At 36.6% G+C, this 121,896-nt stretch overlaps 1 protein-coding gene across 3 annotated transcripts; it reads right to left on the reverse strand.

The window, feature by feature from the left end:
* Positions 1-43,491: 43,491 nt before the first annotated feature.
* On the reverse strand, positions 43,492-121,612 carry ABCD2 (ATP binding cassette subfamily D member 2). Of its 3 annotated transcripts, none has more exons than XM_003252304.4 (10): positions 120,248-121,612; positions 118,552-118,732; positions 109,510-109,625; positions 106,668-106,836; positions 105,816-105,910; positions 102,508-102,653; positions 81,121-81,266; positions 74,517-74,601; positions 68,510-68,635; positions 47,510-48,897 (listed from the first exon to the last, which is right to left on the reverse strand). In XM_003252304.4, exons 1-10 carry the CDS (start codon positions 121,184-121,186, stop codon positions 48,678-48,680), a joined length of 2,223 nt encoding a protein of 740 aa, XP_003252352.1. In that variant the 5' UTR covers positions 121,187-121,612; the 3' UTR covers positions 47,510-48,677. The 3 variants fall into 3 exon arrangements, with proteins under 3 accessions (XP_030678489.1, XP_003252352.1, XP_030678488.1); XM_030822628.1 differs by lacking the exon at positions 47,510-48,897 and adding an exon at positions 66,810-67,897 and having other exon boundaries at positions 120,248-121,368; XM_030822629.1 differs by lacking the exon at positions 68,510-68,635 and having other exon boundaries at positions 43,492-48,897; positions 120,248-121,368.
* Positions 121,613-121,896: the final 284 nt, after the last annotated feature.

Genomic DNA, 121,896 nt, shown 5'->3' on the forward strand with positions numbered 1-121,896 from the left:
GGAAAAATGGATGTTCTGCTATTACAGTCATAGTGGACGAATTTTTTTTTTTTTTTTTGAGACAAGGTCTCACTCTGTCACTCAGGCTGGAGTGCAGTGATGTGATTAAAACTCACTGTAACCTCTCACTCCTGGGCTCAAGTAATCCTCCCACCTCAGCTTCCCAAGTATCCAGGACTTCAGCTGAGGGCCACCATGAATGGCAAATTTTTAAGTTTTTTGTAGAGACGGGGATCTCTCTATTTTGCCCAGGCTGTTCTCAGACTCCTGGGTTCAAGTGATCCTCCTGCCTCAGCCTCCCAAATTGCTGGGATTACAGGTGTGAGCCACTGCACCCAGCCTATGAATATAATTTTTGTAGTTAGTAAAGTTTAGGACTATAAGATCACTGTAACTCAGTGGGCTCCTCAAGATCTTACTATCTGTTGTTACCTAAACAAAAAACCAGCTGCTTGCACTGTGATGTGAAAGTGGTATAATCTTTACAAGCCATTGGAAGAATATTTTCTAACAACTGAATGCACAAATACATTGTTACATTTTCAAATGATATGGGGAGAAAGATTGTAGGGCTTCTTTCACCCTTCTAGGATCCAAGATTCTAAACAATTTGGGAAATCAAAATTTATCCTGCCTTACTATTCTGTACCAGTGGATGGGTTTTCATTCTTTCTCATATATTCTTTGTTCCCATACCATCCAGAATTTCTCATTCAAGCAAAGGAAACTGAGAAAAAAAATGCATTAAGTTGTACATGATTTTATGTTACCTCTTCAATGGGTATTTGCTTTGGAAAGAGGTCCTAACAATATCAAGAAGATATTTAACACAAAGCAATAAATGGAGCCTATGACAGGCAGGTCAGGAAAAGGTCTATAGTATATACTTCTCATGTTTTGACCTTCATTATTTTTGACATCCTTCCTCAAGTTAGAAATCTAGGTCACAGCCAAGCCACCTTGGCTTTGCTAATCATATATACTTATGTGAAACTCTCAGCTGGAAAAGAATAATGTGAAGTGGCAGGTACCACTTAAAATGCATTTTCTAGAGAAGACGGTTGCAGAAGCATGTGGTTTTTGGGGCTAGCAATGATAGAATTTCGGGTATATGGTGTCCAAGGTCAGTAGTGTAAGTTGGGGTTGTCTATGCCCAATAAGAGGGCCATGGGGTCTTTACTGGAGTAACTCTACAATGTGATTTAGGCTCTCTGACTGTCATAAAGATTCTATGCCCTTTCTAAGGTATGTTAATATATTTCTTGTTATTTAAATTTGGTTAGAATGGGCCTGGCACAGTGGCTCACCCTGTAATCCCAGCACTTTGGGAGGCCAAGGCAGGTGGATGACCTGAGGTCAGGAGTTCGAAACCAGCCTGGCCAACATGGCAAAACCCTGTCTCTACTAAAAATACACAATTAGCCAGGCATGGTGGCACACACCTGTAATCCCAGCTATTCAGGTGGCTCAGTCACGAGAACTGCTTGAACCCAGGAGGCCAAGGTTGCAGTTAGTTGAGATTGTGCCACTGCACTCTAGCCTGGGCCACAGAGCAAGACTTTGTCTTAAAAAAAAAAAAAAAATGGTTAAAATGAGCTTTGTTGTTTGTGACAAAGAACCCCAATTAATACAGGTTCCTTCCTCCAAATTATACTATGTAGACAAAAGTGGGCAAACTATGGAGCAATTATCTAGTAATAATGTCAGATAGTTCTTCCATACATGTTACCTGGTGCTCACCTAAAACAGAAAACATCTGATGAAAATTTATTGTTTAATTTTCAGTTATTTGAATAAGTGATATTTGCTTTGGGGTCTTAAAGGTAAAAACATTGATAAATAAGATGGAAGCCTTGACATGTACAGCAACTCTTTCTTTGCCATTTGTTGAAATGACTACTTTTAAAATTCTTTGTTCTATTGAAATAATATTTTATTACTAGATTTACATTAATCAATGAATTTTGTGTCCTTGTACAAAAAAATTAAAAAGCTGTAAAGTAGATAAGTATATACAAAAAAAAGTAGGATAAGTAGATAGAGAAAAAAGACATTCCTTTAACTATGTTATAGTGCTTTAGATTAATATTAAAAACAACATAAGAATTGCAAAGTTGTGTTCCTTTTTTTACTCACCTAGTTAATTTAAGCAGAATTTATGTAAAGCTTCATACATAGAGATCAATAAATACTTCTTAACCAAAAAAAAAAAAATGGCTTATAAGGACAGTTCAGGGTCATGAAAGCCAGAATGGAAAAGATGTCTTCCCATTTAAAAGAAATTTTCATTGATTCAATGGATCTTCTGTCATAACAGCCAATTTTTCTGGGCCATTCCTTCAAGAGTTCTATTACATTCACATATTATACGAACCATAATACAAACAAATAATCCAGTCATTTAAATTTTTACATAGAAAATGGCTGACTAGAGGTACCTGACACTCACCTCCTCCACAAATAAGAACTGAAATAACCATGCTTCAAACGGAGAATCTAAGGGAGAACACCGGAATTTAGCAGAGGAAACACTTGAAACCAGGAAGGAGAGGAAAGTAAGGAAGTCTGCCTGGCCAGATCAGCCGGGATCCAGAGAGACTTTTCAGTACAGAGAAAGGGTAAGTGAGTGATCCCCAGTGGTCTACATTCCCACTATGGACTCTTGCACTTCTAGCCATGGGAGAGCTCCTTGACCTTTGGGGAGTCTGAGGCTAGTATAGGAAGCTGCCTGGAGTTTGCATCACAGCGTTGCTCCAGATAGAGAGTTCACATTAAGTCCCACACATGCCTTGAGACCCAAACAGCTGCAGCACACCACCATTTTGAGAGCCCAGCTCCCACCAGGCTGCATCTCCCCTGAGGCCCAGCATCTCCTGCATGTACTAATCCTTGGAGCCCCACTGACATCCCCTTGTGTCTACCCGGAGGGCTGCAGTAGCAGGATGCTGTTTGGACCTAGTAGTGTGGCCTGGTCCCCAGCACTCTCTCCCACACAGTGTCCTACACTCTGGGGAATGGGTAATGCAGCACACCTTGTGGCTGCTCCTGGGACAAAGAGAGCCAAGGACAGGGTTGCCCTACCCGCTGCTGCTGCTGCCATCACAGCCACTGGAAGCAGAAGTACCTGCTCTCCAGAGCTTGAAAGCCACCTGCCTAGGACCACTACCACTGACAGTAACACTGCCCCTGACCCCCAACAGGAGACGGCTGCAGTGTACTTGTACATGCCCTGAGGACAGGCTCCCTCTACCCATTGCCTCCTGAACTTGCTGCCCAAGAACCTGGGGACAGCCCCATTCTGCACAACACAACCCATGTGCACCACCAGGGGACCTGAGAATAGGCCCTCTCAGCCTGGCACCACCTCTCAGTGCCGCCACCTAGGGATCTCCCAATTCCATTGGTTGAGTCAGGTGTGTGCGCAGACCACCAGGAAACCTTACAACAGGCCTACAACAACTGCTGGGACCCAAGCACGCAGTCTGGAGGCCTGGGGATCTCCCCACCCCATCTACCACCTCTGGCATCAGTGCACTCTTTCCAGGGACCTGAGGATGGGTTCTCCCAGCCTGTTGCCACCATCCATACGCATTACCTGGGGGGGTTGCACATTGGCCTGCCCATTTGATTGCAGCCATTGATAATATCAGCATATGCTGCCTGGGAGCCTGAGTATTGTCTTGCTACTATTACTGCCATTGCCCATGCCATACATGCTGTCCAGGTACCCAAGGACCCACCCACATGCCCAACCCACCAATATGACTGTTGGAACCCAAGCAAGCTGTCTGGAGGCCCAAGAATTAGTCTGCTTGAACCCGTTAACACTGGTGCCTGCATACACCACTTGGAGGCCCAATGGCAGGTACACTTGGCCCTATCACCACTGAGTCTTGAGGACTGACCCACCTAGTATCCCTGTCCCCAGCAAAGACTCACTACAGCCTCTGCTAACAACTGCAGCCTAAGTCACTGAGGAAATCACAGACACCACTAATGATATTTACAGCTGAAGAAATAGTATTGAGGCTACATGACTACATAGACACAAAATCAAAGTAAAAGTGTCCTACTAACTAACACCATAGGTTGATCTTCAGGAAAAAGTCAATCCCTATGAAAGCCACCTCAAAAAATTGGAAGAAGCCACTATTATACAACATGTGCAGATATCAACAAAAAAATACCAAAAGAGAAAAAGAGTTTCTGCCTGGTAATCCAGAAAATTCTTCTGGACCTTATCCAAGACCATAAAGGTAGTACATTTATGAGTCTGAAAGAAACACAGCATTACTGGGCTCGGGGTGACCTCTAAAGCAGGTACAGCTTAGATCACAACTCCCAAGTTCTTGACAAATCTGGAAAACCTTCCCAAGAAGGATGGGCACAAAGAAGCCCAGATAGTGCATACTAAAATAAATACAAACTCCTCAATGCTGAGACAACAAAGAACATCTACTAGCATCAACACCATCCAGGAAAACATGACCTCACTGGATGAATTAAATCAGGCACTAGAAAACAATCCTGGAGAAACAGAGATATGGGACCCTTCAGACAGATAATTCAAAATAGCTGTGTTGAGGAAACTCAAAGAAATTGAAGATAACACAGAGGAGGAACTCAGAAATCTACTAGATAAATTTAACAAAGAAACTGAAATAATTAAAAAGAATCAAGCACAAATTCTGGAGCTGAAAAATGCAATTGGCATACTGAAGAATGCATCAGAGTCTTTTAATAGCAGAATTTATTAACTTAAGAAAGAACTAGGAACAGAAAACCAAACACCACATGTTCTCACTCATAAGTGGGAGTTGAACAATGAGAACACATGGACACAAGGAGGGGAACATCACACACTGGAGTGCCGGGTCTGACCTGCAGACCCTGGCCAAATGACAGATGAACAAATGCACTCAGACACAGACCCAGTGAAACAGCAGGCTAGGGGACCGGGCCACCTACAGATACCGAGAAGGGTGCTGTAAAGGCTCAGCAGCAGCAGCCTTGACTAGCTGGTGCTGTGGGCATTTATTTAGTACAGATTTAATGACAAAGGCTTGAGTCAACACTCTTTGTGGGCTAATAACATTGCCGACCCCCCAAGTAGAGATAACATGAGTAAACAAGTTTTTTGAAAAACTCTTCTACATTCCCTTGTATCTATGCCCTAAGCTTTTAGGCTTCTGATAAGAGAATCTGGCTGCCTTCAGCCAAATCCTTTTCCAAAGCTTTTGTAAAACCTTCTGGCCTCCTGAGAAGGTTTGCATCTTTCTACAATTTTTCCCACTACCCTGACAGATCTCCTACACTGGAGCCTGTTGGGGGTTTGCGGGAAAGGGTAGGGAGAGCATTAGGACAAATATCTAATGTATGCGGGGCTTAAAACCTAGATGACAGGTTGATAGGTGCAGCAAACCACCATGGCACATGTATACCTATGTAACAAACCCGTACATTCTGCACATGTATCCCAGAACTTAAAGTAAAATTTAAAAAAAAGAAAGAATTAGTGAGCTTGAAGGCAGGCTATTTGAAAATACACAGTCAGAGGGGACAAAAGAAAAAATAATAAAAACCAATGAAGCACACCTATAGCATCTAAAAAACAGCCTCATGCAAATCTAAGAGTTATTGACCTTGAAAAGGAGGTAGAGAAAGAGATAGGGGTAGAAAGTTTAATCAAAAGGATAATAACAGAGAACTTCCAAAACCTTGAAAAATGTATCAGTATCCAAATAAAAGAAGGTTACAGAACACCAAGCAGATTTAACCCAAAGAAGACTACCTCAAGTCATTTAATAATCAAACTTCCAAAGGTCAAGTATAGAAAAAAAGATCCTAAAAGCAACAAGGGAAAAGAAACAACATACAATGGAGCTCCAATACATCTGGCAGGAGTCTTTTCAGTGGAAACATTATAAGCCAGGAGGAAGTTACATGCCATATTTAAAGTGCTGAAGGAAAAAAAAAAGTTTTACACTAGAATAGTATATCCAGTGAAAATAACCTTCAAACACAAAGGAGAAATAAAGAGATTCCCAGACAAACAAAAGCTGAGGGGTTTTATCAACACCAGACCTGTTCTACAAAAAATGCTAAAGGGAGTACTTCAATCAGAAAGAAAAGGACATTAGTGAGCAATAAGGAATCACTTGAAGATACAAAACTCAGCGATAATCGTAAATAAACAGAAAAACACAGAATATTAAAACACTGTAATTTTCAATGTAAACTACTTTTATCCTAAGTAGAAAGACTAAATGATGAACCAATAAAAAATAATAACTACAGGTTTTAAGACATAGTGCATACAATAAGATATAAATAGAAACAACAAAGTATAAAAGTGAGGGGATAATGTTAAGGTGTAGAATTTTTATTATTTTCTTTTTACTTGTTTGTCTTTTTATGCAAACAACGTTAAGTTCCTATCAGGTTAAAATAATGGGTTATAAGATGTGTTTGCAAGCCTCATGGTAATCTCAAACCAAAAAACATAACAATGGATACACAAAAAGTAAAAAGCAAGAAACTAAACCATGTCACCAGAGAAAATCACTTTCACTAAAGGAAGACAGGAAGGAAAGAAAAAGGAGAGAAAGAAACAAAGAGAGAGAGAGAAAAGAAAAGAACAGAACAGAAAAGAAAGAGGGAAGGAGGGAGGGAGGAGGGAGGAAGGAAGGAAGGAAGGAAGAGAAAAGAAAGAGAGAAAGAAAGAAAGAAAAGAAAAGAAAGAGAAGGAAGAAGGGAAGGAAGGAAGGGAGGGAAGGAGGGAAGGAAGGAAGCAGGGAGGGAACACCACAAAACAATCAGAAAACAACAAAATGGCCAGGAGTAGGTCCTTACTTATCAATAATAACATTGAATGTAAATGTACTAAACTCTCCAATCAAAAGACAGAGAGTGACTGAATGGATGAAAATCAAGACTCATTGATGTATTACCTATATGAAAAACACTTCACCTATAAAGACACACATAGACTGAAAACAGAAGGATGAAAAAAGATATTCCATACAAATGGGAACCAAAAGGAGCAGGACTAGCTATACTTATGTCAGACCAAATAGATTTCACAACAAAAACTAAAAGAAGAGGCAAAAAAAAGTCACCATACAATGGTAAATGGGTCAATTCAGCAAGAGGATATAACAATTTTAAATATATATGCACCCAGCACTGGAGAACCCAGACATATAAAGTAAATATTATTACAGTGAAAGAGAGAGAGATAGGCCCCAACACAATAATAGCTGGAGACTTCAACACTCCACTTTCAACAATGGACATATGTCCCACACAGGAAATCAATGAAGAAACAATGGACTTAATCTGCACTTATAGACCAAATGGATCTAATAGGTATTTACAGAACATTTCATCCAATGACTGTAGAATACACATTCCTTTCCTCAGTACATGGATCGTTCTCAAGGATAGACCATATGATAGATCACAAAACAAGTTTTAAAGCATTCAAAAAATTTGAAATAATATCAAGCATCTTCTCTGACCACAATAGAATAAAACTAGAAATTAATAACAAGAGAAAATTTGGAAACTATAGAGATATATAGATATTAAACAATATGTTCCTGAATGACCAGTGGGTCAATGAAGAAATTAAAAAGGAAATTGAAAAATTTCTTGAAACAAAGGATGAGAGAAACACAACATACCAAAACCTATGAGATACAGTGAAAGCAGTACTAAGAGGGAAGTTTGTAGCTAAAAGTGCCTACATCAATGAAGGGAAACTTCAGATAAAAAAATCTAACAATGTATCTTACAGAATTAAAAAAGCAAGAGCAAACGAAACCCAAAATTAGTAGAAGAAAAGAAATAATAAAGATCAGAGCAAAAATAAATGAAATTGAAATGAAGAAAACAATATAAAAGATCAATGAAACAAACGTTCGGTTTTCTGGAAAGTTAAAATTGGCAAACCTTTAGCTAGACTAAGAAAAAAAAAGAGAAGATTTAAAAAATCAGAAATGAAAAAGGAGACATTACAACTGATGCTGCAGAAACTCAAAGAATTATTAGTGGCTACTATGAGCAACTATATGCCCATAAATTGGAAAATTGCGAAGAAATGGACAAATCATTAGATACATACCATCTACCAAGATTGAACCAGGAAGAAATCCAAAACCTGAGCAGACCAATAACTGAGATCAAAGCTGTCATAAAAAGTCCCTCGGCAAAAAAAAGCCTGAGACCCTATGGCTTCACTGCTGAATTCTACAAAACATTTAAAGAACCACTATTAATCCTACTCATACTATTCCAAAAAATAGAGAAGGAGGGAATATTTCCAAACTCATTGTATGAGGCTATTATTACCCTGATACCAAAACCAGACAAAGACACATTTAAAAAAAGGTAAACTACAGGCCAATATCCCTGATGAATATTGATGCAAAAATCCTCAACAAAATACTAGCAAAGCAAATTGAACAATACATTAAAAATATCATTCATTATGACCAAGTGGGATTTATCCCTGGGATGCAAATGGGGATCAACATATGCAAATCAATCAATGTGATACATTATATAAACAGAATGAAGGATAAAACCCATATGATAAAAATCATTTCAATTGATGCTGATAAAAGCATTTGATAAAATTCAACATCCCTTCATGATAAAACCTGTTAAAAAACTGGGCCTAGAAGGAACATAATTCAACATAATAAAAGCCATATACAACAGACCCACAGCTAGTATCACAATGGATGGAGAAACACTGGAAATCTTTCCCCTAAGATTTAGAGCATGACAAAGATGTCCATTGCCACCACTGTTATTTCAACACAGTACAGGCAGTCCTAGCCAGAGCAATCAGACAAGAGAAATAAACGGCATCCAAATTGGAAAGGAAGAAGTTAAATTGTCCTTGTTTGCAGGTGATATAATCTTATATTTGTAAAAACCTAAAGAGACCACCAAAAAACTATTAGAACTGATAAACAAATTCAGTAAAGTTGCAGGATACAAGATCAACATACAAAAATCAGTAGCATTTCTATATGCCGACAGTGAACAATCTGAAAAAAATTTAAACTGTAATCTCATTTACAATCACCACAAATATAATTACATATCTAGGAATTAACCAAAGAAGTGAAAGATCTCTCTATAATGAAAACTATAAAACACTGATGAAGGAAATTGAAGAGGACACCAAAATGAAAAAGTATTCTGTGTTCATGGATTGGACTAATCAATATTGTTAAGATGTCTGTACTACCCAAAGCAATCTACAAATTTAATGCAATTGCCATCAAAATACCAATGATATTCTTTGCAGATGTAGAAAAACAATCCTAAACTTCATATGGAACTGCAAAAGACCCTGAATAGCTAAGGCTATTCTAAGCAAAAAGAACAAAACTGGAGGAATCACATTACCTGACTTTGAATTATACTACGGAGCTATAGTAATCAAAACAGTGTTGTACTGGCGTAAAAACAGACACATAGACCAATGAAACAGAATAGAGAACCCAGAAACAAATAAACACACTTACAGAAAACCCATTTTCCACAAAGTTGCCAAGAATATACACTGGGGAAAGACAGCCTTTTCAATAAATGATACCAGAAATACAGGACATCCATGTGCAGAAAAATGCATCTAGATATCTGTCTCTTACCATATAAAAAAATCAAATCAAAATTAATTAAAGGCTTAAAAATAAGACCTTAAACTATGCAACTACTACAAGAAAACACTGGGGAAAATCTCCAACACATTGGATGGGCAGAAATTTCTTGAACAACACCCCACAAGCACAGGCAACCAAAGCAAACATGGACTAGTGGGATCACATCAAGTTTAAAAGCTTCTGTGCAGCAAAGAAAACAATCAACAAAGTGGAGAGACAAATCACAGAATGGGAGAAAATATTTGCAAACTACTCATCTAACAAGGGGTTAATAACCAGAATATATAAAGAGCTCAAAGAACTCTATAGGAAAAAAATGTAATATTCTGATTAAAAAAAGTAAGCAAAACATTTCAATACACATTTCTCAAAAGAAGACATACAAATGGCAAACAGGCATATGAAAAGGTGCTCAACATCACTGATCATCAGAGAAATGCAAGTCAAAAGTACAATGAGATATCATCTCACCCCATTTAAAATGGCTTATATCCAAAAGAGAGGCAATAACAAATGCTGCTGAGGATGTGGAGAAAAGTGAAGCCTTGTACACTGTTGGTGGGAATGTAAATTAGTACAGCTACTATGGAGAACAGTTTGGAGGTTCCTCGAGAAACTAAAAATAGAGCTACCATGTGATCCAGCAATCCCACTGCTGATTATATACCCAAAAGAAAGGAAATCAGGGCCAGGCGCGGTGGCTCACACCTGTAATTCTAGCACTATGGGAGGCTGAGGTGGGCAGATGACGAGGTCAGGAGTTCAAGACCAGCCTGGCCAACACAGTGAAACCCCGTCTCTACTAAAGATAGAAAAAATTAGCCAGGCATGGTGGCACGAGCTTGTAATCCCAGCTACGCAGGAGGCTGAGGCAAGAGAATCACTTGAACCCAGGAGGCAGAGGTTGCAGTGAGCCAAGATCACACCATTGCACCCCAGCCTGGGCAACAGGGTTAGACTCTGTCTCAAAAAAAAAAAAAAAAAAAAAAAAAAACAGAAAAAAAAGAAAGGAAATCAGGATATCGAAGAAATATGCGCACTCCCGTTTGTTGCAGCACTGTTCACAATAGCTAAGATTTGGAAGCAACCTAAGTGTCCATCAACAGATGAATAGATGAAGAAAATGTGTTTCATACAAAATTGAAGAAATGATGAAGAAAATGTGGTTCTATAAAATTGAAGATGTGGTTCTACAAAATTGAAGAAAGCCTATGTGACACATGGGATGCCAAAAAGCAATCAAAAGAAATTTAGACATCCAGATATCTGATCCCCCAAATGGAAACAACCCAAAAAGGTCTTCAAGGCACATTATAGTAAAACTGTCAGAAGTCAAAGACAGATAATTCTAAAGACAGTAAGACAGTAGTCACACATAAAGGAATTCCATCAGACTAAAAGTGGATTTGTCAGCAGAAATCTTGTAGGTCAGGAGAGAATGGATGATATATTCAATGTGCTAAAAAACAAAAAATTAAAATTAAAAAAAACTATTAGCCAAGAATATGATCCCCAGCAAAACTATCCTGCAAAAATAAAGGAGAAAAAAATATTTCCCAGACAAGCAAAACAGAGGGAACTCATCACCACTAGATCAGCTCTACAAGAAATGCTTAAGGGAATCCTATACCTGGAAGTGAAAGGATGATATCTACCATCATGAAAACACACAAAAATATAAAGTTACTGGTAGAACAAACACACATATGAAAAAGAGAAAGGACGCAACCATTACCACTATAGAAAACCACCAACCTGCAATGATAAACAGTAAGAGAGAAACAAAGGAACGAAGCACATACAAAACAACTAGAAAATAATGAACAAAATCACAGGAACAAGTTCTCCCATATCAATAATCCTGAATGTAAATAAAAATTCCACTTAAAAGATATAAACTGGCTTAAAATTTTTTTAAATGACTGAACTACATGCTGCCTACAAGGAACTTAATTTACCTATAAAACACATAGATTTAGAGACAGAAAAAGTTAATCCACATTAATGAAACTCAAAAGTGAGCAGTAGTAGTTATAATTATATCAGATAAAACAGACTTTAAGTTAAAAACCGTGAAAAGAGGCAAATAAGGTCATTATATAATGATAAAGAAATTAATTCAGCTGGGTGCGGTGGCTCATGCCTGTAACCCCAGCACTTTGGGAGGCCGAGGCTGATGGATCACCTGAGGTCGGGAATTTGAGACCAGCCTGACCAACATGGAGAAACCCCATCTCTACTAAAAATACAAAATTAGCAGGGTGTGGTGGCACATGCCTATAATCCCAGCTACTTGGGAAGCGGAGGCAGGAGAATTGCTTAAAACCGGGAGGCGGAGGTTGCAGTGAGCCGAGATTGTCCCATTGCACTCCTGCCTTGGCAACAAGAGAGAAACCCCATTTCAAAAAAAAAAAAAAAAAAAGAAATTAATTCAACAGAAGGATATAACAATTCTAAATACATATGCACCCAACACCAGAGCACCCAGATTCATATAGTTAATGTTATCAGATATAAAGGGAACGACTTCAATACAATAATAGTTGGGGACTTCAAGACCCCACTTTCAGCATTAGACAGATGACCTAGACAAAGAATCAACAAAGAAACATTGTGTTTAAATGGCACTTTAGGTGAAATGAACCTAACAGATATTTACAGAACGTTTTATCCGTAAGCTCCTGAATACAGATTCTTCTCATCAACACATAGAACATTCTCTAGGATAGAACATATGTTATGCCACAAAACTAGTCTGAACACATTTTAAACAATTAAAATAATATCAAATATCTTTTCAGACCACAATGGAATAAAATGAGAAATCAATAACAGAAGAACTTTGAAAACTGTAAAATATGTAAATTAAACAACATACTCCTGAATGACCATTGGGTCAGTGAAGAAATTAAGAAGGAAATTTTAAAAACATTCTTGAACAAATGAAAATGAAGACACAATATACCAAAACCTGTGGGACACATCAAAAGCAGTGCCAACAGGGAAGTTTATAGTAATACATGCCTATATTTTTAAAAAAAGGGAAAGGTTTCAAATAAACAACCTAACAATGCACCTCAAGGGACTAGAAAAGCAAGAACAAACCAAACACAAAATTAGTACAAGGAAAGAAATAATAAAGATCAGAGTAAAACTAAATTGAGACTAAAAAACATACAAAGTATCAATGAAATGAAAAGTTGTTTTGTGAAAAGACAAAAAGAAAATCAATAGACTGCTAGCTACACCCACCATGAAAAAAGGAGGGAAGACCCAAATATACAAAATCAGAAACAAAAAAGGATACATTACAACAGATACCACAGAAATACAAAAGGTCATCAAAGACTACCATGAACAGCTAGATGCTAACAAACGGGAAAACCCAGAGGAAATGAATAAATTCTATTTATGGACATATACAACCTTCCAAGATTGAATCAGAAAGAAAGAGAAAACCTGAACAAATCAATAAGAAGTAACAAGATTGAATCAGTAATAGAGTCTCCCAACAAAGTGAAGCCCAGGACGAAATGGCTTTATTGCTGAATTCTATCAAACTTATGAAGAATATCTAAGACCAATTCTCAAAACTATTCCACAAAATTGAAGAGGAAGGAATTCTTCCTAATTTATTCCATAAATTGGTAAATGCACAAGGAAATGATAAATGTTCAAGCGATAGATATTTTTAAAACTGACTTAATTCTTACACATTGTTTGCATGTAACAAAATATCACATATACTACATAAATATGTATGAATATATGTATTAACAAAAATTACACAACAAAGACAAATTTAAAATCCTTATTCTGTCTGCATCAATATATGTATGTGTGTGTGTGTTATTTTTCTTTTTCAAAAAGCTGGAACCAGTATTTTGGTTTTTTAATTCTCAAAGATGTAGCAAAGTTTAAGAATTGTCTTATTACCGGCTGGGCGCAGTGGCTCACGCCCGTAATCCCAGCACTTTGGAAGGATGAGGCAGGCGGACTGCCTGAACTCAGGAGTTCACAACCAGCCTGGACAACATGGTGCAATGCCATCTCTACTAAAATACAAAAAATTATCCAGGCGTCCCAGCTACTCGGGAGGCTGAGGCAGGAGAATTGCTTGAACTTGGGAGGTGAAGGTTGCAGTGAGCCGAGACCGTGCCACTGCACTCCAGCCTGGGCAACAGAGTGAGACTCCATCTCAAAAAAATAAAAACGGAAGAATTGTCTTATTATCTTTTGCTCTTAATACAATTTGTTATGTGGGGAGGAGTTTTCGAGAACAGGCTTAAGCCTTCCAAGGCCCAGGAGAACACACAGTTAAATATCAGTAACTAACATTTGTACTTTAATAATGATCATAACAATTTAAGACACATTTTTATTAGCTACCTCTACTGTAAATCTCACCAGAAAAGAATCTGAGTTTTGGTACCACTTATGAACAAAAATGTTTTCTTTTGGCTTTAACATTGCAACACACAGAATAGAAGTATTGAGTGTGCCATGCAACACACAGAATACAAGTATTGTGTGTGCCATGAGACTTTTTTTTTTTTTGAGACAGAGTCTCACTCTCTTGCCCAGGCTGGAATGCAGTGGCGCGATCTCGGCCCACTGCAAGCTCTACCTCCCAGGTTTACACCATTCTCCTGCCTCAGCCTCCCAAGTAGCTGGGACTACAGGTGCCCACCACCACGCCTGGCTAATTTTTTTGTATTTTTAGTAGAGATGAGGTTTCACCATGTTAGCCAGGATGGTCTCGATCTCCTGACCTCGTGATCCACCCGCCTCGGCCTCCCAAAGTGCTGGGATTACAGCTGTGAGCCACCGTGCCTGGCCAAGACTTTTTAGATATATATCAGATTAGCATAATAATTAATTTCAAAGGAGAAAATTGGGGGAAAGTATGCATAAAAAAACTCTGACCTAGAATACATCTCGTCAACTCAAAAATTATCTATTTTCAAGGTTTTGTGACCAGTTTTCTGGAGTAGAGAAGAAAACTTAGGCAATACCATTCAGGACATAGGCATGGGCAAAGACTTCATGACTGAAACACCAAAAGCAATGACAACAAAAGCCAACATTGACAAATGGGATCTAATTAAACCAAAGAGCTCCTGTACAGCAAAAGAAACTATCATCAGAGTGAACGGACAACCTACAGAATGGCAGAAAATTTTTGCAATCTATCCATCTGACAAATGCCTAATATCCAGAATCTACAAAGAACTTAAACAAATTTATGAGAAAAAAACAACCCCATCAAAAAGTGGGTAAAGGATATGAACAGACACTTCTCAAAAGAAGACATTTATGTGGCCAACAAACATATGAAAAAAAGCTCATCATCACTGGTCATTAGAGAAATGCAAATCAAAACCACAGTGAGATACCATCTCATGCCAGTTAGAATGGCAATCATTAAAAAGTCAGGAAACAACAGATGCTGGAGAGGATGTGGAGAAATAGGAACAGCTTTTACATTGTTGGTGGGGGTGTAAATGACTTCACCCATTGTGGAAGACAGTGTGGTGATTCCTCAAGGATCTAGAACCAGAAATACCATTTGACCCAGCAATCCCACTACTGGGTATATACCCAAAGGATTATAAATCGTTCTACTATAAAGACACATGCACATGTATGTTTATTGCCGCACTGTTCACAATAGCAAAGACTTGGAACCAACCCAAATGCCCATCAACGATAGACTGGATAAAGAAAATGTGGCACATATACACCATAGAATACTATGCAGCCATAAAAAAGGATGAGTTCATGTTATTTGCAGGGACATAGATGAAGATGGAAACCATCATTCTCAGCAAATTAATATAGAAATAGAAAACCAAACACCACGTGTTCTCACTCATAAGTGGGAGCTGAACAATGAGAACACATGGACACAGGGAGGGGAACATCACACACTGGGGCCTGTCAAGGGGTGGGGACCTATGGGAGGGACAGCATTAGGAGAAATACCTAATGTAGATGATGGGTTGATGGGTGCAGCAAACCATGTGGCACGTGTATACCTATGTAACAAACCTGCATGTTTTGCACACGTATCCCAGAACTTAAAGAAAATATAATATAAAGAAAATGATTTTAACAAACTTATTTGAAATGTTTGCAAAACTGCTTGGAAAAGCTAAGCTACAATTTCTTAAGAAAGAAAGAAGCTGGAAAAAAAAAGAGCAGCAGCAAGACTGATGAAATAAAAACTTCTGCTCAGAGTCAAGTATGAAGTGGCATTAAAGAACAAAAGCAGGGATGCCGCAAATGAACACTCAGCAAGTGAATTAATCTGATTCACGGGATTATGTTTAATCACCAAAAACACACTGGCCAGTGCACCATAATATGTTACCAGAAGAGTTATTATCTATTTGTTCTCCCTTTCAGGAAACTTATTGTAAAGGGACTGTTTTCATCCCATAAAGACAGGACTACAATTGTCAGCTTTCTATTACCTGGATATGGAAGGAAACTATTTTTAATTTGCATGTTCTGTCCTAAGCGTCATCTTGAGCCTTGCACATGATACTCAGATTCCTCACCCTTGCTTAGGAGTAAAACAGTATACTTTACAGGGTGATAATAATCTCCATAGTTATTTGAAGTGGCTTGAAAAAGGCAAGATTGACTTTTATGACATTGGATAAAATCTACAAATCAGCCCTCGAGTTATTCAGTGATAACTGACAAACTAAAATATTTCCCTAGAAAGGAAGATGAAAGGAGTGGAGTGTGGTTTGGCAGAACAACTGCATTTCACAGCTTTTCCAGTTAAATTGGAGCACTGAACGTTCAGATGCATACCAAATTATGCATGGGTCCTAATCACACATATAAGGCTGGCTACTAGCTTTGACACAGCACTGTTCATCTGGCCAAACAACGGTGGTTAAAAACACATGTAAAATGCTTTTTAACAGCTGATACTGTATAAGACAAAGCCAAGATGCAAAATTAGGCTTTGATTGGCACTTTTTGAAAAATATGCAACAAATATGGGATGTAAAAAAAAAAAAAAAAGAACAAAAGCTCTGAAGTTGAACTAACTAGAGTTTTAATTCTAGGTCCATCATTTGGTTTCTGTATTATTTAATCTTTGTTCTTCAGTTTTCTTATTGTTAAATGGATAAAATATGTATTAATACCAGTCAGGATGTCACATATTTAAATGAAAAGTACTTTACATAGTATATTGCATATAATAAACTGTCAGTAAATGGTGATGATCTTGGTGATGATGATGATACTATTTCGGAGAAAGCAAGGCAAGAATAGGGCCGTGTTTTCTACAACTGGCTCATCAATTCTCAGGCTTCACCCTCTACCTATTAAGACAGAACTCCAGGGAGTGGAACCTAGAAATGTACATTTTTTTTTAAAAGGTCCTGGTGACTGTGTTAATAGGGTAATTTTGAGGCCGTTAGAATTTTGTATAGGTTGCTGGCGTTCTACTGACTTTTGTGATGTGAAAGACACCACAACTGCAAAATGTCTCAAAGTAACCAAGTAAAGAACTTGTGGGTGAATCATTACCTGAGCTCCTTCTTTACGCCTGTGTGCATCTCTAGACCTGGTGTAGAGGTTACCCTCCAGCTATATACAAAGCTAGCATGCTAATTTAAATAATCTCTTTAATGAAAAATAGACAGGTGCTTACATTCTCTGTAAGACTTGTAAACACATTGAAAAAGCAAATAACTAAGCCTATGTTGATCCATAAACAATATGTCTAACCTCTGAAAATATCATCAGGCTATGAGCAGACTGAGACTCAGTGCAACCTGAGGCACAACTTGCAAACTCCACTTACCTTCATGTTCCCATTAGTGGTTCTCTAATCCTATTCTGGAGAGCTATATGCCACCAAGAGGCCACAACCCTAATCCTGACTCTGCAGTTTCCTGCTCTGGCAGGCAAGGTGGATTCATGGACACTTCCCTGCATCCTTAATTGGATAAGACTCAGCTCTGGGGTGTCAATGAATGTGAATTGGATTGTAAAGTAGAGAAAACAAATGAAATTGCTTCACCTGTAAGAAATGGCAGTGAAGATTCCTGAAGCCCTTCCAAGTCCATGTAATGTATTTATTTTAGGTACTTTTGTAATACTTGTATTCTCTGGACTCAATGTTGGTCACATGTTCTGAGATGTATTCTATAAAGGAGCATCACTTCCTTTGATAGACTCCAGATTACCATTCAGAGCAAGACATTGCATTATATGATGCACAATTTTAAAAAGTCAATTGACCTCTGGGAGACTGACAGAGGGAAATAGACTATAACCCCTTAGCAGGACTTTTTGGGGCACAGCAATGACAAGACAATAACAATAATAATAATAATGTAACCTTTATGCAAAACTTTATAATTTATAAAAAGCATTGCAGAGGCCGGGCGCAGTGGTTCACACCTGTAATCCCAGCACTTTGGGAGGCCAAGGCGGGTGGATCACAGCAAGGTCAGGATTTGAGACTAGCCTGGCCAGCATAGTGAGACTCTGTTTCTACTAAAAATACAAAAAATTAGCCAGGCGTGGTGGTGGGTGCCTGTAATCACAGCTACTCAGGAAGCTGAGGCAGGAGAATCACTTGAACCTGGGAGGCACAGGTTGTGGTGAGCTGAGATGGCGCCATTGCACTATAGCCTGGTGACAGTGCAAGACTCTGACTCAAAAAAAAAAAAATTGCAAATGTGGACTTACAGTTCGAGTTTTGAGAAACCTTATTTTATTTAGTTTGATATCTATAATCAAAAATAAATCTATAATCAAAAATAAAACAAAAAGGACATTAAGAAATTATGCTGGAGAGGATGTGGAGAAATAGGAACACTTTTACACTGTTGGTGGGACTGTAAACTAGTTCAACCATTGTGGAAGTCAGTGTGGCGATTCCTCAGGGATCTCGAACTAGAAATACCATTTGACCCAGCCATCCCATTACTGGGTATATACCCAAAGGACTATAAATCATGCTGCTATAAAGACACATGCACACGTATGTTTATTGCGGCACTATTCACAATAGCAAAGAGTTGGAACCAACCCAAATGTCCAACAATGATAGACTGGATTAAGAAAATGTGGCACATATACACCATGGAATACTATGCAGCCATAAAAAATGATGAGTTCGTGTCCTTTGTAGGGACATGGATGAAACTGGAAAACATCATTCTCAGTAAACTATCGCAAGGACAAAAAACCAAACACCGCATGTTCTCTCTCATAGGTGGGAATTGAACAATGAGAACTCATGGACACAGGAAGGGGAACATCACACTCCGGGGACTGTTGTGGGGTGGGGGGAGGGGGGAGGGACAGCATTAGGAGATACACCTAATGCTAAATGACGAGTTAATGGGTGCAGGAAATCAACATGGCACATGGATACATATGTAACAAACCTGCACATTGTGCACATGTACCCTAAAACCCTAAAGTATAATAAAAAAAAACAAAAAAAAAAAAAAACCTTTTATAACTTAAAAAAAAAAAAAAACAATTGATACTATGTTTGTAAAATAAAATCAAATGCAGGATCTGCATAAGAAAACCCCTTAAAAAAAAAAAAAAAAAAAAAAGAAATTATTTACCTAAATATACAGATATCAACTATTGAAGTTAGATTTTGATTTCCTATTCTCAATTCACTTCATGATTTTAAGTCTAATATTTTCACTGTAAAGGTGATTTGATCACAATTTATATGTAGTAGGGAAATATTAGCCGACTGAAACCTTTTGATGTTGTTCCAAAATCAAATGTGATAGTTCTTTTACAGAAGGTTTCACTGAATTGGGTGGAGGTGCTAATTAATTGAGGCCTGAAGTAGGAGGAAACATCTTATTACAGATCTTAATGTGTCCACACAGAGGTATTATTTATCAGTTTCAACAATCCTTTCTCAAGGTGTAGTTAGAAAAAATAAACTACTATATTTAACACAAAGATCATATTGCAAAGTCTCTTTCATGAGGAAGAAGAGCAAGCGGAAAGCTTTATATGAAATCTTCAACCATAATTAGAGAGGTAATAATAAAATTCCCACTGAATACATAGGAGGAGATGCCAGTTCAATAATAATTACATAGTGTGTCTTAATAACTCTCTACAATCACTAACTAAATAATCCAAATATCTTTCCTATGAAGTAGAATGAGTATTGTCAGTCTTGTTTTGTCAATGAGAAAATAAAATGCAGAGTGGTTCCATGACATGCCCAAAGTCATACAAGTGAGTTATGGCAAATTGAGATTAGAATCCACAGCTCTGATTCTGTTATTCCTAGAAATCATTAATCTTCTTTATCCAAGTTTTTGGGCTAAAATATTGTTTTTTATGTTTCGCAATTATTATTATTTCTGGTTAAGTGTTTTTTTTAAAAAAATGCCACCCCATTGTATGTAGAGCTCCTTTCTTCTGTCTAATTTAAGAACTTGCTAGACATTCACTAGACTGGCATGATTCTATGACTATGCATCTATTTTCTGATAGGCATGGAGGGGAATAAAGGAGATGACAGGAGAGGTGTAGAGAAAATAATTTACATTATAAGATATGCATACATATACAAATACATGGGTATGTTTGCACACATCTTAGACTGTGAAAACACACATACCTACACATGTATATTCTATGTGACCCATAAAGTCTCTCAGAATGTACTAATGACTATTTTGAACTGAAATTACTGGGGAATGAAATAAAGCCACCCAAAAATATTTGTGTAAATAAATTAGACAAGAGCTACCAGCTATCTTAGCCTGAACCAGATATAATAGAAAAACTATTTTGGTTCTGGTTCCATTGTTGACATAATCCTTTAACCTCATTATCTTTCAGATGATATCTAACCAGAGAAGTAAATATTGTTGTACTAGTAGATTCTCATGGTGCTGATAAAGACATACTTGAGACTGGGTAATTTATAAAGAAAAAGAGGTTTAGTGGACTCACAGTTCCACATGGCTGGGAAGGCCTCACAACCATGGCAGAAGGCGAAAGGCACACCTTACATGGAGGCAGACAAGAGTGAATGAATGCCAAGTGAAAGAGGCTTCCCCTTATAAAACCATCAGATCTCTTGAGATTTATTCACTACCACAAGAACAGTATGGAGAAAACTACCCCCATGATTCAATTGTCTCTCACTGGGTACCTCCTACAACACATGGGAATTATGGGAGCTACAATTCAAAATGAGATTTGGGTGGGGACAAAGCCAAACTATATCATTCTGCCCCTGGCCCCTCCCAAATCTCATGTCCTCACATTTCAAAACCAATCATGCCTTCCCAACAGTCCCCCAAATTCTTAACTCATTTCAGCATTAACTCAAAAGTCCACAGTCCAAAGTCTCATCTGAGACAAGGCAAGTCCCTTCCACCTCTGAGCCTGTAAAACCAAAAGCAAGTTAGCTACTTCTTAGATACAATAGGGGACAGGCATTGGATAAATACACCCATTCCAAATGGGAGAAATTGGCCAAAATGAAGGGGCTAAAGGCCCCATGCAAGTCCAAAATCCAGCAGGGAAGTCAAATCATAAAGCTCCAAAATGATCTCCTTTGACTCCATGTCTCATATCCAAGTCATGCTGATGCAAGAGGTGGGCTCCCATGGTCTTGGGCAGCTCCACCCGTGTGGCTTCGGAGGGTACAGCCTCCCTCCTGGCTGCTTTCATGGGCTGATGTTGAGTGTCTGTGGCTTTTCCATGTGCACAGTGCAAGCTGTTGGTGAATCTACCATTCTGGGGTCTGGAGGATTGTGGTCCTCTTCTCAGAGCTTTACTAGGCAGTGCCCCAGTGGGGAATCTCTGTGGAGGCTCCCACCCCACATTTCCCTTTCACACTGCCCCAGCAGAGGTTCTCCATGAGGGCCCCACCCCTGCAGCAAACTTCTGCCTGGGCATCCAGGCATTTCCATATGTCCTCTGAAATCTAGGCAGAGCTTCCCAAACCTTAATTCTTGACTTCTGTGCACCCACAGGCTCAACACCATGTGGAAGCTGCCAAGCCTTGGGGCTTGCACCCTCTGAAGCCACAGCCTGAGCTATACCTTGACCCATTTTAGCCATGGCTAGAGTGCTGGGATGCAGGGCACCAAGTCGCTAGGCTGCACATAGCAGGAGTCCCTGGGCCTGGCCCATGAAATCATGTTTCCCTCCTATGCCTCTGGGCCTGTGATGGGAAGGGCTGCTGTGAAGACCTCTGACATGCCCTGGAGACATTTTCCCCATTGTCTTGGTGATTAACATTTGGTTTCTCGTTACTTATGCAAAGTTCTGCAGCTGGCTTGAATTTCTCCTCAGAAAATGAATTTTTCTTTTCTATCTCATTGTCAGGCTGCCAATTTTCTTAACTTTTATGCTGTTTCCCTTTTAAAACTGAATGCTTTAAACAGCACCTAAGTGACCTTTTGAATGCTCTGCTGCTTAGAAATATCTTCTGCCAGATACTTTAAATCATCTCCCTCAAGTTCGAAGTTCCACAAAGTTCTAGGGCAGGGGCAAAATGCCACCAGTCTCTTTGCTAAAACACAGCAAGAGTCACCTTTACTTCAGTTCCCAACAAGTTTCTCATCTCCATCTGAGACTACCTCAGCCTGGATTTCATTGTCTATATCATTATCAGCATTTTAGTCAAAGAAAGTCAAAAAGTCTCTAGGAAGTTACAAACTTCCCCACATTTTCCTATCTTCTTCTGAGCCCTCCAAACTGTTCCAGCCTTTGTCTGTTACCCAGTTCCAAAGTCATTTCTATGTTTTTGCGTATTTTTACAGCAGTGCCCCACTACCCAGTACCAATTCACTGTATTAGTTTGTTCTCATGCTGCTGATAAAGACATGCCCGAGACTGAGTAATTTACAAAGAAAAAAAGGTTTAATGGACTCACAGTTTCAGGTGGCTGGGAAGGCCTCACAGTCATGGTGGAAGGTGAAAGCCATGTCTTACATGGAGGCAGACAAGAAAGAATGAGAACCAAGTGAAAGGGGTTTCCCCTTATAAAACCGTAAGATTTCCTGAGGCTTATTCACTACCATGAGAACAGGATGGGGGAACCACCCTCCATGATTCAATTATCTCCCACTGGGTCCCTCTCACAACACATGGGAATTATGGGAGCTACAATTCAAGATGAGATTTGGGTGGGGATATGGCCAAAGAGCACTGGTTTCAGAGTCCAAGAACTGCTGTTTAAAGCCCAGCTTCACTGTGTAAGATTGGAGAGCCTCCTTAACCATTCATTTTCCTCAAATGTAGCATTAAGTAGGTTAAGGATCACAACAAGATATGTACTGCTAAAAATCTGCACATAGGCTATTTACTGATATATAACACAGTTGGCACTGGGGGCCCTGCTGAATTACTGAGCCCCTTCCTTCAACCCAATTCCCTTACTCCTTCATCCACCATGAAGCTTCCCTCTTATTACATCATGTGGTCGGAGGATCCTATAGGATAATGCACTGGAATTCTTTATAAACCTAAGTGGGGCTGCAGGGGATAGGATGTAAATATTTGTTGTTACCAAAGGTGAAGTGGTGTAAAGTCAAAACCAGAAAGGGGTGCAAAGTTATGCCCATGAGAGCCAATAAGAAACTTTTATGCAACCACCGAAATTCTTGTGGCTTCTAAGATGAAGCATATATTTTGAGTAAACTTCGATGTAATTTAGTTGTAATATATTAAGCCACTAGTAGACATGTGCATTTTCCATATGCAGGACACAAATTATTTTACTGAGTTTTTAAAAATCCATTATACCTTGTTTAAAACCTCTAGCAATAAGGGCAAGATATGTTTTGAGTGCTCATCTATAACCACAAAATTTCCTCTTAGAAAACTTAACTTCTGCCTTCAATTATCAGAGTCAGTGGAGAAAGTTTAACTTTACATGGCATTTCCTTTCCTTTTATTTTTCAATTTATGAGAGATTTTAAACTTATAGTAAAGTAATAATAATATCAAATACTCATACCAGTATCTGTGTGCCAGGTTTTGTCCTAGGCACTTTACACGTATCAAGCCATTGCATTTTTACAATAACCATTTTAATACACCAATTTTCCTCATTTTACAGGTGAGAAAAGTGAAGCCTAAAGTTACACAGCTAGTAAGTGGCAGAACTGGAACTGGAATTTGAATGCAGCTTGTTTGGCTCTAGTTTGGGTTCTTTTTTTTTTTGGAGACAGAGTCTCACTCTGTCACCCAGGCTGGAGTGCAGTGGCACCATCTTGGCTCACTGCAAGCTCCACCTCCTGGGTTCATGCCATTCTCCTGCCTCAGCCTCCCAAGTAGCTGGGACTACAGGTGCCTGCCACCATGCCTGGCTAACTTTTTTATTTTTTATTTTTAGTAGAGACAGGGTTTCACTGTGTTAGCCAGGATGGTCTCGATCTCCTGACCTTGTTATCCACCCACCTCGGCCTCCCAAAGTGCTGGGATTACAGGCGTGAGCCACCGCGCCTGGCCTAGTTTGGATTCTTAAGTGCTTCATGATTCCACCACTTTGTACAAAGATAACATAACCCTCCAAATCTGATAAATGTTAACATTTGGCGTATTGGAAGCAGATTACTTTCTTTCTTTCTTTCCTTTTTTTTGAGACAGTCTCACTTTGTTACCCAGACTGGAGTGTGGTGGCACAATGGAACCTCTGCTTCCAGGATTCAAGAGATTCTCCTGCCTGAGCCTCCCGAGTAGCTGGGATTACAGGTGTGAGCCACCTGACCTGGCTAATTTTTGCATTTTTAGTAGAGACCGGGTTTCACCATGTTGACCAGGCTGTGTTGAACACCTGACCTCAGGTGATCCACCCGCCTTGGTGGATCCCAAGGTGCTGGGATTATGGGCATGAGCCACCGCACTCAGCCCAGATTACTTCCTTCTTTGGATGGTGGCAAGAGTATAAACAGAACAGAGCCAGTTGACCCATACTTTGTGCCCCTTCCTGAACCCATTGTTCTTAACAGAGCATTTCCAATGAGCCAACATTAGTTGGGAAAGCATTAGTTTCTCATCAGTGGCACAGTGTGTCTTTGAAAATTCATGCCTGAAAATCCTACAAGTATATGAGAAAATATGATTTTTAAAAGTTGAATTATGGGTCAGATGTTTTAAAACGCTAACATGTTGCAAATTTTGCTTAAAAAATGTATTCTTCATCAGACATTTACCTTTAACTGAAGGAAAAAATATGGACAGTACTGTATGCGATTCATAACCAATACTGCCTGATTTTTTTCACAATACATCATCATAATAAACTCCTTGATTCAGTATCTTCTTTCGAGTTATGCATTCTCTTATGGGCTTTGCAGTGGTATTCAATAGCAAGTGTATTACTGTAAGTGTTTTTGTATAATTCAAATCGTGGATTTAAGAGTTAAGATTTAAGAATTTCCATAATACCTCACTGTTCTGTATAGCAAATGGTTTTCTTGCATCAGAAAAAAATCCACATTAACCTTTAAAATAAGATTTTTAAGACTTGTCGAAGCCCTTAATTTATTATCTTTCCTAGTTCTTTTAAAATTCTTGTCAAAATAATTTTAGCATGCTGCCAAGCTAAAGCAAAGCTTTATTGGGCTGTTTAGTAGTTCGTCTACTTACTTACTTACTTATTTATTTTTTGAAATGAAATTTCACTGTTGTTGCCCAGGCTGGAGTGCAATGGCGCGATCTTGGCTCACTGCAACCTCCGCCACCCAGGTTCAAGTGATTCTCCTGCCTCAGCCTCCCAAGTAGCTGGGATTACAGGTGCCCAGCTAATTTTTTGTATTTTTCGTAGAGATGGGGGTTTCACCGTGTTGGCCAGGCTGGTCTCAAACTCCTGACCTCAAGTGATCCATCCGCCTCGGCCTCCCAAAGAACTGAAATTACAGGAGTGCGCCACTGCGCCCGGCCAGGTTAACAGTTAGTTTAATATCTACAATTCAGTGACTTCTGAATGTGAAATAAAAACTTACTTTTGCAACACATAGATTCAAGCAGCATCTTAATCACATATATTATCAAATTATTCAACAAATATTTATCAAGCTTCAATTCCAGGCACTTTTCTATATATAGGGATACCACTGTGAACAAAACCTGCCCTGTTGAGCTTACATTCTAGTGGGGGTAGGAGGGTTGCATTTTATAGGATTTTTCTGTCATCAAGAGAGTGGTCAGCTCTGTCTTTGGTGTCCATTAATAAAATGAGTTAGTTTCTGCTATGGTTTGAATGTTTATGTTCCTCTAAAATTCCTGCGTTAAAACCTAATCACCCAAGTGATGGTATTAAAAGATGAGGGTTTTTGGGAGGTGATTAAATCATGAGAGCAGACCTCATGAATCAGATTAATGCCCATAGGAAGGAGGCTTGAGGGAACTTGTTAGACTATTTTGACCTTCTACCAGAAAAGGAGGAGCAGTTTATTTTGCAGCTTCTTGTATGACAGAAAGACTAATGTGAGGAAGTTTTGAAACAGGTAAATGCTGCCAACCATATTTTTAAACAGTACACACTTTAGGCAGGAGTTTTTAATCTGCTGTCTCTGGCTGGGCTTCAGGGATCAGTAGAACCTTCTACATTATAAAGAAAATTTTATGTACATCTGCATTCCTCTCTTTGATCAGATTATTAAGGGAGTTCAGTCTTTCTTAACTAAGGCCATTTTTGCTATTTTGGGTGGAATCATGCTTTTTTGTGAGGGGCTGTCCCAGGTTTTGCAAGACATATAGCATTATTGGAAGTCTGTACAATACGTTAAATGCAAGTAGTAACCTCTAGTCTTTGTGACAACCCCAAACAACCCACATATTCGCAAATGCCGCCCAGGGGCACTTGGATTGAAAAATCGCTTAACGTTACATATTCCCAAAGAAGACTGAGGAGAGCACTGTTTTCTAAAGCTTTGACTGCCACAGTGTTGAAAGATTTTTTTCTTGCTTATGGGATGATCTACTTACGGAGAATAGATGGATGGGACTGGAAACGTCAATTAGGTGGATTAACAGGTATTGTGGGAGTACCTGAGAAAGAGAAGAAGTATAGAAAGAAGGCATCAAAATGAGGTATCTGACTTTAAGTTCAGAAGTTCAAGCAGTTCTAGATGATGACAAAGTTCAACTGTGGCCATGGAAGTGAATGGCTCATGTGGGTGGAGATGAGTATCATTAGAGATGAAAAGGTCAAGGCATAAAACGACCCATATAGTTAGATGAATTATTCATATGTGGATTGAAAAGACTCAGAATAGAGGCAGGGCTTGAAATGAACGAGAAATGTGCTAGGTAATAGAACTTTAAAACGTGAAGCTGACATCTGACATCTCCAATAATCATAAAATACAAAGTAAAGAATAATTGGATTCTATTTTTTTTTGCCAGTTTGATAAACTTAAAAGATTGATAATATATATTACCTACTGGGGACAAAGGAGACAAATTGACACTCATGCATTACTGTAGGAAATGCTATGATCTTTTTGGAAGAAGATCTGGCAATGTATATTAATTCTTCCATTACACTTTTGAGAAGCTATTCTGCAGAAATACACTTAGCAGCATGGAAGCTACATAGACAAAGCTGTTTATTGCAGTCTTGATAGCAGTATTACAAAAAACTGGAAACAATTAAAATACCCATCAACAGTGGAACAGTGCACCACCTTATAAAGTAGGCACTTACAAAAATAACAAGTTAGAAACAAATGTTTTAAAAGAAAATATCTATGATATATTAGGTAAAATGTTTTTAAGTTACAGAATTATGTGGAGTAAACAGAAGTAAATAAATTCTGTACATGTTGGTATGAAAATAGAAAAAGGGCCAGATGCAGTGGCTCATGCCTGTAATCCCAGCACTTTGGGAAGCCGAAGTGGGTGGATCACGAGGTCAGGAGTTTGACACCAACCTGGCCAACATGGCAAATCCCCGTCTCTACTGAAAAAAAAAAAAAAATACAAAAATTAGCTGGGCGTGGTGGCAGGTGCCTGTAATCCCAGCTACTCGGGAGGCTGAGGTGGGAGAATCGCTTGAACCTGGGAGGCGGAGGTTGCAGTGAGCCGAGATCGTGTCATTGCACTCCAGCCTGGGTAACAAGAGCACGACTCTGTCTCAAAAAAAAAAAAAAAAGAAAATAGAGAAAGGTATGAATGCTTAGCAATTTTTTCACATGGGATATAAGATTGAAGAGAAGAGAGATTATGAGTGCTTTCCTTATACATCTTGGCTTTTTTAAAACCTGTTTTAAGTATGCTTATTACTTTTACCATTGAAAATAAAACTATCATAATGAGCAAGACAATCCATTTCCTCAAAAGAGATTACATTTTTTTTGTAAAGGGATAGTAGAAGTATACAAATAAATTAAAAGGCAGAACAATTGATGAGCCCTGAAAGAGATGAATGAATTAATAGTTTCTTGAGAACATAATCTAAACTAAGAGCTCTTAGAATTTTTCTCATACCTCATACTATTTCTAAGGAAAAAAAAAATCTATTCACATTTTCATTCAGATGTTCATGTAGAGGTTTTTCTATAGTGAGATCTACCATGTGGAAAATTTTCTTCTTTAACCCCTGTGTTAGGGGTATATTCAAATATTTTTTAGAATGTCATAATCTCTAGTTTTGTAACAATTGTAAAACAGTCTTCAGAAATTAATAGGCACTCCCTAACACATCTTGTTTCATTGTCCGAGAAGTATCCCTAAAACTATTCACAGCATCTTTAGGTACTGCCTGGAACCAGTGTAGTGTTTTACCAAACACAGCCCATCTCTAGCCTTTGGCTGTAGATACAGTATTACATGTTATAAAAATAGATAAAGAAAAATAAGAAACAGAAGGCATATGATAGGAATGAATCTCAATGAAAGTGATAAAAAATTGGTGCATGTGAATAGTGTGCTTTGCAGAACCTGGGGTATAGAACCCACTCCTTCATCACAAATTGTGATAGTATTACTGGTTTTTTTTTTCTCCACCCATTTTAAGCTAATGCATTACGTTAGCAGCTATGAACCTGAGAGTCATCAGTGAACTCCACCTCTTAATTCCAGTTTCACAAGAACCATAAGTAGGTGGATAGGTGTTCAGTAGGGTGGTGGCCCTGTCACATCCATCATGCCCCTGCCAGTCCAGTTGTTGAACCAACAGGAGGCTGCAATGCTATAAGGAATAAAGGACAACTTCTACCCAACTTATTATCTTCAGTTAAACACAGTTTGAAACTTCACTTGTTACATGATATAGTAAGAGCATTGACTTTGGAATCAAATCCCAGCTTTAGAGTTTCTAATTGTATGATTTGGAATGTTATTTTCCCCTCCTATCATTAGATTCTCTGCCTGTAAAAATAGGGCTTACACCATCTTCACAGAGTTTTTGTAAAGATAAAGTGAGAAAATATGTGAAAAGCTCCTAGTACAAAGCATGCTCAGAAAATATTGACTCTAGGCCGGGCATGGCAGCTCACACTTGTAATCCTAGCACTTTGGGAAGCCAAGGCAGAAGGATCCCTTGAGCCCAGGAGTTTGAGACCAATGTGGGCAACACAGGGAAAGAAAGAAGAAAGAAAGAAAGAAGAAAGAAAGAAAGAAGAAAGAAAGAAGGAAGGAAGGAAGGAAGGAAGGAAGGAAGGAAGGAAGGAAGGAAGGAAGGAAAAAAGAAAGAGAAAGAAAGAAAACAAAGAGAAAATATTGACTTTATATCTCGTCATCTACCTGGCTTGCGCTGTCTGACACTGGCCTCTAATGTAATGCTTGTCTCACTATCTAGTTAACTTCCTTTCTGTCCTTCCTGGCCCTTTTGCTTCTCTAAATGGATTTTCTTTTCTCTGGAACAATTTTTCTTTCTTAAATACTGTGCCCCTTTAAAGTTATAGCCACTAGAGGGCTATCAAACAAGATCCAATCCACTCTCTCTGACCACGTTTGGAATCAGACGGTGGGATTAAGTAATCACAAAATGTTGAAAAGACTTTAAAAAGCATCTAATCTAACTCCTAACTTTAAGAATAAGGAAACTAGATATTTAAACAAACACAAACAGGTAATTGTTATGTTTTTCAAATCACTATGCCTCTCTATAAATCTATAGTTAAAAAATAAATTTTATGTTATTTTAAAAGTTTTCTGACTTTGGAACTACTTATTAAAAAAGACATACGTGAGGGCAAATAAATCTCCATTAGTATCAAAGGTAGTTTGTAGATTATTTTTGTTAATTCACTTCAAATAAAGTCCAAATATAAATCTACATAAAATCTAAAAATAAAGTCCAAAATAAATCTACATAGCCAACATATTCAATTAAAAATGTATAATCTCTAAATGTGAAATATCTTAGATAAATTTTTTTTTGCTTTAACATATAATCTCTAAATTTGAAATATCTTAGATAAATTTTTTTTGCTTTAACAGTCAACGAATTGAAATTTGTCTGTACTTAGCTATCCAAGCAACTTGATACTGTAATCTCTTAATTTTCAACACTTATTCATTCTAAAATATACACAAACTATGCCAAGTGTTTATACTTACCTGGAAACTAATACAAAATATAACGTCATAATTGAAAAATGGCCTTAAGTAAATACTACATGCTATTGAAAGTATAAATTAAAAATTTAAACAATAAAGAAATGAGGCCAGGCGCTGTGGCTCATGCCTGTAATCTCAGCACTTTGGGAGGTGGAGGCAGGCAGATCACTTGAGGTCAGCAGTGTGAGACCAGCCTGGCCAACATGGTGAAACCCTGTCTCTACTAAAAATACAAAAATTAGCCGGAAATCGCTTGAACCTGGGAGGCGGAGGCTGCAGTGAGCTGAGATCACGTCACTGCACTCCAGCCTGGGCAACAGAGTGAGACTCTGTCTCAAAAATAAATAAAATAAAATAAAGAATGAAATGAAAATTCCATGTAAAATACACAGTCCAGAAGAAACCTTATATATTTGTTCATCTACTTTTCACACATATACACAGAGGCCATGTGTCCAGAAAGATGTTTTCTATTTCACTTTTATTTGTTCCCTACATCATTATCTCATTTAAAAAATGTTGCTTTGATATTTTTGAGAATGTATCAGACCCCAAACAATTCTACCACAGAAACTCTGGTGGCAGTGAGAGTTTTGTCTGTGTCTTAGATCTGCAGTAGAGGGGCCTGAGCAGCCAGAAGCTCCCAAATGTGGAAGGGTCAAATATATTCTCATGCTTAAGTTATATTTTAAGAAAAGGCACATATAAACTGTTCATAAACTGGTTCTTACATTTGGCACAATTAAGCTAACACTTTTATATACATTGAACATGCTAAATTCTGATTTTAATGGGAACCAATGACTATACTGTGGAATTCTTGGCTTTAGTAGAATGGGGAGGAGAGTTTTGTTGTTGTTGTTGTTGTTTGTTAAACAGATATATGTTTAGGTGCTTAGAACATTTTAGGAATCGTATACAAGAAACTTAATTGGACAACCTTGACAGGTGAGCTGAAGGAGAAAACATTCACTCTCCATCCCCCTAAATGTTTACTTTTCATTTTATACTCCTGTGTTCCATTTTGATTGAGTGTGTGTGTTTGTTTTTTGGCCAGCAGCATCACCTTTATAAAAAGGACCAAATAATTTGGTTAGGCTAAAAACCTTCTGGTTTGAGCCTTGCATTGCAAGCACTACCAGGATAAAGCTTTATGTATATTATCTCACATCTTCATTGTGAGTAGATGTGACTAATACTGGACTCCCCAGGCTACCCTCCATTACCAAATGTGCCTAAACTTGGAGGCTGCTTCAGGCCGCCCTCTCTTTGTGCCTCATTTCCTGAGTCCTCTTTTTTTTTTCTCTGTGTGCACTCATTCCACTGGTGATCTCACCCTGCCCTCTGACTCTTAGGAGATCGTCCAAATTTCCTAGACCCCCTCCGCACTCTAGACACACACGTGCATTGCACCTACCTCTTCAAAAGTTCCACTTGGATACCAAGTAGACACCTAAAATTAAACTTGTCTGAAACTGAACTCATCTTCCCCCTAAAATTTGCTCTACCGTAGCCTTCCAAATCTCAGTTGATGGAATATCTAGGCTTCTAGTTGCGCAAGTCTATAACCTGAGTAAAAGAATGACTGGAAAGCAGAGTGTGACCCACAATGCCAGCTACCTAAAAATGAAGATAGATTTGGATATTAGGATTGAATATATCATAAAATCATTAAAATGATGTCTGAAATGTTTAAAGTTAACTCATTTTAAATCTAGGATTTAGATTTTGACATTTTCATTTCTTTTGAATATGTCATCTTTTTACAAGCTAAGAAACAGAATCAAAATAAAGCAATCTGGTCCTCCAGGGATCCAAGGATCCAGGCTGAGTCTTTCAATCATTATCAGAATGACATCATAAAACAAGGTGCTAGCAATAAGGTTATAAACTCAGAATAATAACCACTTATCTACGGTTTTCATTAGGAAACAACCAAAAGTCCAGTCCTTAAATGCATAATCTACAGAACACCTTGACTTACAAGGACAAAATGATGTAAATTTTATGTTGTCCAATCTATTGGTAGACCAGATCCAGAGCTGACCACGAACTGGTAAACAGAGAAAGTGTTTACATTTTAAAAATTTGCTCTGTGAGATAAAAAATTCCTGGTTGCTATCAATAAGAAAGTAAGTAAAAAATATTACAGATGAATCAAAATGAGGCAGGAGAATAGGGTCTGGAAGCAGGGAAACGAAGGACTTCCTATAACTAAATCAAATGGAAACACTTCAGCTATGACAGGAAATATCCTCTCTGTTTACATAGGGTGTAAACTAAGTAGCCAATGGAAACCTCTAGAGGGTATTTAAATCCCCCAAAATTCTGTAATGGGGCTCTTGAGCCCCTATACTTGGCCTACTCCCACACTGTGGAGTGTACTTTCATTTTCTTTCTTTTTTTTTTTTTTTTTTGAGATGGAGTCTCGCTGTGTCTCCCAGGCTGGAGTGCAGTGGAGCCATCTCGTCTCACTGCAACCTCCACCTCCAGGGTTCAAGCAATTCTCCTGTCTCAGCCTCCCAAGCAGATAGGACTACAGGCGCCTGCCACCATGCCTGGCTATTTTTTTATTTTTTATTTTTAGTAGAGATGGGGTTTCACCATGTTGGCCAGTCTGGTCTCAAACTCCTGGCCCCAAGTGATCTGTCTGCCTTGGCCTCCCAAAGTGCTGGGATTACAGGCATGTGTACTTTCATTTTCAATGAATCTCTGCTTTTGTTGCCTCATTCTTTCCTTGCTTTGTTTGTGCATTTTGTCCAATTCTTTGTTCAAGATGCCAAGAACCTCGACACCTTCCACTGGTAACAAACCCACACTGATACTTGATGTTGCCAAGGTCTTCCACTAAAACATGAAGGTAGAGATAAGTATAGGGGATAAGTGAAAAATTCTCCCTGGGGCCTGAAAGCTTGAAGGGATGAGTAACTCCTCCCTTTGCAGGCCCAGTCCCAAGGTGCAAGGCTACTTGTGTCAGCAGGGGGCGTCAGCAAGATAGCAGAAGCGGGAAGAGAGCTGGCAGGAAGACACCTACCCTGGCCAGAAGACACCTACCCTTGAAGATCTGAAGATCGAGAAAGAGGCCGTGCGGGTACTATGTAGCAGTCACGTCAGACTGGGACACTTCCTGTTTACAGAGGACTATAAAACCCCTGTCCTGTCCTCACTGGGGGCTCACGCCATTTTAGGCCTCAGCCCGCCTGCACCCAGGTGCTCATTAAAACAGCATGTTGCTCCACACCACCTCGTGTTGTCTGTTGGCACGCTCTCAGGGTTTGAACTTATACAAGAACTCTTCAAGAAGATACTTAGATATTTCAAAAATCAGTTACCTCTTAATAAGAAATTAGACATACTGCATTCTTCCATTTGGTACGAAAACAAATTGACGGTGCAGACTAAAAGCAATGCTTAACTCTAAAGAGGGTGGTGACAGCAACGCTTTCTACACAGAATAACTTCTCATTTTCATAGCTAGTATTTCTATTCTTCCATCATGCATATTCCTATTGAAAAACTTGGCAGGAGCTTTTGCCAGGGCCAAGAGATGGAAAACAGAACATGTCCTAATTAGCTAATTGTAAGCTCCGTTAGTATCTTTGGGATAGGCCCGTAAAATCTAGTTATTGTTTTGTTAAACATATGCAAACTACAGGATTCCTTAGCCCTTTAGCTATAGTTTCTGCTCAATATCTTAAAGTTGAGGCAGTCCCACTGAGACTCTTTTCCTCAGGGCTGAGGTGGGTGCTGGTCATCAAAATCTGAAAAGTTATTGTAGGAGTTAAAATCTCAGTGGGAACACCAGAATGCCAAGGAGCAGGACTGGACGGACACTTGCCCCACCCTTGCTGATGTAGTGGACCAGCAAGAGGGAGCCTATAATAATGAGAAAGGCATTAATCAAAAATAACACAGTGCCAAGTGCAGTGCCTTATAGGAGATCATACGAGGGCTTTTCTTAAACTGAAGGTCAATGTAGCTATTGTCTGTGCTGGGGATCCTTGACTATTTCACTTTACTACTGGGGGTTCCAGCAGCCAGGCTGTTATAATGACAGCATTATAACACACTGACAGCTACAGTCAAGAGCCAGATCCCAGGTTATCTTGCCACCAAGGTTTCCTGCCTTCTAATTTTTCCAAAGTCACACAGAGATTAAGTGGAAGAGTGATGACTCAAATCCAGTTTCACCTCACACCATAGTATTTCCTGTCCCCTGCCTCTGTGGAGCATCGCTGCAGGCTTCCTGTGCACTGGGTGCTCACACAGTTGGTCTGTCAGATCACATCATCTGGCCCACCTAACAGCCGGCCACCCAGCAAGGGCTGTTGTTGTTTTTAATAATCCCCTTAGAAAACATTTTACTGACTCTACACCAATCCTCTGATACTTAACCTTAATTCTTACTTATAGCCCTTGCACATAGTGAAGAGTGGTAATCTGATTAATTCATTCATTCTGAGGACTAAGCTCTGTTTTTTCTTATCTTGCCCAAATTCCTGCTTAAGGGTTCTGGGGAGTCATACCTTACAAACCATAAGTTCTCATCAGATGGGTTTTATTTAACCCTATATATCCTGACTTACTTTCTGATCTGACTCTGGCATAGCATTACATGACAAAGAGGAAAATCAAATTATTCTACCCCAAAACATGTTTCTTTGCCATATTTTGAAATGGCCCTACAAAGCTGTCCTTTGTGGGAAAAAAATTTGCATCTGTAAAGAATCTCTATTGACAGCACTAGATGTTTTTCTTCTAGGCCCTCCCAATTCTGAAGAGATTAACTGAGAGTCTAGCATTTTTTAAAGTTCAGAATAGGAAACATTTGTCATCTATTGTCTCTGAGGGCAGCCACTATGAGACTTCAAAAGAACCTTGGTCTCCACAATCTTTTGTCTTAACCTAAACATTTCCTTTCTATGATCCCAGGTCTTTAGACAAACTCAACCAATTGTCAACGAGAAAAATGTTTAAATTACCTAAACACCCTCCCTTCCCCCACCACCTTGAATTCTCCCGCCTTTCTGGACCAAACCAATGTATTTTTTAAATGTACTTGATTGATGGCTCATGCCTCCCTAAAATGTATAAAACCAAGCTGCACCCAACCACCTTGGGCACATGTTCGCAGGACCTCTTGAAGGCTTTGTCATGGGCCATGGTTACTCATATTTGGCTCAGAATAAATCTCTTCAAATATTTTACAGAGTTTGACTGTTTTCATAAACAATTGAACAAATATTTCTTGAGTTCCTACTGTGGACCAGGCAAAAGGCTAGGAGAAAATCTAGAGCCAAACAAACAAATCCCATAGTACTTGTCCGCATGAAACAGATGATCTACTGTAAATAGAAATGGGAGATTGGAAATATTAAAGAATAATAGCAAAACCACAATTACTTTTGCACCAACCTAATAGATATTAGTCAAAGAAAAGTAAAATTACATCTGTGATATAAATGATATAAAGAAGACAGTGCTGTTATGAGAATCAAACTGGAAAAGAGAGTTCAAGAAAGCTTCCCTGTAGAATTGAAGAAAGAACTGCAATCTGAAGAAAAAAATGAGTAAAGTCAGTGAGGGGGCAGCTTTCTAGGCAAGTGTAATGACCTATGAAAGACTCTTGCAATGCAAGGAGCATCTCATTTCAGGAGAGGAAAGAAGGACCTGATGCACAGAAAGTGTTCTTCAAGAAGAGGCTTGGGAAGAAGGGAATTCAGATTATGTAGGGGCTTATGGACAAAGTTAAATATTTTAGTCTTTTCCAAGAGTTATGAAAAGTAATTGAGAGAACAATCACAGGATTAGATTTGCACTGGGAAAAGGTCACTGGCTACTGCGACTGGAATGGATGGGCTCAAGAGAAATGTGTGCACATGTGCAGCACGTGACATGGATAAAAATGTTCACAGCAGTATGCTCCTCTTAATAGCCCTAAACTAGAACTAGACCAAAGGATTATCAAGAGTAGAGTGAATAAATACATTGTGCTGTAAAAGTATTACCATCTGGTATGAGAATGAACAAACAACTACATGCTACAACATGAATGAACTTCATGCACATAACATGAAGTAAAAGAATACAGACAGAAAGATGTAAACAATATGATCCTATCTGTATAAAGTTTAAAGCAGGCAAAACTAACGTGGTGTTAGAAGACAGGATAGTGATGACACTAGGAGTGGGAAGGGCTGGTAATTGAAAGGAAAGCAGCATAGGGTGGGCCTCTGCAGTGCTGGCAAATTCTCCATTTCTTAACCTGGGTGATGGTTAAATAGGATTTGTGATAATGCATTGAGCCGGATGTTTATGTTTCATGAAGTTTTCGTGTATGTGTAATATAACATTTTAAAATATTTAAGAAATTTTAAAGAATAAATTGCCAGGCATGGTGGATCACACCTGTAATCCCAGCACTTTGGGAGGCCGAGGTGGGTGGATCATTAGGTCTGGAGATCTAGACAATCCTGGCTAACATGGGGAAACCCTATCTCTACTAAAAATACAAAAAATTAGCCAGGTGTGGTGGCATGAGCCTGTAGTCCCAGCTACTCAGGAAGCTGAGACAAGAGAATTGCTCGAACCCAAGAGGTGGAGGTTGCAGTGAGCTGAGATCACGCCACTGCACTCCAGCCTGGGTGACAGAGCGAGACTCTGTCTCAAAAAAAAAAAAAGAAAAAAAAAGGAATAAATTGATAGAGTTAATGAATGGATGTAGAGAGATTAGTTAGAAAGCAATGGCAATAGTCCAAGTCAGAGAAAACAGTTATTCTTGAACCTTGCTAATAATGGTGAAGATGGAGAGAACAGGACTTCTTCAAGGGCTATTATTTAGGGGTCACAATGAATAGGATTTGGTGGTGAATTGTCTGTGGAGTATGAAGGGCTAGAAGATGTCATGGATGAGTTCTAGGGGTGACTGAGTTAGGTAGGCAAAGAGGCAGTGCTATGTTTATGAAAAGGGACAAAGTATAGAATGAATGAGGATAAGAGTAAGTTTTTAATGTCTGGTGGCAGAAATGTAGTCAGCCAATGATCAGCTGTGAGAAAAGAAGGGAGGGGAGGACTGGGCTTGTTCAGAGAGCAGGAAAAGTTTGAGACCAGTTGTACAGAGTGGAACAGTGAGAGAACTAAAGAAATACAGGAGGATTGCTGAATGGTGCTGACAACTCTTTTGAAGTTGATCATCATGAATTTATAGTGAACATTTTACCTCGAAGAGTGACTTGCTCCAGCAGCACTCAGCTGCTCTTTTCCATGTATGAAGAGAACCAGTGATTAGGATCACACGATTGGAATTTTGCCAGATGGATATGATCAGTATAGTTTTTGACTAATCATATTAAGTCAAAATATCAGTGAAAGACTGTGATAAAATCCAATTTTTCATCCCATTATAAGGACAGAGAATTTTCAATATTCACCTGCCCAGAGTTTCCTGAGAACATGGAAATTCACCTGAGAAGATGAGAGAGAGATGAGGGAAGCCAGTGTGACATTTGGACCCTTGGTCGTAGGTCGTAGGTCTCCAGAATTACTCCTCTCCTCTCTAAGTATAATTTCTGTTGCCGCTGCAGTCACATATTACCATCTCTCTTTCATTTCCTTATCTTTCTATTTATTATTCTTTTTTTCCAAGTCCCTTGCTCTCTTATGTCCTTTTCCTTTGTGGGGATCGTATGAAAGATATAAGCATGATGTGGACACATTAAAATGGTGTAGGAACACCAGCAAATTTGGGACTGGAGAAACTGAATTGAGAAGAACTTAGTGTTTCAGCTTTTGTTTCAGCTTTTTGGACACATTATTTTACATACAATCCAGGCTTTAGTAACCAGTAGGATCCGTTGCAAAGACAGAAAGTCCATACAATTTCAGCAACATGCCATCTGACATTTGGAACCTTAGCCCAATTGCAAAGAAAGCAATTTTATTATTGGCATGTGCCTATCTCCTTTTCCCTTTTTTCTGTTAATACTTAATTTACGGATTCATTCAGTCATTCTGTTACTTATTACACAAACATATATTAAGTAACTACTATGCATCAGATACTGAGCACTAGTTCAGTATCCTCTATCAACTCACACTTGGGGTCTTTTAACTCAAAAGACCTACCTCTCCCACAAAATTATACTGCCTTCTCTAATGATATAACCACCCAAGGAGCTCACCTTGCCCACTGCCTAGACAGAGCCAATTCATCAATACAGGGAAATTGCAATAGAGAAAGAGTAATTCATGCAGAGCCAGCTGTGTGGGAGACTGGAGTTTTATTATTACTCAAATCAGTCTCCCAGAGCATTCAGGGAGCAGAGTTTTTAAGGATAACTTGGTGGGTGGGAGGAAGCCAGTGAGCCAGAAGTGCTGATTGGTCAGGGATGAAATCATAGAGTCGAAGCCATCTTCTTGTGCTGAGTCAGTTCCTGGGTGGGGGCCACGAGATCAGATGAGCCAGTTTATTGATCTGGGTGATGCCAGCTGATCCATCAAGTGCAGGGTCTGCAAAATATCTCAAGCACTGATCTTAGGAGCAGTTTAGGGAGGGTCAGAATCTTGTAGCCTCCAGCTGCATGACTCCTAAACCATAATCTCTAATCTTGCGGCTAATGTTCATCCTACAAAGACAATCTAGTCCCCAGGCAAGAAGGAGGTCTGCTTTGGGAAAGGGCTGTTACTGTCTCTGTGTAGAGTATAAACCATAAACTAAGTTTCTCCCAAAGTGATTTCAGCCTACACCCAGGAATGAACAAGGACAGCTTGGAGGTTAGAAGCAAGATGGAGTCAGCTAAGTTGGATCTCTGTCACTGTCTCCATCATAATTTTGCAAAGGTGGTTTCAATCCCTCCCTTTGGGTTTTATAACACCTTAATCTTAAGGTGTAGATTATGAAGATAGGAAAAGGCTGTAGATCGCTCTGGCTTCTTCCTGCTGACAGGAGACGTAGTGGGAATGGGAGTGAACCCCAAGGTGAGAAGAGTGGAACCGCTTTGCAACTGTCTGAGTGTACTCATGCAGGCCTGGTTGAGCTTCCAAGGCTTGCATGGCAGAAACACTAGTACTCTTATCTACAGTTTTACTCCAGTGTTTAAGTGAGCAGCCTACTGTAAGGTAAATAACAAGTCCTAGGATGAGTAGTACAATTTCCAATTTTAAAAGCAAAGATTTGAAAGCATTAGTTTGGGGACTTCTAATCCACAAAGAATTTAGAATTTAGCTTAAACTGCAGGAAAACACCTCAAGAACAGCTAACAACAGTGTACTATAGTCTTTCTTTTGAAGCATAATTTTTATCTCTCTAGTCCCCATTTTTATTAAAAACAGATCATGGTAGAACTAATTTGTTTATAAAATAAACTTTAGTCTTACTGTACTTGGCCTAATTATTAGCATGAAGTGCAGCAAGAATAATTATTTTTCACTTAGACTAACAAAGCCTAAAAACAAAGCCTTTAAAAATTTGGTTTAGATAGGACTCTGTTCCATGAGGAATCTCAGATAAGATTTTTTTTTTTTTGAGACGAAGTTTCGCTCTTGTCACCCAGGCTGGAGTGCAGTGGTGTAATCTTGGCTCACTGTAAACTCCACCTACTGGGTTCAAGTGATTCTCCTGCCTCAGCCTCCTGAGTAGCTGAGATTACAGGTGCCTGCCACCATGCCAGGCTAATTTTTGTATTTTTAGTAGAGATGGGGTTTCACCATGTTGGCCAAGCTGGTCTCGAACTCCTGACCACAGGTGATCCACCCGCCTCGGCCTCCCCAAGTGCTGGGATTACAGGCATGAGCCACTGCATCCGGCCTCAGATAAGATTTTTTAAAAGCCAAGCCCGGTCATGGGTTTGTGCTCTCAAATACCTGTGAGTTGGGCAAATTCCTCTTCTCTCAGATAACTATAATCATATGCCAACCTCTCTCTCGTATACGTCTTAATACATTTAGTCCCCACAACATGCAATGAAGTAAGTGCCATTATTATCTCCATTTAAAAAATGAGAAACCTGAGGCATGAAGAGATTATATAACATTCTCAGCAGGGAGATGACAGAGGCAGGACCCCACCAAGCAGTCTTTCTCCAAAGCTAGTGTACCTAATCATCACTCAAGCCGATACCTAAGGCTGGTGGTGAGAAGAGGTGCTGTATTTCTAACAGCCTCTATTATTGGTGAAAATTTGCTTTCTGCTGTGAATTGACCCTTTCATTCTTGTGATCAGGTCTTGTGCCCATTAGGGTAAGGTTGTTCTGTTGGCATTGAGTTTTTTTATACAAACACAAAAAGAAAGTAAAAAGTCTCTAATTTGAGGAAAGACCTCTTTATGGTCATTGGCTTGATAATAGTAAGAGTATAGGATCTATGAATTCCTGGACCTAGTCCCCCTGACTTGAGGGATGTTGAGAGCTACCGAAAGAAGAAGGATATACAGTTTGGGCACTCAAAGAGAGAGGAAAACATGGAGCTAGATAGTCCACTTAGATAGTTATTGTAATATCTAATTTCTATTGAATCAAGGAATTGGAAGAAATGTTTGTAAAACTTTTATTATCACCATCCTGTTGGGAAGATTTAAACCAGTGGGTTAATTCTTAATTTATTCTGGAGCGGAGGAAAGTAAGTAGATGAAATAAATATTATGAAATTCCCAAGATGCCTAATTTTTCTGTTAAGCAGAAAAGAAAAAACTGCACATTATAATTTTACCTAATAATGTGGGTTTAATACACAAGAATATGAAGGAGTGAGTGTACTTTTTAATATTCCTCTCCTACAGTAATTTTATTCATTCTCACAAATTAACCTTTATTTTTTCATTCACATTTTTATTTTTTGCTCCATTTGTATTCGTTTGTTCACTCATGTATTTAGGCACCTATTGAATAGATACTTTTCAAGTGTCCCCTATCTGCCATGTATTGTTCTAGGTGCCATGAATACTAACTAAATAAGACAAGCAAGATTCCTACCCCACAGAGCTTATAGTCTAAGAAGGGTGGAAGTTATATGAAGTTAGATTCAATTGTCATATAAATAAATAAGATAAATGGAGATAATAATAAGTTACATGGACAATAAAACTGGGTAATGTGTTGAAGAATGACTGGTTGGGGGAGTATTTTAGATTGAATAGTCTGAGAAGATCATATGACAAATAAATAGTGATTGAACGAATGAATGAGTGATTAGGGAAGATACATGGGTGCACACAAATGATAAAAGGTAGCATATGATAAATGTAATGGTAAGACTTGAAATAAAGTCCTCCATAGTCATAATAAAGGAATATATATAACTGAAAAAAAAATTTAATGCCCTTGAAGCTAGATAGGATTTTGATAGATGAAGGTGGTAGAGGGTAAGGGCATTGTTGGCTGAGAAAATAAAATGAGTAAGAGAAAAAGCAAAAGGGAACACCCACTGTGTCCAGTCAAGGGAATGAAGAACAGAGGAATGCAGGAGGGATAAGGGGAAACAGCTATTTGGAAGCAGAGAAAACAAATTGAGGCCAGATCATGGTGGGCCTTAAATACCATGAAACAAGTTTTAATTAAAAAAATTTTTTTTCAGGCTAAGGCTTGCAAAGACATTTGTCTAAAGATGATATACAAATGACCAACAACATATGAAAAGATGCTCGATATCACTAATCATGAGACAAATGCAAATCAAAACTACAATGAGATATCACATCATACTCATTAGATTGACTCCTATCCAAAAAGTAGAAAATAGCATGTGTTGGTAAGGATGTGGAGAAATTGGAGCCCTTCTGCACTGTTAGTAGGACTGTAAAATAGTGCAGCAGCTAGGAAAAACAGTATGGAGATTCCAAACACACACAAATAAAAACTCAGCAATTCACTTCTAGGTATATATCCAAAAGAACTGAAAACATGGTCTCAAAGAGATAATCGTACAACCATATTCACACAGCACTATTCACAGTAGCCAAGAGGCTGAAGCAACCCAAGTAAATGATTAGGCAAAATATGATATATACATGTACTGGACTGTTATTCAGCTTTAAAAAGGAAGGAAATTCTATCACATGATACAACATGGAGGAATCTTGTGGACATTATGCTAAATGAAATAAGCCAGTCACAAAAAAGCAAATACTGTATGATTCCACTTACATAATGTATCCAAAGTTGTCAAATTCATAGAAATAGAAAGTAGACTGGTGGTTACTTGGAACTAGGGGTTGGAGAAAAAGGAGAGTTTAATGGACATAGAATTTCAGATCTGCCAGATAAAGTTCTGAACATCTGCTTCACAACAATATGAATATAGTTAACATTACTGAACTGTACACATAAAAATGTTAAAGATGGTAAATTTTATGTTACATGCTTTTTACCAAAATAAAAAAGAATTCAGTAACTTAAGTCCTCAAAATATTTATGCTGCTTTGTAATAAACTTCTAAGGGGTTGTGTGTGTGTATGTGTATGTGCATGTGCATGTGCATGTGTGTATGTGTGTTAGGTTGTAGTAAAATATATGTATAGAAGGTCCCTGCCTTATGAGAGTCTGACCTATGATTTTTCAACTTTGCCATCGTGTGGAAGTGATATGCATCCAGTAGAAACTGTACTTCCAGTTTCCAGTTTTGAACTTTGATCTTTTCCTGGGCTAGAGATATGCAGTATGATACTCTCTTGCACTGCTAGGCAGCATCAGTGAGCCTCAGTTCCCAGTCAGCCACTGATCAGAAGGGTAAACAACTAATACTCTACAGTGCACTATGATGCTAGATGATTTTGCCCAACTATAGGCTAATGTAATGCAACTGAGCACATTTAAGGTAGGCGAGACTAAGCTACTATGTTTGGCAGATTAGGTATATTAAATGTACTTTTGATTTACGATATTTTCAACTTACTATGTGTTTATCAAAATGTAACCCCCTCTTAAGTCAAGGAGCATCTGTAGCTGCTTTTATCTACATTAACCTCATTTATCTATACCCTACCTATGTGAGTCTTGGAAACTTGTCTCATATAAACAATGAGCTAGCCTAAAAAAGAGGACTTTGACAATTGCTTCATCAGTCTTTGTCACTTTGGAAATATCAGCATCTGCATGTTGAAAAATGTCTCATTATATTAGCTTTCCATACGATGTCACCTGATTTTAAGACCTCTTTTGCACCTTCCCAGGTGAGTCATCAGACAATTCTTTAGTTTTATACATTTGTAGGTCCAATGCATTTTAATTAAATTTAATATATTTAATACATACAAATTAAATATACTTCATATATAAGGTTATCCCTTATTTATATGGATTAAACTGACTAAAATTAAATGATATAGCCAAGTTAATATTATTTTATGTTTATCAATATTTCATTGCTTCATTGCTACATAATTTTTAGGTATAATATTAAATCACATAAAAACTCATAAGTGAATACTTAATCTTTTTGTTTCTATATTGGGTCACAAGTACTGAGACAAATTATGTAACTTTAAATATTATTAAGTTTGGAATTCTTGTTTATTATACAACTGTAATTGTTGATTTTTCTTTTGCTTTTTAGAACTTTCCTGCTATGTTTATCTGCATTTTGTGGTAACATAAGAGACTTACCTTTGAATGTATAAAACAGGCTCATTTTACATGATCTGAACTTGAGAAGCTGTTTCTTAGGTTTCAAGACAACATGCTAAATACATGGGACCATCTACTGGTGAAGGATGATATAGTCCTATGGACTGGTTTTATTGGAACTTGTAATAGCCCAAGTTAAAAATCATGAGGATTATGAAGCCCAAAAGTGTATTATTGAGGGAATCCTGCTGCCAGAGTATGCTTATCACTTAAATTGCAACAGAGTGATCTTAGATAGAAAATACAAGAGCTGAGAAGATACTACAAAACAAGTCAGTCATTTATATGGAGCCACAACATCTAACAGGCATACATTTGTTTAATATTGATATAGTAAAATATTTCATGAGGGCTCTGACAAGGACTGTCTTGTTAATCTCTGAATCCCTAGCACAGTAACTGGTACCTGGAAGTGTCAACAAGTATTTACTGAATCAGCGAATGAATAATGACAACCAGGGTCTCAAAACTTTTGAAAATTTGCCTTATGTTCTCCCTCTCCCATAGGACCACACCCATAATTTAAAATAAAAAAAATACAAATATAAAGTGTAACATAAATTCCCTTTTTAGATGAAAAGTGGATCTACCTGTTTGGTTAACCAGAAACCTTGAGTCAGTAAAAATTATACTTAATATTTATGTTAAAAATAGTAATAATGACAAATGACCTAAACTAATTAAAAGAAGGTTATAAGGACTTGCATAGGCTTTATAATCAAATATTGCTGGTATCAAATTCCAGCTCTATAGTTTGGATATTGTATGAGGTTGGATTAATTACTTAACCTTTCTCTCCTCATTTTCCTCTTTTATTAAATTAGCATTTTGTGAAGATTTGGTGAGTCTGTAAATGCAATGATTTGTGCCTACTTGGTAAATACTAATAATAAATACAGCTGTTGACTTTTTGTCTGACTGAGGGCATTCGTTTTCCTAATTTTCAATGGTCACAAGCATCTTCGGACAGGGACTGAATTTTATTTAGTAATAGAACTTAGCACAGTGCCTGGCATAGGTAGATACTTAATAAATGTGTTGTATTAATAAAGAAAATTAATATTTAAATATTTGGTGACTATTGTCTATAGTTCTACACACGGTTATATACAATCCAATGTATAAGTAAGGTGTATATAGGTATATACCCAACATGGCCATTTAAAGTATAGAAACAGGGTATTTTGTACAAATGGAATAATTTGTGATTCCTTTGATTACTCTAGTCTTTTTCTTAATGGTTAAGGAATTCATAAGGAATGATGAGTTCAAGTAAATACACATCAGATGGAAATTATATTATAATGTACTCACACACAGCCACAATCTCATTTAGCTACATAATGATTTTTACCTTTAAGGACATTTTTCTCATTCATTTTCATTAATACAATTCTGGCTTATAAATAGACCATTGTTTTGAAAATTTCACAATATGAAATGTAAACCAGCCCTGAACTTGGTAATCAGGAAAAGCATCAACAATGAAGAAGAAATTGGTTTTTAAAAAAATATTTTATACATCCACCTGAAAGCGCTCATGTGGTAAACATTAGAAGTACAACCCCAAAACATATTCAACATATCTAAATGTATATAATCAGAGCTGTAAATAGCCTAGGCTATGTGAAAGTACTTTTCACTTCTAAATGAGTACAATTTTGCCCATAAAGTAATTATATCAAAGTCATCTTTTTAAATCAATGATTTAATAACCTTTACCATCATTTTATGCATATATCAGAAGTGTGTAACATTCTCTGGACTTGGGTTTCAATGTGTAACAGATTTTTCTAGACTTATTGAATCAAAAAGCTATTCCAAACATATTAGAATAGGATGAATCTATTGCCAAATATTAAACTATACTTGGAACCAATGTTTCAAATAAAAACTAATATATTCATTTATGCCTTTACTGACAGACCAAAACTTGAGACAAAAACCAAATTTCTATCAAGAGAAAACCATTCCCACTGTAAACAAATCTAAATTTGAGTTTTTTTTTTTTTTCTTGAGATTATTTGAGAGGGATAATTACACATTATCCTGCTTACAAGAACACAAACTGTTTTAGACTCATGCTTGGCATAATATTACATGCTGTAGAAATATAATGCAACATTTTCATAGAATGCAACTTATTTTTCAAGTTTAAGAGTTAACCTAAAGAATGCACATGTTAAACTCAAGCTCCATAAACTTATAGCTTTTTGTTTGACCAAAAATATGTCAAACGTTTGGACAAATAGATATAACATGGTAAAAGCAGTTTGAGACTTGAAATATTCTTTCCTTTTTCCTTTCCTCATATATCCCTTGCTGTATTCAAAAATGGCTAGTTTCTCAGTCTTTTTCATGTTTTTCGTAAAATATAAGAGTAGTAAAATATGGTAATACCCATTGGACCAGTTGGAAACAATTGAATGGTACATAAATACAAGTTCAAATCAGAGATGTTTTCCCCTCCAAGTTAAGGATATTGGTCCCGAAAAATAAATTCAGAAAACAAATAGGCACAAAAAGCTAATGGAAAACATGTGCATATTAGAACTTTAACATTTAAATTACAGTGTATATAGTTTTTAATACAGAATTTTATGCATCTCTGAATCCTGTACATTATAAATAATGAGTCTTTTTTGCTTTAGCTCATGGGTAAAATATATTAAATAATGACTAATTACAAATCTAATATTTGTTTTGGCATTCTTTTCAATGTTTCAAAACAAAATTATCAGGTTTTTTAAAATTATGTTTTATTTTTATATTATGAAAATTAAGGCTTGAAAATTATACACATTTTTCACATGAGGATTTTTCATTTTCTTCTTGTACCTTTAAAAGTTAAAACACTTGCCTCAAACTTTTCCCCTTATAGCAGTATAAACTGGATAATCACTTATGTAGAAAAGATTAATGAATAATTTTTAGCAAGTTTAAGTTTTGGTTCCATGCTTCTTAAAAAAATCTTTAATTCTTGCTTCACTTTTCTAACAGGAAATATTAGTGACTGATAAATAAGTAGGTGATAATACTAACAGAAAATGTTGGACAAATGTACTGATTATAATTTTATATTGCATTCCTTCATGTAAGCTGGTTACATTTATTGAAAATTAAAAATGCACTAGTTATCATGGCAGAATTGAAAATGTAGAAATGTTATGATGTTCTATAACGATCATTATGAATGACTTCCAGGTACTCTATCACCTGAAAAGTCTAAGAATCACAGACTTAACATCTATTGTGGCTGTGTCTCAACAGGCAAATAAAATCCTAGGCCACTAACAACTGATCATTCCAACATTCTTCTGGTATATCAAAGTGGTATCATAAGCAGCAAGAGATAAAGTTTCAGTCTTGGCTTTCCAACTCCAGTGCACACAAATAGAATAAAATCTATTTCATATGACTAGTCCATATAGAGTATTTCTCATTATGTTCAGTGAATATTAAATTTACCAAAACCATAATTATTTGCCCTTCTCATTGCTAATGCCTTAGAGGTACATTAATATTGAGTAAGACTGCATAGTTGCTGAATGATTTACTAACTTTCTTGTTTCACTTTAAACCACAGAACAATGATCTTTGCACTTTGTACTTAATTTTCATTTCTTGTAAACAATAACCAAACAAAAATAAGACTAACATTACTAAATTTATTTTATTTTCTACACCTCATCTAACTTTTATTGCTATTATAGCCCAGTTTGATTTAAAGGATAATAACAAAAGAGCACTAAACCAGGGAGTCAGGAGAACTTCATTTGATTTCTCAATCTTTCCTTAAGTAAAGTGCATGATTAGGGCAAGTCTGAGCGTCAATTTTCTCAAAAGCAAAGTAGGAAAAATAGTATTTGTCTCAAAACATTGTCATAAACATTAAGGTGAAATGATGTAAATGGGGATTGTAAATTATAAAGTACTGTTCTACTGTATGTTATTACTATGATTCTCAGAATCCTTAAGTTCTTTTATACCACTGCAGTTCTTAAAATGTAGACTCATCCTTGGGCAAAAAAACAAGCTGTGTATTTCTGAACAGAAGTTGCAATAGGTAATTCTACTAAGGAAATTATCAGGTTGAGACATTGTTTGGATACTCCTTTTCTGTATTGGCAACTCTCTTTTTAAAATGAAAGGGTTTATTAAAAATATGTAAGATTTGTACTAAAATTAATTTGTTATATGCCCTCATTAGATGCTTAAAGTCCAAAATTTAAAAATATGGCCATTTTATACATTTTAACCATGCTTTTTTCTTTCAACAACTGCCATTAAAACAATTTTTATATTGAAATTATTTATAAAACTGTCAACTATTTTGTACAGGTTTAGTTGGCCACTAGCAATAATCAATTTGAATTCTAGCTATTAAACCTAATATCAACCATAAATGGACTAAATGTCACTCAAAGTTTGAATTTTATGCACTTGGTATCCACCCAAATGCTGCTCAGTTTAACTTGTTTTGTTTCCAGAATATCTCCCATGTTTGTTAAGAACTTCAGACACACCACAAATACATAGTAAATCTGGTATTCATCATGAATTCACCTAGAAAATCCTGTTTTACAAGTGAATTAGGCCTTCACTAGGAATTAGTATAAGTCATAATGACTGACCTTACATAATGCATTTGTTTATTTTCTTCTGAAAAGTCAGATCATATACTTCCTTAATGCTAAAATCTTATAAAACATGTCTTGCTGCCTTTTTTTCTCTGTGCTTAGCTTAACATACTTCATGCAGTGTAACAGAATGTCTTTGAGCCTTTGTCTAATAATTAAGTTTTAAAATATGTCAAAACAAATTAAGATGTCTCATCTTCATTTTTAATGGTTTTCAGCACTGAGTCTTCTCCCAAAATTTTACATAGTTCATTGAGTCTCTGCTGCATTTTGGGAATTCCAGCTAGCTGAGATTCTAGCTTTTGTTTTTCTTCACTCAATGTCAAACGGATAGCAGTATCCAATTGTTCAAAGCGCCAACCTCCTTCACCATCAAACTGTAATAAATGTGTGTGGTATTTCCTGCATAATTAAAATGAAATAATATTATTAGCCATAATGTTGAAAAATCATTTTAGTTGTAGGTTTATCATTCAAATTGATACCCAAAGGCAAATTTTAAGTAGGTGCTATTTTACATTTGAGTTTTAAGGACATATCAAGAAGTTAACTACTGTGATGTTTTTAAAACCCAAAAGTCATTAATCTGATCTTTAGGAAAATATTATTATTTTTTTCATATTCTGGATGTATATTAACTGTAAAGGAAGACATGCTGTTTCATGTATTTAATTTATCTTCATAACTCAATTTGGCTCCTGAATAAATAGTAAGGCATACTTAGGATGGGAGTAAGGAAAGGAAGCTGAGGAAAGAAAATCAACATTAAAAGGTCATAGAAAAACTAAGGAAAATAAAGGAAATACAATAGCAATTCATTAATACACCGTCCTTTGGGAATGAGTTCTTCTACATAAGTAAAATTTCTCAATAATAAATATAGTTTAAAAACATTTTGAAAAACAACTCTTTGATAGAAGAAATGTTTTAAAGATACTTCCACATTTTTATATAATTTAATCTCTTTCTTATGGCTCAGTTTCATAATGAGGAACTTCACAGAGGTACAGAGATTATTTTACTGATGAGATAGGAGATGATCCACCTTGTCCTAAAGGAGGCTGAGGTCACCATTCTGTGGGCTTTGTGGGGGCTATCTGGTGAAAGAAAAGTTGGCAGAGCTGGTCCTGCATGGCTGAGCCACCTGCGTTTTTTCACTGCTGGACTGGCCTATATTCTTACGTGTCCTCAATTTTTCTGCCTTCCCCTATAGTTTTTCTCACTTCTTGCTTCCTTTTAAGATCTCATCTGTCATTGTTAAGTATGATCGGTGGGCTTTTTTCAAGCAGTTTCCTCCTGCTTTTTAAAAGATTGAGATATAATTCACATACCATAAGTTAATCCTTTAAAGTGTAAAATTCAATGATTCTTAACATACTCACAAGCTCATGCAACCATCACAAGTAATTTCAGAACATTTTCTTCGACCCCAAAAGAAACCCATTATCCATTAGCAGTCTTTCTCCATTTCCTTTTCCACCCAGCCCCTGACAACCACTAATCTCCTCTCTGTCTCTATAGATTTCTCTATTATAGACATTTCATATACATGGAATTATAGAACATGTGGCCTTTTGTGACTGACTTCTTTTACATATAAAAATGATTTCAAAGGACAGAGGGTGGAGGAAGACGATGGAATAGGACTCTACAGTGATCATCTGCTTGCAGGAAAATATCAAATTGAGCAACCATCCACACACAAAAATACCTCTACAGAAGCTAAGGAAACCAGGCAAGAGTTCACAGTACCTGGTTATAGAATAATAAGAAGAAAATAGTCATTGAAGTGGGTAGGAAGTGCAGTTTTACATTCCCCAAGTCACCCATGTCCCAACCACAAAGTGCACAGCTCAGAGAGAAATACCATCTACTTGGGGAAAAGAGAGGGATGTAAGCATAAGACTGCATTGGAACACACTACCAGGCCTGCCACAGTAAAACCCAGCACTAGACAGACTCCTACAGCCCCTCACTTCTGCTGGTACCTGCAGACTGAGCCTCTGAACCTGCCTCAGTACCAGACAGAAACCCATTTTCCCTGCCAGACAAACTCAATTTCTGGTCTGCAACACCATGAACCAACTAACTATAGAAGCCATGGGCACCAAATAGCCCACAGTGGCAGGCAGGACTCAGTGGCTGGGGGCTCAGATTTCAGCTCAGCACTGTGCCAGCCTTGGTGGCCAAGGGATTCCACCCTGACACTGCACCATCCACCATGGTCCTGGGCTTAGAGTGCTCTTGGTGTTGCAATAGCTGCAGGAATCACTATCTTAGAAACCACAATAGGTGACGCGCCTAGAATTTCTGGATAAGCTTACTGTCAAAGAACTTTCCCAGACAAAGCTAGACTATGTAAACTGGAATAAATTTCTAGTTCTTTAATGTTTAGACATCAACTCATGACCACAAGGATCAAGAACAATCAGGGAAATGGGACTCACCAAATGGACAGAATAAAGTGCCAGTGACTGACTCTAAAAAGATGGAGATATTTGACCTGCCTGACAAAAAAATTAAAATAGTTGTTTCTAAAGTAAGCTTAGTGAATAATATGGTTTGTCTGCATCCCCACCCAAAATCTCATTTTGAATTGTAATCCCCATAAGCCCCATGTGTCAAGGAAGAGACAAGGCGTAGGCAGTTGGATCGTGGGGGTGGTTTTCCCCATGCTGTTCTCATAATAATGAGTGAGTTTTCATGAGATTTGGTGGTTTTATAAGTGTTTGGTAGTTCCTCCTGTGTTCATTCTCTTTCCTGCTGCCTTGTGAAGAAGGTGCCTTTCTTCCCTTTTGCCTTCCACCATGATTGTAAGTTTCCTGAGGCCTCCCCAACCATGCTGAACTGTGAGTCAATTAAACCCTTTTTCCTTTATAAATTACCCAGTCTAGGGCAGTTCTTTATAGCAAGATGAAAACAGACTAATACAGTAAATTGGTACTGGTAGAGTGGGGTACTGCTATAAAGATACCCAGGCCTAGCATGGTGGCTCATGCCTGTAATCCCAGCACTTTGGGAGTCTGAGGCAGGTGGATCATGAGGTCAGAAGTTCAAGACCAGCCTGGCCAAGATGGTGAAACCCCATCTCTACAAAAATACAAAAATTAGCTGGGCGTGATGGCGGGTGCCTGTAATCCCAGCTACTTGGGAGGCTGAGGCAGGGAATTGTTTGAACCCAGGAGGCAGATGTTGCAGTGAGCCAAGATCACACCACTGCACTCCAACCTGGGTGACAGAGTGAGACTCTGTCTCAAAAAAAAAAATAAAAAGATACCCAAAAATGTGGAAGTGACTTTGGAACTGGGTAACAGGCAGAGATTGAAACAGTTTTCAGGGCTCAGAAGATGGGAAGATGTGGGAAAGTTTGGAACTTCCTAGGGACTTATTGAATTGCTTTGACCAAAATGCTGATAGTAATTGAGCAATGAAGACCAAGCTGAAGTAGTCTCAGATGAAGATGAGAATCTTCTTGGGAACTAGAGCAAAGGTGACTCTTGCTATGTTTTAGCAGAGACTGGTGGCATTTTGCCCCTGTCCTAGAGATCTGTGGAACTTTCAACTTGAGAGAGATGATTTAGGTGGAAGAAATTTCTAAGCAGCAAAGCATTTAAGATGTAACCTTGGTGCTCTTAAAAGTGTTCAGTTTTATGCTTCGCAGAGAGATGATTTGGAATTGGAACTTATGTTTGAAAGGAAAGCAGAGCATAAAAGTTTAGAAAATTTACAGCCTGACAATGCAATGGAAAAGAAAAACCCCTTTTCTTGGGAGAAATTCAAGCCAGCTGCAGAAATTTGCATAAGTAATGAGGAACCAAACGTTCCTCACCAAGACAATGGGGAAAATGTCTCCAAGGCATGTAAGTGGTCTTCATGGCAGCCCTGGAGGCATAGGAGGTAAAAATGGTTTCCTGGGCCAGGTCCAGGAACTTGCTGCTTTGTGCAGTCTCAGGACTTGGTGCCCTATGTCCCAGCTGTGGCTAAAATGGGCCAATGTACAGCTCAGGCCATTCCTTCTGAGGGTACAAGCCCCAATCCTTGGTGGTTTACATGTGGTGTTGGACCTGTGGTGCACAGAAGTCAAGAATTGAGGTTTGGGAAGCTCTGCCTAGATTTCAGAAGATGTATGGAAACACCTGGATGTCCAGGCAGAAGTTTGCTGCAGGGTCAGAGCCCTTAAGGAGAACCATTGCTAGGGCAGTGCAGAAGGAAAATGTGAGGTCAGAGCCCCCACACAGAGTCCGCACTGGGGCATTGCCTAGTGGAGCCGTGAGAAGAGGGCCACCATCCTCCAGACCCCAGAATGGTAGATCCACTAACAGCTTGCACCATGCACCTGAAAAAGCAGCAGACACTCAATGCCAGCCCATGAAAGCAGCCATACTCTGCAAAGCTACAGAGGTGAGCAGCCCAAGACTATGGGAGCCCACCTCTTGCATCAGCATCACCTGGATGTGAGACATGGAGTTAAAGATTATTTCAGAGCTTTAAGATTTGACTGATCCACTGGATTTAGGATTTGCACAGGGCCTGCAGCCCCTTCATTTGGGCCAGTTTCTCCTATTTGGAATGGGTGTATTTGCCCATTTCATGTACCCCCATTGTATCTAGGAAGTAACTAACTTTGGACTTGGACTCTTGGGTTAATGCTGGAATGAGTTAAGATGTTGAAGGGCTGTTGGAAGGGCATGATTGTGTTTTGAAAGTGAGGGCATAAGATTTGGGAGGGGCCAGGGAAAAATGGTAAAGTTTGGCTGTGTCCTTACCCAAAATCTCATCTTGAATTGTATTCCCCATAATCTCCACGTGTCAAGGGAAAGACAAGGTGGAGGCAATTGGATCATGATGGGGTTCCCCCATGTTGTTCTCATGATAGTGATTGAATTATCATGAGATCTGATGGTACTATAAGTGTTTGGTAGTTCCTCCTGAGTTCATTCTCCTTCCTGCCACCTTGTGAATAAGGTCCTTTGCCTCCCCCTCACCTTCTGCCATAATCGTAAGTTTTCTGAGGCCTCCCTAGCCATCTTGAACTGTGAGTCAATTAAGCCTCTTTTCTTTATAAATTACGCAGTCTCAGGCAGTTCTTTATAGCAGTATGAAAATGGACTAATACAGCGCACTTCAATAAAATACAGAGAAACAATTCAGAAATCTATTAGAGAAATGCAACAGATATGAAATAATGGGGAAAAAAAGCCAGAAATGCTGGAGCTGAAAAATACAATGAAAGAAATTAAAAATGCAATGCAGACATCAACAGGAAAATTTATCAAACAGAAGAAAAAAATACGTGAACTTGAAAACAAGTTACTTGCAAACTTACGTTATGATACGAAAAAAGAATGAAAAGGAATGAAGAAAGCTTATGGGACTTATGGAATAGCATCAAAAGAACAAATGTCACCTGGACATGGTGGCTCATGCCTGTAATCCCATCACTTCGGGAGGCTGAGGTGGGTGGATAATGTGAGTTCAGGAGTTCAAGACCAGCCTGACCAACCTGGTGAAATCCTGTCTCTACTAAAAATACAAAATTAGCCCAGTGTGGTGGCATATGCCTGTACTCTCAGCTATTTGGGATGCTGAGGCAGGAGAATTGCTTGAACCCAGGAAGCAGAGGTTGCAGTGAGCTAAGATCACACCATTGCTCTCCAGCCTGGGTGACAAGAGTGAGACTCCAGTTCCAAAAAAAAAAAAAAAAGAGCAAATATATGAGTTGTTGGTATTCAAGAAGGAGTTAAGAAACATAAAGCTTTATAAAGCTTATTTAAATAAATCATAGCAGAAACATTTCAAAATCTGGAGACAGATATAAATATCTAGGTACAGGAAGGTCAAAAGTCTTCAATCATATTCAATCCAAATAAGACTACCCTATGATATATTACAATCAAACTGCCAAAAACCAAAGACAAAGAGAGAAACCCGAAAGCAAGAAAAAAATAACATATAAGGGAGTTCTAATATGTCTGTTATCAGCTTTTTCAGCAGAAACCTCACAGGCAAGGAGAGAATGGAATTACATATTCAAAGTGCTGAAGGGAAAAACCCTTTCAGCCAAGAATTCTGTTCTTAGCAAAATTGTCCTTTGGAAACGAAAGAGATAGACTTTCCCACACAAACTAAAGCTGAGGGGCTTTATCACCACCAGACGTGTCTTACAAGGAGTACTAAAGGGAGTTCTTCACATTGAAAGAAATGATGCTAATGGGTAATAAGAAAACATTGGAAAGTATAAAACTCACTGGTAAAAGCAAGTAAACAGTCAAATTCAGAATACTCAAATAATATAATGGGGGTATGTAAATCACTTATTTCTTTTTTTCATTATACTTTAAGTTCTAGGGTACATGTGCACAATGTGCAGGTTTGTTACATATGTATACATGTGCCATGTTGGTGTGCTGCACCCATTAACTCATCATTTACATTAGGTACATCTCCTAATGCTATCTCTCCCCCTTCCCCCTACCCCAAAACAGGCCCCAGTGTGTGATGTTGCCTTTCCTGTGTCCAAGTGTTCTCATTGTTCAATTCCCACCTATGAGTGAGAACATGCGGTGTTTGGATTTTTGTCCTTGTGATAGTTTGCTGAGAATGATGGTTTCCAGCTTCATCCATGTCCCTACAAAGGACATGAGCTCATCCTTTTTTATAGCTGCATAGTATTCCATGGTGTATATGTGCCACATTTTCTTAATCTAGTCTATCACTGATGGACATTTTGGTTGGTTCCAAGTCTTTGCTATTGGTAAATCACTTATTTCTTTACTATGAAGATAAAAAGACAAAACTATTAAAAATAATAACCACTAAAATAATTTGTTAAAGTATATACAATATAAGATGTAAATTGTGACACTAAAAATTCAAAATGGGGAGATGAAGGGTAAAGATTTTGTTTTTTTGCAATTAGTATATACTTGAACAGCTAAAATAATTTGTTAACATATATACAATATAAAAAGATGTAAATTGTGATATTAAAAATTCAACATGGGGAGATAAAGGCTAAACATTGTGCCTTTTTTGCAATTAAATTAAAACTGTTATGAACTTAAAATAACATAAGATGTTTTTATAAGCCTCATGGTAACCATGAAGCAAAAACATATAATAGGTACAAAAATAACATGTTTAACTATAAGATGTTTTTTGTAAGCCTCATGGTAACCACAGAGCAAAAACCTGTAGTAGACACACTAAAAATAAAAAGCAAGGAATGAAAACATATTACTAAAGAAAATCACTTACCCACAAAGAAAGACTGTGACAGGAAAAAAGGAAGAAAATATCTACACAACAACTAGAAAGCAATGAACAAAATGACAGAAGTAATTCCTTACCTATTAGTAATTACCTTGAATGTTAATGGATTAAGTTCTCCAATTAAAACACAAAGTGTCTGGGCCAGGTGCAGTGGCTCACGTCTGTAATCTCAGCACTTTTGGAGGCTGAGGCGGGCAGATCACTTGAGGTCAGGAGTTTGAGACCAGCCTGGCCAACATGGTGAAACCCCATCTCTACTAAAAAAAAAAAAAAAAAAAAATTAGCTGGGTTTTGTGGTAGACCCCTGTAATCCTAGCTATGCAGGAGGCTGAAGCAGAAGAATCACTTGAACCTGGAAGCAGAGGTTGCAGTGAGCTGAGATCACACCACTGCACTCCAGCCTGGGCTTCAAAGCAAGATTCTGTCTCAAAAAAAAAAAAAAAAAAAAGACAGTCTGGATTAAAAAGCGAGACCTAATTGTGTGCTGCTTACAGGAGGCTCACTTCATCTGCAAGGACAATATAGACTAAAAGTATAGGAATGCGAAAGATATTTTATCCAAATGAAAACTAAAAGGCATCAGGAGTAGCTATATTCATGTCAGGTAAAATAGACTTTAAGTGAAAGCTATAAAAGAGGCCAAGAATGTTATTATATAATAATAAAAGGGTCAATTCAGCAAGAAGATATGATAATTCTGAATATATTTGAACCCAACATCAGAGCACATACATATATAAGTCAAATATTCCTAGATCTGAAAGAAGTGAACTACAATACAATAAAAGTAGAAGACTTCAACACCCTGCTTTCAGCAATTAGATCATCCAGACAGAAAATCAAGAAAGAAACACCAGATTTAAGCTATATTCTAAACCAAATAGATCTAATAAACATTTATAGAAAATTTCATCAAAAAGCTTCAGAATATACATTCTTCTCAACTACACATGGAACATTCTCCAGGATAGATCATATGTAATGCCATTAAACAAGTCTTCAAAAATTTAAGAAGATTGAAATTATATCAAGTGTCTTTTCTCTCCTGAATGATATAAACCTAGAAATCAATAAACAGGAAGAACTTTGGAAACTTACAAATACATGGAAATTAAACAACATGATATTGATTAACCAATGGGTCAATAAAGAAATTAAAAGAAAAATTTTAAAAATTTTCTTCTGAAAAACAAAAATGGAAACATAACATACCAAAATCTGTAGAATACAGCAAAAGCAATTTAAAGAGGAAAATTTATAGCAATAAACACCTGCATCAAAATAGATTAAAAATGTCAAATAAACAACCTAATATTGTAGGTCAAGGAACTGGAAAACAAGAACAAATCCAAACCAAAACTAGTAAAAGAAAGGAAATAATATACATCAGAGTGGAAAGAAATTAAACAGAGCCTGGAAAAACAACCAAATATCAGCAAAAATGAATAATTGATTTTTTCAAAGATAACCAAATTTGACAAATGTTTATCTAGAATAAGAAAAAAGAAAGAAGATTCAAATAAATAAATTCAGAGATGAAAAAGAGAAATTATAATTCATACTACAGAAATACAAAGAATGATGAGATTGTTGTAAACAATTATAAACCAACAAATTCATAACCTAGAAGAAATGAATAAATTTTGAACACATACAACCTACAAAGATTGAACTATGAAGAAACAGAAAATGTCAACAAACAAATAACAAATAAGGAAATAGAATCACATCAAGAAAGGCCCAGAATCTGATGGCTTAACTACCAAATTCTACCAAATATTTAAAGAACTAATATTAGTTCTCAAACTATTCCAAAAATTGAAGAGGAAGGAATATTTCCAAACTTATTCTACAAGGCCAGCATTACCCTGATACTGAAACCAAACGAAAAGACAAGAAAAAGAAAACTACAGGCCAATATCCCTGTGAACATAGATGCAAAAATCATAAACAAAATACCAGCAAACTGAATTCAACAGCACTTTAAAAAAGTCATTCACCATGATCACGTGGAATTCATCCTGAAGATGCAAGAATGGTTGAACATATGCAAAGCAATAAATGTGGTACATAATATTAACAAAATGAAGGACAAAAAATATGATTATCTTAATTGACACAGAACAAGCATTTGATAAAATTGAACATCCTTTTATGATAAAAACCCTCAACAAGCTAAGCATAGGAGGAACATAGCTCAACATAATAAAGACATATGTGACAAGCCCACAGCTAACACCTATACTGAAAAGGGAAAAGTTTAAAACTTTCCCCATACAACCAGGCATGGTGGCTCATGCCTGTAAATCTTAGTACCTTGGGAGGCCAAGATGGGAGGATTACTTGATCCTAGGGGTTTTTTGGTTGCAGTGAGATATGATCACACCACTGTAGTCCAGCCTGGGTGACAGAGTGAGACCCTGACTCTAAACAAACAAACAAACAAAAATAACATGTTTTCTGTAAGATATGGAACAAGGTAAGAATAAGAATGCTCACTTTTGCCACTTACATTCAGCGTACTACTGAAAGTCCTACCCAGGGTAATTAGGCAACAAAAAGAAATAAAACGCATCTGAATTTGAAAGGAAAAAGTTAAATAAAGGAAAAAGATAAATTGTTTCTGGCTGCAGATAACATGTTCTTTTTTTTTTAAATTATACTTTAAGTTTTAAGGTACATGCGAACAATGTGCAGGTTAGTTACATATGTATACATGTGCCATGTTGGTGTGCTGCGCCCATTAACTCGTCATTTAACATTAGGTACATCTCCTAATGCTATCTCTCCCCCTTTCCCCTACCCCACAACAGGCCCTGGTGTGTGATGTTCCCCTTCCTGTGTCCATGTGTTCTCATCGTTCAATTCCCACCTATGAGTGAGAACATGTGCTGTTTGGTTTTTTGTCCTTGCGATAGTTTGCTGAGAATGATGGTTTCCAGCTTCATCCACTTCCCTACAAAGGACATGAACTCATCATTTTTTATGGCTGCATAGTATTCCATGGTGTATATGTGCCACATTTTCTTAATCCAGTCTATCATTGTTGGACATTTGGGTTGGTTCCAAGTCTTTGCTATTGTGAATAGTGCCACAATAAACATACGTGTGCATGTGTCTTTATAGCAGCATGATTTATAACCCTTTGGGTATATACCCAATAATGGGATGGCTGGGTCAAACGGTATTTCTAGTTCTAGATCCCTGAGGAGTCACCACACTGACTTCCACAATGGTTGAACTAGTTTACAGTCCCACCAACAGTGTAAAAGTGTTCCTATTTCTCCACATCCTCTCCAGCACCTGTTGTTTCCTGACTTTTTAATGATGGCCATTCTAACTGGTGTGAGATGGTATCTCACTGTGGTATTGCTTTGCATTTCTCTGATGGCCAGTGATGATGAGCATTTTTTCATGTGTTGTTTGGCTGCATAAATGTCTTCTTTTGAGAAGTGTCTGCTCATATCCTTCGCCCACTTGTTGATGGGGTTGTTTTTTTCTTGTAAATTTGTTTGAGTTCATTATAGATTCTGGATATTAGCTCTTTGTCAGATGAGTAGGTTGCAAAAATTTTCTCCCATTCTGTAGGTTGCCTGTTCACTCTGATGGTAGTTTCTTTTGCTGTGCAGAAGCTCTTTAGTTTAATTAGATCCCATTTGTCAATTTTGGCTTTTGTTGCCATTGCTTTTGGTGTTTTAGACATGAAGTCCTTGCCCATTCCTATGTCCTGAATGGTATTGCCTAGGTTTTCTTCTAGGGTTTTTATGGGTTTAGGTCTAACATGTAAGTCTTTAATCCATCTTGAATTAATTTTTGTATAAGGTGTAAGGAAGGGATCCAGTTTCAGCTTTCTACATATGGCTAGCCAGTTTTCTCAGCACCATTTATTAAATAGGGAATCATTTCCCCATTGCTTGTTTTTGTCAGGTTTGTCAAAGATCAGATGGTTGTAGAAATGTGGCATTATTTCTGAGGGCTCTGTTCTGTTCCATTGGTCTATATCTCTGTTTTGGTACCAGTACCATGCTGTTTTGGTGACTGTAGCCTTGTAGTAGTTTGAAGTCAGGTAGTGTGATGCCTCCAGCTTTATTCTTTTGGCTTAGGATTGACTTGGCAATGCAGGCTCTTTTTTGGTTCCATATGAACTTTAAAGTAGTTTTTTCCAATTCTGTGAAGAAAGTCATTGGTAGCTTGATGGGGATGGCATTGAATCTATAAATTACCTTGGGTAGTATGGCCATGTTCACAATATTCATTCTTCCTACCCATGAGCATGGAATATTCTTCCATTTCTTTTTATCCTCTTTTATTTCTTTGAGCAGTGGTTTGTAGTTCTCCTTGAAGAGGTCCTTCGCATCCCTTGTAAGTTGGATTCCTAGGTATTTTATTCTCTTTGAAGCAATTGTGAATGGGAGTTCACTCATGATTTGGCTCTTTGTCTGTTAATTGGTGTGTAAGAATGCTTGTGATTTTTGCACATTGATTTTGTATCCTGAGACTTTGCTGAAGTTGCTTATCAGCTTAAGGAGATTTTGGGCTGAGACAATGCGGTTTTCTAGATATACAATCATGTCATCTGCAAACAGGGACAATTTGACTTTCTCTTTTCCTACTTGAATACCCTTTATTTCCTTCTCCTGCCTGATTGCCCTGACCAGAACTTCCAACACTATCTTGAATAGGAGTGGTGAGAGAGGGCATCCCTCTCTTGTGCCAGGTTTCAAAGGGAATGCTTCCAGTTTTTGTCCATCCAGTATGATATTGGCTGTGGGTTTGTCACAGATAGCTCTTATTATTTTGAGATATGTCCCATCAATACCTAATTTATTGAGAGTTTTTAGCATGAAGCATTGTTGAATTTTGTCAAAGGCCTTTTCTGCATCTATTGAGATAATCATATGGTTTTTGTCATTGGTTCTGTTTATATGCTGGATTACATTTATTGATTTGCATATGTTGAACCAGCCTTGCATCCCAGGGATGAAGCCCACTTGATCATGGTGGATAAGCTTTTTGATGTGTTGCTGGATTCGGTTTGCCAGTATTTTATTCAGGATTTTTGTATTGATGTTCATCAGGGATATTGGTCTAAAATTCTTTTTTTGTTGTTGTGTCTCTGCCAGGCTTTGGTATCAGGATGATGCTGGCCTCATAAAATGAGTTAGGGAGGATTCCCTCTTTTTCTATTGATTGGAATAGTTTCAGAAGAAATGGTCCCAACTCCTCCTTGTACCTCTGGTAGAATTCAGCTGTGAATCCATCTGGTCCTGGACTTTTTCTGGTTGGTAAGCTATTAATTATTGCTACAATTTCAGAGCCCATTATTGGTCTATTCAGAGATTCAACTTCTTCCTGGTTTAGTCTTGGGAGGGTGTATGTGTCGAGGAATTTATCTATTTCTTCTAGATTTTCTAGTTTATTTGCATAGAAGTGTTTATAGTATTCTCTGATGGTAGTTTGTATTTCTGTGGGATCAGTGGTGATATCCCCTTTATCATTTTTTTTTATCATTATCATATTGCATCTATTTGATTCTTCTCTTTCTTCTTCTTTGTTAGTCTTGCTAGTGGTCTATCAATTTTGTTGATCTTTTCAAAAAACCAGCTCCTGGATTTATTAATTTTTTGAAGGGTTTTCTGTGTCTTTATTTCCTTCAGTTCTGCTCTGATCTTACTTATTTCTTGCCTTCTGCTAGCTTTTGAATGTGTTTGCTCTTGCTTCTCTAGTTCTTTTAATTGTGATGTTAGCATGTCAATTTTGGATCTTTCCTGCTTTCTCTTGTGGACATTTAGTGCCATACATTTCCCTCTACACACTGCTTTGAATGTGTCCCAGAGATTCTGGTATGTTGTGTCTTTGTTCTTGTTGGTTTAAAGAACATCTTTATTTCTGCCTTCATTTCGTTATGTACCCCATAGTCATTCAGGAGCAGGTTGTTCAGTTTCCATGTAGTTGAGTGGTTTTGAGTGAGTTTCTTAATCCTGAGTTCTAGTTTGATTCCACTGTGGTCTGAGAGATAGTTTGTTATAATTTCTGTTCTTTTACATTTGCTGAGGAGTGCTTTACTTACAACTATGTGGTCAATTTTGGAATAGGTGTGGTGTGGTGCTGAGAAGAATGTATATTCTGTTGATTTGGGGTGGAGAGTTCTGTAGATGTCTATTAGGTCTGCTTGGTGCAGAGCTGAGTTCAATTCCTGGGTATCCTTTTTAACTTTCTGTCTCGTTGATCTGTCTAATGTTGACAGTGGGGTTTTAAACTCTCCCATTATTATTGTGTGGGAGCCTAAGTCTCTTTGTAGTTCTCTGAGGACTTGCTTTATGAATCTGGGTGCTCCTGTATTGGGTGAATATATATTGAAGACAGTTAGCTCTTCTTGTTGAATTGATCCCTTTACCATTATGTAATGGCCTTCTTTGTCTCTTTTGATCTTTGTTGGTTTCACGTCTGTTTTATCAGAGACTAGGATTGCAACCCCTGCCTTTTTTTGTTTTTCATTTGCTTGGTAGATCTTCCTCCACCCCTTTATTTTGAGCCTATGTGTGTCTCTGCATGTGAGATGGGTTTCCTGAATACAGCACACTGATGGGTCATGACTCTTTATCCAATTTGCCAGTCTGTGTCTTTTAATTGGAGCATTTAGTCCATTTACATTTAAGGTTAATATTGTTATGTGTGAATTTGATCCTGTCATTATGATGTTACCTGCTTATTTTGCTTGTTAGTTGATGCAGTTTCTTGCTAGCCTCAATGGTCTTAACAATTTGGCATGTTTTTGCAGTGGCTGGTACCGGTTTTTCCTTTCCATGTTTAGTGCTTCCTTCAGGAGCTCTTTTAGGGCAGGCCTGGTGGTGACAAAGTCTCTCAGCATTTGTTTGTCTGTAAAGGATTTTATTTCTCCTTCACTTATGAAGCTCTGTTTGGCTGGATATGAAATTCTGGGTTGAACATTCTTTTCTTTAAGAATGTTGAATATTGCCCCCAGTCTCTTCTGGCTTGTAGAGTTTCTGCTGAGAGATCAGCTGTTAGTCTGATGGGCTTCCCTTTGTGGGTAACCCAACTTTTCTCTTTGGCTGCCCTCAACATTTTTTCCTTCATTTCAACTTTGGTGAATCTGACAATTATGTATCTTGGAGTTGTTCTTCTCGAGGAGTATCTTTGTGGTGTTCTCTGTATTTCCTGAATTTGAATGTTGGCCTGCCTTGCTAGCTTGGGGAAGTTCTCCTGGATAATATCCTGCAGAGTGTTTCCCAACTTGGTTCCATTCTCCCTGTCACTTTCAGGTACACCAATCAGAGGTAGATTTGGTCTTTTCACATAGTTCCATATTTCTTGGAGGCTTTGTTCATTTCTTTTTATTCTTTTTTCTCTTAACTTCTCTTCTCACTTCATTTCATTCATTTGATCTTCCATCACTGATACCCTTTCTTCCAGTTGATCGAATCGGCTACTGAGGCTTGTGCATTCGTCATGTAATTCTTGTGCCTTGGTTTTCAGCTCCTTCAGGTCCTTTAAGGACTTCTCTGCATTGGTTATTCTAGTTAGCCATTTGTCTAATTTTTTTTCAAGGTTTTTAACTTCTTTGCCATGGGTTTGAACTTCCTCCTTTAGCTCGGTGTAGTTTGATCATCTGAAGCCTTCTTCTCTCAACTTGTCAAACTCTTTCTCCATCCAGCTTTGTTCCATTGCTAGTGAGGAGCTGCATTCCTTTGGAGGAGGACAGATGCTCTGATTTTTAGAGTTTCCAGTTTTTCTGCTCTGTTTTTTCCCCATCTTTGTGGTTTTATTTACCTTTGGTCTTTGATGATGGTGATGTACAGATGGGGGTTTGGTTTGGATGTCCTTTCTGTTTGTTAGTTTTCCTTCTAACAGTCAGGACCCTTAGCTGCAGGTCTGTTGGAGTTTGCTAGAGATCCACTCCAGACACTGTTTGCCTGGGTATCAGCAGCAGAGGCTGCAGAGCAGCGAATATTCCTGAACAGCAAATGTTGCTGCCTGATTGTTCCTCTGGAAGTTTTGTCTCAGAGGAGTACCTGGCCCTCTGAGGTGTCAGTCTGCCCCTACTGGGGGGGTGCCTCCCAGTTAGGCTGTGGGGGTCAGGGACCCACTTGAGGAGGCAGTCTCTCCATTGTCCGATCTCCAGCTGCGTGCTGGGAGAACCACTACTCTCTTCAAAGCCAGACAGGAACATTTAAGTCTGCAGAGGATTCTGCTGCCTTTTGTTTGTCTATGCCCTGCCCCCAGAGGTTGAGTCTACAGTGGCAAGAAGGCCTCCTTAAGCTGAGGTAGGCTCCACCCTGTTCGAGCTTCCCTGCAGCTTTGTTTACCTACTCAAGCCTCAGCAATGGCGTGTGCCCCTCCCCCAGCTTCAGACTGCTGTGCTAGCAATAAGCGAGGCTCCGTGGGCGTAGGACCCTCTGAGCCAGGCATGGGGTATAATCTCCTGGTGTGCCGTTTGCTAAGACCATCGGAAAAGCACAGTATTAGGGTGGGAGTGACCCAATTTTCCAGGTGCCATCTGTCACCCCTTTCTTTGACTAGGAAAGGGAATTCCCTGACCCCTTGCACTTCCTGGGTGAGGCGATGCCTCGCTCTCCTTCGGCTCACACTCGGTGGGCTGCACCCACTGTCCTGCACCCACTTTCCGACACTCCCCAGTGAGATGAACCTGGTACCTCAGTTGGAAATGCAGAAATCACCTGTCTTCTGCATCACTGATGCTGGGAGCTGTAGACTGCAGCTGTTCTTATTCGGCCATCTTGGCTCCACCCCCCCAGATAACATGTTCTTATCCTTCATTTTGTTAATGTTATGTACCACATTTACATATAGAAAGCCCTAAAGACTCCATCAAAAAACATTAGATTTATAAATAATTCAGTAAAGTTGCAAGGTACAAAATCAGTATGTAAAAATCAGTAGCATTTCTCTACACTGACAGCAAGTTATGTGGAAAAAAATCAAGGAAACAATCCCATTTACAATAGCTAGAAAAAATTAAACACTTAGGCATAAATATAAGCAAGGAGGTGTAAGGTCTCTACAATGAAACTATAAAACATTAATGTAAGGAATCGAAGAGGACACACATACACAAATAAAATATCTCATGTTTATGTATTGGAAGAATTAATATTGTTAAAATGTCCATACTACCTGAAGTGATCTACATATTCAATTCAATCGCTATGAAAATGCCAATGATAGTCTTCAGAGAAATAGAAAAAAAATTCTAAAATTTGTGTGCAACTGCAAAACACCCAGAATAGTGAATAAATTCTTGAGCAAAAAGTACAAAGCTGGAGCCATCCCACTACCTGGTGTCAAAATATACTGCAAAACTATAGCAACCCAAACAGCATGGTACTGACACAAAAACAGACACACAGACTTAAGGAATAGAATAGAGAACCCAGAAATAAATCCTTGTATTTATAGTCAACTGATTTTCAACAAAGTTGCCAAGAGCACACTATTGGGAATGGGCAGTATCCTCAATAAATTGTGGGAAACTGTATATCCACAGGTAGAAGAATGAAATTTGACCCTTATTGCTCACCATATACAAAAATCAACTCAAAATGGATTAAAGACTTCAGTGCAAGACCTGAAATTATTAGAAGAATACATAGGGCAAAAATTTCATGACAATGAAATTTGGATATAAGTTTGAAATGACAATGAAATTTGGGCAATGAGTTTTGGATATGACCTCAAGAGCATAGGCAACAAGAGTAAAAATAGACAAATGGGATTACATCAAACTCAAAAGCTTCTGTGCAACAAAGGAAACAATCAACAGAATGAAGAGATACCTATCAAATTGGAGAAAATATTTGGAAACTATATATCTGATAATAGCCAACATATATAAGAAATTCAAACAACTAAATAGCAAGAAAATGAATAACCTGATTACAAAATGGACAGAAGATCTGAATGAACGTTTCTCAAAAGAAGATATACACAAATGACAAACAGGCATATCATAAAATGCTCAACAACACTAATCATTAGGTAAATTCAAATCACCTCACTCTTGTTAGAATGGCTATTAAGAAAATGACAGAAAGTGTTGGTGAGGATGTGGAAAAAAGGGAACTCTTACACACCTTTGGTGGGAATATAAATTAGTACAGCCATCATGGAAAGCAGTAAGGAGGTTCCTCAAAATATTAAAAATAGAACTACAAAATGATCCAGCAATCCCCCACTGGGAATATATGCAAAGGAAATGATCTCAGTATGTCAAAGAGATAACTGCACTCCCATGTTTATTGCAGCACTATTTTTATAGCCAACATATGGAATCAACCCTAGTGTCCATCAATGGATGAAAAGATAAAGAATGTTATATATATACATGCTGGAATACTACTCCACTGTAAAAAAGAATAAAATCCCGCCACTTAAAAAACATGGAAGAACCTGGAGGACATTATAGTAAGTGAAATAAGCTAGGCACAGAAAGACAAATACCACATGATCTCACTAATACATGGTCATTCATATATTGGGCAAACCCCACCTTCGATGTATAATGATGGTTTGGCTCATCACTCTGGTCTTACAACATTATTTGATTTCTACATGGAAGGAACCAACTGTGTAGGTGTTTCATACCCTGAGATTCAAAGGCATGTTCTATATTACAAGCTGAGATAATATTTCAGGGTTTATCTTAGAGGAATTGAAAAGAAATTGCTATTTTAACTGAAACTCATTTGAGATAATCTTTAAACTTCCTTCACAAATAGGAAAAAGCTTAGGAAAGTGATGGTTATACAGCTATAGTTCTATCCGGGAATCAGAAATTTTAATAAGCTTCTATAAATTTTTACTTCTTCAGACACTAGTATTGATTTTAATCTTTACAATCAACAATTACTCATTTGTTGTTATGGGAAAAATATGACACATCTTTCTCCACTTCTGAAATCTATTCAGGGAAAATAAAAATTTCATTTTCCCTGAGAGAAAGAATAATCAGAAATGACAACCTAAAAGGCAAAGCTAAATAAAAAATCGGAACTAACATGTTGTTTTGTTTTGTGGAGAAATGTACTTGGGTAGCTGCAATTAAAAATGTGTTTCTTGTCAAAAGGCATAGCCTTACAGATTTTGTTATTTACTTAAAAGACTATTTGTTCCCTCAATTGAGGAAACAATGGCTATATATGCTTTCAATGCTTCCTAAGGCTACTTGAGTAAGGAACTGAATGGCAGGATAGCATAATAAATCCATTAACACAGGTCAGAAAAACTCCAAGCCTAATATGTCCCAACATGTGATAAATTTGGGAGAAAGTCTGGAAATTAAGGTTCATACCAAAAAGGGCTCAAGAGTTCTGGCCTAGCTCTGTGTAGTCCTTGATTCAGAGGATTTACAGGCAAATGTCATTATTGTCTTAAAGATTTAGGTCCTATTGGTCTTCTTCAGGATAAAAGTGAGAGGAAGCATATTCATTGGCATGGATCCTAACTCATGCTGGACTAGATCCAGAAAGTATGTTTTTAAAAAATTCTGAAAAATCTGAATGTTTAAATTGAGTGTGAAAATAGATTACCTTTTCAATATAAATGAAACTCACAGTCAAAGAATTTTGAACAATAAAAGCCTGATTAGATGAATACTGTTTGCTAACAATTTTAATGTAAACATTCTTTATAAGGTCAAAGGTCTAGAAGGGCTTCAAGGATTAATTCCAATAATGCTTGCTACTAGGCTAGATTGGAAGCCACGTACATGATGACAACTTTGGCATGAAATCTGATCAGCCACCTGCCACAGAATGCTGCAGCCAGAAAGAGAGAGAGGAGGAATCCTGTGCAGGCAGTCCTTTAGAAAACAGGAGGCCAAAGCATATATAGAGACAGTTATAGCTACTAAGAAGTCAAAAGAAAAAATTTTCATTGATTAAATAGAAATGCAAAAGTAGAGAATGTAGTATTTAAGGTTAATGCATGAGATACACTGAGTTCCTTATAATGAGAGCCATGTGCTGTAGTACAGAGTGTGTGATCATGGAAGTATCTCACTTTTCTGGTTCTCAGTTTCTTCATCTGTAAAACAGGAAGATTAGATTTCCTAAACTCCATAGGGTTGTTGTGAGGCTTAAACAAGATGTACCTGGAACAGAATAAGTGCTCAACTAGTCAACTAGTATGATGATGATGAATCAATGGAAAAGTAGGGGAATTGTAAAATTAGCATCTTTATTTGAAGGGGAAATTCTATATGATTTTATGAGATATTATTTCTAAAAACATTTAGCTCATTTTTCTTTAAACCAACTAAAAATAAGCCCTCCCTCCTTCCCCACCACCACCTGTGTTTTCCCCACTTAATCCTTTGGGGGAATATCAAGTTGTGTGTACATATATTTTTCCCCGGATTTTACTTTCCTAGGTTTTAAAGAAAGGATTAAAAGAATGATGTACAAATATATAAATATATTTTTCCCAGTACATGTTACTGGGTAATGATAAATATTTTCCATTAAAATAAATCACTGGATTTTTCCATGTCTTTTAAGAATTACTGGAAAGTGATGATAATTCAAATAATACATTAATGATATTAGGTAGGGAGTATCTAAGCTACTAATGTGCAACTGAAGAGATATACAGGTAGAAAATAAGTGAAATAACCTACCCTCTACTGTGAAAAATTCAGCGAAGTTATTTTTTGAGAAATTTAAAGAAAAGCCATCTACCACAAATTAGCACTAGAAACACTTACCAAAGAGAAGGCCTGTGTGTTATAGATAGTAAGGAAATTCCAGCCCCTTTTGCAGCCTGAAATATCTTCCCTTCGACATCAATGCTGACAGCACTGGTACATTCATCCAGCAAGGCATATTTTGGTCTTTTAAAAAGTACACACACAAATTAATTATTTTGCTATATGAATTATAAGTTTTTCTTTGGACAATATGAGTTTCATTGCTAACAATTTTAAAGGAGCAAGAAAGAATATGACATTATTAAAGGCAATAAATGATAAAGCAAAAAAGTAGTTATCCCCCTCTTTGGACTATAATATCACATTTTTAATACATTTAAATAGATTTGCTGATGCTTTCTAATAATACAATAAGCTTTATTGTCTTGTAGATGAATGAATCATAAATATGAGACATAGGAAAGATGAGGCAGGTCACTGAGTACATTTTCCTGCAGAAAGCAGGTTCATTCTTGGTGAGAAGGGTCTGACTAACTACATGAAAAATACATTGCAGTAGCTAATTATCAAACAGGCCACAGCCCTGTTAGCAAAGATTTAATGAGAAGATTATTTTATCAGCAATATGAATACCTAAGCATTACTAATGGAATTTCATCACTATAAGACTGAGAGAGTGAATGTAGCTCATCTTACAAATTTACAGCACACATTTAACCTCATAATAATAATATTAATAATTGGAATTATTATTATTAATATTAATTAATATTATTAATATTAATTAATAATAATAATAATTCCTCTGACTTTTATCCTGAAGAAGACCAATAGGACCTAGATCTTTAATATTAATAATATTAATAAATAATAATAATAAAATATTATTATTAATATTAATTAATAATACTAATTGGAACCATACTCCAGAATCAAATTCTTAGGAGAAAAAGTAAACGTTTTTCTAAGTATATTGGACAATTTTTTAAGCTTATTTTTTACTTTGAGAATGCCTGTCTGTTATCAGAGGCACCTTATCACTTGCCATTGTTTCCCTCTGCCTATCCTTTCTCCCTCTCATCTCACCCCCTGCTCGCTCTTTTCTTTGTCCTTTCCCTTTCTTCTTTCAAGTCCTTCTGGACTGTTGGTACTTAGCACTGACTTAGCTTAGTTAATGGGAAAAAAATCAACTCTTATACTGTCATTTACTATTCAATTTGGAGTTGAAAATCAGTATCAAGTATTTGCCAGGACAATTTCCTTTACAAAAAATATTCTGATTTTTCAAAATAAAATGACAAAAAAGTTAAAAAAAACGAAAATCAGTAATTTCTTATCAGAATAAATAATTATTTGCCCTGTAAGTTACTGTTCTAAAATGGATTTGCTTATTAATAGAATCCAGTTACCTACCACAGGTCAGGTAGTCAGGGCTAATAGATAACAGGAGTCAAAGACTCTAAAACTGCTCTCTATGCAAAGAATAAAAGATCAGTGCATGTTCTCCATGACAGCATCAATGGAAGTAGTGTCACTGCTTGACCTTAGGTTACTGTTCTGGTTTAAGTATTACGCATTACTTCTTTGTCTCAGAGTTATTTTCTGTTTTGTGGATGAATGATATTTTTAAGTGAACAAGAGGAAGAAGTGAAGGAAGTATAAAAGTGAAAGGCTGAGTAAAATTTTCCTTTTGTGTAAAGCTCTTTCCAGTGATTAACATGTTTATTGCATTTTGGCTTATTTTTCAGAGTGCCTTGATCGAAACAGAGAAAATAGGCCATTTTAGAATTAGAAAAATGTATGCATCTTACACTGTGTTGTCATAGCAACCTCTAGTCTAGCAGACATAAGATCACACGTTTTAGTTTCCTTGGCAGGGCTGGTGTGTGTGTGTGTGTGTGTGTGTGTGTTTGTGTGTGTACTTGAATATATCAAGCAATAGCTAGAATCTGATACTGATATAAGTAAAAAAAGCATTAGGTAATATTGTTTCTCAGATTTCCTTTCCTTTTTGCTTTGTGTATCATCAGTAGAATGGGCTTTGTGAAGGATGTAATCCATCCTCAAGACAGGACTTTTTCAATCGTTCTTGAGATATTAAAACATTTAAAATCCTCGCAAAAAGAGAATACTATTGTGATGCTTAATACTTCCTGCTAAAGTTCTTGATTTTTTGCCAGCTCAAGTCTTTCACATCACAATTCAAACTTTAAATCCTTTGAGAATGAGGGAAGGCAATTTCCTATTGTTAAACTTTCTCTTCACTAGATTGAATACCTAAAATTCCTTTTATCTTTTGTCAAAAGATTGTGCTTTTCAACTACTTGCTCTTCTTCACTGATCTTTATATGGCTCACTAAATTTTCTTTCCACTGATATACTTGTGACTCATCTTCACTCATTATCACATTATATCCAAAATATTTTAGATACACAAACACCAAGTATTTATTTCAGGTTACAGATATGTGAAATCTCTTTGGGTTAACAACATTCATTAATGCCACTTGCTATTTATTACGAGGTTTATTTTATTAACACACTGATATGGTGAGAAATTTATGGCTAAATTTTACATTCCACCATATTTTATTTCTATGCTGGTGATCATATTACTGGGTACTTATGGCCTAGACCCAAACAGATTCAGGGTGATAGTGGGTAACAGCCGGTCATAAATGCCAAGCTGTAAAGTTTCTTTTTGCTGTTGCTGTTGTTGTTTTTGAGACGGAGTCTCACTCTATTGCCAGGTTGGAGTGCAGTGGCACCATCTCGGCTCACTGCAATCTCCGCCTCCTGGGTTCAAGTGATTCCCCTGCCTCAGCCTCCCGAGTAGCTGGGACTATAGGTGCCCGCCACCATGCCTGGCTAATTTTTTTAATTTTTGTAGCGACGGGGTTTCACCATATTGGCCAGGATGGTCTGGATCTCCTGTCCTCGTGATCCGCCTGCCTCGCCCTCCCGAACTGCTGGGATTATAGGCGTGATCCACCGTGCCCGGGCTCAAGCTGTAAAGTTTACTCTTGAATTTCACTACATCTTCTGAGAAAGGGGTATCCCAAAATACAAGTCACTAAAAATCCCAAATTAGCAAAATTTAGTTTATATTTTTAGCTAGCCATATTCTTAAATGTACATTATTATAAATAACATGAACACAACCAGTAATTTTTCTCACTAAAAATCCCAGCTAAACACAAAAATAATATTTAGTGTGTGATTTAATTTACCTGAAGTTATACAACAAGCAAAACCAATTTATGGTGACAGAAATCAGAACAGAAATGTCTAGAGGGGACCGGATTGGAAGGGAGGATAAGTAAACTTCCTAGGGTAACAGAAATGTTTTTTTATCTTGATTGGGGTATTGGTTACATAATGTAGAAACATTTATAAAAGTCATCCAATTGTATACCTAAAATCTGTGTATTTGGTATATAAATTTTAGTACAATAACAATAAGCCCTGGTTAACTATTATATAGTAATACAGAAAAGCACATAATTACATATGAAATAAAAAGGATATAAATTATAAAATGCTTTATGAAAATAGCTACATCAAAATAATAAAAATAACAACCAATTTTTGCATATTACCAAGACTGGGAAAAAATATCCCAAAATTTTAACAGCGTTTAAATGTTACAGTAATTTAAAATTTGAATAATTTAAAATGTCCAAAATTTTAACAGTGCTAATAAGATAACAGCTAATGAGATCATCGCAAATGAGATAACAGATTTTTCTTCTTTTTACTTATGTACATTTTCTACTTTTATAAAATGTACATAATTATATTTTAATAAAATTCTTTAAATCATTTTTTATGCTAGGTTTGTATTCAAAAGGCTGAACCTAAATCTCATCAAGCTTTTTGCTCTAATTTCCAGTTTACAGAAAAAAAATGGGAGATTGGGGAACAAGATAAGGGACCCCTACCTAGATTTACCTGATAAGGTAGCAATGAGGTAAATCTAGAATAGGCAACATTCTACAGGACAATTAACCCAGTTCCTTCAGCAAGTCAAAGGTATAAAAGGTAGGTGGGGCATGGGAGGAGGAGAGATTCTTTAGATTAAAAAGGAATTAAGAGATGTGACAATAAAATGCAATGTGTGAAACTTGTTTAGATCCAGGTTTGAACAAATCAAGTGTAAAAAGATATTTTTGAGACAATTAGGGAAACTTTGAATATGAACCATATATTAAATAACTTTAAATAATTATTACCAATTTAATTAGGTATCATTGTGACATGTTATCATGTAAGAATATATCCTAATATTTCAGAGACTGTTCTCAAAGTATTTAGGGAAAAATATCATAATACCTGTGATTTGCATTAAAATAGTTTAGAAATTAAAAAAATGAGTAGATAAATCAAGTGTAACAAAACATTAGACTTGTTAAATCAGTGTAATGAGAATATGGGGTTCTTACAACAATTTCTCTTTTTTGATGAAGTTTGACTTTTTTTCCATAATTAAAGGCTTTTAAAAAAACGAATAGCCACCTGAGTGCTTAGTGTGGGCCAACTAATTGCTAGGTGTTCAATAATACATACTTGACATAATTTTTAAAGTTCTCTATAAAATGTTACTACTTTCACTGCAACTCACACAAGAGTGCTGCATCTGCCATCATTTATGGCCCATTCATGAATTCATGTACATAACTATTTAGTCCTTTTTGCCCAAGGCTTAATTATTAAAAGTGAGGGCTGGGCGCAGTGGCTCACGCTTGTAATCCCAGCACTTTGGGAGGCCGAGGCGGGAGGATCACGAGGTCAGGAGATCGAGACCATCCTGGCTAACACGGTGAAACCCCGTCTCTACTAAAAATACAAAAAATTAGCCGGGTGTGGTGGCGGGAGCCTGTAGTCCCAGCTACTTAGGAGGCTGAGGCAGAAGAATGGCGTCAACCCAGGAGGTGAAGCTTGCAGTGAGCCAAGATGGCGCCACTGCACTCCAGCCTGGGCAACAGAGCAAGACTCCGTCTCAAGAAAAAAAAAAAAAGTGAGTAACACAGTTTCTGGCTGCACAACTCAGGTTCTCATTGCCAGACATCTAAGGGGGTTGGGAGGGGGAATGGAATGAATCAGGAGAATCAGAAGGGCTTTAATATTTCCTTCCCATGTCTTGTGCTTGATATCCTTAAACTGAAAAGGCTATGAAGCTGGTTACAATTAAAAATGTTTTTATCAGAAGCAATTATTTCCTGCCTCTTAATTTTTCTCAATCCATTGAAACCTACGCAGAATGGTCCCTTTTTCCATTGGCTATAGCTTTGAATTTCAAGGGGGAGAGCATTACTGGTTTAATAGGCTGCTGAATGGTTAAAAAGTTGACTTACCTTGAATTTAATAATTTAATTCAGAAAGTTTTACTGAATGTCTACCTATTGGATTTACACAAGTATCGTAGTGATTGTATAGTCTTCATATTTTAAAATTAATAATCATTATTTCAAACTTAGGATACATAAAAATTTAATTTAGTCCTTTGTACACATTATTTCATCTAACATTACTCAACATGAAAGAAATAGAAAAACAAATACTTGGAGATTCTACTATAAGAAAAAATAATTTGGCCCGTCACGGTGGCTCACGCCTATAATCCCAGCACTTTGGGAGGCCAAAGCGGGCAAATCACCTGAAGTCAGGAGTTCAAGACCAGCCTGGCCATCATGGTGAAACCACGTCTCTATTAAAAACACAAAATTAGCTGGGCGTGGTGGCACACGCCAGTAATTCTAGCTACTTGGGAGGCTGAGACAGGAGAATTGCTTGGGCCTGGGAGATGGAGGTTGCAGTGAGCCAAGATCGTGCCACTGCACTCCAGCCTGGCTGACAGAGCGAGACTCTGTCTCAAAAAAACAAGCAAGCAAGCAAACAAACAAACAAAAAAACCAACTGTGAACTCTATGCACTAATTTTGTAGTAAGATATTTTTAAGCTAAAGATGAAGATGATAAATCCTGTCCAAACTTTTGTTGTTCTTGTTGTTGCTTGGTTTGGTTACAACAATGGACTAGTAGTTACCTGAATTTAGTATACTTACTTATGATAAAACATACGAGCCATGCCCATTCTTTGCTTTTCCCCTCCTGACAGGACATCTTTCCAGTCCATAACAGCATCCCATCCTTAAGAAAATAAAAAAAAAAATTTTTATAAATCATTTGTTTAATCGTTACTATTTCTACCCTAGACAAGTGATTCCTGACAAATTCAAATTGTCAACATGAAGAACTTGGTATTTTATAGAATATATGCTTGGATAAACTACAGAGCCTCATGTATAAGCATTTTGTTTTAGATTTGATATTCTTTTGATGGTAATAACTTCTTATACTGACAAATGATCTTACAAGAATTCTAAACACTGACACTTTAAAAACTGTGTTTGTTTCTCAGTGTCTCCAGTGGGTTGATAGGCTTATACTTATCTTGGAGGGAGATGGGAGAAAAGAACCAACAAGTTTTCATATGTCAATTACAAAGTCTACAAAGGGTAAGAAAGGAACTAATTTAGGTGGCTCCCCTGTGCCTAGCACTTTATGTGAGTTTTCTCATCATATATTTCACAGTTTTTGTAAGACAGATTTTATTTCTTGCATTTTATAAGTGAGCAACCTACAGTTCATGGAGTAATTGACATGTCTAGGTTTACACCTGTCTGGTTTCAACCTCCTAGGTTCGAGCTATTTACCCTCCTCAGCCTCCCAAAGTGCTGGGACTCTAAGTGTGAGCTGCTGGATGGGGCCAGCTACTAATTCTTGTGACATCTTGAGATGTCAGAACTGGGATTTATATTTCGGTCTATCTGATGCTTTTATAGTTTTTCCATGCACGCTATCTCTTAAAATATCTTAACTGTTGTCTTTCTGTTTGGTATTTATTCAAAAAACAAGCATTCTATTTTTCTTACAAATAGAGTAGTTCTTGTATATTAATATGAAAACGTGCCCAGAATATCTGTACATTAAAAATCAAGTTTCAGAATTGTATATATCATCATTGTCTTTCTGTAAATAAACACATACACATATACTTCCAGGAACAGAATTAGATTCATTTCCTAAGTTATCCATCTTTATAAAATTCTAAAATTTTATAATAAGCCTACCTTAATTTTATAATTAGATTTTTTAAAGGTTACTTAAAAATAAAACCATAGTTCCACTACTGGAGAGTCTGATTTTCAAAGAAGAAAATGATGCCAAAACCTAACAGACACTTAACAGCAAAATTTCTAAATCCTAAGTGTTCAGGGATTAACTCTCATCTTTGGAAAAAATCCATGTTCTCTGTCATCTTTTTACTTGCTCAGCTGTATTTTTACCATTAAAATTTTGAAATTTTTACCACTAAAGTTTTGAAATAATCTTGGTCAATAGGAAATAAAATAGTCCTCATTGCTTTATGTGTACTGTGTATCTGAAAAGTCAAATTATCAAAAATGATTATTTGATTCTTTTGCTGGTCAGAAGAAAAATTTGGACTTGTTTTTGAAATCCAAAAGTTCAGAGGCTTTGATGAAATAATATATATTAATTGTTAAACATAAAATGCATCTTTAGGTTTCTTACCATCTTCTTCCTTTAAAATTACCACTACAAAGTACGTTGCATTAAAAAATGTATAAAAGCATAAAAAAGAAACTAAAAACAATGGTTGCCTGATGGGGATAGGTGATAACTGGATGGAAGGAAATAGGAATTGGAAGAATTTTTTAAAGTACATTTAAAAATGCCTTTTCATTTATGAATTATGTGAAAGTTACTTACTCCAAAAATTAAATAAGCAAAGACATACAATAAAGGTAATACAATATATGAAAAATTATCAATAAAAAATATCTGGAGTGAAAAGGAGACTTGCCCTATTTCCCAATGACACCTGAAATCTCACTCTCCAGAGGGATTCACTGTTTATTTTCTTGGGTAAACTTTCAGAAATTGTCATTTTTTAAATAAGAAAATACACATAGGAATAGACAAATCCTTAAAATTTTATGTTAGGAAAAATAATCTTAAAATACCATCTGATTTAGAGTTCTTGCTTCTAGGGAAAACTGTTGAAATAAAACTTTCCCTGTGGTTGAATTTCATAGTATTTATGAAATATAAGTGATGATTTGAGAAATAGACTTGGATTACTATGCAGTGGAGAAATATTCTGGGCTTAACTTTTTTTTTTGCCTGCCCCCTGAAAACATGGCACAAGAGAAAAGTATTTGGGTCAAAGGACACTTTAACTTTTACATATTTTAATAAATCATGTTCTTTGTTCTACTAAACCCAAAGGTTTTTGTAGGCAGGCAATATTGCATGATCACGGAACACATAAATCAAAACTCCGAGTCATAATGTTGCTTCTGACCCTGATTTAGTGAGACAAAGTCAGCAAAGAAGGGAATGATTTTCCTGCTTCCTAGAGATGTATACGCTTCTTTAGTTCGTGTTCATTTGTTAACCCTTTTGTGCTTTTCTGTTTTGTAACCTAGTTGATGGAATGGAATGTAGTTTTTAATTCCATTTTTATTATACCAACCAAAGGATTAGCTAGTCTAAATAGAACTTCAGTAGGCTTCTTTCAAATTAAATAATGTACTTGCAAATTTAAGTGTTTTCCTGCCTTACTTAAAAATTTCAGGTTTAAGAATTAAGCAAGTAAAACAGGTTTCCTTGAAGTTTTTTTTTTTATGTGCAAGGATATAATAGTTTTTATTATTGTTTAAAAAGCTAGGAGTTACCATAGTATAGTGGCAGACCCTAGCATAGAACACTGACTTTCAAGTCAGTTCTGTGCTTGAATCCCTGTCCCACAACTTGCCATGGGACTCTGAGTAAGTTACTAAATTCCTGAAATTAATCTTTAAGATGAAGATAGTAAAACCTACATCATTGGACTATTATGGATATTAAATAAGATGATACATGTAAATTCCACATAGTAAGCACTCAATAACCCATAAGAATTACGATTACATTTTTAAGTTTGGAAAATTCTTGGAAAGAGTTCTAGACCTTCTTGATGACTTCTAAAAGAATAGAATATTTCATGTTTATTCTAAATTTCTATTTGGATCATTAGATTTCAAACTTCCTCAAAATAATTTGCCCAAGATAAACATGTAGCATTTATTCTACCACAGCTTTCTGAAACTCCAAGGACTTGACCACATGAAACAAAAAACCAATCTGCTTTCCATATATAGTAGGAATTGCAAATATCAAAAATTAAAAGTATTTTTCTTGACTGCCTTATTTGTTTATTGTAAGGATCAAATGAAATAATGTATGTGATATTGTTATATAAAACTTCAAGCATTATCACACAAAGACAAAGTATAGTATCAATATTACAACTACTAATATTACCATTAGCTACTAATTTTTTTTTTTTTTTTTTTAGGCAGGGTCTCACTCTTGTTGCAGTGGAGTGCAGTGATGCAATCACAGCTCACTCCAACCTTGACTTTGCAGGCTCAGATGATTTTCCCACCTCAGCCTCCCAAATAGCTGAGACTACAGGGGTGTGCCACCATTCCCGGCAAATTTTTGTACGTTTTGTAGAGAAGTGGTTTCACCATGTTTCCCAGGCTGGTTTCAACCTCGTGGGTTCAAGCTCTTTACCCTCCTCAGCCTCCCAAAGTGCTGGGATTACAGGTGTGAGCTGCCAGACAGGGCCAGCTAGTAATTCTTGTGTACTCATATGCCACTGTGCTGATGTTTTACATACAGTCTTATTTAATCTTCACAAAAAACTTATAAGGTAGATATTTATCCTCATTTTACAGTTGAAGATACAGAGAACAGGGCTAATCAAGATTTAATTCCAGAACTCTGAGTTAAAAGTCCATATTCTCAATCACTGTATTACTACTCTACTTCTAATAATGTAAGTGGGCTGTGAAATAGAACATAAAATACATTTAAAATTAAACTTGGTGCCTTATTTGTTATTTCATTTTTCTAAACTATCAAATTATATGAATTATTAAATTATTTGAAAGTGTGAATATAATTTTTTATTTTATTTTATTTTTTAACTTTTAGGCTTGGGGGCACATGTGAAGGTTTCTTACATAGGTAAACATGTTTCATGGGGGTTTGTTGTACATATTATTTCATCATCCAGGTATTAAGCCCAGTACCCAATAATTTTCTTTTCTGCTCCTCTCCCTCCTCCCACCCTCTAACCCTCAAGTAGACCTGAATCTCTGCTGTTTCCTTCTTTGTGCTTGTAAGTTCTTATCATGTAGCTCCTATTTAAAAGTGAGAACATGCAGTATATGGTTTTCTGTTCCTGCATTAGTTTGCTAAGGATGATTGCCTCCAGCTCCATTCATGTTCCCACAAAATACGTGATCTCATTCTTTTTTTCTAGCTGCATAATATTCCATGGTGTACCTCTACCACACTTTCTTTATCTAATCTGTCATTGATGGGCATTTACGTTGATTCTGTGTTTTTGCTATTGTGAATAGTGCTGTGAAGAACATTTGTGTGCATGTGTCTTTGTGGTAGATGATTTTGTATTCCTCTGAGTATAAACCCAGTAATGAGATTGTTGGGTGAAATGGTAGTTCTGTTTTTAGCTCTTTGAGGAATTGCCACACTGTGGTTGAACTGATTTACACTCCCACCAACAGTGTATAAGTGTTCCCTTTTTCCCACAACCTTGTCGACATCTGTTATTTTTTGACTTTCTACTAATAGTCATTTTGACTGGTGTGAGATGGTACCTCATTGTGGTTTTGATGTGCCTTTCTCTAATGATCAGTGATATTGAGCTTTTCTCATATGCTTGTTGGCTGCATGTATGTCCTCTTTTGAGAAGTGTCTGTTCATGTCCTTTTCCCACTTTATAATGGTGTTGTTTTTCTCTTGTAAATTTGTTTAAGTTCCTTATAGATGCTGGATATTAGACCTTTGTCAGATGCATAGTTTGCAAATATTTTCTCCCATTGTGTAGGTTGTCTGTTTACTCTGTTGATAGTTTCTTTTGCTGTGCAGCTCTTAAATTTAATTAGATTTCACGTGTCAACTTTTGCTTTCGTTGGGATTGCTTTTGGTATCTTTGTCATGAAGTCTTTGTCTGTTTCCATGTCCAGGATAGTTTTGCCTAGGTTGTCTTCCAGGATTTTTATAGTTTGGGGTTTTACATTTAAGTCTCTAATCCATCTTGTGTTGATTTTTGCATATGGTATAAAGAAGGGGTCCAGCTTCAGTCTTCTGCATATGGCTAGCCAGCTATCACAGCACCATTTATTGAATAGGGAGTTTTTTCCCCATTGCTTGTTTTTGTCAGCTTTGTTGATTAGATGGTTGTAGATGTGCGGCCTTATTTCTGTGCTCTCCATTCTGTTTCATTGGTCTCTGTGCCTGTTTTTGTAACAGTACTATGCTGTTTTGGTTACTGTAGACTTGTAGTATAGTTTGAAGTGGGGCAGCATGATGCCTCCAGCTTTGTTCCTTTTGCTTAGGATTACCTTGGCTATTCAGGTTCTTTCTTGGTTCCAAATAAATTTTAAAATAGTTTTTTCCTAGTTCTGTGAAGAATGTCATTGGTAGTTTGATAGGAATAGCATTGAATATGTAAATTGCTTTGGGCAGCATAGCCATTTTAATGATATTGATTCTTCCTATCCATGAACATGGGATGGTTTTCCATTTGTGTCTTCTCTGATTTCTTTGAGCAGTGTTTTGTAATTCCCAATGTAGAGATCTTTCACCTTCCTGGTTAGCTGTATTCCTAGGTATTTCATTCTTTTTGTGGCAGTTGTGAAGAGGATTGCCTTCCTGATTTGGCTCTTCGCTTGGCTGTTGTTGGTGTATAGCAATGTTAGTGATTTTTGTATGTTGATTTTGTATACTGCAACTTTGCTGAAGTTGTTTATCAGCTGAAGGAGCTTTTGAGCCAAGACTATGGGGTTTTCTAGATATAGAATCATGTGTCTGCAAGCGGGGATAGTTTGACTTCCTCTCTTCCTATATGAATGCCCTTTATTTCTTTCTCTTGCCTGGCTTCTCTAGTTAAAGTGTGATTATTATTATTAAATTATTTTAAAGTATCACTAAACACAGAAAGAGTATTATTAGACAATAATTCTATTTTAAGCTTATATGTACAAATGTTATTTATACTCTTTCAAAAATGTTTTATGCTGGAAAACCACAATACAGAACTTTCTAACTTTAATTATCTGTGTCCTGCTTGAGAGCAAAAAAAGATACTGGTCACATTGTGGTTCTGAAAACAAAAAAAGAAGTTCTGTGGTATCTATTTCTCAAATTATTTAATTTAATGTGAGCTGAGAGCTTGTAAGGCAAATATTTCTGTCACAGACTTTACATACATCTAGAATGACAATGGCCTCAGGGACTTTGTACATTCAAATATAAAAGAAAAACTGTTTTTAAATGTTAGCTGCACTGACATGGAGACTTAATAAAAACTTAGTGTGTTGCATTAAACACAACACAAGCAGAAAAAGAAATGTAAATAATGGAACAGCAATAAAACTCCGTCTTTACACTTATGTGCTTATTTCCGATTATAGCATACATTCAAATTAAACCACAGACTAAATACATACCCAAGCTTACTTTTTAAAAGTGAAGTTAAATGCATTAAAAAAGAATGATAGACTTTACCTCCTTCTCTTTGAACTATGTGATAGAGATGGACATCGTGTAGGATACGTTCCAGATCTTGGTCTGTATAACCTTTATCATGCATATCATCCACTGAATCAGGGTAAATGACTTGATCCCGAAGACTTCCAAGAGACATATATGGCCTGTAAAACACCGAGCACACAAGAATCCTAGTGCAAAGTCATGTTAACTTACTCAATGTGACATCTTGGTAGTCTGAAAACATCAGCGAAGACTTTAAATACTACATTTCCAGGATGATATTTGTTACCTGGCAATGAGTACTTCTCCCTCAGGCACTGCTAAACAATACCGTTATGTTTACATAAAAACTTACTGACACACGGACACAAGAAAAGCTTCTCCAAGAAATCATCTGACATTTTCTTTTTCTAAAACATTCTATTTTATTTTATATTTTGTAGAGACAGGGTCTTGATATGTTTTCCCAGGCTAGTCTCAAACACCTGCCTCAAGTGATTGCTCCTAACTTGGCCTCCCAAAGCACTGGGATTACAGTTGTGAGCCACAGAACCCAGCCACATTTAACATTTTCAGCAGAGAAATACTGTATATACTTTGTTTCACTGTATTTGATAAAGATTGCTTCTGTAATTCATCTATAATTATTTGGGTTACATATTATACAATTTGGGTTTTGACCCAGCAATGTGAACAAACAAAACAAAAAAATTTAATTCATAGTAAGAAAAACACAAATTAAAACTACATTTTCTTACTTATCAGATTGGCAAAAATTCAACAACTTGATAAGTCACTCCACTGGCAGGCCTATGGGTAAAGGAATGTTCTCATACTACAGTGAAAATGCAGAATGGTACAACTCTTACAGAGGGGATTTGGCAAACTGACAGAGCGTTTGCCCTTTGACCTCCTTCTGGGAATTTACTCTGAAAATATACTTCTAAAAATACAAAAAAAGATGCATGAGGTTATTCATTACAGCTTATTTGTAATACCAAAATACTGAAATACAACATAAATACCCATACAAAGAAGACTGACGGAATAAACTATAGTATATCCACTATGCAGCTGTAAAAAAAGGATGAGGAAGACCTCTATAAACTGATATAGAGTGATTTCCATGATATATTGTTAAGTTGAAAAGCAAAACGCAAAAGTAGACTTATAGCAGGATTTCTCAACGATGGCACTTTAGCTTATTGAACCAGATAATTCTTTGTTGTCAAGGGCTACCCTGTGTATAGTAGGATGTTTAGCATTATACCTGATGTCTACCCACTAGATGTCAGTAGCACCCCTTCCTGTAGTGAACAGAAATAATTCTCTCCAGATAATGCCAAATGTCCCTGGGGGACAAAATCTTCCCAGTTGAGAACCACTTCTATGTAAAAAGAAAGCAAAATGAAATATAGACATACCCATTTATATTTAAAAAAGGAAACACAGGAAGAGTAAACCTAAACTAGTGAAGTTGGTTAGCTACAGGAGGTGGGAGGAAAAAGGTGGAATGGATAGGCAGGAAAAGGCCTAAGTATCCTTTCTGTTAATAAAGTTTTTACTTTTGGAATCCCTCAAAGTGTTACTATTCAATAAATAAATAAAATTAAAACAACAAGAATGAAGGAAGAAACCTTAAAATTGAATACAAATAGAAACAATTTAACTGATGTCCAAAGGATAAAGTAACCACACAGCAGAGGGGATGGAGATGGGGATGAATTAATCCATGTAACTTTTGAACTTGGTTATATAATTTCAGTCAAACACAGAAAGAATCAGGCGGAAATCTTGAACTTTACTTGCAAGTTTATTATTGGTAATGATATAGGGGCAGCAATTCTGAAACTATTTTATGTATATTGTAGGATTGGTTAAGTAAGTAAACAGTTTTGTAATGTTAGGAGCAAGGGTTCTCACTGTGGAAGAAGAAAGATACAAACATGTTGTGTGGGAAGGCAAGAGAAAAACTACTATTTAATTTTAATCTGAGTATCGGTATGAATTTATGTTTTTTAATAAAAAAATTTCTAGCCCTATCTACATCTGGAACAGTCTAATATTATCCTTTGAGAAGCACACAACATCATTTCAGTAACGCAATAAATTCAATTGTGGACCTAAAAAGATCCATCTTAATCCAGACCTCCCCATATCTGTAAATGAAACCTTATTTAGAAACAGAGTCTTTGCAGATTTAATTAAGGTTCTTGAGACGAGATCATCCTGGATTAACCAGATGAGCCCTAAATCCAATAAATGCTCTTATCAAATGAGAAGAAGCGTAGGAAAGAAAAGAAAGCCACGTGAAGAAGGAGACAGAGATGGGAGTTATTGCCACCACAAACGAAGGAATGCTTGGCACCACCAGAAGCTGGAAAAGAGGCAGGAAATAATTTTCCCCAAGAGCCTTCAGAGGGCGTGGATTGCCAATACTTTGACTTCTGGTGTTCAGGAATGTGAGAAAATAAATTTCTGTTGTTCAAACCGCCAAGTGTTTCGTAATTTGTAGCCCTTAGAAACTAATACAAGCAGTATTCTGTAAAAAGTTTATAACCTGAATCACATCATGGAGAAACTATCAGACAAACCCAAATTCAGGTATTCTCTTAAAAAAAAAAGCAATAGTCTTGCACTCTTTAAAAATATCAATGTCATATAAAATAAAGAAATGCTGAGAAACTCTTTTGAATAAAAGAAACTATAATAGGGGGATGGAGCCAAGATGGCCGAATAGGAACAGCTCCGGTCTCCAGCTCCCAGCCTGAGCAACACAGAAGACGGGTGATTTCTGCATTTCTGCTTGAGGTACCGGGTTCATCTCACTAGGGAGTGCCAAACAGTGGGTGCAGGACAGTCGGTGAAGCGCACTGTGCGCGAGCCGAAGCAGGGCGAGGCATTGCCTCACTCGGGAAGCGCAAGGGGTCAGGAAGTTCCCTTTCCTAGTCAAAGAAAGGGGTAACAGACGGCACCTGGAATATCGGGTCAGTCCCATCCTAATACTGCGCTTTTCCAATGGGCCTGGAAAACGGCACACTAGGAGATTGTGTCCCGCACCTGGCTCGGAGGGTCCTATGCCCACGGAGTCTCGCTGATTGCTAGCACAGCAGTCTGAGATCAAGCTGCAAGGCGGCAGCGAGGCTGGGGGAGGGGCGCCCGCCATTGCCCAGGCTTGCTTAGGTAAACAAAGCAGCCAGGAAGCTCGAACTGGGTGGAGCCCACCACAGCTCAAGGAGGCCTGCCTGCCTCTCTAGGCTCCACCTCTGGGGGCAGGGCACAGACAAACAAAAACTCAGCAGGAACCTCCACAGACTTAAATGTCCCTGTCTGACTGACAGCTTTGAAGAGAGTAGTGGTTCTCCCAGCACGGAGCTGGAGATCTGAGAACTGACAGACTGCCTCCTAAAGTGGGTCCCTCACCCCTGAGCAGTCTAACTGGGAGGCACACCCCCAGTAGGGACAGACTGACACCTCATTCGGCCGGGTACTCCTCTGAGACAAAACTTCCAGAGGAACTATCAGACAGCTGAATTTGTGGTCTTATGAAAATCTGCTGTTCTGCAGCAACCGCTGCTGACACCCAGCCAAACAGGGTCTGGAGTGGACCTCTAGTAAACTCCAACAGACCTGCATCTGAGGGTCCTGTCTGGTAGAAGGAAAACTAACAAACAGAAAGGACATCCACACCAAAAACCCATCTGTACATCACCATCATCAAAGACAAAAAGTAGATAAAACCACAAAGATGGGGAAAAAACAGAGCAGAAAAACCAGAAACTCTAAAAAGCAGAGCACCTCTCCTCCTCCAAAGGAACGCAGTTCCTCACCAGCAACGGAACAAAGCTGGATGGAGAATGACTTTGACAAGTTGAGAGAAGAAGGCTTCAGACGATCAAACTACTCTGAGCTATGGGAGGAAATTCAAAACAATAGCAAAGAAGTTAAAAACTTTGAAAAAAAAATTAGAAGAATGGATAACTAGAATAACCAATGGAGAGAAGGGCTTAAAGGAGCTGATGGAGCTGAAAGCCAAGTTTCGAGAACTATACGAAGATTGCAGAAGCCTCAGTAGCAGATGCGATCAACTGGAAGAAAGGGTATCGCTGATGGAAGATGAAATGAATGAAATGAAGCGAGAAGGGAAGTTTAGAGAAAAAAGAATAAAAAGAAATGAACAAAGCCTCCAAGAAATTTGGGACTATGTGAAAAGACCAAACCTACGTCTGATTGGTGTACCTGAAAATGACGGGGAGAATGGAACCAAGTTGGAAAACACTCTGCAAGATATTATCCAGGAGAACTTCCCCAAGCTAGCAAGGCAGGCCAACATTCAGATTCAGGAAATACAGAGAACGCCACAAAGATACTCCTCGAGAAGAGTAACTCCAAGACACATAATTGTCACATTCACCAAAGTTGAAATGAAGGAAAAAATGTTAAGGGCAGCCAGAGAGAAAGGTTGGGTTACCCACAAAGGGAAGCCCATCAGACTAACAGCTGATCTCTCGGCAGAAACTCTACAAGCCAGAAGAGAGTGGGGGCCGATATTCAACTTTCTTAAAGAAAAGAATTTTCAACCCAGAATTTCATATCCAGCCAAACTAAGCTTCATAAGTGAAGGAGAAATAAAATACTTTACAGACAAGCAAACGCTGAGTGATTTTGTCACCACCAGGCCTGCCCTAAAAGAGCTCCTCAAGGAAGCTCTAAACATGGAAAGGAACAACCAGTACCAGCCACTGCAAAAACACGCCAAATTGTAAAGACCATCGAGGCTAGGAAGAAACTGCATCAACTAACGAGCAAAATAACCAACTAACATCATAATGACAGGATAAGATTCACACATAACAATATTAACGTTAAATGTAAATGGGCTAAATTCTCCAATTAAAAGACACAGACTGGCAAACTGGATAAGGAGTCAGGACCCATCAGTGTGCTGTATTCAGGAAACCCATCTCATGTGCAGAGACACATATAGGCTCAAAATAAAGGGATGGAGGAAGATCTATCAAGCAAATGGAAAACAAAAAAAGGCAGGGGTTGCAATGCTAGTCTCTGATAAAATAGACTTTAAACCAACAAAGATCAAAAGAGACAAAGAAGGCCATTACATAATGGTAAAGGGATCAATTCAACAAGAAGAGCTAACTATCCTAAATATATATGCACCCAACACAGGAGCACCCAGATTCATAAAGCAAGTCCTGAGTGACCTACAAAGGGACTTAAACTCCCACACAATAATAATGGGAGAGTTTAACACCCCACTGTCAACATGAGACAGATCAACGAGACAGAAACTTAACAAGGATATCCAGGAATTGAACTCAGCTCTGCACCAAGCAGACCTAATAGACATCTACAGAACTCTCCACCCCAAATCAACAGAATATATATTCTTCTCAGCACCACACCACACCTATTCCAAAATTGACCACATAGTTGTAAGTAAAGCACTCCTCAGCGAATGTAAAAGAACAGAAATTATAACAAACTGTCTCTCAGACCACAGTGCAATCAAACTACAACTCAGGATTAAGAAACTCACTCAAAACCGCTCAACTACATGGAAACTGAACAACCTGCTGCTGAATGACTATTGGGTACATAATGAAATGAAGGCAGAAATAAAGATGTTCTTTGAAACCAACGAGAACAAAGACACAATATACCAGAATCTCTGGGACACGTTCAAAGCAGTGTGTAGAGGGAAATTTATAGCACTAAATGCCCACAAGAGAAAGCAGGAAAGATCCAAAATTGACACCCTAACATCACAATTAAAAGAACTAGAAAAGCAAGAGCAAACACATTCAAAAGCTAGCAGAAGGCTAGAAATAACTAAAATCAGAGCAGAACTGAAGGAAATAGAGACACAAAAAACCCTTCAAAAAATTAATGAATCCAGGAGCTGGTTTTTTGAAAAGATCAACAAAATTGATAGACCGCTAGCAAGACTAATAAAGAAGAAAAGAGAGAAGAATCAAATAGATGCAATAAAAAATGAAAAAGGGGATATCACCACCGATTCCACAGAAATACAATCTAGCATCAGAGAATACTACAAACACCACTATGCAACTAAACTAGAAAATCTAGAAGAAATGGATAAATTCCTCGACAAATACACCCTCCCAAGACTAAATCAGGAAGAAGTTGAATCTCTGAATAGACCAATAACAGGTTCTGAAATTGTGGCAATAATCAATAGCTTACCAACCAAAAAGAGTCCAGGACCTGATGCATTCACAGCTGAATTCTACCAGAGGTACAAGGAGGAACTGGTACCATTCCTTCTGAAACTATTCCAATCGATAGAAAAAGAGGGAATCCTCCCTAACACATTTTATGAAGCCAGCATCATCCTGATACCAAAGCCTGGCAGAGACATAACCAAAAAAGAGAATTTCAGACCAATATCCTTGATGAACATTGATGCAAAAATCCTCAATAAAATACTGGCAAACCGAATCCAGCAGCACATCAAAAAGCTTATCCACCATGATCAGGTGGGCTTCATCCCTGGGATGCAAGGCTGGTTCAACATACCCAAATCAATAAATGTAATCCAGCATATAAACAGAACCAAAGACAAAAACCACATGATTATCTCAATAGATGCAGAAAAGGCCTTTGACAAAATTCAACAGCCCTTCATGCTAAAAACTCTCAATAAATTAGGTATTGATGGGACGTATCTCAAAATAATAAGAGCTATCTATGACAAACCCACAGCCAATATCATACTGAATGGGCAAAAACTGCAAGCATTCCCTCTGAAAACTGGCACAAGACCGGGATGCCCCCTCTCACCGCTCCTATTCAACATAGTGCTGGAAGTTCTGGCCAGAGCAATCAGGCAGGAGAAGGAAATAAAGGGTATCCAATTAGGAAAAGAGGAAGTCAAATTGTCCCTGTTTGCAGATGACATGATTGTATATCTAGAAAACCCCATTGTCTCAGCCCAAAATCTCCTTAAGCTGATTAGCAACTTCAGCAAAGTCTCAGGATACAAAATCAATGTACAAAAACCACAAGCATTCTTGTACACCAAAAACAGACCAACAGAGAGCCAAATCATGAGTGAACCTCACAATTGCTTCAAAGAGAATAAAATACCTAGGAATCCAACTTACAAGGGATGTGAAGCACCTCTTCAAGGAGAACTACAAACCACTGCTCAATGAAATAAAAGAGGATACAAACAAATGGAAGAACATTCCATGCTCATGGGTTGGAAGAATCAATATTGTGAAAATGGCCATACTACCCAAGGTAATTTATAGATTCAATGCCATCCCCATCAAGCTACCAATGACTTTCTTCAAAGAATTGGAAAAAACTAATTTAAAGTTCATATGGAACCAAAAAAGAGCCCGCATCACCAAGTCAATCCTAAGCCAAAAGAACAAAGCTGGAGGCATCACGCTACCTGACTTCAAACTATACTACAAGGCTACAGTCACCAAAACAGCATGGTACTGGTACCACAACAGAGACATAGATCAATGGAACAGAACAGAGCCCTCAGAAATGATGCCGCATATCTACAACTATCTGATCTTTGACAAACCTGACAAAAACAAGAAATGGGGAAAGGATTCCCTATTTAATAAATGGTGCTGGGAAAACTGGCTAGCCATATGTAGAAAGCTGAAACTGGATCCCTTCCTTACACCTTATACAAAAATTAATTCAAGATGGATTAAAGACTTACATGTTAGACCTAAAACCATTAAAATCCTACAAGAAAACCTAGGCAATACCATTCAGGACATAGGCATGGGCAAGGACTTCATGTCTAAAACACCAAAAGCAATGGCAATAAAAGCCAAAATTGACAAATGGGATCTAATTCAACTAAAGAGCTTCTGCACAGCAAAAGAAACTACCATCAGAGTGACCAGGCAACCTACAGAATGGGAGAAAATTTTTGCAACCTACTCATCTGACAAAGGGCTAATATCCAGAATCTACAATGAACTCAAACAAATTTACAAGAAAAAAACAAACAACCCCATCAAAAAGTGGGCAAAGGACATGAACAGACACTTCTCAAAAGAAGACATTTATGCAGCCAAAAAACACATGAAGAAATGCTCATCATCACTGGCCATCAGAGAAATGCAAATCAAAACCACAGTGAGATACCATCTCACAGCAGTTAGAATGGCCATCATTAAAAAAGCAGGAAACAACAGGTGCTGGAGAGGATGTGGAGAAATAGGAACACTTTTACACTGTTGGTGGGACTGTAAACTAGTTCAACCATTGTGGAAGTCAGTGTGGCGATTCCTCAGGGATCTAGAACTAGAAATACCATTTGACCCAGCCATCCCATTACTGGGTATATACCCAAAGGACTATAAATCATGCTGCTATAAAGACACATGCACACATATGTTTATTGCGGCACTATTCACAATAGCAAAGAGTTGGAACCAACCCAAATGTCCAACAATGATAGACTGGATTAAGAAAATGTGGCACATATACACCATGGAATACTATGCAGCCATAAAAAATGATGAGTTCGTGTCCTTTGTAGGGACATGGATGAAACTGGAAAACATCATTCTCAGTAAACTATCGCAAGGACAAAAAACCAAACACCACATGTTCTCCCTCATAGGTGGGAATTGAACAATGAGAACTCATGGACACAGGAAGGGGAACATCACACTCCGGGGACTGTTGTGGGGTGGGGGGAGGGGGGAGGGACAGCATTAGGAAATATACCTAATGCTAAATGATGAGTTAATGGGTGCAGGAAATCAACATGGCACATGGATACATACATAACAAACCTGCACATTGTGCACATGTACCCTAAAACCTAAAGTATAAAAAAAAAAAAAGGAAACTATAATAAATAGACATGGCAACTAAGTGCAGTGCATGACAATGGATTGGGAAAAACAAGTTGCTCTGAAGTACAGTGTTATGACAATTGCTGAAATTTAAATATGGACTGTACTTAGATACTAATATATCAATGTCAAATTTCCTGAATTTGATAAGTATACTGTAGTTACCTAAGAGAATATCCCTGTTCTTTGAAAATATACCCTAAATTAGTTAGGGGTAAAGATTTATGATTACTGCAACTTGATTAAAAAATACAAGGTGTATATTGTGTGTGTATGCCTGGAGAGAGAAAGAAAGAGAAGGAGAGGTTTTCAAATACAAAATGTGTTTTGTGGAAGAATTATCTACCTATTTTCCCATGGTACACAAGCCATTAGGTTGAAGGATAGACAGCACCAGCTTATTTTATAATAGATTTAATTATTATTTGAATTCAAAATGTTTATATTTTACTTGTACATGTGTATGTTCATATAAGAAGACTTTGCAATGAAATTATTACAAATATAAGGAATCTTTGGTCTTGGTTTTTTTTTTTTTTTTTTTTTTTGAGAAGGAGTCTTGCTCTGTCGCCCAGGCTGGAGTGCAGTGGCGTGATCTCGGCTCACTGCAGGCTCCGCCTCCTGGGTTCACGCCATTCTCCTGCCTCAGCCTCCCAAGTAGCTGGGACTACAGGCTCCCGCCACCATGCCTGGCTATTTTTTTGTATTTTTAGTAGAGGCGGGGTTTCCCCACGTTAGCCAGGATAGCCTTGATCTCCTGACCTCGTGATCCTCCCGCCTCGGCCTTACAAAGTGCTGGGATTACAGGCGTGAGGCACCGCGCCCGTCCTGGTCATGTTTTTAAATTGAGATATGGTTCACATATCATAAAATCCACCCTTTTAAAGCACACAATTCAGTGGTTTTTAGTGTATTCGCAAGGTTATGTAAACATCACGACTAATTCCAGATCATTTTCTTCACTCCAGAAAAAATCTCATACCCAATAGCAGGCATTTCCTATTCCTCCTGCCTCTCAACCCCTGGCAACAATTAATCTATTTTCTGTCTCCATGGATTTGCCTGTTGTGGACATCTCAAACATATGGAACCATACAATGTGCGGTCCCTTATGATTGCCTTCTTTCCATTACTATAATGTTTTCAGGTTCATCCATGCTGTAGCATGTAACAGTTCCTTTTTTTGGCTGAATAAATATTTCACTGTAGGCCATATTTGATTAATCCACTCATTGGTTGATGGATATTTTAGTTGTTTTCACTTTTTTGTGTTATGAATAATGGATATATGCCAAAGAATGAAAATACTGAAGCATATAATTTTTAGAGAAATTGCCAGACTGTTTTTCCGAAGTGGCTATACCATTTCTGGTCACATTTCTTGTATCATATCTCTGTCTAAGGCTTTCCCTCCTGCCCTGTTCGTTATTTTTCCCTCTCCAGTCTAACTATATTAAAAAAATAGGATACATACTTATTTGTTTGTGTAGATTGTTGTAAGCCCTCATACAATATGACATTATCTTAAATTAATATCAAATAATAATAGCATAAAATAGAAATTAGTCATCAGAGCCAATGTGCAATTTTAATTAGGTACTCCGAGACTACTCAGAAGAAGAAATAACATAGAATCTCAGGAGAGCGTTCTTTTGCTGCCTTCCAAGGTGACGTCAGCTCCAATTTAATATAAAACAGAAGCACAGATATTCTCCCCCCATAGCATAAAACCCTTATGTAATTAGGTCCAAAGAGTAGCCATGACACAATACACAACTGAGACCACAGTGATAAAAATACATCAGTGCATTCATTTCACAAGTGTTTCTACAGGATTCCACCAGAAAACTTGATTAATTGGCACTATTTGATGATGAAATTTGGTTTTATATCTATATTTCTGAAAAGGCCAGCACTATAAAATCACGATTGTGATAAATGGTTTTGGAGAGATGATTCTGGGGAATCATTGTAATATCACTCAAATTCCAAGCTAGAGGTACCTCATTTGTAAAATAACTTATTTTAATAATTTCATTTGTTATGAGTACTAAATGAAGCAGTGGGTTTTTATGAAACTAAGTGAAGCAATGTACTCAGATGACTTATTATAGTACAGGCACATGGTAGGCACTCAATAAATGACATTATGAAGACAAAGAAGTTCATTTCTATTTATGCTTATGTTCTCTACTTAAGCAAAAATGTAACATCTTAAAAAAGAATGAATAAAAAGATTTCTATTTAGCCAGACAAGAGACAAGTGGTTTTTATTCCATAGTAAATTTTTATTGTTCTTGACATGATTAAGAATTAAGTACCTAGACATGTAGATTTTAGATTATATTCTGTTAAGTACTCATGAGAATACCTTGTTCACCTAGAAGTATTTAAAAAAATACTTGGAACACCATGTATTAACAGTTTACTGGAGCAATTTATGGGGCCTCGAAAGTATCAAAATGTCCCAGGATGCCAAGTGTTTTCTTTGTAACGGAATTTGGAGAAGCAAAACCGTGTAATTTCTTCAAAAGTCTAGTTTAATATTATTTTTAATTTCCTTAGGCCTTTTGAAATCAGACAATTTTCTTTAATGAACAGATATGGACATTTTTCTCATAAGGGATTTTAATTATAAGGCAAAGCAAAATAATTAAATTATGGTTTTGCAATGCTTAATTTCTTATTGAACTTATAAAAGCCTAATAATGATATCTTAAACACATAATCCTGTAATTAAAAAAATCAAACCAAAACAAAAAAAAAGAAAAAAAATTTAGCTACCTTTTAAAAAAGTTTAATCAGGACAAGATTTCAATAAAATACCAAGTCATAATATGATGCTAAAAGAACTGCAAATGTGCCCACATTATTTGCTATCTGAGTATCTCAGCTTTCTTTTTTTTTTTTTTTTTTTTTTTTTTTTTTTTTTTTTTTTAGCTAGAGTCTTGCTCTGTTTCCCAAGCTGGAGTGCAGTGGCTCAAACTCCATGGCTCACTGCAAGCTCCGCCTCCCGGATTCTTGCCGTTCTCCTGTCAGCCTCCCAAGTAGCTGGAACTACAGGCGCCTGCCACCATGCCTGGCTAATTTTTTGTATTTTTAGTAGAGATGGGATTTCACCGTGTTAGCCAGGATGGTCTTGATCTCCTGACCTAGTGTTCTGCCCACCTCGGCCTCCCAAAGTGCTGGGATTACAGGCATGAGCCACTGCACCCAGCCCTATCTGAGCTATTGTTATTTAAATGATGTAACGAAGTATAAAAATTGCTCATTTTGAAAACTGATGTGAATGAGAATGTTGATGAATATATATAAAAGTATTCATAAGCTTATATATTTATTGAGGACTCATCAAATATTGTTTTATTAAAGTTCAATTTTTTGTCAATTATTGTTTTATGATCATGTGAAATGGTAAAAATAATACATTCTATATATGTTTGATGTACATAGCAACTATTGCCACTTAGGTTTTTATTAATATAATGATTTTAAAATATTATTATAACGTTAAAGCCACCACTGAATTCTCTGGAAAGACTGTGTCAAGAAAATTCAGGATGACATTTACTCAATTTAAAAGCACAAGGAAACGGAGGACCCTATAGCCAATGTTTATATAATTAGTTTGCATGTGATTCTCTTTCCAGCTCAAAGGTCTGGAATTTAACATTTTGAGTCAGTTCAAGTTTCTGTAGTCCTACCAAAGTTATACATAATAGATAAGCACTCAAAGTACCCTTTACTAAACTTTCCTTTCTAGATATATAGACCTATTCAGATAATCTTCTAAATATTTCAGGTAGATCAATTACGACGTTAGAATGTTACTGGCTCACTTGCTCTGCCTCATTATAAAGGAGATCATGCAACATAACTAACACAAGCAACAAAAGAAATGGTCAGATTGCTCCTAATTAGTAGCTATCAAAAAAGAAACATTAACTAGTTGTAATTTACTTTCTATAAGTAAAACCCAGAATCATCTCTATATGTTATGGAAAAGATAGCAAAATAAATCCATAGGTGTCACAGATCATTTAACAAATAATCCTTATTTAAACAATTATAATAATTATAATAATTGTTTTTTCTTGGGAATCTACAATTCTTTCAAATGTATATATAGTTAAAATTCAATTATAATAGTGAAATTATTTGAGATAAAATTCATTCCCCATGATTATGGATTTTTATAGTTTTGTTACTAATGTCTCAAGGTGTTTTTATACTTTGCATTATATTCCCACTTTTCTTCATTGACATCTAAGTAATCTGACAGTGATTTTTTTTTTTTTTTGGTAAAATGTATTGATGTTTGTTAGAGCTACTTTTGTATTATTCTCTAAGACAAAGCTAGAAAGAACAGGAAAGCATTGAGAAGTGTTAGCTGTATCTATGTGCTTGGAGCTTCTGAATGACACAAAATTCTAAATATTTCCTAAATTGAGAGCCAAAAACCAATTCAAATCCGGAGGAGAAAAGTGTAACATGAAAGGCCTATATGCAGAGAAAACAAATTTTTAAAATAATAATATAATATTTAATTGGAACAATATTGATAAAAATTTTGCAGCAATGTTAACTGTATTTAAGGCATGAGATGTGTTAAGTTTAAGAATAATGTATCACTAAGTACTGCTGTGTTGTGGTAGCAATAAGAAGTTAGCAATCTGAAAGGCATAAAATTTAACTATCAATAATTCATATAACTATACATGCTGGAACCAATCATGGCATCAGGGTTTTTCATGCATAGAAAGAACTAGATTTGAGTCATTTACAGTATTCTTAAAAAATGTGTGATAATAAGAAGAAATATTCAAGTGAAAATAGATATGTACTATTACTGAAATTATATCTTTTGAATAAGATATTTCTAGATTCCAAAACAGAGATGAGAATAGCCTCTTAAGAGCAGGGATAAGGTTTATTTCCAAGTAATAAAAATAATATTAGGCCAGGTGCAGTGGCTCACGCCTGTAATCCCAGTACTTTGGGAGGCCAAGCTGGGTGAATCACCTGAGGTCAGGAGTTTGAGACCAGCCTGCTCAACATGGTGAAACCCCATCTCTACTAAAAATGCAAAAATTAGCCAGGTGTGGTGGCACACACCTGTAATCCCAGCTACTTGGGAGGCTGAGGCACAAGAATCTCTTGAACCCTGGAGACAGAGGTTGCAGTGAGCCAAGATTGTGTCACTGCACTCCAGCCTGGGCGATAGAGCTAGACACTGTCTCAATAAGTAAATAAATAAATATATTATTTAGTGGAAGAATTAAAGTATTGCTAAGCTGTTAATGCAAATTTCTCTAAAAGTCAACTTTAAGAGTATTTATCATTATATCAAATTACCATTTAAATTGCTGGTATTTGACCTATAAAAATTGCAGTTCTATATGGTTTAATGTAATAGTACTCATAAAATGAGAAAAACTTTGGAGTGAGAAGGGAGTTTTTTTCATTATTACTTTTATAAATGAGCCCTTAGAAAAGTTAACGATTTTAAAAAGTATCTTTAGCATTCTTCCAAGCCATAGAGAGCTATAGAAAATTGTGTTTACATTTATAGATCTCTTTAAAAGAGATTTAAAAAAACTGAACTGTACCAACTACTACACAGGAGGAACTAAAATGTACAACTTATATTTCTGTCAACTGACTGCCCAAAGGTATTTATACAAAGATTACTTGGCTGTAAGTCTAACAGTCAGAAAGCAAGGAATAGAAGTCAATTTGCTACAGCAATGCTACTAAGCCTTCCTTGTGGTTAAAATAATTTTCTAAAAAAGAACATGTTAAATGACAGATATTTATCCCCATCATAAAGAGGATTTTGCAACATACCTACTGCAAGCAGCAAAACAAATAGATTGCTCATAATTGGTGTAAGGTACCAGATTGACTTGGCAGTAGAAACCAAATCTGTGGAGATGTTCATTCATTCAGTCAATCACTTATCAGATATTTATTGCACAATTACAGTATATTTACTAGGATCCTACCAGTGCTGTACAGAGACATGTTATAGATATCAATTAGAGATACCAAAGAAGACGTAAATATACTAGTACTTGTAAAGGCTGAGATTTCATGCCATAAGCTCTTCTTCCTTAGAAAAACAGTTGAAGAATACAATGGCCAGGTAGAGTGGCTCACGCGTTTAATCCCAGCACTTTGGGAGGCCAAGGCAGGTGGATCACTTGAGGCCAGGGGTTCGAGACCAGCCTGGCCAACGTGATGAAACCCTGACTCTACTAAAAATACAAAAATTATCTGGGTTTGGTGGTGGGCGCCTGTAATCCCAGTTACTTGGGAAGCTGAGATGGGATGATCACTTGAGGCCAGGAGTTCAAGATTAGCCCTGGCAATGTAGGAAAACCCTGTCAATACAAATAATGAAAAATTAGCCGTGCATGGTGGTACCATGGTGAACCCAGGAGGCAGAGGCTGCAGTGAGCCAAGACTGTGCCACTGCACTCCAGCCTGGGTGACAGAGTGACACTCTGTTTCAAAAAAAGAAAAAGAAAAAAGAAGACAGTTGAAGAATACAGACATTTTTGAAAAGTGAAGATAAATTATAAAGAATGATATTTCGTTATTCCTCAGAAAGTTGGGAAAGTAATACAGACTGTATTATGATTATCTGAGAAAATATTTAAGATCAAAAACAGTAAGATTTTTTCATCATAAGAAGATGCTTAAATGTGATAATCTTTATTAATCTGAAAATGAGAGGCAGTGAGTACAGAAGATTTGTATTCAAAGACTTGGTATAGTCTAACTCTGGCTTTGAAATTCCATATAATGCTAAGTAAAGTCTGTAGTCCCTTTGAAATTCAATTTAATTACTTAAAAATACTCTATTTAGCATAACTTATGCAGAACATAATTAATATGCATTATTCATGCATAACAAGATAGAAATAAAGTTATTATCTATATTTAATTTCCTGTGCAATCTAATTAGTGATGTTACCATTCCTGCTTACAATCAAATTTAAAACTTTTATGTTGCATTTAATTTTAAAATGTGATTCATAACTTTATTTATTAAGTAGTATTTATATTTGATCTAGGAGATTAAGTAACATGGTACTTGTGCACACAACCCTGTGAATGAAGTAGTAGTTAATAGTTAGAAGTAAACAAATATTGAGCTGATAAGTAAAATGTTACTCATAATTTCAGAATATCATCTGAAACCAGGAAACAAAAAATAATGTGTTGTGGAAGCAAGCTACCATCATCTTTTATTACGCTTTTTGAAAGCAATTTAACATATAAAATTGTGTCACTTACTTATAGAGAGCAGATTGAGCTCCTTAGCTAGAGCCTGGGAAAATGGCAAACATCCAAAGTACTAAAAAACCTTAAAAAATTAAATCAGGCCAGGCGCGGTGGCTCACGCTTGTAATCCCAGCACTTTGGGAGGCCGAGGCGGGCGGATCACGAGGTCAGGAGATCGAGACCACGGTGAAACCCCGTCTCTACTAAAAATACAAAAAATTAGCCAGGCGTGGTGGCGGGCGCCTGTAGTCCCAGCTACTCGGAGAGGCTGAGGCAGGAGAAAGGCGTGAACCCGGGAGGCGGAGCTTGCAGTGAGCCAAGATTGCGCCACTGCACTCCAGCCTGGGCGACAGAGCGAGACTCCTTCTCAAAAAAAAAAAAGAAAAAAAAATTAAATCAAAGAACTTCAGCTAAAAGAAACAGTGCAGCAACGAGTAAGGATCGAGAGGATGAGCACTATTATTTCCAGTATGTACTGATGACTTCTTATTAGCAGGGATGAGTCTAAGAAATGTATTCTCAGCATCGTGTGTTAGAGGAGAGTAGGAAAGAACAGTATGCTATCCAAAAGTGTCCAAAAAACAAAAACTTCTGCTTACTTGAATCTGTGGTATTTCTTAGCTATTTAGAAATTGGAGAAACTGATGCAATCCATGGCAACTGTTCAAATCCTGAGTTACTTTTCAAAACTCAGGTCAAATGACACACTGTTCTATTTTTTCCTCATTTTGAACATCCATAGCATTTCTTACATTTCTTGAGGCACTTATTTCTGGTTTTTATTTCTGTTAGTTGAACGTTTTTATTTATAACTAAATGATACATAAACATCATAATGAGATTATATCCTAATTATTGTCTATCCTAAAAAGACTAAATGAAAAAAAATTGTATTTCTTTGACATGAAACACAATACTCCAGCTATTTCTCCCTTTTTTCTTTTTCTTTCTTTAAAAAAAGTATTTGATCAGATTTAATTCTATACTTATATATAATCCTTCTTTCACTTTCTGAACCTTTTGTTTCTCAGATTCCAAAGTCATGGATGGGCAAAAGTTTATACAAGTTACCTTTTTGTACACCATTGTGGGAAGCCTGAATCTATTTCAGATCTTGTGGACCTCAGTATTTGGGCCTGCATAGTAAGTTTGAATAGTAAGAAAATTACGATTAAAATTTCTTTTTCAAGATATTTCTGCCAAGGAAGGGTAGGTAGTAAGAGCATACGTGTTAAAATTACATGATGGGTTGGTGCCCAGGGTGGAATTGGTTCCAGGAACCCAGAAAACACCAAAATCCACAGATGCCTTTATATAAAATGGCCATAGTATTTGCATATAACCGACACACATCCTCCTATATACTTTAAATCATCTTTAGATTACTTGTAATACCTAACACAATACAAATACTATGCAATTGGTTTTTTGTTTGTATGATTTTTTATGGCTATGTTGTTGTTTTTAGTGTTTATTTTAAAAATATTTTTTATTCATGGTGGGTTGAATCCAAGGTTGTGGAAGCTGCAGATACAGAGGCCCGACTGTAATGTGAGGTATGCAAATGATCTTCTGGAGTATTATTTTTAAAAACTAGTACAAAAGAAAGCAAGATTTTGCTCTGAGCAAAATATATTTTGTCACCAAATATCTATTATCATCTGTCTTTCTTCCTTCCCTCCCTTCCTCTGTTGCTTCTCTCCCACTCTCTCTCTACCCCCAACTCCCACTAAATATTCCAATTTATTATTTTGATGATTGTTAGTATACTATAAAATTTTGTTAGCAGGTGAACAAAATAAACAAATAAAAGGGTGGGTTAGGGGCTTTCATGGATGAAGACAGAAACTTACCAGGGGATTAGGAAGTAACAAATAGGCCATAAATTAGTGGATTTGTGAAAGTGAGAGCAGGGGATCACAAATCTCTCCTTAGGAACTTGGGAAGACAGATAAACTGCAACAAGAATTGACAGAAGAAATTCAGGATCTATGTCCAAATGAAAGACTTTTCCTGAGGTCAGGATGGCTAATATAGGAGAGAGCAGTGAGTTTCAATCATCAGCTTAAGGAGTACATTCACATGGCTCAGAAACTCAAACAGCCTAAAATTTCCAGAATACTGTTCTAAGGTATTACCTGAGCAATACTAAGCATTTTTAACATACACCATTCCATAGATTTAGAATGGTTAACCTACATTTTGATGAAACATTTCTTTCCAGAAACGTATCTGATGCTCCACTGATGATCATATGTCATCATTAATGAAGATAGGATAAGGGGAAGCTGTTCTGAAACCAATTTATCTACCAACATTTTTGTTTGTGTATTCTTGAACTGAAGCCAAGATTTTCTTTTATCTGGTTCTCATTATTAACACTGCTAAAGTACTAGATAACACTAGCTGGGAAAACATTGAGGTGGTTTCATAATTTATTAGGAATTCAGCTTTCCAAGCTTATGAACTGAGCTATAGCAGCATTCTTTGTGAAGATTTGGTTAAAAAAAATGGCCTAATGTAGTTAATTATAGTTTTTCCTTAGTGGTTCACTTCTTTCTTCTGTATACTACATGACATCATTATAAATCCACTTTTACAAAATATACTCTATTTTTCTCCCATGCAAGTAACAATTAATGTACATTCTGATCAATCCATAAAGAGATTCATCCTCTACCCAGAAGTCTTTCAATCACAAAAAGTGAATACAGGGGGATTATTGTAAAGCTCTGTTTTATGACTTGTGAAGTTCATACATAAGTGTCAATTCTATATTGAAATTTCATATTTTTTGCTGCTAAACTAGTAGTTAACTTATATTTGATTATTATGAATTAATACAATAAATTAGATTATATATACATTTTTTGAGGTGGAGTTTTGCTCTTGTTGCCCGGGCTGGAGTGCAATGGCATGATCTCAGCTCACCGCGACCTCCGCCTCCAGGTTCAAGCGATTCTCCTTCCTTAGCCTCTTGAGTAGCTGGGATTACAGGCATGCACCACCATACCCGGCTAATTTTGTATTCTTAGTAGAGACAGGGTTTCTCCATGTTGGTCAGGCTGGTCTCGAACTCCTGACCTCAGGTGATCCACCCGCCTTAGCCTCCCAAAGTGCTGGGATTACAGGCGTGAGCCACCCCACCAAGCCGGATTATATTTACTAATGAGAATATCATAAGGCAGTTACCTACCAACAAATATTTTGAAATAGATTGCATAGCAGCTTTCTTTTACATCATAAAAACATGTAAGATTATTTTTTAAATTTACTCGAAAAAATCAGAAGCTTTTAGAATGTAAGAAACACTACATTTAGACTCTCAGTTTACATACGCATTTAAATAAATTCTATGGTTTTTGCAAGGATAATGGTCCTATAAAACTTCTAACACATACCCAAATGTTCATGTTTCTAAAAGCCATATAATCAAGGTAAATGACTTTTAACAGTAATTATTAAAATACATTTTAGCCTGAAAAATAGAGTTCTCATTGCTATTTTTCTCCTTAACTAGATTGCAGTTGGTTTTTTTGCTTAGGCAACAGTAAATTTCATAACTAAGAAAAAGTTTCCTAGTGATTTTTGTTTGTTGCAAAGTAACATAGTCAAGTATCTCTTCAGGCAAAGGCTAGAATTTATTCACTTTCTTATTCCCTGGAAATGTTTTATATTGTTCAGGTCGAAGTTATATTCAACAACTGTAGCTAAAAATATAAAATTTATTTATGTGATTTTACTTGCATCAAGAGAATTGAATTCTATGATATAATAGAAAATTTTCTTCGTCACTCCGGGGACTGTTGTGGGGTGGGGGGAGGGGGGAGGGACAGCATTAGGAGATATACCTAATGCTAAATGACGAGTTAATGGGTGCAGCAAACCAACATGGCACATGGATACATATGTAACAAACCTGCACATTGTGCACATGTACCCTAAAACCTAAAGTATAATAATAAAAAAATAAAATAAAATAAAAAAGAAAATTTTCTTCGTAATTCTATGCCTTCTAACCTAAATAAAAAAGTAAAATCAACGTACTAAACACATTAATGTCTAAAACAGAAACTTTTGGCAGTATAATTTAGCTTTCAGAATCAGAATGTTTCCCAAAGGAATTGAAAGCATAGACAGAAAGGGACAATGCTTCTGGTGTCACAAAATGTTATCTATTTTGTGTTAAACACAAATATCTATGTCATTGCTCATGTCCAGCATTTTCAGCCAATGCAGTTCTTCATTCTCCTATATTCCAGGCAGCTTCCTACTACCACCATAGGTCTTACTTTAAAGAAAAAAACCCACAAAACCTCATCTGCCTAACTACTATGTCTGGTCTAAAAATTAGGCCAGTAGACAGGATTGTACAGTACATCCAGGCAAAGGCAAAGGGACAAAAGAGACATATGAGAGCACCATACTTGATGTGACTTTTATGTTTGTGCTTGTACTATACTTCCAGCCTAGGCGCCTGTTAGATTCCACAAAACAGTCCTCTGACATAGTAGGAGTGCTCTATGGGATGTCTATGTATCCAGGATGATGACAGATGGAAAAATTAGTGGGTCCAATTAACATGAGGAAGTTCTTCAGACTTCACCTTCTCTGATCCACAATGAATATTACTAATTCTTAGTGTATACCTTTGAATTTTAGACATTTCTAATTGTTCTCAGGGAAGACGATAGCTAAAGAGCTCTGAAGAAATAATGTTCTTTTTCTATGTTTACATGATATTCTTACAGTAAAAAAGTTTACTTAAGAAAGTTACAAATCAATCATATAGCATAATTGTAAAGTCTATTTTGTGGAGTCTCAAATATAAATGAACAATTTTAGAATATATGAATGTATGCAGCTTGATGGAGAGAGCTGTATACTTATCCAGGTGTTATTTTTTTCTATGAGAAGAGATAATCTGACATCTCAGGCAATCTAATCATTCTCTGGAACAGCCTGCTTGTTATTCCTTGAGACTAACATCTGCAGTCTTTGAGTATTTATTCCATCCAGACTGATGTGAAAATGAAAAGAAGTGGTATTGTCCTAGAGAGTATTACAATCAAAGCAGTAATAAAATATTTTGGGCTAAGTGAATTTTTATTTCCTTAATAGTTTCTCTTAATAAAAACATTCTTAAAGATATATAAACTGAGGAGCTTGAGGAATCAAGACAATTCAAGAGCAAAAGGAAATTGTTTCTTGTAATATAAAAAGATATACCTACCTTTGTGGAATATAAAACATATGTTGAGGAGGTGGTTTATAGAGGACTCCTTGATACACAGGCCAGAGCCCACTTAGAATTCTGAAGAGAGAACTTTTCCCACAACCATTGGGACCAGTTATCAAAAGATGCATTCCTTCTTCTACCTAAAGTAAGAAATAAAATTACAAACTGCAATAGTTTAAAATGATTTATTTTGGCAGCACCTAAAAGTAAATTATTTTTTAAAAATGTTCAAACACATGATAACCTAGGATGGGCAAGAGATCAAGGAAAAATATTTCAGGGTTGAGAAAAAGTTTGGATTTTGACTATTCTCTGAAGCTAAAAGCATCATAAAATAATTCAATTCCAAAGAAAATGGATCTTCTTGAAATGGGCACTGGCTTTCCAAAATTGTAATTTGTTATCAGATACCACATACACATAGAGAAAAACAACTGCCTGGGAAATAAGACAAATCATAAAAATTTAAGTAAAAATATATTACATTATATTTTGATATTAATATTGGATTAAATTTACATTGAATTCAAATACAACTGAAAATTAACTGCAGTTAATAGCTACAAAGCACAGTTATCCAAGGAGTCAGCTGGGTTGTTTAATTTTACACTTCAGCAGTCTGAAATGCTACAAAAATCACAAAAGCCCATAATCAGAGAGAGAAGATGATTCAAATTCTGCTTTATTCACAGATAGAGAAAATATGTTTAACAAACCAAGGATAGAGGAAAGCAATAGGATTGTATTTTAGTCTCATGTCTAGGGATGAATTAAAACATACACACACACACATAGAATATTACATATATGTGAATAATATATATATAATATTCATAAATAAAGCAGGTTATTTATTTATTATCTATTGGATACTTCCCTTTATTTTCTATCCTATTATTGACATTTAAACTGTTAAATTTCATGAGTTCCCATTCCACACAATAGGATGAAGAAGTTGTCTTATTATGGTATTTAAAGGGTATTGTGAAGAACAAGCAATAGAAACACCATTTAAAATTTTTGTCTACTTCTACCAGGAGCAAATGAAATTTTATAATCGGTGATACCCAAAAAATAAGTATCAGAAATTTACAGGATGTCTGTAGATCTAGCTTTATATAGAAAGGACACCAATATGCAAGTATCAATAATGTAGAATACATCATACTGGACCTCAGAGATGAGAGTATTATTATATTGCTAGCATACCAAGAAAATCTCAGGAAGAAGCTAGAAAAAATTAATTTGTTATCTGCCTGTACTCTTTCAATAGAGAAAAGGCTAAGGGTTTAATTGTGTAGAAGCATAAATATTTTCCAAATGATTTTTTAAAAAATATATATATCACGGTGAAAAGCACATTGGCAAAATATTTTAATAGGGCCATTCTCTATTAGGAATTCTCAGAAATTTAACACATTTTGAGGGGTAATTGGAGACTTTCTACATTAATATTAATATTTTTCTCAGCATAAAGTTCTCTGATGCTTAGAATTCTTTTTGTCTCACACTAACTTTTCTTCTGCAAATAATTTTTAATTTTTTTAAAATTTTATTTATTTATTTATTTTATTTTTTTTTTATACTGAGTCTTATTCTGTCTCAGGTTGGAGTGCAGTAGCATGATCTTGGCTCACTACAACCTCTGTTTCCTGGGTTCAAGCGATTCTTGTGCCTTAGACTCCCGAGTAACTGGGATTACAGGTGCCCGCCACAATGCCCGGCTAATTTTTGTATTTTTTAGTAGAGACAGGGTTTCTCCATATTGGCCAGGCTGGTCTCGAACTCCTGACCTCAGGTGATCTGCCCGCCTCAGCCTCTCAAAGCGCTGAGATTACAGTCGTGAGCCACCACTCCCGGCCTGCAAACGGCTTTTTAATCCTGCAGGCTAACAAAGGTATGAGATCCTTTCCTCTAGAAACTTATTTTTCAATCTATGCAGAGGAAACAGAACTTCCTATTATATTTTAGGGACCTGAGAATTTAAATATAATTCTCTGTCTGAGTTAGAAATAAATAATTATGAAGAAAGTGTACTTTACTAATGCATATCTTTGTACAACTTCAGACCTTCTAAGATACTTTCACCAGATTATTTTTAGTTTAGTTTATTCTATGTAAAAGAAATGGCTCTAAATTTTTCTGCAGAAAGAGTGTGATATGCCCACACTAATGTAGTTAGTAAGCAAAGCTCAAGACATGTACACTATTTATTAAATAAATAGAGCAACAAGAGTCGTTATTATAAAATGTATCCAGACCAAAAAACCCTCTCTATAAAATCATAAATTATAAATTGTGAAACCATTAATAAATAGTTAAATACTCTGTGTATGCCATGAGTACCTAATTGGTGCTTGTGGTCAGATCCTAGTAATTAGATCATCCTATAGGTCTATACATGGAAAAGAAAATCTGACCAAATTGCAGCTAAAAATACAATTTCTTTAAATTTACTAACACAGGATTTTACCCTGTTCAATGCTACTCATCCTCTCCTTTCAACTCTCAGTAACCCAAAATATTTGCAAATACATCTTTGATAATTAGACCTTGACTAAAGTCCATACTAAAATCATTAATTAGCATATGTGTTATCATGTTTGTAATTCTTTTATCAAGTCAAATCATTTCTTTGTTTGAACTAAGCTCAACTTGCTATATTATGTCAGCAAATTATTTTGTGCTTGAATCCCGGAATGTGTGTTTGAATTTTATAATGCCTTAAGTCAGAGACTCAGGTTTATTAGATACTTTTACTTTTTAATTTTTGTAATTAATACATAAGATGTTAAATAACAAATTATTGTCAACAGAATTAAAAACTAAATTCCAATCCATAAATCTTCTGATTATATTAGTACATTAGTACATGTAATTATTTTAAAAATTTAAGTCACAGAAAGTATATTGACAAAATTAAACTTGCTAATGACCTCTATTCATATTTTAGTAAATATATTACAGTATTGGCTTTTTAAAAAATAATTTCTATAAGGCAAAAAATTAAAAGTTATTTCCAGGTACAAATTTCTGACGAAATTTCCTATTGTTCCCCAAAATTACCTTGTACACTATAATTTTGATTTTCAACCTGGCAATAAAGCAGTAGAAATCAAATTTCTCTTTTCTCTCTGCTTTCTGAGGAATAACTGCTTCTGTAATTGAGCCACTGTGCATACCTTTCTTGATTTCCCCTTTCCAAATGCTCCTCCAAGTATTTAACATAAGGTACATGAATTCTGAGTTGTTTTGTATTAGTGTGATGGCAACAATCAGAAGATTCTTGAATATCATCTTACTTTGAAGTTTAGCCTGGAAGCCACCACTTCTCCTGCTGGTGTAATTATGGGAACATTTTCACAAATAATTCCATGATCCACATCAATAACTTTTCCTGTAATTAAGAAAAAGTGTAAGATACAAACATTATCATGGGTTTCTGATTAAATAACTTAAATTATTATGCAGTATAACAGGTAATTTCAATTATAAAGATAATTCACAGTAACAAATCACAGAAACAAATGTAAATATGGATATCCAGACCTGAAGCAAAGTTTAATGTAATGCAAATTTGTACATATTGACACATCTACTTGGAAAATCTTTCTGAGAAACATTTTATAATAATTGAATGTCAACATCATTACAATAGCAAAGCTATACAATCTGAAATAACCCAGCCTTAATTTTTACAACTACTCTATTTCCCTAAATTAATATTTCCTATAGAAAAAAAACCCCACAGTGCTGCAGAAAAGGGAAATAAGACATAGAATAATGCAATTTTTAAAAATATGTAACCAGATTTAAGTTTAGAAACAGTATAATGAAGAACAACATGACATTAGCTCGAATTCTATTTGTTAGATGAATTTTAAAAGCAAACGATTCATTATGCCATATGTGCAGTTTCCAAAAATAATTTGGAAAATTGTGTCCTAAACAAAAGTAGCACAACACTGTGTTTTTGTGGTAATGTTAGTCACTACCCCTCGAATTGCAATACTAATATTAGGGATTGCTGTTTAAATAATGTTGGTTATTTAAATGTTGGTACTTTGTAACTACTAAAAGCTACCTTCTTAAACTTTGGTTCTGTTGATAAACACTTAAATATAGAAAAATATAAAAGTACTTGAGTTTAATACCTTTAATTGCCAATGTGTCACTGAGAGGTATTTCTACATTAGCTCCATTCTTGCTATGGCTTTCAGACTCTTGAATGACAGCAGTTCTCTTATAAATGCCTCTTTTTACTTCATCAAAGACCCAAAACATATTGTACACTCGAGCAGTGTAGCCTGCTAATTCAGTGACCTAAAAGCAATGCAGAGATATAAAATAGAGTTACTATACCCAAGACAAGATTTTAAATAAATATGTAATCAGATAAGCTTCTTGACTTAATGTTAAGGATCCTATTGTATTATATATGAGATATATATAATACATCTGAAAACTAAGACACATGACAGTACAAAAGAGCACTATAACACAATAATATGTTTGATTGAAATTATAAAATGTAATATACAGATTTCAGAATATTAATGAGACTTAAGGATCTTTCAGTCAAATTTCTGATTTGACCTCTGTTTACATGATGAAATTCATTTCTGATAAATTATAAATTTTGTGGAAAGTTTAAGGTCATTCAGTGAAATTATAATCTTTTATTTTTGGTATCTTTTTTCTATTTAAAACAGAAGGTTTTAAGTAGGAGAAAAGTATCTTTTTGTCCTATTATGAAATGAATGTTTCCGAGCCAAATTGATTGTCAAAATTCCTATATTTGGCAGGATACCAATATTGAGAGCAAGCTCAATGAAAAGCTTCAAACCCTTTTCAGTATAATTCCTACAATCCAGCTTCTTTTGAAGCCAAACATGATTTATATGCCCAAAGAAAAACATTAAATATATTATTTTTTTCTAGGTAAGATTATAAGATGAGCTAAATCTCTACTTTAGTCCACAAAGCTCAATGGAATGGTGCCTTGTTCCTATTCTGTCAGCTGTTCATTTTGGTTAACCTCCTGCTGTTTTTCTATTAAGAGAACACCTTGCTATCAGGGTACTGTGAAAGGTGACTCATCTCCTATCAAGAACATGTTTCTCAATGAAAAAGAATACACGAGAACTAAAGATAGTTCTTGCACAAGAATGCACAAGAATAAGCAAGGCATCTCAGAAATAAATGTTTCTTAATAAATTGCGGAAAAATACAACAATGCTGACATTTGTGTAAAATTTCTGTGTATGCAAAACATAAGCAGTAAATGAGTAGGTATTATTATTAAAAGCCTTCTACAACACATCTCTACTGAGAGATCTGTAATTACACTATTATTTCATTTCTATATGTTAATGTTATAGCTATTTAAGTGATAATTTCTAATGTTATCTAGAAGAACCTCTTGAGTTGCCAAGTAGAGGAAAACAAATTTAAAGATTAACAAAATATGGATTCAAGTGAAACCTGGGCAAATATAAATATTTGCATAGAAAAAATTCCAAAACCAGAAGTGGAGGTCAATTCAAGAAAGGCACGAGGCAATGAGTCAGTGGACCAGGATGGAGTGTGAAGACAGCAGGAAGTGTCTGACAAAAACTAAGAATGTGCTGGTAGACAAATTACTCTGGGGTACAAGGCAGGGAATTTGTCTTAGAACCCTAACTCTACAAAGGAAACTTGGTCCCTCTGGTGCCAGCAGAGACGGCATGGTGGGTGCTTTCACGTGCCGTCACAGCAGTACAAGAATTTTTAGAAGTGAACATTTTATGATTAAAAGTAAATTCAGGCAAAATAAAGCAAAATGCAATCATCTGTTGAGTTGGAGACAGTTTAGAAAAACTAATTGATATCATTTCTCTAACCTAGATAGCGCAATATTTTAATGTGAGATAAATAAAATTTCGATTTGTCATTTAATTTTAAGTAATTTATTACATCAACAAATCTATCCCAAAGACTGTGTCTTCAGTTTACCAAAATTATTATTTGAACCTTTTAAAAAAATTGAGTTGCTTGCTAGCCCTTTGTAACTCTTTTGTATAGTTTATTCAAGGCTGACTTAATATGCAGCTAAATTTATAATGATGCTCTAGAATTTATATTGATATGATAGCCATAAGAGTAACTGGTAGTGAGAATAACTTTTATGGGAACATTGTGTAATATCTGAATTAAATTAAGTAATTTTAACCTTAGCCCTGTGGTATCTGCAGGTTTTATTACTATTTTGTCAACAAATATTTATTAACCACATACAGTATCCCAAGTACGAAAATGGATATTAGAAATGTAAAGACGAGTAAGTCAGTTCCTGCTTCAAGGAGCTAAATGGCGTGATGCAGGCAATATAGACAGTTACAATGTGGTAAAACATCAGACATACACTGAGATGGACACAAAACAGCAAGACCCAAACTCTGCAGGAAGAATGTGGAATGGTAAGAAGGTATTACCCATTTAATGAAGGAAAGGTAAAAGTTTGCAAGATATATAAGAAATGTTATTAGCTAACATTTATTGAGTGTTTAATATGTGCTGTTTTAAATATTCTACATGTATCAACTCACAACAACCCCACAAGTCAGTGTTATCATTATCCCCATTTTATAGATGAAGAAACAGAGACACAGATGCATTAGCGAACTTGACCCAAGGTCACATAATTTGTAAATTCATAAAATGAAAATTTAGGCACTCTGGCTCCAGAGTTCATACCTAAGGGTTTCTTTAAAATGTGAAAACAGAGATATCATACTATAGAGAGAAAATGAGAAGTAACAATTGATAGTATTATAAAACAAAGGATATTAGCAGCATTACACTTGGGAGTTGCTGCCCTTAATCTTGATTATACTCAGCAATTTTTGGCAGAGAAAAGATATGTTTCCAAAATACTAAGTATACTTGGTAATTGACATTTTGCTTGATTTTCATAAATTTTATTTTAATTGAATTGACAATAAGAAATGCAAGTACCTCTTTGTATGAAGACATAATCCTTTCAATAGCATCAGCTCCAGAGGCCAGTAAATTTCGAGCAGTGGTAAAGGCTTCTGTCCGTTCACTAACCATAACTTGCTTTTGGCCATCCTCTATATATAAAAACAAATTACAAAACTATTGAGTTTTTTTTTTTTAGTAACTTAATGTTTTATATTATACAAACTAAATTGTGGCTAAAACAACCACATATTAATTTTTCATTAGTAGTAGCAATTTTCTAGAAATATAATGAATCATTGAAAACTCAGTGTTTGGGCCAGGTGCAGTGGCTCACGCCTATAATCCCAGCACTTTGAGAGGCCTAGGCGGGCGGATCACTTGAGGTCAGGAATTTGAGACTAGCTTGGCCAGTATGGTGAAACCTTGTCTCTACTAAAAATACAAAAATAAGCCAGATGTGGTGGTGCGTGCTTGTAGTCGCAGCTCCTTGGGAGGCTGAGGCAGGAGGATCACTTGAACCTGGGAGGTGGAGGTTGCAGTGAGCAGAGATCATGCCACTGGACTCCAGCCTGGGCCACAGAGTGAGACCCCTTCTCAAAAGAAGAAAGGAAAGGAAAAAAAGAAAAGAAAGGAAGAGAGAGGAGAGCAGAGGGGAGGAGAGGAGAGGAGAGAAGAGAAATAAGTGCTTGTATCAGATTTTGTTTAAAGTTCCTCTTGTTTTATTATTTTTTCCAAAATGAGAGTTGGGACAAATAAATCAAAAGGAACTAAAACTATTTTCATTTAGCATTCTTTCAACCCTTTCCATATTGGACTCCCTGCCCTTAGGAGGGAGCAATAATGTACTACTGGGCGGCCGGGTGCGGTGGCTCATGCCTGTAGTCCTGGCACTCTGGGAGGCCAAGGCAGGCAGATCACTTGAGACCAGGAGTTTGAGACCAGCCTGGCCAACATGGTGAAACCCCATCTCTACCAAAAAAAAAATGAAAATTAGCCGGGCATGATGGCAGATTCCTGCAATCCCAGCTACTTGGGAGGCTGAGGCACGAGAATCGCTTGAACTCAGGAGGTGAAGGTTGCAGTGAGTGGAGATCACACCACCACACTCCAGCCTGGGTGACAGAGTGAGACCCTGCCTCAAAATAAAATAAAATAAAATAAAATGAAACAAAATAAAATAAAATACCTACTGGGCAATAAAACAGTATTGATCTGGTAATTAAATATTAATACTACTAATTAATAAACAGACATTTATGGTGTAGTTTCTTTAATAGAAATGCAAATTAGCTGATTCTCATAATCTAGCCTCTGTCTACCTTTCTCAACCATCCTTCACTCTATGCTCCAGCAGCACCCCATACATGACATACTCTGTTAATCCTCTGGCATTTGTATATGTGATTTCTTTGGACTTTAATATACTTTCCTTTCTTTCTTGCCTAACTTTTTCTTCTTCTTTAAGAGTTAACACTTTACTAAAGGTATTCCTAAGAATCCTTGTCTCTTTCAGTGGACTATAATTTCTTTGAAGGTCAAGACTGTGTGTTTTATTCTTTATTCCTAGTATTCAGCACAGGGTCTAACACATACTACTCCTTAATGTGTATTGAATGGATGGATGAGTGGATGGATGGATGGATGGATGGATGAACATCCTAAATTACTTTCAATGGAGAATTATGGTTAAGAGTTAGGAATCAGACTAAGTTTGAATCTAGGTTTTACTCCTTATAAGCCAGTAGTAAGGTAAGTAGGGCAAGACACTTACCTCTCCACACCTATTTTCTCACCTGTAAAATGAGGTACATAACTATCTCAAACAGTCCTATCTTTTAGGGTTCTAAGGGTTATTGGTGAAAATCAAATGAAGTGTTAGTGCAATACATGGCCCACAGTAAGTGCTCTAAATATCAGCAGTTATTATTTTTTCTAGTTGTCATTGCTATTATTGTATATCCACTCAATTTTAGTTTTAGTATTCAAAATTACATTCTCCAGGTTGTTACTTTAATCTTTTCATCAATTCGATTCTCTAGCTGGTCCTTCTGTAGATTATCTTCAAATTTCCAAACTAGATATTATAAGTTAAGGAGGAAAGTAGCAGTGATATAGATAGCCATAGGCCCATTTTGATATTTAGTTCACTCTAATTTATCTCAAAGGATTTCAGTGCAAATATATACTTTATGCCTTGCTGTAATTACCAGATATTTTTACTTTTTTTGCACATAGACAGCTCAACTTACTTTGAAAGGGATACCTGCACAATATAAGGTAAAATTCACCCAGCATGTATTTACTTGACACCTAGATGTGCAAGAAATTAGGCAAGATACTGTGGGATATAACAAGAAGAAATGTGATTTTTAGATTTTTTTTCCTGAGGGAGCTTACAGCTTGGTAGAAGAGAGATGTCAGATTCCTAAACAATTATGTAGGGAAGCCTGGATGAGTTAATGCAAGGTGTTTGGAGAGGGCAAAAATTATTACTTGCTGCAAGAGACAGAAAATGCTTCATGGAGGAGTAGATTTTGAGAGATGTCTTGAAGACGGCATAAAATTTTGATAGATTAAAAGTATGGCATAAGCAATAGCACAGAGAAGGGACATGTCAAGTAATGCTAATTGAATGACAAACTGGTTAAGTTTACAGTATGGGTTGATGTCAAGCACTGATTTCATGGACTATCAGAATCATCATGAGTTCATGGAGACGTTTTACCATAGTCCAATGTGTCCTCTCCTAGCCCTACTGATAATCACTGCTCTAGAGAACTACTGTTACTCCCCTTGAAGTTAACTAGTTAGTTTACCTAAAGAAGGAAACAAAAAGGCTGATGAGCATTGGTATAAGGGAGAAGCAAAAGATGTGATTACATAAATAGACTGGGAACAGAATATAGATATTCTTAAAGACATGTAAATGTGTGATACAATTTAGATAGCCACAAAAAGAGTACCAAAATAGTAAATTCTTATGTCAGTTAAAATGCTAAGAATAGTTTTGGCTCATAGAAAATCTGGCTGACAATCTAAAATAATTATGGAATTTTATGAATTTGGGTTAAAAGGGATTCGAATAGTAGTTTTCATTGACAGCCTCTGTTAAGAGGAAAAAACATTTGCACAGATGGACTGGCGTTTCATATGGCATGATAATTTCTGTCTTGCTATGGCAGATTAATGCTTATTGGGTCTTCTTCATGTTTTTAGCAATAAAATAACAAAAGCTTCCTCCAGATTTTATGTGGCTTTTTATTCTACTAGTTGTTCTTTGGCAGGTACTGTGAGAGCATTTCCAGTAGTATTTTGTCATGCACGCAACAGCCAACTGCCTGACCTCTAAGACAGGGCCAGATTCCTTAGTGCCAGAGATATAAATCCATGACCTAAAATACTAAGCAGTTTTTATTCTAGGTCAATACATTCTTTTTGTCCTCACCGAATATTTTAGCTCTTTTGTCAAAGGTTCCTCATTTAAGGATTTCATATTTAACACTATACCTGTTCATTTTACTGCTACTTTGGAGTTCTGATAGTAACAAGAACATATTGAAAATTGGTCACATGTCTTGTTATTTCACAGAAAAGATGGGAAAGAATTTTAAACTTAAGGTTATGCCTTATATATTTATCATAACCCTTGCAAATGTACATCACAAAGAGTGAAGCCTAATGTAAACTATGAACTTTGGTTAATAAGGAATAGATATTGGTTCATCAGTTGTAATGAAAGTTCCACACTAATACAAGATATAAGGCATAGGAGAAACTATGGGGGGGAGAGGGTATTTAGGACCACTGTACCTTCTGATCAATTTTTGTAAACCTAAAACTTACCTAAAGAAATCAGGTGTATTATTTTTAAAAAATAAAAAGTAAGTTTATTCTTCTACTTTTTTCAAGCTTATCATCTGAGTTTCTCTTCTTTTATCTTTCTCTTTGTCATCTTGACAAATCTTGACAAAATTTATAACCTGCGCCTATCCTCCACCATATATAAACATCCATTCTAAATGACTGCAGATCTGAATGTGAAATGAAAAACCAAGGAAATTTCTAGAAGATAAAATAAGGAATATCTTTATTATGTTGAGTTAGGCAGATATTTCTTAAATAGGACATAAAACCACTAACCATAAAGAAAATTATTGGTGAATTAAACTATATTAAAAGTATGAATTTCTATTAGACACGATTAAGAGAGTGAAAAGGCAAGATGTAGGGTGGGAAAATATATTTGAGATTAAATGTGTGTGTGTGTGGTGTGCATGTATATTATATATCCAACAAATGACTCATTACATAATACATAAAAGCTTTTACAAATCAGAAAGAAAAAAACTGATAAACCAATGTAAAAATGAGCAAAAGACTTACAGGCACATCATGACAAAGGCTATCCAAACATCCAATGAATAAATAAAAGTGCTTAACCTCATTAGTCATTAGAGAAATGCAAACTAAGATCACAGTGAAGTACCACTATACACTCATGAGAATGTCTAAAACGAAAAAGCCAGACAAAGATGCGGAGGAAATAGAACCCTTACACATTGCTGTTGGGAATGCAAATTGAAAGAACTTTTTTTGGAAAACTGTTTTACAAAATCTGCTAAAGCTGAACCTATGCATAGCCTGTAATCTAGCAGTTCCACTTCTAGTTAAGTACCCACAGATATGTATATATATACACCAAAAGATATGGACAAAAATGTTCTTAACAGCACTATTACTAATACCCACCAAACTGGTTACAATCTAATGTCTGCTAACAACAGAATGGTTAAATAAAATGGTATAGTCATACAATGGGATGCTATATAGCAAAGTCAATAAATATACTATGGTTATACTCAGTAACACTGATGAAGCTCATAAGCATAATACTGAGTCAAAAAAGCTAGTCATAAAAGAGTATGTATTATATAATACTATTTATGTAATTTTCAAACTAGCAAATACTACTTGATAGTGAGAAGGTCATTATACTTTGTGACAACTCATTAACTGGTACACTAATGATTATGCCCATATTGGCATATATGCTATACTTGAAACAATTACAGTCACTTATATGCATACTTAGAGTTTTAAAGTATGCCTTTGATATATATTGATAATACTGCTATGTTCATTGGTCAAAAGGAGTACAATTATATCCAAATTGGCCCACAATATAAAATAACATTTCAACGATTTGGCATTGGAATATGAGACAATAATGCAGCAGAAGCCGAAGCTATGGTTATAATCTTATTGGCAGTACACTTTAGGAATAAAAGCATCACCCATGCTACTGGAGTGCATGCAGTGTCTTTCAGTTACTCCTGATATTCTGCTTCACACTCACAGATCACAAACATGTGGACATTACTGGCAGTGCTAGTAGCTTAGACCCTCTTCTTTCCTGCCTGTTAGGTGTCTGTGATAAGTTATCGACAGAGTAACCTCATAGCTTTCACTGGCCTCCTTGCCCAGAACAGCTTTTGATATCAAGAGAAGAAAGGCAGCCTACTAATGTTAAAGAATTGAAGTTGTAGACCTCAGGTAACTATTTTCTTCACATAATTTCAGTCATTCTCTTAATACGAAGTAAAGAAAGGGGTGATAGTCTTTAAAAATAATATAATAGAAACTCTACATAACTAACACTTCAGTGCCTCTTTGCCAACCATTTGGTCCCATGATTACTCTGCCTCAAACTTACCCGTGTTCCTTGTAGAATAAGTTCCAATGTAGCTAATATGGTGGCAGCATGATGCAGTAGAAAAAAGCAGTGCATCTGGAGTTATATAACGCCCTCCATCCTTAGAGCTTCCGCTAACTGTGTGACTTTAGGCAAAGCTGGGGCTCTAGACCAGATGGCCTTTAAGCTCCTTTTTTGATGTGAAAATGCCATGTTCTATATGTAATTTTATTATGTGAATTTGAATATAAACATAATCCTGCCCTTACCATAAGATTTCACTTAAAGTTTTAGGTGGATAGTACAGCAAATCTGCAATAGAATTATTTTTCCTTTCCCTTCCAACAAAAATTATGCAGGTTCTTCCTTTCTCCATTTTCACCTCTGAATTCCTAATCACTTTCGAACTTGCTCCTTTAAGCTACAGCAGTGATCATGTTAGCAAACATCTATTGAATACCTGTGAGCCAGGCCTTGTTCTAAGTTTTACATATCTGATCTTATTTAATGCTTGTAACAACGCTGCTATCATTTCTCTCATTTTGGAAATGTGGAGATTGAAGGACAAAAGGTTACATGATTTGCCCAGGGTCACAGTCTAGAAAGCAAAGAAGCCAGCACATGATCCAGGAGATCCGACTCAGGAGCCACAGGGTAAGAATATGATAAATATTAACAATCGCTTCTACCTAGGTTCTTACTTACCCAAGGACTGTTTCAAAGCACATTAAGTATGTTTCATGTAATTTCATAAAAATTTTGAAAGATGTGTATAATTATCTCTATAGTTAAGATAGGAAAACTGATGTACATAAAGTGTATGTAACTTTCCCAGGAAAGGATAACTATCAAATAGCAGAGCCAACATCTGAACAGCAGCCTTCTTTTTTCTTCATTCTATCCTCTTTTCTCCCCCTCTACTTCATATTTTTCCCTTGCCATTTCTTTCTGACTCACCTATTTTTCTACCTTTTTTTTTTGCCTTAAAATATATAGCATCATGCAGTTTACCCTCTAACATAAGGGACAACTAAAGGCATAAGTGTAAACTATGACTGAAGATTAGATTAGAATACATGGTATGTAATTCCAAGAACTAAAACCTTAAAGATATACTATTATTTTAAAAAAATTCTTTTGGCTAAATAAAGTCACTCGGTATTTTCATGTGTTAAGTCTTTGTATGACAAATATATTTAGTAAATACATACATATACCTGCAAACATTACAAGCACAGATAGTAACCCTTGATATTACAGATTTTGAAGAACATTCTCAATTAATATTCTGTCATATGAAGTCATTTTTCTGTCTATGAAATTCTTACATTACTTTTCTCCATATAAAAATTTTCTCTTGAAAGAAGCTTTAAGAAATACTTTGCTTCACTTGCCTCAATGTGGTTATTATATTTCAATCTAAAATTTTAATGTTTCTTTAATTTAATATGGAATTTTCAGGATTTGTGGGATTTATTTTTAAATATATTATTACATCTTGTTAAATAAGCTTGTTAGATTCTTTGTATACATTGTTTACTTCTTACTGGTCTCTGTGGGGTTAATTTGTCACCACTTAATAGCTGCATTTTTGCTGTTCTATGCTGAATACTCCAGGGTTTTTTAATAACACCAGTGTGTCCAAGCACTGACTAACAAAACTACATCATAATCTTGTCTATAGAGTTGTCTCTAATATACATTATATATTAAACTTTTTAAATGAGTATTGTTATTTTAAGAAATGACTTTTTAAGTGAGTATCTGATAATTTTGACTTTTTTTGGTAAAACTAATACTAAAACCATAGATTTTAAAGTGTCATTCTCTCTAATACTCTTTTGAAAAAGTAATTTTATTTCATTATGAAAGGATTATGTCTAAAATACCATTACTAACCATAACTTTTTCAATATAAACTTTTTAAAATTAAATTCTTTTCAGTAAATTTTAAAACACAAAACCAGATAAAATTCAATTTTCTTAGTGGTCTACAAATACTGTCTATTACACAGTTCCGTTGTGAAGTATAATTGATATATGTATAGTACTTGCCACAAAGAAAGGCTGGCAAATACTAACTTACTGAAATGAACATATTTATGTTGAGAATAACTCAACTTTGACAAGTGTTTTTGTAAGGATTGGTTAAAACATTGAAGCACAGTTTCAAAACATTAAGGCATATTGTAATTATTGTTTTTATTCGATCACTTCAAACAAATAACTATTCATCCTTAATTCTATACAAAATAACTATAAAACTGTAGATTCTGTAACAATATTCTTAGTTTTCTAGGTAATAATTGTCACCTTTTATTTTCTAGGTAATAATTGTCACCATATATCAAGTATAACATGCTCTGTACTTCATAAACATTATTCAGTTAAATCCTCACAACAATTCTCTGAAGTAGCCTTTCTGGTTCTCATTTTACAAATGAAGAAACTAAGGTATAGAGAGTTTAATCAACTCTAATTAGACTAAGAGGATACAGGTAGGAAGAGGGGGAACCAAAAGTTGAACAAAACTCTGTTTCACTACAAAGCCTATGCTTATGGCCAATTTTAGTCCAGTGATTTTTAAGGAGGGATGTCTTATTTTAGGAAAAGAGTAGAAAATACTTCTTCAGTTAATTCTTCTCTGTTCCAACCAATTAAGATCCAAGCTCCCATCCAAGGATGATACAACATTTTAACATTGTCTTTTCTTCCTTGCCCTTATCTTTCTTTGTTATTCCAAAGAATAAAAACTGTTATTAAAAACTGTTGAGACAGTGGTAGGATAGAATTAGCCAGCTGCAGCTTGACAACCACCATTCCTACAAAACCACCAAATCGTGCTGCATAAGAGGTTATCTGTATTATTCACAAGTAGAGGAGCCCTTATTCCATGGCACTTAAGCATTCTCTGAAGCAATATTCCTGCTTGCCCATTGTAGTCAATTGACTTTTCAAATCGCAAAGCAGGGCAAATTCAGTTATAGAATATTTATAGACTAAATGTATGGGATGTGTAGAACTAATGTTTATAACACATGAGAAAAGCTTGTGTTATACTCTTTCTGAGGGTACTAACTTGCTCTGAGGTTAAGTGTAAAGTAAAGAAAATTCCTATATTAGGCAATATAATTAAAATTGCTCAAGGTCAACTCCCAGAAACATTGCATCAGAGATCTCTGAAATAGCTCAGAACTGGGAACGTCTTTGAGCCACTGTCTCCTTATTTCATACTGCTGGTCTTATTACTCTGCCATTGTTTTGGACCATTGTTAACTAGAATATGACCATGTACACAGTTTAGCTCACATAAAACTAGCAATGACAACTTCAAAAGAAATAATGTTAAAAATATATTTGAGATTAAGCATAAATGTCCTTACCACCATCTGCAAAGCCAGTTGCAGTGATAATAGGTATAGCCACCATAATTAGTCCACTGCTGCTCCAAACATACTTCATCAGGAACTGTTCTATCATGATGTACCACAAACGTTTGGATAAAATGAGGTTCATCTGATCCGCTAAAGCTTTGTAACTTTTCTGAAGTTGTTTCATTTCTACCTACAGAGAGGAAAAAGAGTTGAGGACTTTCTTTAAAGATATATACATATTCTTCTTCTTCTTTTTTTTTTTTTAGTATGGCCTTATCTATGCAGCTTAACAACCAATAAATGCAGATTAATACCAGTATTAGTTATTATTTAGTTTTGGTCACATGCATATTATTTTAAAAAGTTTATGCTACTCAGTGGACATAATGTTATGTATAAAATACATATAAGTAATTTATAGTTATGATATTTAAATTTTATGTATGAGATGTTAAAATTAAATGATATTATATAAGACATGAATAAACAAGAATTAGAGCTTTGTCCTTGTTGATTACACCACAAATATCTGAAAATGGACACATGACATATATATATATAGACTCCACTTTTGAACTGACTCAATTTGTTGGATTTTGTCTTTTATGCAAGAAGTCTAAGCACACTATAATTTATATCATTGAATTCAATAGTTCAAGAAGAATCACAAATCAGTATGATATAATACAATATATGAGGTCAATTTTCAAGTGGGAGTAGGATTCCTAAATTTACTTTAAATATTCTTTTTCAGGTTGCTACTGCTATTAAAGACACTGATAATTACAGATGCTTTAAAAATTAAATAATTATGCTTGGTGATTGACATGCCATCTTCAACAGTAGAATACTTTATTTTATTCACCAAATCATTTAAATTAAGATTGCACTTCCTTCAAAATTTCTGTCATTTCATATTCTGAAGTTACCTTCATGCACTGTGAGTATGTATAATTGGGCTAATTGTTTTAGGGATCTGCTTAATGTTGAAAATCTTTAATAATTAAAAACATTCTGAAACTCCTTTTGTACTCCTCATTTCTTCTCTAATCTCAGCTTTTTTTTTCCAAAGCTAGACAAAATTTCATTTCACTTACTCTTTTCATTTTGTCAAAATACAGCGCTGAACATGAACTAAGAGTAGTAGAAATGCCATTTTGTGAGACACTCTCCTACGCTTCTTGGGAATGGGGATGCTCCATGTTGATCAGACATGCAAAATTGTTAAAAATGTCTTCTATAAGAAACCCTGGCTTTTCCCCCCTCTTGGACAACAAAGGAACAACAAAGAATATCATTCTAAATTTTCCATTTCAATAGAAATATGTTTAGTCTTAGTTTCCAAATATATATTTTCTTCTGGTAGGTGCTTTAGGACGACCTACTAAGTTGGGATTTAAGTTTTAAGAAAATGCGTTAGAAATAATTCTGAGCATATTTGAGTAAATGAGGCTAAGTAGACTTTTTTAGAGTGTTGCAAATTTTATTCTCCTGAAACTTTAGAAAAGTTTGCACCCTATAATTCTTTAACTGGTTACAGTTAAACGGGCTAATGAAGCATATATTTTAATTCAGGTTTAGATGTCAGAGGAATCTAACACACTAAAGAAGTGGGTCCATTGACAGGACAACAGATGGTATCTGGCACTGCAGTGGCAGCTTGAACAGTCTCACATTTCACCCATCACCTTAATTTCTGTCTTACCTTATGTCCTCTGTAAAAGGCAATTTCTTCTACATTGGCTATAATTCTGGAGTGCACATACCGCAAATAGCCTTTTCTATGAGCTTCCTCTGCCACCAGTTTGCCAAATTTGGGAGAACAGGCTTTTAACACTTTAGCAGTGGCATATACTACAAGTCCTGCTAGTAGGGTGGGCCCGATTGGGCTTGCTCCTCTGGATGTAGCAGTTTGAATGAGTGTATAGGAGGTCAGGATTACATCTAAAATAGGTTTGGTCAGATTGGAATACAAGTGAGCCACAGATTGGGAGAACATCATAATATCCTCCGTAAGAGATTGGTCAGGGTTTGCCAGCCTCCCATCCATATTGATCACTTTATAATAAGTCTGATTTGTAAAATAGGTTTCATAGGCGTGGTCTACTAGGCGAGTTCTGAAGGCCAAAGCCAATTTGCATTCCAGGTACCTTATTGCACTGTTGACGAAGGTAGCAGGGATGGCAATCATAAGCCACTTGATTAATTTGATGATGAAAGTCCGAGGCTTCTTTTCCACTATGCTTTTCACGATTTTTCCATCCAGACCAGCCACATAGATAGAAAGAAAAGTTCTTGAGATTAGAGCCACTGAGTGCAGGCAGAGCCACCCTGTTTCAGTGGTCACAAGTTTTGGAAACAAAATTTTCCGAAGTTCTAGTAGCTGTTTGAAGAAATCTGCATTCACTCCAGGCGAAGGTTTTTCACAAATGGTCTCGGTGCAATGCAGTATTTCTGTGTTCTCTGCAGCAGGGTAAGCTGCTTCTTTTTTCTTCCCGTGGCCAGATTTCTTTAAACGCTTGCCAATGATGGGATAGAGGGTTTTCAGAGCATATGCCGCAGCCACCAGGCAGGCAGCCCTCTTAACAGCACTCGATCTGGTCCATTTCACTCGATCAGCTGCTGCATTTAGCATATGTGTCATTTTCCCAGTTACCCAAACCGGCTTCCAAAAGAATTCGTTTTAAAAGATCATGCTTCACAGAAATCCCCAGCAAATGTTTCAGAAAGTCCTACAGCGTCCCATAGTCTGCAGCGTTTCTCTTCCACTGTTGTGTATTTAATTTTGTTCTGCTGTGACAGATGCAGCAGAGCTCAGACTCCGCTGCATCTACCGGGAATGATTCTCTCAGAAGCTCAAGCTGCACCAAGCTCCTCCCTCCCAGGCCCCTCATTGGCTGTGAGGGCGGTGGGACCTTGGAATCCTCGCAGCTTCCCTTTGAACCTTGAAAATGAGGAGAGAGCAAAGCGAATTACATCCTTCCTTAAACAGGAGTTCAGAGAGTTAAAATGTCTATTTTTGGAGAGGTCGAATCAGGCCATCTGCTGGCGAACAAAACCGGCTCTAGCTACTGAGCATGCTCAGTGTCACTTAGAAACCCACAGAAGTTTCAGAATATACATCACTTCGGTAAGATTTCAGTAGATACCGCAAACAGAAGAGCAAGCAGAAAGGGAGATTCCCAAGCGAACAAAACCGGCTCTAGCTACTGAGCATGCTCAATGTCACTTAGAAACCCGCAGAAGTTTCAGAATATACATCACTTCGGTAAGATTTCAGTAGCTACCGCAAACAGAAGAGCAAGCAGAAAGGGAGATTTCCAAGAGTTTTAATGAGACGAGGAGGGAGAAGGA

This window comes from Nomascus leucogenys, chromosome 11, assembly GCF_006542625.1.
Source record: "Nomascus leucogenys isolate Asia chromosome 11, Asia_NLE_v1, whole genome shotgun sequence".
Classification (NCBI taxonomy): Eukaryota; Metazoa; Chordata; class Mammalia; order Primates; family Hylobatidae; genus Nomascus; species Nomascus leucogenys.

What these genes read in the sequence shown, in the direction of transcription:
- ABCD2 (XM_003252304.4), bottom strand. Translation starts at nt 121,186, where the DNA reads ATGACACATATGCTAAATGCAGCAGCTGATCGAGTGAAATGGACCAGA. An exon ending in AACTGGCTTTGCAGATGGTG is followed by an intron (nt 109,626 to 118,551) that starts GTAAGGACATTT and finishes TTTTATATATAG; the next exon opens with AGGATGGCCAAAAGCAAGTT. An exon ending in GCTCGTATGTTTTATCATAA is followed by an intron (nt 68,636 to 74,516) that starts GTAAGTATACTA and finishes ACTTTTTAAAAG; the next exon opens with ACCAAAATATGCCTTGCTGG.